This window comes from Falco rusticolus, chromosome 3 (genome assembly GCF_015220075.1).
Source record: "Falco rusticolus isolate bFalRus1 chromosome 3, bFalRus1.pri, whole genome shotgun sequence".
NCBI lineage: Eukaryota > Metazoa > Chordata > Aves > Falconiformes > Falconidae > Falco > Falco rusticolus.
Window position 1 is genome coordinate 109,997,727 of NC_051189.1, and position 140,025 is coordinate 110,137,751.

The following is a 140,025-nucleotide window of genomic DNA, read 5'->3' on the forward strand; positions in this document are numbered from 1 at the left end:
TCAAATCTGCGATCGTGACGCAGGGTGGGGGTAAAAAAAAAAACCACCAAAGGGTGGGGTGGGGGGGAGAAAATCTTAAACAAAAACAATGCCGGAGCGGGGCTGCCTCTGTGATAATGTTAATAATTGGCACAAGGGGGGGAGTCTGCGGGAAGAAGCTGCTGTTTGTAAGTAATTTTCTGGGTGCTGTGTACACGCAGATGCCTTATCGCTGAAGGATGAAAAATAGCAGCTGAGATGGTACTGCAGATACATTTTAAGCAACCAAACACAGGGCTGGGGAGGGGGGATGCGCCCTGAATGGCTGCGAAGTTGGGAGGGTGCATCGCTGTGCGGGGGCTGGTGCTGAGCCTGGGAGCGGGTGGGTTTGTAGGGACAGGAGCAGATTTAGGGGATTAACCCCCCCTCAGGAGAGGGACTGCGGGTGCAGATGGCCTCTGGGTGTGAAGAACTGGTGATTTCGAGAGAAAACTGTCCCTCCCTGCGGCTGCGGGGATGAGCTTGACGCTTTGCTTAGGTCTCGGAGGCACGTGAGGATGCTGATGCTGTGGCATGTGGTGGCTGGACACGGGGCTGTTGCTGTGTGCAGGATGGTGCCCACACCAGGGGAAGGGGGTGGCGAGCTCTCCCTCCCAGCCCTGGGGGGCTGGCTGGGGGGGCTGGCTGGGGGAGGGGGTGGGGGAGCTCGCCCCATCCCTCCCGTCGGGTCCGGCCCCAGGGGGCTGGGGCTGTGTGAACCGCCTGGCTCGAGCTGGAAGACGGTGCCTCATCCTGCCCCAGCCTCTCCCCGTCCCAGGGGGGTGGGCTGAGGAGGCAAAGGGGGGGCTGGCGGCTGCAGCTGGCAGGGGAAATGCTGCGAGGGAGCCGCTTGGCAGATGCTAAAGTTTGCTCTTAATCCCAAGCCGCCTTGGGCCAACTTTGCTGCGGTTCCCCGCTGCTGCCAGAACCCCCGTTTATTTGCCTTCCGAGCCAACCTCAATGCTGTCAGGCAGCAGCAAGTAATTTATTTCCTGGGGGGGCTTCCCCGGAGAGCCGGAGGAGAGACGCCGAGCCAGGCTCCGCTGGCGGCTGCCTTCACCTGTTCCTCTTCTCAGCAGCCTGGCTCCAGAATAATTCAGGCTCCCAGACAAGCCCTCCCTGGGGTAAACTGGGAACTGCTGGGCTAGGTATGCTTCTCGCCCCCTGCCAAAGCTGCAGAGCTCCCACCGCCGTGCCCCGAGGCTGCCCCACGCCTCCAAGGGCCAGGGAAGGGCACCCAAGCCTGGGACGAGGGAACCAGGTGTCCTCAGATGCCCTGGGAAGGAGAGTGCTCTCCTCCGGAGGGATGTATCCCGTGCGTTGGAATTGCTGGGGGAGCAGCGTGGTTGTGCAGAGGAGATGGGGGCTGGGTAGGGGGCTTTCTGCCTCCTGGTCCCTTGATTTGCTTTCCAGGATTTTCTGCCGGCCCTGAGGTAGGGTCAAGTCTTCTTCCAGCTTCGCTGCGTTAGACCGAAGGATGTGAATCCCCTTTATTTTAGCTGGAAGCTGACATCCCGCCGTATTCTCATGACTCCAGGACCTGGGCCGTCAGCAAAAATGCTAACTATGAGAAGACTCTCCATAATTTTGCCGGTTGTTGGAGGGAATGGGGAGCGCGGGCTCAAAACCACAGTTTGTTTGTTGAAGGGGGCTGACACACGGAAACCCTCTCCCCCTCCTTGCCGGGCCGTGTTTCTCCGCTTTCTCCCATCCGTACTGTGGGAAAGTCTGGTTCTCGAGCCAAACCCAGCAGCTTGCTCCTTTCTCCCCATCAGTTTAAACTCTTTTCCCTCATGCCAGCCCCACAGCAGCTTTTCCCATCCCTGGTCCCACAGGCTCCCAGTCCTGAGCCTCCCAGGGATGAGGCAGCCTGGTGGGAGCTGGGGGGCTGCTGGAGGATGGGATGAAGACCACCATCTGCTGCTAAGTCCTTGTACTGCAAACATCTCCTCCCCGGACCCCCGAGGATTTCTCTGCCTTCCCAAAGCCACGAAGCGCTGAAGAGGCAGGGGCGGCCAAGCCTCGGGCAGAAAGGGCAAGAGGGGAGAAATAATATAAGGTAGAAAGAGAGAAAAATGGGGCCAAGGGGGTCTCCATCCCCCTAGAAAACCATCTCGCAGGATGCTCAGGATTTCCGCCTCTCCCCTGTGTCACACTTGTTCCTCTCTCGCACCCTCCTTGCCCCTGTGTCTCTTTTCTCTTCCTCATTTTTTTTTTTTTTTTTTTAATCAAGGGATGGAAAAATAGAAAGACACGGGACATGCCTGAAAGTGGGTCCCTGGGGGTGGCGTGGTGATGCCAGGCTGCTGCTGCCCCAGGATGGGGAGGAAACGGGGGGCACTGGGGGGACCTGGCTCTGCATGTGCCAGTGCTGTGAGCTGCTGCCTGCCCCAGCTCGTGGTTGCTGCCCCCGCGATGGGCAGGAGACGCGCTCCGCAGCATCCCCCCGTCTGGCTGCCCACATGTAGGGGGACACTGGGGATTGTGTGCAGAGCCCCCCCTCACCAGAACTGTGAGATCCAACAAACGTTCAGCCTCCGGGGGGGGGTTCCCGACAAGCAGAGCTGCGGAGGATTTGTAAAGCTGGGGTTTGGCTTGGGCCCAGCTTTGAAGGTAAGATATTCCCTTTATCCCACAACCATCCCCATCTCTTCCCTGCATGCCACGCAGCCTCCACCCCTGCAGCATCCATGTCATGAGTTTCTTCTGGCCTCTCCTTGGGAAAGAGGGTAAAACCCACCCACCCAGAGTCAGGGCCACTCGCCCACCACCCCTTTGGCACCAGCAAAGCTAAAACACAACCTCTTGGATTGCATTTAGTACTTGCTCTCCAGCTTCCAACAACGGCTGGGCAGGAAACCTGCCCCTAGGACACCCTATACGGGAGTTTCAGGAGGAAATCAGGCAGGTTGGGAAAGGAGGGAGCCCAAAGGTCTCCCCCAAAACCAGCTTGCTGAAAAGAGGGGCAGCTTACCCCTGCAAAAGCCCAGAAGCCCAAAGCCTGGGAGCAGGGAGAGAGGAGGCGTACGGTGGGCTGGGGTCCTGCTCCTCCGGAGAGGGGGATGCGGCTCGGACCGCAGGATCTGCCCACAGGTGGGTGCTGCATCCTGTAAGGTAAGAGCTGAATTTCACCCACCATGGAAACCTGTTGCTAAATCTGGCTGGCGTGGCTGCCCCGGGCGCCAGGAGGGAAAAGCTGTGGGTGGGAGCAACGGTGGGAGCCTGCGAAGCAGGCAGCTGCCCTCAGCTCCAGCCCTTTCCAGGCACGCGTGCTGCAAAGCAGCACCCTGATGTGATCGGGTCCCCCACCCTCCGGGGCTCTGCGGGGACCTCGGTGGAACCTGCGACATAGAGAGGCCCCGGTGGATTGCGTATTTGTGCACTCGGGGCGCGTTTGCAGTTGGGTGCATTCGGTGCGGGTTTGCAGTTGGGTGCATTCGGTGCGGGTTTGCAGTTGGGTGCATTCGGTGCGGGTTTGCAGTTGGGTGCACTCGGTGCGGGTTTGCAGTTGGGTGCATTCGGTGCGGGTTTGCAGTTGGGTGCACTCGGGGCGGGTTTGCAGTTGGGTGCATTCGGGGCGGGTTTGCAGTTGGGTGCACTCGGGGCGGGTTTGCAGTTGGGTGCACTCGGTGCGGGTTTGCAGTTGGGTGCATTCGGTGCGGGTTTGCAGTTGGGTGCATTCGGTGCGGGTTTGCAGTTGGGTGCATTCGGTGCGGGTTTGCAGTTGGGTGCACTCGGTGCGGGTTTGCAGTTGGGTGCACTCACTTTTGCATTTGGTGCAGAAGCGTATTTGGTGCAGTATTTCCACTGGCCGCCACCCGCTGCCCAGTGCCAGCATTTGGACACTGTTTGTTGACTCCCTCGGGGCGGTTACGGGCTCTTAACCCCTGCTAAGCTAAATGCAGCCGAGCCGCTCCTCTGTGTAGTTCTCGTGTTTGTGCGCCGTGCTGGTGGTGAGGCAACGGGTTATCCCCTTTGTCCTCGGGATGTGGTGCTGCGATTTTCCAGCCTTGTGCCCTCCCTGAATTGTGGCCGTTCCCAATGTGTGTGTTAAGAGCTGGGAATTGCAAACGTTACCCTTGGAGAGTTAAACCTCTCCTTTAAAAAAAAAAAAAAAAAAAAAAAAAGCAAGCACCATTGGTGAATAAGGCTTAGGGCAGCAATTGCATCGCTGTGGTCGTTGCCTCTCGTGTTCAATCTGGTCAATTTTTAAACTGCCACATGTCCCACGGCCGGTTCCTCGCCCCCAGCTCCGGGGGGTTGCTTTAGTGTCCTGCACCGCCCAGGGTGCCGGGGAAAGGCCTTTGGGCGCTGGCCAAGGCGCGTCGTACTCGCTCCGTGCTCTCCTAACGTGGGACAGCGGAGGGTTTGATCTGTCAATTAGCCTCCGTCGGGGCCGCTAACGGGAAGCAGATGGAGCTGGGTGTTATCGGAGGGGAAAATCTGCTGCTTCCGAGAGCGAGCCCGGCTCAGCCTCCACCGGCTCCCGGCTCGGCAGAGGGGAAGCCGAGCGCTTCAGGATGCGGTGGGGGACCGCTGAGAGCTGGGCCAGCTCTGGCTGTGCACGGGAACGGGAGTGAATCCCTACCGGAGATGCTCCAAACCTGTTGCCTGCCTTTGTTGGGCACTGTGGGGCTCTGCAGAGCCCCCCGCCCTCCCCAGGCCCTTTCCCCACCCCAGGAGCCCCCGAGCAGGCAGGAGGGTGCCTGGAGGGCTGCTGCGAGAGCCCCCGTCTCTCCCAAACACCTACCAAAGCGTTTATCAGCTTCAAAAAGCCAACTGTTTAAATAGCATTAGGGGACTGATTTAAAGTCACAAAAGCCATGAAATTCAGAGTTAAGGCTAAAAAATCCACTTGACACTCCGGCCTTAAGTCGTAAAAGGCGTGAGCCAAAGGCAGCGGCTCGGAGGAGCGCCTGGCTCCCAGGCCATGGCTCTCGGCTGCCCGGCGAGGGGGCGCGAGGCAGAGCCCTTAATGAGATTTAAATGATGGGCCAGTCTGGAAAGGTTCAGGGATGCCGCTCGGAGGAGCTTTGGTGGGGCTTAGTCGAAGCCAGGTGGCAGGAGGGGACGTGGTGCCCACCGTGGTCCCACCGGGGTGATCTCGGGGGGGTTCAGAGACCATCCCTGAAATCGGGGCTGGGGGTCGATCCCGTCCTCCCTGCCGTGGGATTGCGGTTGGTGTTTTGGAGCTGCACCAGGCTCCTGCGTGATGCTCTGTATGAACCCAGGTGACACGGAATTGGGCACCTGCTCGATCGGTGCTGCCTCTCAGCCTCATGCAAGGGGGATGTCAGTTTTAGCAGAAAATACAAAACTGGTGCTTTTTATTTGTTTTTTTGTTGTTTTTTCTTCCCCCCCAAAATAGCACGAGCGTGGTGGTGAGAAGTGCAGCCAAAAGGCTGATTTTTGAGGGCCTCTACAGCTCGACCACATGCGAAGGCAGAGCTGTAGCAGGCAGGGTGCTCTGGCTCATCCCCTAAAGCTGGGGTGTTTAACAAATAATTGGTACCCACCAGTGCTGGTTGATGGGTGCAGCGGCATGACGGTGGCATCTGCGCTCAGGTCCCCAAATGGAGCAGAGCCGCTCGAACGGCACCTGCTGGGATGCAGAAGCAGGTTTGGGGATTGCCCTGTTGGTCCCACCTTTTATCATGTTGCAGGCACTAAAGGTACCAAAGCCACACTCGATCAAGCTCTTTGTTTGACAGCAATCTGAAGAAATAATTCAAAAAGAGCAGAAAGTTTTTTGTAGTTTAGTTTATTGCACATTTTCCTCAGTAAAACCAGGATTCACAGGTATTAATGCAAGTCGTTTGTGACCTGCGTGCTGGACACCAGCCCAGGCATGGACCAGATCAATATTTAATGCTCATTACACCAGCCCTATTATAGGGTTATCCACTCTGCCTGCGAATCCTGATAATTGAACAGTTATTAATTGTAGGTGTTACAAACGTAAACGTTTCTACATTAGAAATGATCCTGGAAGGAGGCGAGACTCTGTCTAAAATCCCTTTTCCCACTTGCACTGCAGGACCACGCAGTGAGCGCGCTGCTGGCGCGGCAGAACCTGTGCAGGACACGGCACCGGGGACCACAGAGGCCAGAACTCGTGTCCCTCCTGAACTGGGCAGCGCTCAGCCTGGGAGCGGGGCCGTGTTGGTGAGCAGCTCCCGGGACGGCAGCGGGGCCCCGGGCAGAGCACGACAGGATGGGAAACACATCTTGCCCTCGTTATTGCAGACCCCCGGTTGCTGTCCCGGCACCTCCTGCTGCCTTAAATACAACTTCAATTCCTTCGAGGGGTGCTGAGGGGTGCTGCACCCAAGCAGCTTGTGCAGGAATGCGCTTAGGAGGGAAACACCTTCCCTTAAAACCTTTCCACTTCCTTCCAGTGGTGACGCAGGGGACCAGAGCACTGGAAGCAGCCAGTAACCGGTGGGGAAATGCTGGAGGTAGCTGGACCTTGTCACCAGTAATGAAACAAGGGGACCGAGCCGGCTGCTCCGCCTGCCCCGTGTCCAGCGTGCCTGAGACCAGTTGTAAGGTGATGCACAGGTAAAGTAAGGCACTTAACCTCACCGCTGAGCACCGCCCTCTCCCAGCACCCTGCGCCTTCTGCCAGGTTCACATCCTGCATCACAAGCATTCGTGGGAGGTGAGGCTTCGCTCCTGCTCAGGAACAGGGAGAGAACACAGCTCAGGGCTCCCAAGGCACCCATGCCTGGTTTCAGCCGAGCCCAGCTCCCCCCCCTCCGGTACCAGCTGCCCTGGATGTCCAGCAGCTTCTGCCAGGCTCCAGGTGGCCCTGGGGACAGGGAAGGGAAGGATGTCACCTTCTGCTAGTGACTGGGACTGGGCCAGCCTCTTAATGCTCGTCTCCCGCTTTAATTCCAGCGCTCAGCCACACTGGGAGGGAACTGCACTGGACTGCTCGGGACAGAAAAAATGGAAGGAAAAAGGAACCAGTGCCCAGATATGCTCCTGCAACCACGCCTCAATCCACTACCGCAGCGTGCTTACGTGACTGAGAAAACCACAAGGACTTTTTTTTTTTTTCTTCTCAGAGTTTACAATTTAATAATAGAATTTTTCTTTAAAAATAAAACCTAAGCTTGTTGGGTTAAAGATCAATAGATTTAAGTGCTATTTAAAGTTGTAGCTGCAAAGCTACTCTGTGCGTTGAGGATCAGTAGTACAGGCGCGGGGCCAGGGAGAAGGCATCACTGCATGTAGGCGTAGCGCCAGTCCGTCAGCGGCACGTGCGTTTCTTTGACGGCCTGGGGAGACGTCCAGCGCAGGACGTAGTGCGGGCCACCAGGCTTGTCGTTGGTGCCTGTTTCAGAAGGTAACAAAGTGCTGGTGACCACGAGCAGGGAGGTGGGGGACCTGCCCGGAGGGGGACGCGGCTCAGTGTGCGGCCGCGTAGGTGAGTGCCGTCTCCAGGCAGGAGTTTTTTGTCTCACCTGAGATGCGGGAGCCTCCGAAGGGCTGCTGCGCCACGACGGCGCCCGTCGACTTATCGTTGATGTAGAAATTGCCGGCTGCGTTGCGCAGAAGGTTCCTGGCTTCATCAATGATTCTCCTAAGGGGGGACAGAAATGGCTGCGAGCACAACGCAACGGCAAAAACTTGTGGGGAAGCCTCTGCTCTTCTACGGCAATGGAAACTGCGCAAAAAGCCTGTTCGCATTTCTCGCGCACGTTGCCAGCACTGCACGTTGTTTCATGCACACTGAAGCAGGTCGTGCCTCCTTAGAACTCGATCAAATCAGCCCACTTTTGTTTTCTTATAGTTTGCTTGTCTTTTTAAGTTTTATTGTTCTAAAATGAAGGTAATTATAACTTCATCTTTGAGGTTACACTGCTCTTAAGACTCCCCTCCTACTTGAGGGGCCTGGGGGTGCATCCTCCCCTACGCTCCAAACGTGGCCTCTGGGATCATTTCTCGCTGTAAAGGCATTTTGGGGCTGAGAAACGGCTTTAGCAGCATCCATCCCCTTCCCTCAGGGGTGGGAGGAGGGCTACAAGCCGCATAAGCTTGGCGGGGCAGTGCCACCTTTCCTCCTCAGCACCCAGCGCAGGGCTCTGGAGAGAAGCGGGGTGGCTGGCTCCCCCCAGAAGGGCAAAAGGGGATCTGGGGGGAGGGGGGAGGGGCAGGGATGCAGCGGATTTTGGCACCTACTTCTCCTGGGCGAAGACCGCCCCCGTGAGGCCGTAGGGCGTCGTGGTGTCGATCAGCTCCAGCACCTCCTTGTACCGCTTCTCCGGGTAGACGTACACCGTGAGGATCGGGCCGAAAATCTCCTGTACAGCAAAAATAAAATAAAGCACTCAGCAAGGACAGCCTCCAGAAATCAGCGTTGGGTGCTACAGCACCCGATGAGCTACAACCGGGCGACAATAAGGCTCCCGAACCTGACTTCCTAGAAAAGCTTCATCTCTCCTGCTCAGAGCCCCAGGAGGGGTGTTCTCCAGTGCTTCCCTAAACCTGGTAACAAAGCATGAGCTGAGGAAAGAATCTTTTTCTTTCCTATCACGGACTCGCTGCCTTCTGCAGCAGCAGGACTCAGACTACGAGTTAACTGGGAATCAGAGCTGTACTGATTTGCTCCTGCATTTCTTTTCTGGATAATACCGCTGAGGGTTGAAATAAAGCTGATTTGTCCCAAACTGACATCCTCACCCAGAGGAATCCCACTGAGGTTACCTTTCTTTTCAGTGTAAGGAGTCTGAGAGTTTAGGTTATCATATGATAATTTCCTTGATCCAGCCTGATCAAAGGTTTTCAATATAAATGAGCAGTGTCTTTTATGCCAATACTTTGGTGCCTGGTGGTCAATCTCTTTGATAAGTCAGGGCCATTTATTTTAAAAAAGAGCTCTTTGGAGCCACCCCTGCACCGGTCACCTCGCCTCCGCGTGCCCAGCAGACATCTCGGGGTGGGACCTCTAGCCCCTTTCACACCTTTCCTGCCACCCCCTCGCAAGCTGCTCCCACCTCTTTCATGATGGGATCCTGCGGGTCTTTGCTCTCCACGATGCACGGCTCGACGAAGTACCCAACACTGTCGTCACAGCCGCCCCCTGCCAGGATGGTGAGGTTGGATGACTTCTTGGCGTGCTCGATCCACTTCTTTATCCGTGCAAAAGACTGAGAAAGGGAAATAATAAAAAAAAGAGGGTGGGTTTGGGGTCCAAAAGGGGGTTTGGGCAACCCCCTTCATGCTATGCTGCTCCTAGTGCTTTTCCAGCTCAGAAGTGGGAGCTGGAAACGGAGTCCCAAATATATTATAGCCCATATTTTCTCAGCAAAATAACCCACTTTTCAGGAGGGGCAGTGACTAAGGCATGCAATACTCCAGGTGGGAGTGAAAGAGGGCTGATAATCAGCTCCAGTTAATCACGGATGTTCATACTTTGCTGTAAGCAATAAAAACCATTTAACACGCAACGCAAGCCTGGTGGCGTTACCTTCTTGCCTCAGTAGGAACAGGAGAGGGGAGCTCACCTTGTCATCAATCACCGCAGAGAAGAACGTCCCAAAGTCCTGGGCGGGCTGCAGGAAGCCAGAAAGGAGGCAACGTAAGTACATATTGTGCCAAAAAAGCTAACTTTGCAATTAGGAGGAGCTGCAATTCCCCAAGTAACATTTCCCTCCGCTCCAAACGCACCTCTGTGCGAGGGCACAAGCTACCCCTTTTCAATTAGTCTGCAGTATTCAGTGACTTACACAATCCTTCCTGCAGACGCTGGCTACAAGTTAATTTCTAATCACTAAAAAAAGATGAAGGGGGGGGACATGGAGGGGCGGTGGTGGGGAGAACCAGTGGATAAAAAGCTTGGTTCAATAGGAATTAGTAGCCAGTTACCGCAGTCTCTAATCCCATCAACCACCCGCTGAGCTGCAAAGCCCTTCAGCAGCCCGGCAGCTCCGCTCACATCTCCCACTTTGATCTTCCCGTGCTCCTCCAGCAGTTTCTCTTTGATCTGGGGCCACAGCGAGTCCGGGGCGTAGAGGCGGGAGCAAGCCGAGCATTTTTGGCCACCATACTCGAAGGCCGAGCGCAGGGTCCCGTTCACCACGCTGGCCACGTCAGCTGAGCTGTGCACCAGGTGGAAGTTCTTCCCGCCGCACTCTGGTGCCAGAGAAGGGAGGAAAAGGGGCAAATGAGTTGTCAGGGCTGGGTCGCCCTCAAAAACCACAAGCTCTGGCCAGGTCCCTTCCAGGGGGCTCGCCCTGCCTGGGCCAGGGTCCCTCGGGGAACAGGGAGAGCACCACCACCGCGGGGAGCCCAACCCCAGAGCTCGAGGAGCTGGAGCAGGGTTGCCAAACTGATGGAAAAGGGACCGACCCGAGCTCCCAGACCTGGCGTGGAGGCTTTGCAAGCCCAGAGCACCACCGCCCCCTGCCCAAGCGCCAGCTCCCCACCGTAAAAACCCATCCCATAAGCTCCCCCAAATACCCAGTGCACCCCCACGAACAAGCTTTACACTTCTGCCACAGAGCAGGGACAGGGCACAATCTACTGTGTCGTTTGCTCTCTGCTCATGAGGAGAGGAATCCTGGCCATCACTTTAGTTCCTCCCTGAGCAGGAGAGAAACGGACTCCCCTGCCACCCCTGCATGGCCTCCCCACCAAAAAAAGGTGTAAGTGGCAGTTACCTCCAGCCAGACGCGGGAAATTGCGGTAGCGATCCAGGTTTTCAGATACTTGCTTCCAGAGCCGCTTGAAAGTCCTGGAAGAGAAAGGAGGAGCTGGTTAGTGCCTTTGCACAAGGGTGGCACTGGAAAAGGCATGTGTGGGTGATGTGTCCTGCTGAAGGGGACCCCAGCAAAACCCTGTGTCTGTCACCAAAGGACGCCCTGCAAGCGGCAGAGGAGATGCTAGCTGAGAATGAGACCCTAGGTATCAAAGCAATGGCACTACACAACAACCCCGTAGTTTTAAAAATAGGAAACTGTTGCAGTGTCACGGGGAAGACCACAGGAGTGAACATCCAGCAGAAGTTTCTGCTCTTCCCCTTTCCCCCCTTCCTTTCAGTCCTTACTGTGACAAACCCCTTGGCTGCAAAACAATAAAAATGCTAATAACCTCCCAACAGGAGGCACAGCTGCTAATACTAATTTATGAGCTTCCCACCTTTAAAGCACGATGCTCATCAGACCATGTCCTTCGCCAGTGGAGCGGGGTCCCTGGGTTTAATAGCCTGTTGCAGTTTGCCAGGGCCCTCAGCATCACTAACACACCACGACATGCAGGCAGAGTGCAGGTATGCAAATCTACCTGGAGCTGGCATCGCCCTGCCAGTGCAGTGCAGTTTAAGCCAAATCACGGCATCCCTGGGATTGTCACATGTGAGTTTGTCTATTCTCTGTGCCTCGGGTTTAGCAACAGAAACTCCCTGCTATTAAATGCACTCCCCGTGGCAAGAAAACCTGGTTAGATGCTTTTTTCATCGGTTTTAAAATCCTGCCTTCATTATGTTGTGTAAGGATGGCCGGTTGCCTGCCTGCTGCCCTACTCAACGCTGCCCTGCATGCTCAAAGGACCAGCAGACGAGCACCCAGCATCACTTCAGCCAGCAGCTCCTCACCCCTCTCCCCACTACCGCTCCCCTCCCCAACGTACGGCACGCTGCCGGTGAAATTGAGCCCACAGAAGTGCTCGGAACTCGTGACGGTGTCTCCAAACACAGGCCCATCTGCTGGCACGAACTGCACGACGTTTGGTGGGAGCCCAGCTTCCAGGAGGATTTTGTAGACAGCATAGCTGGAGAGCAGGGCGGTGTCACTGGGCTTCCACAGGACCACATTTCCCTGCGGGAGAGGACAAAGTCAGCATGCAAGGAAAGGCTTCAGCCCAAACACAGCTATGCAACGCTCAAATGCTCTGGCAAAAGTCTGTCCTGCAGCCCACAGCGGACAGGACCACAGCAACAGCACCTTTGGGTGATTCACACCTACCTTTTACCCCGAGCACTGGTTTTGAAAACGACTGCGATAGCCCTGGTCAGCTGAAAGGCACAAAAATCCTCCCCTTCCACACCACCAGGTTGCTGTGCCAGCCTTTCACACCCTCCCTCGCCCAGGACACAGAGTTTTGCCTTCCCTATGAGGAGCCATAAAACACAAAGCTGTTTTACGTCTCGGGAAATGGGACAGCGCCGCTAAAAAATGTGCTTATGGCACTGCGAGCACTGCCACCCACTGCCACCGGCTTTGCGCAGGACCCAGCAGGTGGTTGTGCCAGCCAAAGCGCTGAAATCAAACCTCACGCCCAGATGAAACGTGCACAAGCCAACAGCACACTTGGCTGGGAAGCACCACGCTAAACCACTGCCGGCAGCCCCCCACCCCTTTGGCTCTGCGCCACCGTCCTCCCTTCAGCTCCGTGCGCAGCCACAGGGGCCCAGTGACCTCCCCAGTGTCACTGTCACACTGCCTGGCCCCCGACGCACCACACGTGACCGTGCAACAGGGTCAAAGCCCTGGGGCAGCAGGATGGGGAGTTTTGGACTCTGTCTCAACCAGGCGCCTGCTTTCCAGGGACTCGTGGCGTAGGCAAAGCTCCTTCCCAGCCGGCTCTAATCCTGCCGTTCCAAACGGTGAGAAAACCAAACCACACTGCAAAAAATCTCCCAGCAACTGGGAAACCTAACAGGCCACAACCAGTGCCAGTATGCCTGGCAGCCTGGGTACCAGTGCAGTGCAGCAACTGCTCCAGTCCCGAGGAAATCCTGCTCCCAACAGCATTAACTGCATTGATCTCTGCAGCTATTTATCAAGAGCAATGTTTAATCCCCTGGGAAGCACACTGTGGTGACCAGAAGACTGGGGTTCTAATTAATACCCGCTTGTTAAGCACCATTTTCTCCTAAATTTAATTCCAGGTACCACCTGCGGCTGAGCTTTTCAAGCCACCCCATTCCTTTTTGCCCCTGCCCCAGGGTGAGCAGGGGGATTTCATCACGCTGCAGCAGCCCGGTGGGAATTTATCATCCCACTCAAGGAGGAATGCACTGCAGGACGCCCAAAACAGCTCCCCCAGACCCATCAGCGTGGGCTTGCCCCATCCCAACAGGGTTTGTCTGCTCTGGGATGAGTTTAGCACCAAATGCCCCAAAGCCGAGGACCTTCCTCGAATCCTGGGGTGGGAGGAATGCATTTCCCCTCCCCAAAAAACTTTCCCAGTTCCACATTAGTAGTTTCACCCTCTTCCTTCCTTCTCCCCACTCCTCCCCTACAGAAGTGACAGGTTCAAATGCTTCACCCCAAAAATGGTTTTAAAATGTGACGTCCCCAGATTAAAAGCTTGGTGTGCTCCCTTATCACAGCCTCGTCCACCTCCAACACAGGACGCTACTGCTGCAGGGACCCCTCTTTGGTGTCAGGATGAAACCTGAGCCTAATCAGTAAAGAGCTTAGGACAATTTTGTAAATTTTTTTCCAGTGCAACAATAAATTAATTAATCCTGGCCCAAATTAATCAGGTTGCTACAGTCTCTCCCCAAAACCCACCCTGCAAAGGCAGGTGCTCCCCATCCTCAACAGACACATTGGTGTGTGACAACTACAGAAATGCTGTTTGCTGATACTCTGACTTTTTGGACCATTTTTATGTCTGCTAGGGTCTCCTGTCTCCCAGTTCAGTGCTACACGCCAGGGCCACGACCAGCTCTCTCCTGCCTTCGCCCTAACACACCCACTGCAACCAAAAAGCGTCATCCAAGAGGAACCTGAGCAATTACAAACAGATCACACTTTTGGGTCATGACAGCACCCTGAAACCTGGTTCACAGAGCAAGCACCACACAGGAGAACCAAACCCTGCTGTGTTTCTCGTCTCCCCTCCCTCCCGCAGCACCCTGACCTTCCCTCAATCTACAACTCAGCCTGGGAAGGAAAAGACAGCTTGCTTCGTATAAAACCCCAGACGAACAGGTTTGGGTGGTTGTTTCCTTTTCTAACACTTCCTCCAACACACCTGTCCACTGATGGACAGGTCTAAAACCCAGCCACTAGAATGCCTTCTTGTAATTGAAAACATCTGAGTCTAATTGCAAGACAGCTGCTTGAATTCAAGGGGACCAACAGAAGCAGGACCACAGGTGTGGCCTATTAAACAGCACCAGAGAACCAGGGAGGCTGAATTCACTCCTTGCAGATCCCAGACCAGGCAAACTGCAGCCTCGGAGAGATGGGGTCCCTGTCCCAGCCTTTCCCCAGACTCTCCTTGCCATCCCTGGCTTTCCTTAAACCTCACCATGACACTCACCATCAGTGCTGGAGCCCCTGCCAGGTTGCCACCGATCGCCGTGAAGTTAAAGGGGGAGACAGCTGCCACGAAACCCTGTGGGTGGGAGAGGCAGTGATGGATGGGAGCACGGTGCCTCCTCTCACCGTGGTGTGATACCACAGCCTGGGGCAAAAAAAAGAGAGTTCCAGAAGCAGGGGAGCAGCCTCAGCCCTTCCCTCACCTCCAGCCCCCGGTAAACCATGCTGTTGGTGCTGATGTCCACGCTGATGGGCTGGCTGTTCTCCAGCTCCAGGGCGTACTTGGCATTGAATCGGAAGAAGTCTATCAGCTCCGCAGCAGCATCGATTTCTGCCTGGATGACCGTTTTACCCTGCCAGGAGAGGTCGCATCAATTAAAAAGCACTGAGGGGAGGGCGGTGGGGGGAATGCCGCGTGCTGCAGCAGTGCGGCATGGCGCAGCCAGACGCAGCTTGTGGGTTGCCTCTCTCACGCAGACCACATGCTCGCTTTCCAAAGATGTGGCCTCCTGCAAGCCCCTATCCCACCACATCTCCTTTGCAGCGAGCAGAGGCAAACGCAGCCTGTGCCAGGGAATATCACACCCACCCGTGCTCCCCCTCTGCCCTTGAGGGCCTCCCCCAGGAAAGCCAGGGCTGCTGGGGCATCTCACAAAGGTCAGCCCGGTAAGTGCAGCCCACTGCATCAGCTGATCCCGTTCCAGGAGGCCTGGCTCCCAGCTTCACCTCCCTTCTTTCTCAGCAAAGAGGCAAGGATCAGTCTGCACCGCTCACGGTACAGCTACAGGCACTTCTAACATTACAGCCATTCCCACTGTCAAAAAACATCTTGGCAGCTCTTCCTGCCCTGCTTCCCCAGCTCCCCAGATTCTCTCCCATTCGCCCCAGCTATCTGCCAGCTCAATCCCACATGCCCCTTACCTGCCCGATCATGGTTTTGGCCAGCACTTCTGCTCGCCTCGGGCCGCTCAGCATGTCAGCTGCCTTCAGGAAAATCTGGGCTCGGTCCTGGATGGGTTTCAGGTCCCATTCCTTCCTTGCTGCCAAGGCAGCATTAATGGCTTTGTTAATGAGCTCCTGCAGAAGAGAAGGGGAAAGGCAGCAAAGAGAAACCCACTGCCTCTCCACCACCAGCTGGGAGGGAAACATGAAGGGCTATCCACCCCCAGGCACAAACAACAGCAGCCACTTTCCCATCATAACCCCGAATTTACAGCTCCTGGTACTAATTTGTTTCAAGATCCCTGGGACTTGGAAAGCCAGCACCCACCCCTGCAGCCTCCCTGCTCACAGCCTGAGCAATCATTTGTGTCTCTCCCAGCCTTCTCACCAGCAATCTCAAAGCGCATCATGCTGCAACCCCGCTGCGAGATAAGACTTGCTAAACACAGATGAAGTGCTGCTGGTTCCCCTCCCAAAAAAACACGAAAAGAAGAGGGAGAGCAGCAAGGTGTGCTCGCTCACCTTGCTGGCGTAGCAGTACTTGGCCACTTTGTGCGCATGATTAAAAGGCTGAAAAGAGAAGAAAAACTTTCATAGTTATCAGCCCAAGAGATCCCCCTCCTGATGAGTACACCCTCCTGCTCTGTGCTCCCTTGTTAAACAAGAATTTTCCCCCAAACTCACCGACAGCTGGTACCGCACTGTCGGTGTCCACACCTCTTCTCCCCCGATCACACACGGGATGGCTTCTGTCTTGCCCTTCAGGTCAGCAAGTGCCTGAGCCAGAGGAGGAGAGCACCGCGGTGGGAGCTGCACACGCAGACCCCCACCAGCTGCCCTCGCTCTCCATCCACCTCCCTGCCAGCCCCACGAGCACAGGGAAACCTGCAGACAGGCTTCCTTCGGTCCCTTGGGACGGGGGTGCCTGCGGGCTGGAGGGACCAGGACAGAACTTACAACTCCAACTGTCGCCAAAGGGAAGGAGTGGATGCTGGGCAGGACAGGGCTTTCCCCCACCAGGAAAGCGCCTGGGGCTGCTGCACAGCACCTGAAGCACAAACCAGAACCTTCAACACCCCAAAAAGCCCAATTCCCTACGGTGGTACCTTCTGAAGCGCTGCTCGCTCGGGGCTCCCTGGCTTAAATTCCAGGATCGGCTCGTTGGTCACCTGGATGGCTGAGTGGTGCTGCCATCTCCGCCTAGGTGAGGAGCAAGACAGATGCTGAAATCCCCCTGGTTTCCTCCTTCTCTCCGCGCCCCAACCTCCAGCTCACATGTGTTTTATGGCTTAAAGCCGTGTTTTATCACTTAACACCCTGCTCCCTGGCCAAACCAGCCACACGCGCCCGCGCATGGCACCGTGTCGCCTGCCTGTGCTGCATCCTGCCCATCCGAAGGTGATGCTGGAGCCGGGAGCTGAGCCTGGACATAGCCTCCATGCAACTATCCCTTCTCCTTGCTACGAAAAAAATGCTGATATATTAATTTCTAAGGGACAAGGCGCAGGGCAAGCTCCGAGTCGATGCGCTTTGCTCCACCGCCCCAGCTGCGGGCAAAGTGCAGGGCACGGGGCGAAGGCCAGGCTGGCAGCCCCGGGCTCCAGCGAGCCGCTGGCCCCTGGCATGCCGGGGTTACGTGCTTCCCAGCCCCCCGGGGCCGCGGAACTGCCCCTCTCAGCAATATTGCCCCAAAAACGGGGCAAAAAGGGGGGGCAACCCGCGCAGGTGGCGAGGAGGCGCCCGCGCCGGGCCGCCCAGCGAGGGGCAGGGCAGGGAATGAGCGCAGCGCCCCAGCCGCCGTGGGTGCTGCGGAGAGGGGGGTCCCGGGGGGTCCGGGGGGGCTCGGGGGGCCGGGGTGTAGGGGGGTCCGGCCGCCCCGCCGGGAAGGGGCCGCAGGGGGAAGGGGCCGCCGCGCACTCACCCGCCGCCCCTCAGCGCCCGCCACATCCCGGCCCCGCCGCCTCGCCGGCCCGCGGCCGCGCCCAAACCGACACGGGGCGGGGGAGACGGAGACAAACCCGTACAATTAAATCATAAATTAAAATTAAAAAAAAAAAAGAGGGGAAGGGAATTAGGTCGCTCCCACAGTAGCCACACACCCGCGCACTCTCTGTGTGTGTATGGGGGTGTCCCCCTCTCGTGGGGCGGGAGTGGCCCGTCCCGTCCCCCCCCATCTCCTCACCGGTGGTTGCGCCCGACCAGCGGGCCGGCCGCGCGCCGCAGCACGTGGGAGAGGGCGGGGCGCTGGGCTGAGGTAAAAATAATTAAAAAAACCCAACAACAAACTAAAAAAAGAAACCAAACCCCCAAACCCAAACCATCCTCCTCAAAAAAAGCCCAAAAAATAAAACGTACGCGGCAACGGCGGCTCGGCTGGCGGCGGGGCCCGGCCTCGGGGAGCGGGCCTCGGGGGCTGCCCCCACCGCGCACCCAAACCGTAAAAAAAAAAAAAAAAGGGTTTTAACCCAAAACGAGGGCCCGGCGGGGGGGGAGGGGGGAGATGGCCACCAGGAGGCCTGGTTTTACACGGAGTATTTCTATTTCCTAATTTCGCAGCCTCAGAGCAGCCGCCTGCCGCCCTCAGCCCCCCCCCAGGCAGCCTTTGCTCTGCAGGTGTTTTCCAACCCTGAAATTAACACACACAGACGTGAACCAGGTGTTTGGTATTTATTTGATAAGTTGGTTTTAGTTTTTTTTTTCCTTGTAACCAGAGAAGGACCATAACCCGTTTGCGTGGCCGAGCTCCCCCGCACACCCCCTCTGCGCAGAGAACCGCGGGTACGGCGAGCGATGGAGCGATGGGCCGAGTGCCGAAGGATGAACGCGGACGGACGGACCTGGTGGGATGTGAGACCGAAGCACAGTACAGGGCACCGGACAGCAGACCTGGAAGGGGGCGGTGAGGTTGGTTTTGGCACTAAAGAAGTTAAAATGGAGATAATCCACTGGAACTCAGAGGACAGAGGAGTGTGAATGCTTCTGGCTCTCGCTGCGGGTGTTTCTCGGTGCCCCTGCTAAAGTGGATTAGATTTCTGAAGCCTTTGATGGTCCCAAATCCACCACCATTTGGTCTGCTTGCAAATATCCAGGACAGGCTTGCAGCCACAGAGGTAATCGATGTGCATCTCTACTCCGGAGCAAGCTTGGGAGCTGGCTCATCCTTCGTCCTTTCCTCCCCAGAGATCAAATAGCATCATCAATTCAGTCTTTTTCTTTAAAAGAAGCTAATATACAGAATATAAAGCACAATATTTACAACAGTACGGTAAACAGGTTCATTTCCACACTGATCAGTAGTCTGTTTTAATGTGTACAAAAGAAATTCTTACATGACCTAAGAGAAACTGACAAGAAGTGACACAGCATGGGGAAAGAGTCATCAATACCCTCCACTTAAACACATTAAATAATAAATAATCATTTTTGGCAGAACTTAGCTACAATACACTTTAGCCGCAGGTTAAGGTGTTTTAAGGACTCAATTGCGTGTCTTTTGGTGAAACCACGTTACACAAGAAGTGTGTCTAGTGACCAAGCTTTTAATGATCCTCAGCCCTCTCTGATAAAGAAGAAATTTCAGGATTTCAGATGAAATCCGTACAGGGGTCATCAGTTTGGGCAGCCCTCAAACCACGGGCATTGGGTCTGTGGCACAGTGGTACTGGGGTGTTCTGCCATGGAAACAACACAGGTTTGAAGCCACCCCAGGGTTTGGGTTTTTTTAAGCATTAACTTCATCTTTCCTCCAAAGATGGAGCCAGCCAGACCCACAAGCACCACCTTTGCTTACCAAAGTGCTTCACTGTTGGAGTGCCTCAAATTAGGAGGGAATTGTGATTTCTAGAGGCATCAAATACCCACTTCTTAAACACAATGTTTGCTTCTTCAAAAGAGAAGCTCTGAAAGGCTCCCGCAAATGCAGAAGGGTCTTAAGACACTGAACTACACACAAAAACAGACAAAAAGAAATAATCAAGTGTTTCTTCACTACTCTGCCAAAGACTTGTGTTCAAGCCTTCGGTGTTCCCCTCCCCAGAAACGGGCTGGCAAGGGACTGAATGAAGAATTTGGCAGGTAGTGTTTATGTTCACCTCTGAACCCTGCATTATTAACACCAGGATACTATGCGTTGCCTTAGAGTGGCAATTTCTTTTCTCATTTAAAACTCGAACTGACAGAAGTTACATTCTACTAAAAGCTTAAAACCAAGCATTTGTGTGACTTAACACTGAAGGCAGGTATTTTTAAAACCTGTGTGTTCCCCTGCAACAAAGTCCTGGACCAGTGCAAAAGAATAAAAAACCCAGAAGTCCTGAAGCAAAATGTGAAAAATCCTCCTCAGGGTATTATTACACCCTGGAAGCACTATAATTTCTTAATGTTGCTGTGATAAATCGTGCTTTTAACATTCAGCTCTAAAATGAAGCACTCTCAAACGTGAAACACAATCAGACACTTCCCAATATTGCAATTCTCTTCTTTGCGTGCTCCAACACAAACATTCCCCCGCCTTTCTCCAGAGCCAAGGGAAACAGAAGGAAATAGCTGCTTTACAGAGCCCGCAGCGCTGTGGCAAGGCTGTGAGCACCCACCGATCGCTGTGGCTTTTCCTCAAGCCAACCCTGGACCAAGGACTCTACTTGTGTTTTTGCTGGCAGGAATGGTTATGCAAAAAAAAATAATCATGTATTAGAAGCAGCTTTAGAACTCTATTCAGGCACAATTCCAATCTATTAATTTGTCTCATCAAGTTAATTCCAATTTATGCCAGTGCAGACAAACATCATTTATCTTCTAACCAGGTAAAGCACAAAACCCACTCTGGGGCAGATTTTAAAACTACTGTGCTGCAATCACCCCTGGGGTTTAGGAGAGCAAAAGAGGTCCTTACTCTCTTCAGCAGAATGCCACGCCATCAGGGGAAGGAAAAAACCGAACCAGGAGAAACAGCAATACTCCTGCAGCTGCAGAAAAGCTGTTATTTCTTTTACTTCCCCCCCACCCCCCCTTCTCTTGCTCCTAGGAAGCGATGGGCAAGTGCTTCACAGCCGTACCTGTTAGATTGTTCCCATGTTGCCACTTGAAACCGTTTGAGAATTTGGAGTCACATCAGAGCAGAAGATACTTTACAAGGGAATAATTGCATTTGCTAACAGAATTCTGTTTGCACTTTAAAAACCTCTAATAAAAATAGAATATATACTGTGTTTTTTATAAATAGATTACACATTTAGCTTAGATGAGTTTCATTATAGTCCCCCCCAGCCCCGACACTTGTTTTCTTAAAGAATTTTGTTTTTCCTTGTGTGAACTAATATTATAATTACTAAGTCTTTGAAAAAAATGTTTGTACCACATTATTCTTTGGACATTTTTGAACAACATGCATCCACAAAAGCAACTGCCGTTTGTTTACTGAAAACATTGTTTGTACAAACCCATTTTAGGAATTTGATCTATTACACTGCTAACAAGCAAAAAAATTTGCTTCCTTGAAATCCCCCTTTAAAAAATGAGAAACAATGAGGAGGATTTTCTGATTGTAAGTCTAAAAAAGTGTCAATATGACACCGCATTAAGAATAGAAAACAAAAATAAAGTATTTACAGCTTTACAAAGGAAAAAGAAAGAGGTCATCAAAATCATTTCCAGCATTTTCACCATTTTTTTCTGGCAAGCTTTTGATCTGGTTTATACAGAGTGGTTATACGCAAACAGAACAGGACCACTGTCGGCTAAATCAGCAGCATCGCTTGAAACTAAACCAAAAGACCTCCTAGAAAAACTATCAAGGATCAACCATAGTAATTCCCGAAAGGTTGATCCACCAAGTCCTACACAGCCTAAATGAAAACAAAACCCCAATCCCAAGTACGAAATCACCTTTTCTTCTTTAAAAATGGATTACATATGGTTATAAGAAACAGAGACCAACAACCATGGTAATTTACCATCATACACATCACCACCATACACATTATTTCTATATCCTCTACTATAGACCCACATCCCTTACAAATTACCAACAAATGCAACCCTATTACAGATGCTCCTCATAATTATGGCTATGAGATAAACTGTAGGTTACAGCTAGCTTGTTTCCACAGCTGAATTTCTGCTTCCTCACTTGGCTCTCACCATCAAACTAAGGATATTCTTTCCTACCCTCAACATACCAGCTACTAGTTTCAGGAACACTCAGCCTTTTTCCTACTAGGACACTGAGTTTTAAGGAAAACAAACAAACAAACCAGCAAACAGCAGCTAAGCCGGACGGCCATTAATGTTGCTCAGTTTCTCCAGTACCAAAGAGCATTTCATAACTCAGGAGAGCCAACGACAGCCTCTGATGAGGCCGACTCACTGTGCAAGTCGATTGCTTCACAATGCCTCCACCAAAGTCACTAAAGCATTACAGACACTCAGCTTTGGCAGATGGTTTCTCAGCCTTGTGAGAAACTACGTATTAGCAGCTGTAGTTCATACAGGCTTCAAAAACCTTAAGAGTACTTTATTGAAAACATGCAGTCCCAGCCCCCTCAAAAAAATATCGCATCTCTGGCCCCCACCCACCCACCCCAGCTTGCAGCCCCAGTGAACGTGACATTTACCACTTTGGCCACCTAAGAAATAATAGGAATGAACACTTTGGAATAAGGTTTCTTTCCCAGAGAAAAGTTATCTACATTTACGCGTTGAAACAGGCTTTGAAAAAGCCCCTAACCCACACCACAGGAACCAGGGAGTCGCTAGCTACTCTATGAATAACTGCACTGAGCATTTCAATCAGTAAGGAAACCACAAGAATATCCTTGCATCTATTTTCTCAGAAGCCAGCAACTGCAGATCGTGGCCTCCACATTGTGGATCCAGATGAATCATCCCAGAACTCCTCCCCACGCTGAAAAAACCACGGAGCCCATCTGATTCATGTGGCCCAAAAGCACCATTGTGTCCAAGTAGGAGACTGATCTGAACAGCGATGAAACTCCAGGCAGCGACACGGGAAACTCAAATGAAGACGACATTACTGTACCCACAGTTACAGCGGGCACAGAAACCCTCCGAGGCCCTGCCGCCCTGCACAGCTGCGCCAAAGAGGCATTTCTGCCCAGGAACGCGCTGTTTGCCAAGACACTTGAGCTCTTTTTGGAAGAAAGCAACACTGATCTATACTGGCTGTATGCTTACAATGCAACCCCGCTGATTTCAGATCAATACGTGAGAGGGGCTTGGAAACAATACTCAGGAAGCTAAAAAGATTGGCCAGCTTACCTTTACGTAACACTGAGAGGGTGCTTAAATCTGATATGTCCCTGTCCAGTCCTAGCACTGCCCCTACATAGCAGTTTCTAAGCTATCTGGCAGGTAAAAAAAAAAAAAACCAAAAACATTTGGTATTTACTCCAAGTCTTACAACTGCTAGTTAACTACACAGTTACCTTTAGACAGTATTAACTACACTTCCAACTTTAGTCTAAAAAAAAAAACCAACCCCAAAACACAAACAAAAAATTATTGGCTGAGGTTTATACCCTGTTTTTACCTGGCTGAGGTGCTACAATTCCCATTATAACCATGAACAGCTTGATTATGCCAGAGTTTCCTCAAAATACCACCAAGTGATCCAACTTCTGGTGCTGCTTTCTCCTGTGTAAAAATACAGAAAGACTGACAAAGCCTACGTCTCCTCACTTTCTCACAGAGAAAGCACATGGCTGTTCTTCCCTCGTTCTTGGGCAGCAGTAGTTTGGGATTCATTTCACTATGCCCTAAAAAGGATTACAGTATTTTCCGATGTTCAGCTTTTCTGAAGAACAGTGGTCTGGAACTCTCCCAATGGCATGTCTCAAGTCTACATCTACACCCCCACATGTCCGTTTATCCCAATGCTTCAACTACCCCACTCTAAACATCATGAAAGCAGCATAAAATGGGAGTTATCTCCCTGTCAGCAAAGTAAAATCTGCAAACATTATGGTTTTTAACCAAAAAAAAAAACACCAAAAAAAAACTGAAAAAAGGAAAACACAAAACAACACGGAACTGAAGGGCTGATTCCCCTCTTAATCCAATCACTGGAAACAAAGGTCCTCCTCAAAAGAAGCTCTACAGATAACTAACATGTGCAAATTTGTTTTTAGCTTTCCTTTCCCCAAGAGATAACTGTAGCCCAGCAGGGACCAAACATTCCATATAAATAAGGCGAGCTTTTTTTTTTTTTTTTTTTGCATAGTAGTTTATCAGTGATAGTCCCACCCCACTGAACCCTCCTCTGTCCACCTGCTTTGCCACCGAGCTGAGACCTGCTGCTTCGGATTCTGGAGCCTAGCAGAAAGTTTGCACAAATCTCAAAGGCTCCTTTACCCAGAAAGACGGAATGAAGTAACTCCTTTTAATATTGTATAACTGCTTAATCCTAAAAGCTGCCTCGACACCTGCTATTATTCTTAAATGTTTACAGTTCAATTTTGAGGCATTCTTTTTTGTGCCAGACATTGGTAATTGTACCTTAATTGTCTTGGGTTTGCTTCTCATTTTGCCAGCATTCCTTTTGCCAATCAGTGCGCAGTTCAATAAACCCATAAGCTTATTGAGATACCCAGAGCCTTTGCAGCACCATTCTCTGCTGCTACCAGATTTTTTTAAAGTAATATTTTTTATAAAAACACCTGCTATTAATATTCCACTGGAGCTCAAAGTGGCTCAGCTTGGGGCAAAGGCACAATTAAAACACCATGTTTTCTTACAGGACTCTGCATTTATGATTTGTATAACAATAGAAATTTACAGCACCAATCCTTGGGTGGGGTGGGGATGCGTGTAGGAATGAGTCCTTAGAAACCCTGTGCAAGGGCTTACGAGTCTTATTTTCCCCCCATCAGTGTATTGTTTTTTAATCTTTTCTTCCATCTTCCCTTTCACCAGAATGCTCCAACTACGTATCAGCTGACCATGGGCTCCACATCCGTCTCTCTGTCCAAATCGTCCTGAATTTCATCTGTGTTTCCTGAGTCGCTGCTGGCTACAGAGCTGGGAGATGGAGAATTTCTGTCGAAAAATTAAGAGAAAGGTTTAAACAAGAAATTAAATATCAATGAGAGAAGGGGGGGGCGGGGGGAGGAATCTTTAAAGAAGATGGTCCTTTCACTGCCCAAAACAATTTAAAGTATCCTTTATTAACATTAAACTTTGGGTTTACAGTAAATATCAGTTGTAAACGTCAGCAGCCCGTGTGCTGCCACCCCACCCCTGCAATCTCCTATACAAACATAAAGGCTGCCCTAGGTTTCCTGACAGGGAGCAGGACACTTAAGTCCAATGAACATCCTACAGAGACTCTCATCTTCCATAATACGTACCGTCTTGAAAACCCCCAAAAAGTTTATTATCTTGTTCTTTGAAGCCAGGGCGTGTACTGGGGGTGAGCAAGAGATAAGAAAATCCATCATAGTATAGAGTTCTTAACACATGAGAAGATTAAAACCCACGTTCTTCATGTAGGTCCACAGTCAAGATTTATTCTGGGCTTTGTTCAAGAGTTGTAGATCTACGACATGAAGACTAAACATCTGTCCAGGTTAGAGATCCCTGGTCTTACCAATAAGTGTTGAATCCTGAGCAGTGTTACTGTGTGTAGGAACCTAGACACTTTTATAGGGCTCCTTATAAGACTTGTATTTGGCCCTGAACCAAACAGGATTATCTAAAAGACAAAGCTTTAGGACAAAATGGTACTATTGCCTTTAAAACAACTTGGCAGGAAACAATTCTTGAAGCACCCCAGGCAGAATGGTGGTAGCTTATTACCTGTCAGCTGAGCCTTTGATAAGCCTACGACAGGTTTCCATTTGTACATCCAGGCCCCTTTTCATACTACACATTTCCATATATTCATGAAGGTGGCGATTCATGTCACTCTTGGCCGTGGCCAATTCCAGCTGTAAGAAATGAGAGAAAATAATCAGCCTAAGGTGAGCTGCTAGCAGCTTCTCCCAGCATTGCTCGATTTTACATACTGGTGGGGATGCTAACGCTGCCCAGAGCCAAGCCAAAACACCCGCACAATATATGTTTAACCTCGGTGTTGCATACTGCCAATGTATTCATCAGCTTATGAAGCGTATTCCAATCAGAGCTCAACACTTTTTAAACAGCCCTTGAGGTTTTTTTTTTTTTCTGCTGTTTGGCATCTTGTTTGTCAACATGCAGTAATTACTGAAAGCATATTCTAGGCAGGGCAAAGATGGTTGAGAAGCTACAGCTGTTGTGCCTGGTGACCTGCGAGGCCACATCTCGTAAAGCATTTCCCAGTGTGATGGTGGATGTGCAGGACAAACAGGGGAAAATGAATGATAGCGTGCTTTTGTTCTCTTTGTTCTGAAGGTTCTCTCTCCACAAGCTACAGATTTATGCTTACTCAGTAACAGTGCTGCATAGAGAATGACATTTAGAAAAAAATCCCAAGATGATGTCAAAGGAAAACACCTTTGCGTTCTTGGATATAGAGACATTCCACCTTTCCTCTGTGGGTACAGTGGACCGGAACACTGCATGTTTTCATCCATCAGAAACAATTCATACTGTCACGAACCACTTCCTTACCTCTATCTGCCCTATTGTTTCTTGGTATTCCTTGTCTCTCGTTTTAAAGAAAGACTCTGTTTCGTGGATCAAGTTTCCCAGGTTTTCTTCCTGCAGGGGAAAGGAGGACACAAAGCATTAGCAAGGAACTAACAAGGAATTCAGTAGCAGACTGAAGATTTCCTTATTTAACCTCACTCAGAACTGCAGGTTGTTAACCTCTTTCGTGCAAAGATTTTTTTCAATACATTTTTATGCAGGCAAGCAACATTCTGCCGCTTAGACCTGGCATAGCGGGAGACATTTTTGTACCATGACCATGGCTTTGGACACACAAAGATAAAGTCTCTGATCAAGGAACCTACAGACCAAAGCTCCGGCAACTAAACGCATATACCTGATGATGTCAAAGAACCAAAACCATGGATTTTCCCGAACCTTTCACAGTCTGATCACACTTGGATAGACTGTAATGCTCTCCAGCCATGAAACTAAGTATTCCCTTGCATTGACCACACCACGACTTACGGCTTTGCACTGGAATTCTCATTTTCTGATTACAAATTACTCTCGAGTCCTTTCAAGTCTCCATCCTATTGAAATTCTTCACTTAACCACTAGATAAAGCAAGCTCTCTCCTGCATGCTATCGATGAAAACACCACACGCAAGAACACATGCTGTCCCAAAGGAAACATCCTGCCAGACAACAGCTCCCATATCCTTATCACTTTGGATTGCCAATATGGTCTGGGCTACAAAACATACAGCGCTATTTCATGCTGTCACGAAGAGATTAAAAACAATGTCATTGTTCATGCTCTCCTTCATGCTATTAACTACCTCCCTTTTCCAGAAAAAAAAAATAATAAAAAAATCAATTTAATGCAACTGCACTGATGAGCATTAATTATGTTTCCACCCTTTGGCCACATCTGTGGCAGCTTTATCAGGATCACACCTGGTATCAACGTCAAGCTATCCAGCCTATAGTTACAAGACTCATTCCACTTATCCTTTTACATGCAGAAATGCTTTAAGGAGGAAGGTCATTAAAGAAGGTGGCTAGGGCACCATGTAAGAACTTGAAAGGAATAAAGCCAGTGGAAGGAAGATTCAGGCATGTAAAGCACTATGTTAAAGACCAGGCACAGACAGAGCAGTCTTTATTCTGAATCTCCATCTACAAGACAAATCTACCCTCTCCTTGTATAATTTTCATTTAGAAGGATTTAAGCTTCTTAAAACCTTTAGAGTTTTCGCACGTAAGGTCTGAGTTCGGCAATATTCCTCCGATAGCTGCGCTTATACATGCACACATGGGTATATGCAAATAAATCTGTCACTAATTCCAGCACATGGCTACACGTTATCACTCTGCCACTCTCCCTGCTCAAAAGACGACACGTAGCTAAGTACGCCGCTTTCTGCAGTCCTAGCACTTCTAAGTAATCTCTGCAGTTTCAGTGTATGCCAGATGATACACAAATGGGAAGACGTAAAATTAACACACCCCTGGCAGTCAACACAAGACAATATTCAGGAGACTGCTGCCTCAGCATCCTTACACTGCAGCGGTGATGGAGGAAGGCAGGATTATTTCTTACCTACTGCTGTTGTGCTACTCAGTAGTGAAATAATAGCATCACATTTAAGACTACCTGCACAAAGCCAGACCTTGCCAGTTCAATCACTCTTTAGGCTTGTTTAAAAAGGCTCAGGAGTCACTGAATGAGGCAGCGTGCAGCCATTAGCTAGCTTTGCGTGGGATCGTAAGGATTAAAAGCAAGCTGTTTATTATCCACCAGCGCCAGGAGATTCCTATTGACTGGGAAGATGGAAGCACAAGATTCACAGTTCAGAAGATCCCTGGGGCCTTATGCAGTCCTGCAACCACAGCTTCTTTGTTTGCAACGGGGTATACAGACTTTAACATCTTCCACAGACCATACCGAGGTGTGGGTTTTTTTTTTTCCTCTGTGCAATACCATCCCCCACATTACACGTTCTATTTTGACAATTAAAGTGTGAATGATAATCTACAGAGAAAGTGAGATGCTGCGTGGAAGATACAGGGCTTTGGATAAGTGACTGCTTAGGGTGACAGATGGCGTGATGCTCTGCTAACAGCTAGACACACATTGAGTCTTCTGACACTCGCTTGGTACTTTCAAATACTCAGTTTGAAGGAGCAGAAGAAATGAAGTTTGGCAAATGGCACAGACTGAAAAGCAACCATAGAGAGAAAGCACTAAGAGGATTTTAAAATCAAAGCAAGTTTGCGTGGCAAACTAGATCACCAGTCAAATATCCGAAGGCTCAAATGGCTAAAAGAGCAGCTGAGGGATACAGTTTCTGCAGAGAATAGTTCGAGAAAATAACGGAAATAAACTCACCTCTCCTTGGAGGTCAATTGAAGGATTGCAGTTTGTGAAGTCTTCCCAAAGAAGCAACGTTTCCTCATTCTCCTCCCACGTTAAACTATCACAGTCGTCATCAAAATCAAATGTCTCACGACTGTTAAGATAACGGAAAAAGCATTAGTGAAAACTACTCCAGTCCCACTCCCTCGGTCCTTTAATTAATCTAGAAAAAAAGAGGCTGCGAGAACTGAATGAAGGAGACAATGCAGCAGCGGAAAATCCTCACAGTTTTTACAAACAGGCTTTGCCACTGTCCAGGTCTCTTGCTCCTGGGCTCCTTGCCATGCCAAAGCAGAATAAAAGATCCTTGTTAGCATTCCTGGTTCAAGTACACAGTCCTAGCTCTGTCCTCCAGATGGTGCTGCACATTAGTTTCCCCGGTTTGCAAAACCACAAAAATGTTTTAAACTATTCTTTTTATACATGGGAAAATGAGCCCAAACACAGTTCGAGGAATTTTACAAGAAACAGCCATCAGAAGACTCCCTGGTGATTTTCACGTAGAAGTTCAGCCAACTGTTTCTCTGCAGCCCTTAAACATTATTTTCAAAAGTAACAACTATGAAAAATCTGAACCCCGAGACGGTGCGCAGGTGAGCATAAATACCGATTGCTGCCTTGACCAACAGAAGGTGCTACTACAGCCACTTAAGACTGAGAACAAACAGTGGCAAGAGTGACCTTTAACACTGTTATTTGGTCAAGCCCTTTTAGTACGGTCAGTTGTGCAATAAAGGAAAGTTTCAGAAGGCACTCGAGTCCCTTTGGCTTTGAACAGCAGCACAGCAAAACACTAGTAGCTGCTTCTTGTCCTTGTTAAGGAGGCCTGACAAAAACCTGAAATGGCTCCCAGCAGCAGTCTGCTAATTTCAGACCAATGCATTTTTATTACTTTAGCTCACTTCCTTTCAAGCAGATAACATCTCAGTCCGGACGCCGAGTCCAATACCGTCTTTAGGAGGCTGAAGAGCTTGGCAAGAGAGACAGGCTATTTGTCTATACTCAGCATGACTCTAAAAAATAATTCTAAAACAACCCAAGTCACTTGGACATACATGATTGTGCCTTTTGCAATTCAACTTCTTCAAATTGGTTTCTTTTTGCAAAAGCTCTCCTTGTCAGAGAGCACAGAGGTTCCCAGTTCTGACTGCTGCTTACTTCAGACATAGACACTGTTCAAAGTCGGCTGGATTGTGACTTTTTACTACTAGACACTTAAAGATTACATTTGTTACGGAGAAAATGCAAGTTGCTTTACTTCTGTTAAAAAGAGAACATCTTCAGCTATTTGTAAACTATTATTTTCTACTTCACAAAGACCCCAAACCCAGCCATCCTTAGAAATGTACCATCTCCAATAAGCCATGAACGCTTTCTAGATCAACCCAATTTGAATGTATCGAGAATCCTGCAGCACTCTGTGCATATGTAATTGGACCAGGGGGTAAGTATTTACAACACTTAATATTAATAAGGGCCTAAAGACATCTAAAACAAGAGTCCTAACTTTCACAAAAAACATGCCCTCCTAAGTCTGAAATTCAGGCAAAAAGAGAGACACAGACTTCCTGAAAGTAGAACTTTTGGCAACAGCTGACACAGGAGTTAGTGCTTCTTAGATAACTTGTAATACTCCTACGTATTACATACTGTCCTACATTGTGTGGGAAAGCACTGGGAATTCTTCCCTCTGCAGTCATGCAGAACTTGGCAGAAGACACCCATATTTGAACACTAGGGAAGTCAGCCCTACGGTGCTTGCTGGGGCTTTTCTCTGCCCAAAGAAAACAGCAGAGACCCACAAAAGTCTCACCAGGCTGTGGCCATCTCCACCGATTCCAGGACAGCAGGAGAGGAAAGCAGGACACATTGCTAGGCAGCTTCCTGAACTGCTTTGTGGAGCACCAAGGTGCAGAGAGTCTCTTCTCAGCTGCTACAAGCTTCCTAACACTTCAGTTTAGGGTAAAACTTAAGGCAAAATTGCAATTCTTCCACACTGGGAGACCAGACTTTGCAGCAAGGCTTATAACACCGATATTCTTGGAATCTAGAAACTGCTATTCACTGCCAGAACTCATCTTCCAGCCAGATCCGCCGCTACCATTTTTCTATAGCTCAACTGAAAAGTCATGAAAAATACTAGAGAAAAGTCTGTATCCATTTCAAACCGAGCTTTCAGCAACATTGCCAAATTCTATCCAGCCCAAGCAGCAGCATGGTTCTTTCCAAAACTCTAGAAATCTAATATTCAGCCAAACGTACAGAACAGACTCAAGTTTTGTACTTTTGTTGTTGTTGCATGTTTCTTCTTTTGCTACAGTTGTAACAGTGCATAGTAGTAGAAGTAGATTTTTTTTTTTTATATTTTCTATAGTTCCCCCTACATAAGGGAGGAACAAAAATTAATTAATTTCATTTGAACTTCCAGAAAACCTTGAAGTATGCACCATGCTGGCAGCTCAGATGCTCTGGGACTAAGTTTGCACTTCAGATTAAGCTTTCCCCCATGCTGTCCACGATACTCACAGCTGATTAAACATACGCTTCATTTCATCCGTGATGTTCAAAGAACAGCTGACCTCATCGTCAGAGAACCTGCCATTATCTCCATCCTGTTCAGAGAGGTCATCGTCAGATGTGAGCTTGCGTTCTTTCTTCTTGGAAGCCACCTTAATTGGAGAGAAGAGCAGTAACTAGAAGGTTCAACTGAGGTACTGCGCCATGAGGGGCAGAAATAAAGAAGGAGAGGCGTTAGGTTTGAGCAAATATAACCGTTCATCAGTTCCCAGGCAACTCAGGGATTGCTCGTATTCAAAACGGGAATCGCATCTGTTAATGAGTGGTGAACACAGAGCACAAGGAAGCAGTTCAGAACGGTGAAGAGCAAAGCAAGCTGCAGGCTGCCAGCGCTCTACAGATGTTCATCTGCTCACTGACACCAGTCTATGATCTACCAGAGAACATGCAGAGGTTAGAATGATACAGGGTAAAAGCGTAAGCTGGCAGGAGCGCCCAGGCAGCAGGCTCCAGAGCAATGACAGAACTCTCCCTCTCCTGCCACCGCCACAGGCTGTTGCTCCCTGCATCGAACCACCACGAAAGAGTAGCCGGGAAGCCTTTCTAGAAAAGCCTTTATTTCAGGTCAGTCCCACCCCACCGCGGAGGCAGGCTGCTCATCTGCAGGTTGTCAGAAGAAGGGTTTAACTGAACCATGAAAAACGCCTGGACAACCTCAAAGAAATGAAATTCACAGACGTGCAGAGAACCCAAGGGATACCCCTGCAAAGGGTGCAGAGGATCACTTCTTCACCCGAGGGCTGTGACTGTAAGAGATATTCACAGGTGGTGCCGCAGTCCCAAACACACAGTCCGCTCCCAGCCTACTGGAATTTTTCCTCTAGTTGGCATATAAACCATCCCTCACTGGTGCTGTTCTCTGTGAGGATCATTTTAACCACTGCATGCCCGACCAAAAGCGTGCTTCGCAGTTGCCTTTGAGCAGAAATTGAGCATAGCAATTCTACTCAAAGACAAGAAGGAACCACCATCACAATGCAATGGCTCAACAGGCTAAAAAAAAAAAAAAAAAAACTGTCTCCAATAAGGAGAGTTGAGTCTTTTGGGATACGTAAGAAAAAAACCCCATCAAACCTTTAGGCAACTCCACTATAGCCAGAAAGCACGACCAGGAGAGACCACAGGGATCTTTTACAGTGGTTCTGTACAGCACTTGGCACACTATATGGCATCGCTATAGAGGAAAGCATCAGACTTGCTGAAAGACCGAACAAGACACATTTAGATCAAAGTGGAAGGAAGCTGGGTTAATTGCAATTGAAACTGCAGTTATGTCAGAAGACCAACTGCATCGGGAGTTACAGGTTTGCTCCACACAGAGCTGTTACTGCTTGCTTTTGGAGCAAATTAAAGGACTTTCCTACCAGCACCAAGGAGCCACAATAGCTCAAGGAAAGCAACTGGAGTTTCTAGTCTCACCAAGCAGTCATAGCTCACCACCACAGAAGCGTTATTTCTGGCCACGGAGCTTGGGCCAGAAATAAAGACATTCAGATGACAGTTCCACAAGCTTAAAACCTCTCACTTGTGAAGGGAACAAATGTGAGGAAGCCATTTATACAAACCTAGACCCTGTAATGCCTTTTTTCCCTGCATTCATTGTAGGCTAGCATCAGACTAACAGCATGTCTTAAAGTTCATCCTGAGACTTTTTTTTTTAAACTCTCTAAATTTTGTGCTTAGTACTACAGCAGCTTCTGCAGAAGAGAGCTACGCTTCAAGACTGAGAAAGAAGAAAATAAGTCTACAGAGAGAAATTTCAAGAAAAGGCAAACGTCCTGGACCACAATCCTCAGCACTGCTCCCTCCTGTCCCCTCACTTCTCGTCCTACCCTATGGAAAATTCATGGCCTAATCACCTGGAATATCTTGGAAACGTCTTCAGAGTTGCGCTGCTGCGCTACATCACACAGCTTGGCTGTGATATCGATTCGCCGACAGATGTCCATGTCCACCTTCATGGCCTTTTCTTGAATCTTTGTGTCCAGGTCTGTCATGGGCTGCAGGAAGGACAGTAGTGATTATCTTCTATTATTATACAGTTCAGGAAAGAAGAGATACCCCACAGTATCTCTCTAACCCCAGGGTATACTATTCTTAAACAATCCAGGAAAGGCAGTACACGGACAATCTGAATAGACTAGACAGCTAATAATTCACATTTCATATCCAATTCTAATAAAATTTCAACTCAAGAGTGATTTGCCACCAAAAAACCTATACCCACCCCAAAACAACTGCTAGATGTGGCAACAGTAAACTTTCACAGGTCAATAAAGCTTTAAAAATGGAGAAGAAAAACCCTGTTGGGCACGTGCAGAATAGAATGAAATCTAATACCTGGTGACTATGCAACACATCTCCCCCTTTCAGACAGAACTGTGCCTACAAGACGCTGCTTTTAAAACAGAATCCAGGCTACACAGCAACATCATACATACTATGAAAACAAAATCAAGACTGGATCTAAAGAGATCCACGAAAGCCTGTGACACAGAAAATGCTCCTCTTCATTGGCATTAACCTGGCTCCAGCCTAGCAAAAATTCTACATGAGTATTATTTTGTCTTGCTTCACTCTGGGCAGTAACTATAAACATAATTTGTAAGAAACACTCCCACTCAGATAGTACATCTGGCTCCTGATGAAGAAACATTTTTTAAAAAAGGCACATTTTCCAGCCTGGACAAGACTTACTCTGTTAGAACGTACCACTTCAATGGCTAGGGGCAATGCTTCCACTTTGACCAGAAAAGCAGAAAAACTCTTTGCAGAGCATTCTTCAATATCAAATCCCCTTTCCAAGAAGAAAGCTTTGGGTTTGGTTTTTTTTTTAATTTTTTTTTTTTTTATTATTAGACAAGAGTTCTTCTCCAACCCCTGTCAACCATTGTTTGACAAGTTAGAGATTTTTGTTTTCCAAAACACTAAGAATAAGAAATTTCTAAAGACTGACACACTCCAAACACAATCTTATCCACTGAGTAGGTATCAGTGATTCTTATCCGCAGGAAGGCAAGAGTCACATACCAACATCCAGCATTTCTCTCCTCTAAATATTTACACAGTGGGATTCAAAACAAGCATTTTCACTGCTTCCCTTTGGCTCGCTTCTCCCTGACGGAGCTCGCAAAGCCCAAAGCACACGTTCTCTAAAGCCGAGGAGGATGTTTGCGTTCACTGCCACCCTTTCTGTCCACACAGAACAACATTTCTTCCTCGGCGAAAAAGTCAGCAGCAGCCCTAACAAGTTCCTCCCTTTCACACTGCCTCTAACCAAGCATGCCTATTCTCAATTAAATGAGAGACAGCTAATAGCGAAATTTCACATGAACAGATCGAGTGGCCCTGAGAGAACGTATTTGACACCAGGGAGCGGGTTCTGCAAGCTTTATGTAAAGACAGAAGGAAGCAGTTCTATGCAAAATTACAGAATAAATAAGCTTAATAGGACACATTCATTAGACAACTGGCATCAGCGCTACTTCAGTCTCGCAGAGAAAGGCGCCTTACTTAGCGTTCACCTGGCTTATCCTTCTAGGTATCTGCATGGGTACATGCTTCTCAGTGTGTCAAAATGTAAGAAAATTACCCAGTCATAGCCTAAAAGATCCCCCAGCTTTGAAGGGAAGTCATTATCTAACAAGACATGAGGAAATTCCTGAGAAAATGTCTTTTTTTTAATAAATAAATAAATAAATTAGGTGGAAGCAGCACTGGAAAGAAAGCCAGCTACCTGCACCAGTGACAGTGAGTTAATCTCTTCCGAGCTTTCATAAAGGGAGTTGGGATCTTTTTGAACATCGCTTTCTTGCCTGACACAGAGCAACACACACACACACACACCCCCCCCCCCGTTAGCAGTACATGGTGCTGCATGGTGACAAACCCTTTTCCCTAACCTACGAGTTCTCCAACATGATTTTTCTTTTCCCCCATGGCTGCAGATCGGAATGCCGGCACTGCCAGCTGTGGAGAATGGGGAAGGGAGGGAAGAGTCCGGGTTATGGGCTAAGCAGCAAGTTAATGCATCTCTACACAGACCAGACAGGAAGCAGGGGGGAGGGTGATCTGTCTGATGCATTAGGTCATACCAGCAGCCATAACGCTAACTACAAAGCGGCACTCACTAAGACCATAACCTTTTTATGAATGAAGCCATTTGCATGACACACACATTTCACAAAGGCAGTGGGAGCCGGCCACTCCGCTCACCAGTGTACTTACATCACTCATCAGACCCTTAAAGACCACAAGTTCTGCTTTCAGTCTCTCAATCTTTTCGTTTAACTCCTCCTGGAGAGCTTCTGCTTCCTGAGCCTCCTGCAAGAGAAAGCACAGACAGAACTGAGAGGTACCAGGCCAACATATGCTTCCTCACTTAACCTCAGCCCGGCTGATAAGGCACCTCGCCACCCCCACGCTGCGCTTGGTCAGAAGCTTCAGCACCTTCCTGCTTCAGCTTCTAAACATCAACACTATGCTATGCAGTCAGCTGCTCGCTAGAAGATGGCTTTTTAATTAAAAGACCCATTAAATGATTCCCAGCATAATAAAAGGCGCAGGGAAAAGCTACAACTTTTAATACACACTATGCAAAACTTACCTCTCGCAAGGTTTCTACCATAGATTCCAGGCTCATTCTTCTTGTCAGTTCCTCTTCCCATCTGAAAGACAAGATTGGCAGACAAAGTGTTAACTAGGGAAAAAGTAATATATTTCCCCCCCTCCCCCCCCCCCCAAAAAAAAATCACAAGTCTTCTGATAGCTGTAGGATGATGACAGTTATTTGAAATGTAAAGCAGATGGTCCCCCTCACCAGCACACCCTCAAACCAGGAACACGAAGTCTGTAAGAACAGCTAAAACCACTTCCATTGGGATCAGTACTCTTTCCTGCTCTCCTATACAATACCTGGTTGCAAAGAAGGTGGAAGATTTTCAGTGCAAAAAGAATCAGTTGAAGGTAAGTTATCTGAAGGAGCAATCTTAATATTCATCTGTTTGGACCAATCAATTAATACGTTTATGTGCCTTCTATATCAAAATCCTCAATAATCTACGTGCCTCACTCATTCTCCAGCACAACAACTGCAAGGAGAGTACTCAGACGAGCACCCTTGAACGCAGGGGATACACACTCACCGCTGCTGCAGTACTCAACGGGTAGAAGAAAAGGAACGACAAATGATAATTAAACCTCATACTACGAGCATCATTACATTTGAGTTCATTATCGGATTAAGCATCAAAATATCCAGCAGTTCCTCTTTTTAAGCACCAAACCCCTTTAAAGGGCAAAACCTGGTATGGGACATCACTAACTCAAACACTAACGTTCACATGCATGGATATAGTCTGAGTTTGCGGGGAGAGGGAGAAAGTAAAACGTGTGCCCCTCTTTTTAAACGGGCAATAATGCCACATCAGACTCGCCCAGTCTGTTACAACAACAGGAACCACAGTCCTGGAAAAGAAACTTTGGATATCACATGATTAAAAACAACCCTGTGAACACAACCTCCAAGTACCATCACGGTAATTTCTGTTGCCGCTTCAACACTTTCTACAGTTGAACTGAAAATGGCAAACCACGGGCCCAGAGATGTATTCAATCAAAGCATTCTGGAAAATGCAAGGTTCAATCTGCCCAAACACATCATTTAATCTGATTTTTCAAATCTGCAGAGATATCTGGTGATGGCTAGATTGCGGGATATTCCACTGATTGGAGATACAAGTCTCATCGGTACATCTCTGCATTCAAGGTGCCAACCTCATCCCATTGGCAGTGGAAGCCGGGGCGGACCATTTCAGCAGGAAAGGACGCAGGCAGGCACAGCGCTGCTGCAGCTTGCTGTCCTCAGGAGCCAGCCGAGCCACCTGAACGGGTCACATCTCAATGCAGCAGCAGCAGCTCCACCGAGCGCTGTGCCAAGCTGCCACGCTGCCTACAGCCGCTCCTTCCTCCTGTTGTGGTGCAGGAATAGCCGACACCACAGCCTGCAAATTCTCCATCCTACAGCAGAAGTTTGATTTATGCAGGAAGACTTGTTGTACGTCTTTTTACCGGTAACTATTTACTGCCAAGCAGAGTAAAATATTTAAGCTGAAATTTACATTTGTCATCAAATATTTTAGCTCATTATTTCCCTATCCTATGTTTTTTGACTATTAATTACATGTACATTTCTGTAAAAACAGTAACTGTTTTTCAGATTTTTTAATATTAAGTCAAGAAGGTGAAATTAAAGCAGTCAATTATATTAGCAAGCTGTAAGATGGTCTCCTTCTGTTACAGGAGGCGTGTTGCATGGCTTTAATCATCCCTCCCGGTCCTTCTGCCAGCAGGCTGTCATTTACGGATGCAAGTCAAGCAGACATTGCAAAAATTGATATGCTGCTTTTTGAGGTTTTAGCTGCTGAAATGAGGAATACCGGCTGCATCCAGGTTAGCCTGCTGTATGATTTGCATCCTCACAGTGCGCTGTGCATTCTGCAGAGGGATGTGTTTTTTGGAAAACATATCTGCATATTTTTACTGACTGTGCCAAAAGCCAGCAAAAAGGATTAGCATTCCTCCCCTGCAATTCAGCCATCCTGGGCAGCTGCCAAAATTACACATCTCAAAGTCCGCTCAGACTAACCTTCCTCATCCTGCAGAAATGCCAGTAGTTCCATTTCTTTTCTTTGTGCCAGTTTAAAGTGCATTTTGCCAAACGGTGATTTACAGCCCTAATTCCCTTCCGTCAAACTCCAGACAGTGTCCTCAAGAGAAGAGGAAAATGATGCCTTATTTTACACCCGTACACACCCTCTCTGCAATTTCTGCGTTTCACTTAATTATGGGAACAATAAAACAGTCACGTGATTTTTAACCAAAAAGTTTAACAGCTGGAAATTCACCCTGGACTGATAATAAGGGTCCTGCTAACCATTAATATCACGTTCCTAACCTCAGAGCATGTTTCTCGCACCCACTACCAAGCTGTTTAACCTCATTTAACAGCTGAAAATGCCAGTCTTACTTTCTCCTCACACCTAAACGTAAACCATACCAAGAAGAGGAAGGAAACTGACGGGAAGGTAGAGGATAACAACGGAGCAGAGGATTAATACTCTATTTAAACTTCTGAGGAAGTGGAACAATAGAAGGATTGCTCATTCATACGATCATCCTGTATTTGCTGTACCACACAAGACTTTAAAAGGGACCTTGGCAGCTGTGCTACTACACGCTCCAACAAATGCAGCGCTGAGGAGTCAGTGTGCCACTGAGAAGACGCTAACTATGGCTCTGACGTCTTTTAATATTCACACGAAATTATTCTCCCAGTAATTTATACTAATCAATATTTTCCTCCCCAGTTACCATCTAAAAGCAGAAGGCTTGGTCTTCCCCAAGTCTCATTCCCAGCAGACTGCTGATGCCCTCTGCTTCTTAGCAAACAGAACCAGTGAGGTACACATGCAGCCTAAAATGCTCGTGGAAGGGACCAAAGCCCAGTGTTCCCCTCACCTCAAGGAAGGGGGAAACACCGCCAAACTCATCACCTCTGCAGCATAAAGCAAAGCAGACAGGTAACTCCTCAGGAGAAGCAGTGTGGTGAGGACTATAATGGCCAAAAGGGAAATGACTGCACACTATAGGGGGGAAAAAAAAAAAAAAAGGAGAAACCAGCAGCCTTCACATATTTGCTGCAGGATTTTAACCAGTCAGCTGCTTCTGCTGCTCTCAAACGCACTTGTTTCTTGGCTCAGATGCATCAGTTGCTATGATTCCAAGCCGTATCCAAAAATCCTTTTTCTAAACCAGACAGGCACACGTTGCCACCTAAATCTACCAGACTTCAGAGTTTCTTATTGGATTTTCAGTTATTTCTTTAGATTTGAAATTCTTTTTTTTTTTTTTTTTTTTAAATCAAGCTTTTTTCTTTCTCTCCCACCTTCCAGGATGTTTTCCTTCCAACCACCACCCACCCCAAATCCAGGGCTAGCCTGAACTGTAGAAGCTATGGATGATTCCCCTGTTCCCAGATGCGACACGTTACATTCCAGCAGCATTCAGTCACTGCAGCTCCAGGCCCAAACTGCTGCTGCAGTCATGTCTTACGTAGCTTAGAGGAGAACAAAGGATGCTGGCTTTCTTTAACGGGAACAGCTACATTGCAAGGATATTAGACAAACAAAACACATGAATAGTCAGCTAGGATTAACGGGGCTTAAAGCAGTGTTCTTGTAAAGCTGAGTCACACCGCAAACTTGTGTGTTTCCTTTGAAATTGGAAGAGGAGCTACCAGTTCACCCATACTGACCTCTTCTCCCGTACTGCCAAGCTGATGGAGACGTTCTCACCAACCGGATAACGTCCCTTAAAAGCTTCTCTAAGTTTTCAAGCCTTAATGTTCATGACATTAAGCAAACCAGTCTGTTGACTCAACAAGCTTCAAACCACTTTCCCACTCCCTGAATACCTGGGTCAACTAACACCAGTCCCTCCCTTTCTCCTCTCCCACTACCAAGGCAACTTCCGGGTTACTGCCCAGCAAGGAGAATCGCCCACTGCGACAGATCCACAAAACCTCTTCAGAGCAGAAAGATAGTTTTGGAGAAGTTTGCCTTTCCAAATATTGCTTGGTAATTTTATTTTAAAACGCCAGGATTTTTAGATGCGAGTACGGTATTATTTAGACAACAAACCGCCTGCTTACAAAGTATGCCAGATACAAACATACTGGTTTAGGTATGTTTCTGCTCAAGGCAGAAAGGCACAAGTAGACCAGTCGATAGTTAACGATGCCTGATGGTATCTACTCCATTATTTCTTTCATTAAAAAAAATATCCCTCGCTCAAGGAAACAAGTTTTCCTCAAGTAACGTTTAATGACAAAGCATTTTTTCCTTAAGAAAAACTCTTTGGGAAGACCCTTCTTCTTAGTAGTTTTAGTCAGGCAGAGAAGAAAACCACCAAACAGAACAACAGAAAAAACATTTACAGTGGTCTAAGCTTCTCCCCTGCCATCTCCCAGGCACTGACTCCGGAGCTTCCCACTCTGTTGGCGCGTCTTCCCATCGGTTTATGGGGAGAAGAGCAGGAGCTGAAAGGAAAATCCAATAGCTCAAGTGCTTAAGTCCGCAACAGGAAACTAAAGTGTTAGTTTGAACAATGACTATCAAATGCTCATGAAAGTATTAACAGCTAATGAGTCCTGAAAACATAAACACACTGAACAGACCAGCTGTCTGTGCTCCTTCAGGGGACGGCATAATTGTTCCTTCTGGCATGCTAAGGCATCACTATCCCATTTCTGGCACGAGATGCACCCAGCCTTGCTCATCTGTTGGATATGAAGCATCCACGATGCTTCTCTGATGTACCACACCTGCAAGAACATGGAAGAAAACACCCATGCTCTGGTAGGGCCAGGTAATTACACGTCCAGCGCTGCCTGGGAGCGTCTGTGCTCTGCCATCACAGGTTGGAAGCACGTCTTTGTGCTCCCGCTCCTTTGTGGCAGCACTGCTTGTTCTTTGGTGCTTTGGGATCTTTTTGACGCCCATCCGTTGTTTACAGGAACCCCAAATGGCAAGGCGTACCACACTGCTCACCAGCGCTGGCAGGAGATTTAACACTTATCATGCACAAACCTAACAGATTTAATCGGTTCGCATTACTCACGGGCGTTACACGCTACCTCTCACCATGGGTCTGTAGTAACATGCCCGCTAATCCCCTCTCCAACACGAAGATAATAACTATCAACATTACAGTTTATAACTCTGGTTATTATACACCGATTTCATTTGAATTGACTTAACGGCCCGTCTGATGTGCAAACTTATATTCTCACACAAAAGCAATGCGCAGCCTAATCCTGTGATCTGCCAAGACAGAAACTTGGGCAGGGCGAGATGCTGGAGAGAAACGTACCGTGGTAGTTGGGGATAAGGGAAGCATCGCATTCAAGACTTTCTGGACAGATTACAGAAGCTTTTACAAGACTAAAATTCTGCTGCAGCATCAGTCTCGACCTAACCATTTGCAAGGGTATTAATTGAGAGAACCTACACCTGCAATCTCACTAGCCACCCCTGATACCAGAGGGTAGTTTGGGATCGTAAATACAAATAGTCACCTGCACGTTTGCAGTAGCTCAAAAGAACCAGACCATGCAAGAGGGATTTCATTTAAAAAAAAATAAAATCTCTATGAAACCTTATTTATTTTGTTGGACACACACACGCACGCAATAGTCTCTCTACTTTTAGAATCCTTGATTAAGAGGTAATTTTCCTATCCAGTCTCAGTTTTGCACTAAAGATATGAGGTTGCATTAAGCAATTAGCCTATTCACAAATGCTACCTCTTGTTTAAGAAAGCATTTTTAAGATGCTGTAACACAGGGATTCTTCCAGATTATCCCAAGCACAAACCATTTTGATCCCACATGCCCCGAGTTCTTATTGAAGCAAATTAAATGTTAGTTGATGGGCTCCATGTAAAACGTATTAATTTGATGTGAACATCTGATTCCATTAAAGCCTGGCTGTAACACAACAGCAGTGGCAGTCTGGAATGAAGTCATGTTTCTTGCCTGTTGCAAGCAACCTCCTCTCCAGAGAATCCCTTTGCTGCAAGTCAGTCATTGCAGCATCACATTTCCCAAACATCACAGTGACAGAGGAGCTGGTATCCTTGAACCCCTAGCAATGGTCTAGATGATACAGGTATATAAAAAAAAAAAAAAAAAAAAAATCACTGCAAGAACTTGTACCCTTTGCACTGTTAATACTTTGGAGTTTCATTATAAAGGAGAAGTTTAATATTAAAGTCCTCTTCTAGACTCGTGCTTACTTAAAGCAGCATACAGACCTTTGAACAACAGCAATTGCTTGTGAAGAGCATTACTAAGAAGGACTTACTATACAGAAAAACATTGCATAATTATACCTCTTGATTACATACACCTAGAAAGATGCTCCAGCCTGTTACTGGAACCACAATAAAAAATCATCTGCCAGTTTGTTTGTGTTTTGTTCCTGACCACACGAGGCGTTTAAACAAAAGCCATGCATAATGTCACAAGAGTTCAACAACATCAAGTAAAAGCAACAGCCATGCCTGCATTCCTCCAGAGAGAAAATTATGGTGCTTTTCAAGCAGCAGGAGAATCCACATGTAATTTTGCAATATTCACAGCAACATTAAACATATTTTAAGCTACATAGCTACGAGTCATATGCTCCTGTATGACTTATTCTTGCAAAGAACATGGCACTAAAAGGCCAGTTTTAAATCTAAGGTGTTTTTTGATATTTGGATAAGCTTTGAACCTCTCCTTTTGTACTTGCGACCAGCCCCAGACGCAGAAGTCCATTAACAAAGACACAAGATACTAATTTGAAATAGGTCTAACACAGCAGGTGAGGCTGCTGGTGGGTGTTTTCCCAATATTTTATACAACTTCCTGACAGAGAAAGCACCTAAATCGTCTCCCGTCCTTGCAAAAGAAACGTGCCAATTGTGAACTTCAGTTATTTTCCATCTCACAGCTAACCAAGTACAAAAAAACCCAAAACAAATCCCTGAAAGTCTTCTGTTCACCAGAGCATCCAAGGCTACTGGTGCTGGTGGTCTATCTCCACATCACACAGTAGCAAATTCACCTGAAATACTGCTGCCTTAAAAGAGGTAATTTTATTTTTCACTGTAGGTAGATTGAGAAACGGGGTAAAATCGACGAAGCCATCAAGTTCACTGCTGCCCAGCTTTCACTTTAAGGCCAAATTCAGAAAACCATCTTCCCTGATTTTCTAACCGCTCTTTGATCAAGCTTTGATTCAGGTTGTCCTCCAACAACACGAAGATGTCAGAACTCTGAACGCTCTGAACAAGTGCCATGCAAAAAAGCCTTTTGTTTTCCCTTGTGTTTATAATCTCACCAGCATGCTGGTTTCTAAGCCATTCTGCAGGAGAGAGCCCAGAACAGAATTCTGCAAGTAGCTAAGTTACTTTCCTTGGAAAGAAAAGGTTTGTACGGCTTCCTCTTTCCCAACGTGCTGCCCACTCTGCTCCTCGGAAAGCATGCCACGTTCTCCTGAAGGGAACCATCAGGCCCATGACAACATAACCCAAAATTGCGTATCACTGACCTGCCTACTCCACAGCCAGAAATTATTTTAAATATTGCTTATTAAACCCATGAGAAGCGTTCCAAGCCGCAACTCCTACCAGCAGTGGGATAGAGTACACCCTCCTGAAATGAAACCAGGCACGGTAATAATTCCTTTTAGTGTTTTCGTGCAAGCTCATAGCATCTTTACCTTTCTCCATGGTTTTCTGCTCCTCCTGTTCATCTCGGGCAAACAGAAATCGTAACTGCTTTGGAGGAACAGAGCTTTTACACTTGAAGGAGCAATACAACAAAAGGCTCTCGCTCTTCAGTCTTTAGTATCCACACTCCAGAACCAGAGTGTAATTAAAATCACATTTTATCACGAGCGTCCTTCACACTTGAAGCCACGGTGCTGGTGGGAGGAACACAACCACGTCCCGCAGCCTGCCGGGAAATCATTGCTGGTTAGTCATGGACTGTTGGGGCTGGTCAGACACCATCGATTGCTCTCGGAGCAAGGCTCACGATGTGATACACGATAGGATAACTAATACAGAAGGCAAACGAAACGCTGCTTCCCATCTCCTCCTCTGACGTTTGCCAAGATGGATTTACAAATTTGTGCCCGACCTCTCCAAGCAACCCACAAGCACCAGAAATAATACATCGAGCTGGATTTACTCCTCGGCAGAGCGGTGGGCACTGCAGCAATGTCTGCAGGCAGAATTAAAGCTAGTCGTTGCATTCCCCTTAGCACCAGCGACTTAAATTCATTTTTCACTCCTGTCAAAATCTTCATGAAAGTGTTTACAACCCCTGAAAAAAATACACGTCTCTTCAGCACGAACAAATAATACTGCAGTGTGGGTCTATTGCAGTGTTTGACAGCTGAAATGCCGGTTTTTTCGCTAGGTCCAGCGGACCCCAGGGAAGAGGAGAGGGATTTGTTCAGTAACATGAGAAAGCGGGGGCTGCCTGCCTTCCATTTTCCAGTGAGCTTAGCGGGAGAGCAGCTAGCCCAGAACTGTTTTTAACAAAAGAGCCTTGGCAAAAAAAAGCTACTCGGGCAAAGGCAAGGCCTTCAAGTTTGCCCTGTGGGCTTGCTTTTGGGGGTGGTGGCTAAGGATGTCCCCCGTGCCATGAAGGAAAAGCAGCCAAGAGAACAAGGTAAGGACCAGGCAGCCTACAATTAGAAAAATATCAATAGCTTAAGCCTAGGCAAAGATTTAAGACGGGAGAAAACACCGCTCAAAAGCCTACCTCTAGGAAATTCCCCACTGCAAAAGGGAAGTGTTATGATGAACTTTACATTTCCAGTTACTGAGATCAGCCCGTAGCCTGAGACAGCCTTACAGCTATCGGAAACACACCACCGACACGCGAGCTGCAAAACGATTCAATTAGCCAAGATCCCAACTTCTAGCAAGCTGCTCTTTGTCATCGGGACACACAACTATTATTCCCTTTGCCAACAGGCTACTCGGTATCTACAACTCGTGTGAATTCAGCGGACTGCTGGGGAGCAGGACCTCCCGGTCTCTGTGCCTCCGAGATACCTGCAGCAACATTTCAGAAAGGAAACGTCAGACTGTTTGCTTGACAAGTCAGCTCTGATTCCAGGAATACGATACAGCCCACGCGTGGCACCGTAAATATGATTAGGTTTAAGCACGAAACACATGATAAAACTCAGAACCAAACACCCATTTGACACAGATCAATATAGCATGACACTCTTGGCAAGATGAGAATCACAGCGTTGCGTTTTTGGCTTCTTTTCAGCTCAATTGTCGAGAATTGAGTCATCTTTGTATATATTTTATTGTAGCCGAGGTAGCTACTACATCAGCCTTCCTGGGACAATGCTCAAATTCTCGATTCTCTTCTTTTATCCTTAAGTCCAAGGCTTTTCCCCCATTTTCTAGGCATATCCGCTTTTTTTTTTGTCCCTTTATGTATATATATATATATATTTCTATCAACAATAACAAGGAAATTTAAGAAGATGGACACATCCTGATTTCACTGTATCAGAGGGCAGCATCCTATTTCCATGCTGCTATTCTTCCTTACTTCTGACAGGTCTCACGGTGCTGATGGGCACTCGTCATGCCAGCAACCCACCCACCAGCACAATCGCAAAACAGAGAGGAAAAGGAGAGCTTGAGCAACCAACACAAGTGGGAAGAAATCCCATTTCCGAGAGATCAGACCAACAGCCTCAAAAGCCACCGTACTTCATTTGTAGCTTGCAGCCAAGTCCATGTTCAAGTCAGTTCTGACCAAGCTGTTTTCTAGAGAACACCAGGCTCATTTCTATACATTAACATGGGGATTTGCACGCAAAAACCCAACTTCATTTGCCACTGAAGCATACAGAAGTGCTCGGCACACTCTAGGCCTGCAGAACACACTGCAAGTGCAGCTTATGAAACAGCCAAAGAACATCATATTCCTGTAAAAACTGTTGTCGTAACCGCAGATAAAATAATGACACTGACTCATATTGAACAGGTAATCGGAAAAGCACAGAACTACATTACTGTATAGCACTGCTATAATTATCAATTATATTTATCAAATACTGAATTACCATGTAAGGAAATCTCTAGCAAACATTACGTACTACAAACCGCATGCACTGAAGACAGCTGATCATGTATATACATTCATTTTACAACTCTGCCTAATAACAAGCTGCGATTTTATGGTCTTTGGTATGTCATACATTCAGGTGTTTTGTCCTAATGCTTTGGCACAGGCTTATAATTATATAAAACTGCTGTGAAATTCAGCCAAGCAAACTCACTACTTCTAAAGACCATTCTCTTTGCAGAAAATATTACTGAAATACAGTGACGGATGCTGTAAAACTTCAGTGAAGGACAATGAACAGAACAGAGACCACGAGCCAGAAGAAAAGTACTGACTGAAGTCTATTTTTATATTTTTTTTTAACCTCCTGCAAAAATCAGAAAGCTGCCCATTATTCTCTACTCCTCCTGAGAAATTGCTTTATGTTTATCTACCCACCTACGGTATGGCAGGGGGGGTAAATGGCATTATATGGGTCCGACATTGGGACATACAAGCACCTCTGAACAAACGAGAGGCAGAAGCTGGGCATGTTGGAGCATTTTTTGGTGGTTTTTTTTTTTTGGCAGGAAGCAGTAGCCCATCCAGTGCTTTTAAATCCTATTGCAATTATTGCAGAGGCTATTCACCAACTCACATTCTTTCAGTCAACATACAGAAATAGCCTGGTACAAGCACTAATTTGAGAAACTTGTAGAATTGTGGTCTGCTGTACTGGAAAAGGTCAAAACAGGCTTTCAGGGACCCTGCGCAGACAAAGGGGAGTCTGCGCAAGGAGCCTGAGCTGTGGAACACTGCATGCTATTATCCCGGTGTCCCAGTAAAGCCATGTGATTCCTTTGGACAGCTCATCTCCAACATTCACATCATTACCGAAATAAACACAGGCTACAGCAGAACAGAACGAAGCGAGAGAAATGTCTTCTGCAAATTGGAAGTCGGGTTGTTTAGAAGGGAGTTACCATCAAGCCTTCAGTGCTCAGTTTCAGCAACAAACCGCACAACAAAAAGGGATTATTATAACTGACTCATGTAATAATCACAGAAAAATCCATCCATTGTTTAGAGAAACTTAAAAATTGCTTAATGCTCTTCATTTAATCCAGTGTATTTAAACAGCAGAAGATAGGCAGCAGCACGCCTGTCCCAGAATCTGAAGCTTCACTGGCTTAAAAGAAAAAATAAATTAAATAAAATCATTAAAAAAACACCACCACCAAGCCACTCATTCCAGGCCTTCGATAGAGTTTTAATAGTTTGCTAAGATGCAAGACTACTAACATGGGCACTTCAGAAAAAACCTCCATGCCACTGTAAACTGGTAGTGTTAAGCAAATATTTGTAACGGATAAAAGCTTTCTGTGGCCTGCCACCGAACAGGACCTCCAACTTGGATCTTAACTAGTGATCTGACCTCGATATAATGGGGTTTCTAAAGCAGGGGGGTCCCGTCCTGTTCCTTTCCTCCCTGGCATGCTCACTTCAAACCCTCGGTCCTTCAACTCAACTTCAGCACATTGAAGAATAATATAAAATACCCAGTAATATAAAATACCCAGTAATATATCCAACAGGTCATAAAAGTATTACCAGCACATACGACCACATCAGACTTGGTCACGACACGTTTCTGAAGCCAAGCACCCCAAGAGCTTCATAGCTTCTACATAAAATCCAGTACACGAGGCTTGAGCTGATTTTCAAGGTTTCCCCGAGTCTGCAGCAGCACAAGAAGGATCCACACTTTCCCACAGATAAGTGTATTGCCCCTTCCCTCACCTTTCCTTTTTCCTTTTTTTCCCCCACTCCTAAATCTCAGTCCTCCTTCCCTTTTTTTTTAATCCACAGAACACATTTCAAGAGCTGATAAAAACATTAGTATGGAGGAGGGCTTTCGGGCGGGAAGAAAAAAGAATAAGAAAAATAAAGCGTACAATAAACCAGATTTGAAATCTACTTATAGTCAAGAACGCTTACCGGAACAAAGGAGTATAATTCTATATAGTTCCAGCCTTGCAGCAACTTTAAAAAGATGTCAAGACAAGCGTGCTCTAATATACAAACGTATTTTTAAAACGGGGATGGTGTATTTTTATGGTGCTCAGGACATTTCACTTGTAATTTCTCGCCTCCTCCTGCTGCTAAGGGCTCTTAGCGAAATGCGGACACCTTGCCAAAAGTCTGGCAGCCGAGGAGACAAGGAGTTACAGAAGAGATTTAAAGCCATAAGAAGATCTAACGCTAAGCTGTCGGAAAGTACAGGCAAACTTCGGTGGCATGAATTTCCTTTCTATTTTCTATAAACACCTAACACAAGCGTTCATGAATGTCCTCTTGGAGGCTGCCAAGTTAAAATAATGCATTAGCTCAGCTGATGCATGTGACCACGTGGAAGAATCTTACATCACAGCTTGAAGAGAAGGAATCCAGCGGGCTTTTAACTACAGGGAATATTTCCCGTGTAGGGTGAGGATTATTTCTTTTCAGAACTGCCTTCTGACTTCACAGCCATCTGTTACGAAAAGGAGAACCCGGCTGATTCGAGCACTGGTGTCGCCCCGTGGGTCTCCTGCTCGCCAGGCAGAGCGGGGATTTTCTGCCACTGGAACATCTACACTCACGGCGAGTCCGAGGGTTTCAAGTCGAGATCCACCCAACAGATCCCCAGGCAGATCTCTTGCAAAGAGGGGTTTCCCCAGTAAGCCAGCGTGAAGCCTAGTATTACTCTGGTGGGCGAACCAAGGATGCCTGCCTGAGTCCCACAGCTAACAGCTGGAAAAAAATCCCAGTTAAACCGATCGCTTGTCTCAAGGATTGCTTTCAGGAATACAGCAGATCACAGAGCATTTGGGCTAGCTGGTGAGCTTAAAAGAAAAAGAAATACATCACTGGCACAGCACAAAGCGATCAGACACAGCACCATTTTCAACACCTACTGCAATCTACTGCACAGAAACCCTCACCTCCTTGTCAACAAATATTCCCATCGTCTTTCATTTCAGTATTGAGGCAAATCAACCATTTTGGGGAACACCTGATCCACTTCTGTAAAAAAAAAAAAAAAAAAAAAAGACGAATCGTGTAATTACACGTATCACCAGCTAAGCCTCGCTGTTAGAACGTGCCCCGTGCTAAGTCCAACACACTGGTATTTTAACATCCTCTCTCGTAAAAGGTCTTCATCTGACTTACTGTTTTCCTGAGTAAATGTTTTCTATATACAGCCATGCCCCTCGCTGGCTGTGCTGTAACCACTCCGCTGTTATCACCTCCAACTAATGCCGAAAGGCTCTGATAAGACCGAGTGATAATAGATGGGGATTACTCTTCTGTGGAAAGGAAACAGATCCTGCTGGAATGTGTTACCACAGCATTTTCATTCACTTCGGCAGTTCTTCAGCCTGGAGCGCCTAGAATAACTGCAGCTACATCCCCTCTCCTTACCTGCTCTTATCCTTACCCTGCTCTCCTCACCTGGTCTTCAGGTTTCTCTCCATCTGCCCTCCTTCCTCCCCATTCTTTAAGAACCAGACTCAAAGCTGAGAGCTAGAAGTCATCTTAATTTCTGCCCCGATCCTAAACACCTTTACTTAACCTATTAAAGATCAAGGAAACTGTTTATTGACGTCAGATAACGCTTATCTTGAGAGCACTCAAGAGTCAGGAAGGCAGGTGGGACACGCACCCCGTATGTAGCAAAGTGCTCCTAGATATTCCCTCTCTTATCTACACTGTAAGTTTTATTACCTTTGTAAAGGTAAATATATTTAAGTGCAGCTTTTACGTGCAGCTTCGGGAGCCTAAGAACACAAGTATTAACAAAGGACAAGAGACACGCTGCCCTTCCAGGGCTCCTATGGCACTTGAGACACGCAGCACTCCTCACACGCTCCTTCAAGAAATGCGAGAACACTCGCTGTGTTTAAGCTGCTTTAATCACTTCTAGCACAATGGACAGATTAATAGAGTTTAGTATTCCTAGTTAATTACGGCCTTTACAGCATCACCATTAAACCAGGGTACTATGCCATTTAGATGGAAACGAATTAATAAAGATGACAACTAGGAGGGCATAAAACTCAAGATTAGGAATTTTTAAATGCTCATACAAAGATCAGTCTTAAATTCACACAAACACAGTAAGTTATTTTTGCTGTTTTGGTCACGTAAATTCCCAAGAACGTAATTGTTTTCTTGAATTCACAGGCAAACAATGAAAAAACCCTTCATGAACACTGGTCCACAGTGGAATATCCTCAAATATACCAGGCAGAGACTTCGTGAAGCCTCACCTGGTCTCCGAAAGGGAGTGAGCTCTGTCTGCCTACCGCTGCAAAGAAAGCAGAGGTTGCAAACGGAATCCCGTTTTAAGATGGTGTGAAACGCGACAAATCATTATTAGCGGGAGGTATAAACCAACGGCAGTGGCGAGCCTGGGCTGGCGGAGGGGAAGAGATGGACAGCCAAGGGATCCTAGTACAAACCTGGTTTTAACGCAGATGGCCCGTGAGAAGGAGGAGGGTGATGGAGGGACCTCGTGGCCCTGCCTTCCCACTGCCCTGCACCCGCAGCAGAATCGGGACCCAAACCCCACCGAACCCACAGCCCACCGTGGGGAGGAGACCCCTGCCCACGGCTCTAGGGCCATATCTCACAGCGAATTTTATAGGAGAAAGAGCCAACAGTAATTAACGCTTCGTCGATCGGTGGAGAAAGAAAAAGGCTGTACGTCTGCACACGGGTGACACCTCTCACAGGGCTGCGGCTCCGTGCATCTGCACCAGCGTGTGGTACCCACAGCGATGCAGCCTGGACCACGCGGCTTCTGCCGGCTCCTACCTCACATAGGAAGCAGAGAAGACGGCAAATTCCTTCTGGCCACTGGAACTTACCAGGGGAGAGCCTGACTGCCTTGCATATAAATGGATAGAAGGATCTAATGCCCAAAAGGGGAAGAGAGGCTATGAAGGAAAATGGGTTTATTTGCAGATTCATCACAAGCTACCACCAGGAGCTCGCTGTCCTTCAGGGATAGTTATCACAAAATGAGCTTACTTACGTCCCATAGCCATTCTTGAAAGGATAAAATTCTGTACAGCATCTCTGCAAGTGGGGCTTCATTCCCAGGGTCACTTTGTCCCTTTTAACAAGAAAAGCTGGTCTCCCACTGACAACCGGCAGTTCTACGCTCTGGTTAAGAATACAGATTAGTGGAAAAACATTTTCCAGGGCATTAAGGAGTTCTTAAGCGCTTTGCACTACCATTTTCTCCCTTTCTTTAAAGAGAAGAAAAAATAAATAAATAAACCAGACTGCCCAATGCTTCATCAGATGGTCAATGCCTTATTGAAAAGTTTAGAGTGGAAAATAAAATATTTTTTTGTACCTGCGAGAGGGGGATTTTCTTGTAGCTGTTTTATTGACAATACTTTATGAAATATTAAATATTAATATTAAAATATTTGTTATGATTCAATATTAAGGCACCCATGCCATTCTACAGAATTATGTAAAATTACACCGATACCTAGTATTCTTTTAAATCAGATTTGACTTGCCAGGGCTTGACTCCTGTGACTGAAGAGACCTGGACTGCTAAATTTAAATTCTGTTCTCAGTATCAGAGAAAGCTTCATTTAAAAAAAAAAAAAAATAAATGGCATAGTCCTATTTTCTCCCCTCAGTGACAGGCAGACAAATTTCACCTGTAAGAATCCACAGACAGAAATATATTTGAAACCACTGATTTGGAATAAATACTGAGCCAGGATCCCTTTGCTCTCTAATTCCAGCATGAGTCACCGCATGGACTAAACACATCTACTATATTTAAGGGCAAAGGGGGATCCAATCCTATTATACATCATCACCTCCTTCATCATCTCTGTCCTCTGTGTTAATGAGCCATTGTAAGTTAGTAAGTTTTCTCGCCCACATGAAGAGGGCTAGGTTAATTCCTTCTCTTTTTAGCACAGAGCCTGGGAGCCGTCATGTCTTTCAACCAATGTTGATCTCTGCCCACATATACCAAACCCCCGTAACTTTCTGTGCAAACAAAACTGGGTTTGCAATGCAGCGGCATACGTGGGCACTGCTAAACCCGCAATCCAGAGCTTTATCTGCAGCTCACCTGCTCACAAAGGCTCTGGAATTGCTGTTCAGATTCACGAAACCATTTCAGATCGGGAAACCAAAACATTTGGCTTGTCCACAGCACCAAGAGATTTGCAAAGTTACAAGGAATTTAGGCTCAGGCTGTAACGCCAAGTTTTGCTTTCGGTTGTATTCCAGTGGAAATTCAGAATAAAGCCACTGAAACTAGCATCAGATTACTAACAGCAGCAACGCCAGCCATCCGTTTGATCACCCACGGCTCAAATCCTTCTCGAAAGCAACGCACGTTGGTGGCTTCCAGACAGAAAAAGCCAAAAAAAGGGCCAACTGAACGTATCTCCTGGGAGAACAAGCTCCAAAACGCGGCAGCGGGCTTATTTCTGAAGCCATGCCACGGAAAGCAGGCGTGACTAGGTCCGGTCCCCAAACCTGCTTGGAAGGGGATTCAAATTAACAAACTTCTGGGGGAAGCGGGTACGCCGAGACCAGGAGAACGCTTCCAAATTGCGTCCAGTAACCATCGAGTCACATGTAGATGAGTTAGAATGTGGAAATGCTCGAACAAAAGGCTGGAGAAATGCATCATCTGTGATTCACTTTCACACAGTAACAATGCAACTAGTCCGTGTTCTGTGTCATTAACAAGCAGGACGCATCGTTAATGGGCACAGGGCACCGTTCTCTCCCAGCTCGCCCGATGCTCTTGTTATTGAAGTAGATCCAGAGGCAGAGTCGATGTCCTTTTTGTACACGGACCAACACCACTAACAGCGAATAAAACACAAGATTCCCACAGGTTTTCTAAGGAAACGCTAATAATTTCATTTTAAATAATTTTTCTAAACGAAGCACCTTGTCAATCCAGTCACAGTAAACATACCTGCTTCCCAGCTGCCGCTTTTGCAACAGGGCTACAAAAAGTCACCGAATTGTTCTGACACGTTCACAACCAACTAGCATGTGCATCCCAGGTGAGACACCAGCAGGCACCGTTAGATCACCCTAGCTTTTTCCAAGCCTACTTTGAAGCAGAAAGATCTGGTAAGAACCGTTTCTAGACTAGGCGACAGCCTGGGATTCCAAAACACCCTACACATTCCTTATTCCTTTTGTATCCAAAAAATATCCCACCCTTCTAAATGACTTATTCATCAGGCACAGACATCGAGGTCACTAACTAGGGTCATTCACCTCTAACCCCAAACCAAGGCATTTTAACAACATATTTGGAATTCAGTCATCTATCACTAGATCACACAGACATCTAGTGTGCCCAAGGTATCCCCGTACGACAACGATTTCGGTTTTGCCCCCTAATCTGAACGCATAATAAAGTGGAGGCAAGTTCCTTCGCTTCAGACGCATGAGTGGGAGGTGAAAAACGTGCCCAGGATAACGCCAGCATATGAAAGCAGCTGGATTGCACTCATCCAAACCAAAAGTAGACACAGGAAAAATATAGGACATACCCCACAGATGCCAGGCATAGGGTGGGATAGAGCAGAGTGGAGTCTGAGAACTGGTTTAAAAGCAGAGCCACGCACTACATTATTTCCCTGTGCCTTGTTTACTAAGCAAAAGGTCTTGTCCCATTTATTATCTTTTTTTTTTTTTATCAGTTCAGGGTTCTGACAACAAGATAACTTCTAGTTGGGAGAGGTCACAAGGCTGCTTCAGTTAGACTAAACAGCATACAGGTACCTACTGTTCAGTTTCTTAGCTTTTTTTTTTTTTTTTTAAAAAAAGGCCAAACTGGAAGACATTTTTTTTTTTTTTTTACAAACAAAAAAGCTGGTCTTAAATATTAAGATGGAGACTTAAAACCATAAAGAACAACATCCTGTGAATATTTCTAGCGAGCTAAAAAAAAAAAAAAGAAATCATTTAGTCACAGAAAAGAATATGCAGGAAGCCAACGTAAGACCTGGCAGAGCATCACCACAAAGCCTTAACCACAAAAAAGCAGCTGTGGAGCCGTATGTGGGTTCAGTGCTTTCTTTAGGTACATGCCCAGCACTCAAACTGCATGACAAAGAGCTAGAAATAACTTGTTTCTGTGTTTGTCTTCACCTCAGCCATAAATCGCAAAGGTCTTCTGCAATTTATTTGGGTTTAAGATCAGAGGTGTGCGGGGGGTTTTGCTCCCAGACCTGCTCAATGCTTAAGCTGCTCTGAAAGGCTGGATTTTTGCCTTCAGAAAGTCCGAAGCTTCCTCCCATGAGTCACAGGAGGAATCAAAAGGTAAATTCAAAATACACACAGAAAGCCTGCGGTTCCCTGGCACGAAGGAAGCTGCGCTTTGAAGAACACGGCACAGATCCTGCCCCAAGTTTCTCTGAAACTCCAGCCACAGCATGAGGTGGTGATTTTTCTCTTCACCCCATTCCATCTAGTTCAGCTGAAATTTTTTAATTTTTTTTCCATTATAATTCTGAGTTAATAGTTGGCCAAGGATAAAGCTCAGCATAAGGAGCTAACCTCAGCCAAGACAGCCATCTCAAACCAGCCCTGGCTGCTCCCGCTCCCAGCCAGTTGAAGTAATGTACACGCCGAGATTTACCTACTTAAATATTTAACAAAATACAGCCCCAGCCCACTGCGGAGCACTGCTAGAAAGCTGGATCAAAGGGAAGCATCCTCCCCTCCTTCCAAAACTTCTCCCACATTACTACAACCCAGAAGTCCCAGTTTCTAGCTATACCACAGAAAAAATGGCATAAACCGGAGATTCGTTGGAACGCTCCAGAGATCCATGTATACTGTAAACGCACGTCTCTGCGGCAGCATTTTAGAAGCAAATACAGCATCGTTTAAAGAAAAACATCTGACACCCAAACAAACATTACTCTTACAGTGCTTAATTTGCACAGCTCCAAGCAGTACAGCTTTCCAACCAACAATTACGAGGGAATGTATGTTTTTGTTATACGGCCAAGTTTTTCACAATAGACAATATTATCCATTCTTCACAAAGAAAACTTATGTCCTCCCAAAGCAAGTAAAAAAAAAGTCTTTTCAAGACAGAGTCTCAGGTTTCACCAGAGCAAGCATTTAACATCAAACTTCACGTCTTGGAAGGGGTATCCAAGAGTCTCCAATACCAGGCTGCCTGGCTGCTTTGGAAGCAGTAAGGAACACTGAATTTCACCAAAAACCCACACTGAAACATAACGCCCCCTTTAAAACATAAAAAGAAAAGCAGAAATACCAGAATTAAATTTTTAAATATATATATATATATGTGGCTTTACACGGAGACTGCATTATTAGCAGCTCTGTAACCAATTGAAACACGGACAGCAGTCTAGCATGCTGGTTACATTCTTCTACAGGGATAAAAAAATTATTTGTTTTTTATTGGGTCTATGCGTAACATTTGCATCTTGTTACCACTGATATTTTAGCTTTAAAAGTTTTCAGACATTCCTCCAGGGCTTATCTTAAGCACATTTTTATTAAGTTCCCTTCTTTAAAAAAACGAGATCCAGTTAGTTTTGACGCGCATTGCCTTTGACAATGATAATCTTTGTCCTTTCCAGCTGCAGCAAATTTAAGATAATCTCTTTTTCAAGTGGACTTTATTAATCTTCCAAATGAAATACCATCCTGAGGTAAAACAATTATTTCCAGTTCAACTCTTAGTAACAGTTAAGTCTCTGCTGGAAAGGACGACTAACATCTGGCAGATTCAATATCTGCACCAATTAAGAACAATTGTGAAACCATAATATACAAATCTATTCCAGTGTACAGACTAAGGCTCGCCACAGATCAGCAGCCTTCTTGCAGCTGAAGGAAGGAGAAAAAAAAAAAAAAAAAAAAAAAAAAAAAGAGAAGGGTGAATGACTGCAGAAGGATTTCACCGAGTCAGCAGGCTCCTGCCGGCCACACGCAGCAGTATGTTGGCTGTCATAACACACGGCGACGCGCTCAGGTCTTCCAGGGAGAGCTCAGGGCGAGCCTGGAAGGTGAGGCACCTCGTCCGCACCGCCATGCCCTGCACCCGCGCACCATTGCTCCGTACACGCCACCCGCGCACATGACGCCGGCGCTCTGTACACGCCACCCGCGCCCTGCGCACACGCACCCTGCCATCCTGCCTTCGCCAGGAGAGCCCACCAGCACTCCAGCCTCCGTGGCACCGCAACTCCACCAGCTCAGGGGGGAAGCACCTTTCCTTTCCCCTTCCCACAGGCAAGCAGGTTAAACCACCCGGTGCACGCTGACCAGCGGGAACCACGGCATGGCCCTCTCCACGCCTCAGCGAGGGACCCCCAAGGCACGTCGGGGGCCGGGCAGCACCAAAAAGAGGGTTTTTCTTCTTAAATAACCCACAGGGATCACAGCAGCCCAAGGCCCCTCGCAGGGCAGCAGCCGCGTCGCACGCCTGTAATTAAACCTGCTTCATCACCCTCCCCACGGCCGGGGGGACAGGCAGATCCAGGATTCACGCACCCGACACAAAATCCCACAACAATCTCACCTCAAGGGAGGTGAAGCAGTATGGTTGGTTATTTTGCTGTTCTCTACAAAAAAACCAAAACACTTCACCTGTGTCTTTCAACTTGTAGGCATCTGACATTTACCTCCATTTTCACGTAACGGTCCCTGAAAGTATTTTTATTTGCAGTCAGAATAGCTCAATAAAGTCAACAATTTTACCTTTTCTTGTTGAAAGGGGAGTAACAGATTCAAAGTTACAAAGGATTTGGCATCAGATCTAGGCCCAAAAGCTCTTTGAAATGCTAGCAGAGTATGACCAAAAAAACCCCTCCAATAAATCCTAAAGAAAACTAATTTTAAGCTTATTTTCCCATACATTTCCTCCAGTTGCTGACTCCCCCAGCTGAAGTCATAATCCATAGTGTAAAATCATAATTATTACTAAAAAAATAATTATAAGATTAAGACAACATGTTAAGCAGCCAAAGATTCTGATTTATATACCACTTGTGTAAAATAACATGATCTGAGGGGGGAAAAAAAAAGCAATTTTGATCTGAAATATCTGCTGGGCTCCTTAGAGGGAACATTTTCACAGTCGTGCTTCAGATACAAACAAAACCCTGGGTAAAATACAGTCTAGTTGCTCTACTGACCATGCGCTCTAATATTTTCTAGGCCTCAGAACTCCAGTTTCTTGTGTTAGGATATGCAAGGAAAATTATTTTGGGGAATGGAACAAAGTAGTGGAATATAAATTTCCTAAAATGAAGCCATTGGTAATCCCCAAAATTGCACAGGCAGCATTTCATTGGAAAGAACTTTAGATGATTTTCCATTCTTATTTTTAAGAGTAGCAGTAAAGCTACCTTTAAAAGAAAGGAAAGGAGGGATTATTTCACCCCTGAGTGCCACCACTATTTTTCAGTTCACAAGTATGACATCAAGCAGTGTGTGCCTTCCACAACAGCCACGTCCCATAGGGGCTACACGTCTTTGAAACTACTCGCTTGAGGAGAGTCCACCAACTCCGCGATGTAATCATCTGCCCGGAGTTTTCCTGGTAGCCAAGTACTTCAAACCAGAAACATTTGCTAGCTACTACCTCCTTAATCAAGTGGTCACCCTGGAAAGGTAAAATAGCCTCCACTGTTTTAGGAAATAAATGTAACGTATCGCTACGTGCTTAAGCATTTTCGTGGGTTGAGTTGGTGGCTTACTGGTCAGGTTACCAGGCCTGATGGCTTCAAGAAGGCTGCCACATTCTGCTGGTTCCCGAGTTAAGCAAAATGGGTATTTTCTTGGTTGTGGAGCAAACACAGCGTATAAAACCCATTTTGGTCCATCATGTAAACACGGTGTTTGCAGTGCGGAGGTGCCTGCGAGCGGGAGCAACGCCGTTCCGAAGGAGCAGCTGCCTGCTGGTGAAGGGGCTGCAAACACAGGCGCATCCCTGCGAGATCACCGGTCCGCCTGCCCGACCTCCGGCAGGACCCAGCAGCACCATCAAGAGACGGGCACAAGGCTCACGTTCCACCTGGAGCTCATTTCCCTAAATAAAACTGGATCATCAAAGGCTTTGCAACAAGATAAGGTAAACCCAAAGCGTGTATTTAAATACACGTACGCACACACAAGCGTGCCACGACAGAGAACCCCTTCCCTGCAAAAACAAACAAGAAAACACTGGTACCAACCTTGACAGGATTGCTGACAAACACTGCAACACCCCATTAGCTCATGCTAATGCAATCGAATTGACTAATCTGCTCTGACGGCGAGAATTAAATTTAAAACAGCACAGTATTACTCCATAAGCATGCAAAAGTGTGCTCAAGGCCACAAATGAAAAAGTCAGTCTACCCCAAAAGAGCTTAACATGTGGTGTCCGTCTGATGACTGAAGGGCACAGAAGAGTGGAATAATCATTCCAATTACATAGTAATGAATGCACCATAAAAGACACACTGCTGATATAATACTAGTGTGGTAAGTGTTGATATGTATTAATCAAATTTTATTTCCAATTTTATTTCCAAGCATCAGGAGAAAAACCTGTTTCAAGAGCAAGAAGGGTGGTAAGAGTAAGATTTGTGATTGCCTACAAAGAGGCCCCCTTCGCTACAGTGAGTGCATTTGGTTTGGGCAATCCTCAGGAGCGTGCAAGCAGCCACACATGAATACGGACTCTGGGGTGAAAATTTGTTGTACAGAAGTGAGCGAAGCACAAGAGACAGAATCAGCCCTGAATCAGCGGGAAGACTGAACTTAAATGGCCCACAAGTCTCCTCTTCCCTAAGAGGAAAAAATAAATCACACATCCATCAAAAAGAAGAAGTATCCCCAACTTTTGGTGACATAACCCACACCCAACACACACCTTCCTTAACCAAGCCACCCTCGAACGCAACTTCCCCTGAAGCACCACCACTACTCCAACTCCTTGGTACCAAGCGTAAAACCAACAACAACCCTGTGCCACCATGGCATCTACAGGTCAAGACTGTTAAAAAAAAAAAAAAAAAAGAGACCAACTTCTTTTTCCATCCATTTTCAGTGGGTTCTTCAGCACTGAACAATCAAGGCAAGCAAGCTTTAAGACGCACTGAAAGCAAACAGTATTTTAGTTAACAAACAGGCCAGAAATTACTACTGGAACAGCTACGCCTGCCTATAAAATCCCTCCAAAGAGCGCTAATTGACAAGAAGAGGTCTGTTATAAAAGCTGATGATGAGAGGTATGCAAAGAGCACACTGCAGTCCTGTTACCCTGGACAGAAGAAATTCAGCGACGCTTCACAGGCCACAGAACCGAGCCAAAAAAAAAAAAAAAAAAAATACGAAAGGATTACATTTGCTCCGCAGGAAAAAAAAATAAAATACAAGGCTGCGAAAGGAGGAAACACATCTGAAGCCTAAAGATGACAAAACTCCCAACAGGAGCGCCCATGCCAGCCCCAAAGGACAGGCAGCTCGTCAGACAATGCAGGAATCTCCCTGCAGAATCCCAACTAGCTGCCTTTTTTTTTTTTTTGCCCCCCCCCCCCCCTTCTGGCCTCCATCTCCACCACCGCTACGTTGAGCAGGCAAGAGCAGGCAAATACAGCAAAGGGAATGTTACCCATCACCGGGTGGGGACACACACACACACACAACCCCCCCCCCCATGAGAATCCCAGGGCTCCCCACCACGCTCAGAGACAACCCTCCAGGTGAGCAGGCTTTGGGAAGGCTGGCGTTAGGGCTTTGGGTTTGAGTAATTCCGAGGAAAATCTCCGAGTGCAAACCTTCCCCTGCAGTATTTGCAACCCAAATATTGCAGCACTGAGCTAATTTCGGGGAGCTGGCACGCGAGGTCGACTACTGGAGCGATCAGACCAGAAAATGAAGGCAAGCTAAATTTAGGAGTAACTACACGATGCAATATTAACAACAGATTACCTCCCTTCTCCAAAAAGGATTTTTTTTTCTCCCCCCCCCCCCCCCCCCTTAATGCCAGCTGACAATGCTCCTTTTCAGATAAGCCTCTCCAGCCACCCAGGGAGGGACCCACCAGTTTTCTGGGCACCAAGCTGAGGTGCAACCCTCCTCCTCAACCCCCTGGGGAGCCCCGAGTGGGGGCCCCTGCCCCCAGGGGTCTCCCCACGTTCCCCAAGGAGCATCCATCCCAGGGAGGGAGCCCAGGGCCGAGGATCCCTGCCCCCAGGGGTCTCCCCATGTTCCCCAAGGAGCATCCATCCCAGGGAGGAAGCCCAGGGCCGGGGACCCCTGCCCCCAGGGGTCTCCCCACGTTCCCCAAGCGCCCCTGGGAGCATCCTCCCTGGGGGGGAGCCCCTGGTGGGGGACCTCTGCCCCCAGGGGTCTCCCCACGTTCCCCAAGCACCCCTGGGAGCATCCTCCCTGGGGTGAGACCCTGGTGGGGGACCCCTGCTCCCAGGGGTCTCCCCACGCTCTCCAAGGAGCACCCATCCTAGGGAGGGAGCCCCTGGCAGGGGACCCCTGCCTCCAGGGGTCTCCCCATGTTCCCCAAGGAGTATCCATCCTAGGGAGGGAGCCCAGGGCCGGGGACCCCTGCCCCCAGGGGTCTCCCCACGTTCCCAAGTGCCCCTGGGAGCATCCTCCCTGGGGGGGAGCCCCTGGTGGGGGACCCCTGCCCCCAGGCGTCTCCCCACGTTCCCTCGGCCCCGAGGAGGGGCTGGCCCGTTTCCCCGCAGTGCAGGAGCGGGCAGCCCGCATCGCCCCCCGCCCCCCCCGGCTGCCAGCCCCCCCCCCCAGCCGCTCACTTTCTCTTGTACTCATCCCGCTCCCGCTTGACTTTGGCCAGCACGTTGTAGAGGGCGCGGATCTCGGGGGTGATGGTGTCGATCTGCACCCCCACGCCGTCGGGATGGATCCAGGAGACACCGGGCCCTTGCACCGTCTCCAAGCCGCCGCCCCCGGTTCGCCGCACCTGGGTGTAGCTCCAGATGGTGCCGGGCAGGCGGCTGTAGTGAGGCGGCGAGGCCAGCGGCGCGGCGGGCAGCCCGGGGCCGGGCAGCGGGGGGGGGCCGCCGTCGGTCTGCACGGCCTGGTCGCGGGAGAAGGTCTTGTAGCGCAGGCGGCGGTCGCGCTCGCTCTGCTGGGCCGCCAGCTGCTTCTCCAGCAGCCGGTTGCGCCGTTCCAGCTCGTGGACCTTGGCCAGGAAGCAGCGGAACCGCACGTTCAGCCCCTTCAGCAGGTGGATGTTGGAGCCCAGGTCGTTACGAAGCGCCGCGGTGACCGGCGGGGCCCCCCCCGCCGCCGCAGCCGCCGCAGCCGCCGCCGCAGCCGCCGGGCTCCCCGGGCCGCCGCCAGCGGTGGGCCCCAGCGGGCAGGAGGCGGCCGCCGCGGCGGGGGAGAAGGCGCGGGCCATCTCCCCGAAGAGCAGCGAGTTCATGGCGCGGCGGCCGCCTCAGCGCCTCAGGGGACCGGAGCGGAGCGGGGCACGGCGCGCGCGGCGGCCGGAAGCGGCCGGTTAACGGTCGCCGAGGCGGAGGGAGCGCTGCGGCGGAGGGAGCGCTGCGGCGGGCGCGGCGCGGTAACGGCCGCCGCGGCGGGCGCTGAGGGAAGAGGGGAGAACCGGGCACCGGGAACCGCCGCCGCCACCGCCTGTCCGCGCTCCTGCGGCTGCCGCTGCCGCTGCCCGGGCACTGGGCGGCCCCGGCTCCGCCTCACCGCGCCCCCGGCGCCAGCGGCTGCGGGCCGCACCGCCCGGGCCACGCCCCGCCACCGACCGCGCCCCCGCCGCAAGCCACGCCCCCTCCCCAGAACCGCTTCTGCCCGAAGCCGCGCCCTCTTCCCTGAAGCCACGCCTCTTCTCCAACGCCGCGCCCCCTCCCCGCAGCCACGGCTCGCTGAAGCCTCGCCCCTCCCCCGAAGCCACGCCTCTTCCCCAAGGCCGCGCCCCCTCCCCACAGCCACCTGCCGTGCCCGAAGCCCCGCCCCCTGCCCCAGTCTACGCCCTCGCGGTGCCGCATGGCAGCGGCGTGTCCCTCCACGTGTCCCGGCGCAGCGAGTGCGCACCGCGGGGCGGTGCGGGGACTTCGCGGGGGCGGGGGGGGCGGTGAGCGGGTTCGGCAGCACTCCTGGTCCCTCCGCGCGCCCCCGGTTAATTAGCGAACGTCAAACCAACGAGGGGGGGGGCCTGGCCCTGCCCTGTGAAACACCCCCTGCCCCTGCCTTTGCAGCAGGGAAATCACCTAATCGATACGATGCCATTGTAAGGGGTGAATTTTGTTACCCCAATGCAGCGTCTGCCTAAGCGCCAAATAACGTTGATATGACGATAACTAAGTTATTAAAAAAGCGTTTCCCAACTGCTGCTTCCAGGACCTCTGAGCCACTTGGCAATCAAAGGATATTGTTTAATCGAATAATGTGATTACTCTGCTGTGCCGCCACAGATAGAGCGATGCTTTGTGAGCAAGCGAGGCACATGGAAAACTCTCAGCGGTGCTGGTGTAAAGCTGTAGTAACACTAATCGCTCAAATAGTTTTTGAAATAAAAATAGGGTGCTTGCCAGGTAACATTTAGATTAAACCACACAGGCGATATTTCTATGAAATGAGACGGGCAATATTTCTGTTAAATGACACGGGCAATAGTTATATTAAATGACATGGGCAATAGTTATATTAAACGACACGGGCAATAGTTATACTAAATGTCACGGGTAGAAGCATCCAAAAGCCAAAATTGCACCAGCACCCGTGAGCCGCGCTTAGCACCGTAACCAAAGGCTCTTCAAAGGGCTCCATAAACATGTTACAAACCCGTGTTTTCCCAGCACCTCCTGGAAAAAAGATCGCATCTACTGGGTGGAGCTGCTTTCTCAGAAGGGTGACTCAAAGAAACACCTGAAAAGATTAGCTCTTCCCAAGCACAAAAAGGCTTTAGCCTCAATTGATGTCGGCTGTAACCTGCACTCATTGCTGAGGTTACGGGAAAACATCCTTAATACCTTGGGCATTAGGGCACAGCTGGAACTGCTGATGCTGGGGACTGGGATGTGGCGGGCAGAGCTGGACTTCCAGAAAAAAACTGCAGCTCCCTGGGAAACGTTTCCATGGCATGTACCACCCTGCAGATTCACAGCACTACTTGCAAAATAAGAAAATAAAATTAATAGAATAAAAATATATTAATAAATGAAATTAATATTTGACTAAAACTGCCAATAACGAGGTTATTCTTAGGGGCAGAAGCCAATCAAGAGCAGGTTTCTCCCCCCGGCTGGGTAATTCCCCATGCTTTAGGCACAGGGCATCCTCGCTGGCAGGCGGCGATGCTGCCACGAGCCCGATGATTTCAGAACCCAGCAAAACTGCGTGGTCAACAGCTGGGAAAATCCTGTTGAACAACAAGATTTAATTTTTTTTTTTCCCTTAAGGAAGCAGGAAAACATCAGAGGGAATGACAAACCAGGCAGTGAATGCTTTTGTACCTGCCTGGTGAGACGCTGCGTATCGTGGTTGCTCATTAGGCAGCACCATCGCTGCGGCGGTGAGGATGGATTCGCCAGGGCCGCATCCAAAGGTCGTTAAATCAATGAGTGTTTTTCCTAATGGGATGTGTACGGTCACCACCAGCATCCCGCTGCGCCGCTGGGCTATGGTTTCCTCCCAGCCCCTGAAAGTGAATCATCCTGAATTAATCGCAACAATTAATTAGACTTGGGCTCGGAGAAATGGAAATCCCTCTTTCACGAGGGCTCCTGCAACCACAGAGCTGACCCGCTGCTGCCCGTGTCGTGCCAAGCAGCCGTGGTCCGGCACATGGGATACCCACAGGCTGGGGACATTCCTGTAGAGATTCCTCCGATTCCTGCTGTGGAAAGCTCTCCGCCGGCTGCCAATTGCAGATATAAATAATGAAGCACTGATTAGCCCTTTCCTATTTGGACAGGGAGGAAAAGGGATGGGAAATGGGGCTATTTCTGAATGCAGAAACAATCCGGCAATTAAATAACGGTGACCACCCCTAGAGATGCTAATAATACTGTACTGGATTTATTTTTGCTCTCAGTTGCTTCACCCAAATGTGGGCTGGAGCAGCCCCTGAGGAATCTGGACCCTTGCGTTTGATTTTTACACCCATTTTTACCTTCACATCTTTAGCATCCTTCACCCACAGACCTTGGTGACTCTTTCAGGACTGCTCTCTACATCTGCTTAAGTGGTTTTAATATTCGTTTTCCTGGATTTGGTTGTGTACATTGTTAGTCTGCCACTGGTGGAAAGTTCTTGTTCCCTTGGGTCTGGCTTCCTTCAGAGTAACCGTTTCTCTGCCAAACCAAAGCGAAGGCAGCAGCTCGCCAGCACGGACGCACTGCGGTACGGCGAATGGGCGATGCTCCCCCGGGCTGGCACGCGGTGCAGCCGAGTTGAATAAATCCCCCTTGAAAACAAACAAGCAAAAATCCTTTGGTGTAACACCCATAACGCGCCCCAGCCCTGCCAATGCCCTGCCCAATAACCTCAGCACAGTTCTCGGCTCTGGCTTTCTAGCATTGCGGTGAAGCAGCATCTCCACCAAAGCTCCGGCGATCTCAGCATCCCTCCCTTTTCCCCCTTCCTATTGCCTTGCGCTGCGGCAACCGCCTGAGCCTGCTCTTCACCAGCCTCAGAGATGGAAAAAGGTGATTTATTCACCCCAGACTCCGCAGTAACAAGAGGTAGCTTCTCGTTGAGGCTGCCATTCCACAACCAGCAAGCTTCAGTGGTTACAGTGGGATTAGTATCGCTTACCCAGGGCTCTTACCCTTGCACTGCAGCTCGCTGCCTGCCTGAGTAAGGGTATTTGGGCAAACCAGGCTGCTGAAACACATGGGATTTTTAAGAGTGCCTCCCCCAGAATGGTTGGGTTTTAACCCAAACACATGCGATGATGCCTGAGCATCAGCAGCGCGATGGCATTAGCAGCCGATGAGTTGCTGCAATGAGCCCCACCACATCCTGGCAGCATTTTTGGCTGGCAAAGCATTTCCGACCCCAGCCGGCCCCTTTCCTCCGCACGCTGCTGTGGCTGCGCCAGCATCAGGGCTGCTCCTTGAGAAATCAGAGCAACAGGCACGTGGGAAGACGGTCAAGAACGTGCCAGCTGCCCCGGTGAGTCCTCCAGTGAGTCAGACCCCACCTAACGCACCCGATCCTTGACGAGGACACGAAGCCGGTGCCTCTTTGCCTATCGCCGAGGTGTCATTCGGTGGAGAAAGGGCCGGGTTAGTCACCGAGGTTGTCATTTCCAGCCGTATAAGGGAAGCCTTTGGATCACGTTGGCAATTGCATCGGTCATCACATCACGCTGTGGAAACAGAAAGTATTTGGCAGGTTGGCTGCTATTGATGATGTGGGAGGAATGAGTTACCTCAGCAGTTACAAAACCAGCATTTTTTCCTCCCTGCAGGTTCCTTGTTGCCTTTAAAGGAGGTTTCTCCTCCTAAAACTTTAGTTTTCCTCCTATATGTTTTCTACCAGTTCTATCAGCTCATGTGAAGTAGGAGCTGCTGCTTAAACCCAGCACCTTCTCCCCCTGCAGGGCTATTGCTTTGCTCCAGTCACTTTTTCAGAGAGAAAAATCTCATTTTGCCACACCTGGGAGGTTTATGTGCACCCGCGCTGCAAAGCAGAGTCCAGCCACAACGAGGGATGCTGCTCACGCATCGTGTTCGTCCTGAGCCCGTCGGCAGAGCATCGGGGCTGCACGGGGTGGACCCAGGCCGGCTGACTTCAGCACACCCCCGTCCCCTCGCCCCCAGGCTGCGGATGATCTCTATGGAGATCGCGTCAATATTTTGGAAACAAAAACTTCTGCCCCAGGTCCAACCCAAAACTGTGGGTGAACGCAGGAGGCGGGGATGCAGCAGGAGATAAAGATGCTGAGAAGCGACTGCGAAGCATCCACTACCTTGCAGCGGTTGAGACACGCTATAGTATTTCCTTGGAGACTGTGGCAATATTCATTGCTTCCTTAGTAACCAAATATTTGCATCTGTATTGAGTATAGCAGCAAATATGCATCGATAAGCCCATACAGGCCAGCTGCAGGTGTGTTTTAGGACACAGTGATTGCTTTGGCAGCTCATCAAGGATAATTGCAGGATGCTGCATCGTTAATTTGTGCATGCCCAAGTGCACAGTTTCAATCCCGTTGTTGCTAAGCTTCTCATTCTGCAGGTAGCAGGTAGAACCTGGCCTAATTAATTTAAATTCAGAACAACTTTTAAATGATTTTTGTCTTTGGGGCAAAGCTAGAATATACGATTTCTTCCTCGTTACACCAAACTCTGTGACCTGTGGTGGGCTCAGCGGTGGGTTGAACAGCATTCAAGGCTCAGAGCACAGAAGAGGGTTAAGCTGAACTGGGATGTATTTTTAGCTCCCAATCTCCATCTCTCTTCCAGAAGCCACTAGCAAAGTATTTTAATTGCTTGTACAGAGGGTTTTTTTGCCTGACACGTTTTGCATGACACAGGATGAAGAAAAGCTTCCTGGTGGGAGCTGCTGAGGGGGGGGTACTCGATGTGGCTGGCTTGGGCACCCCGCTCCCTGGGCAGGCATTTCTTGCCTCCCCTCTTTCTCCTCCAGCACAGGACAAGGGGCGGGGGGGGGGGGGGGGGGGGCTGCCCTACAGAGGGGATCTGCCCTACAGAGGGGATCTGCCCTACAGAGGGGATCCTATGTGCTATGGCACCCTGGACCGCTCCAGCCCTCCACCTCCCATCCTGAACCTGGCAGGATGCTTGCGGAGGCTGCAAGAAAATTGGTGTCAGTGGAGTGAGTCGATGAGCCAAAGCTGTTGAAGCGGCTCCCCTCTTGGATTTCCCAATGTCCTGGGGTGTTTCTGAGGGAGAGGTCCTCGGGTGGAGTGCCGTGACAGCTAGACGCCCAGTTTTCAGTGATTCCCAGCCCATAATGCAGCCCGGTGGCTTACGGCTGGTAAATACATTTCCACTGTGCCAGCTGATGCAGTCACCAAGCTCGTTATATCAAAACTGCTTACAGCAGGCAAAATACGGACCGAGGGAAGAGAAATATTAATGACCTGGCGCTCGGAACATGTGCCTTTAATGTCTGATGTCATCATTTGGGAATTAGTTTGTTGTCATCAAATATTAGGAATAATTAAAGGATGGTGCTGGGTTTAGAACACACTCGTATTTGTTCATTAAGTAAGATTAAAATAAATGGCCTGGGAGAAGCTGCAGGGATTAAACACCTGAAGAACGGCTCGTGGAATGTCCCAACACACAGATGCTCAGGCGCCCAGACAACGTGGCAAGCACCAACACCAACACAAGAGAGAACTGGAGACACCAGCACAACCCACCACCTCAAACACCCATTAGGGGCTGAGAACCAGGTGTTACAGGCCAGGCACAGGTGCTGTCCTGGGGTGCTGGTTTTGGCCTGCCTTGCTACCCAGGGCTGTAATTTGCTTTCAAGCCCCAGAGGACTTCAGCCCTTGCACAGGAGCATCCCGAGCCCTTTCCCATCCCAGTCTCCCCATCTTGGGCTAGGACAGCCCACACCACCCCGGGGGTGTGCACCGGGGGTTACCGAGGTCCTGTTGCCACAACGCTTGGGAAAGAACAAGCACTAAGCAGGATTATTATTAATAACAGTAATTATTGGGGTTATTACCATTATGGTAAAGATCTCTATATTGAAACGACTCGAGCCTGAAAGCCCACGCATAAGTGGGTATCCCCGGCTGCCCTGCCCTGCCCTCTACCTCCTTCCCCGAATTAAAGCATCTCCTTTATTCCCCTCTCACCTCCTCCAGCCCCTGCCGCATCCCCACAGTGGGGAGAGGTGGAAAAGACGCAGGACCCAGCATACCTGGTGAGACCAGCCAAGACCAAACATAATGTTCTTGCTATTTCTATAGTGTTTTTTTTTAAAAAGCCCAGCCTCTCTTCATATAGCAAAGCTGAACTTAAACCATAAACAGCTTAATTTTTTGCAATTCCTGCTTAATATATGCCCTTTTCTGTATTACACACCTTCCCCAGCAGAGAAAGGCTGGAGGGAGGGTGTTATCCTGCTTCCCCAGGGTGTAAGACTAATGCAAAAAAAAAAAAATATCAGTGTATTCCCCCTGCGGAGCAGGCCAGGGTTAATTGCAGCGGCCCCGAAAGCAGACCTGGGCTCTCTCCATCCATTTCTCCTGCAGCTGCGGGGCCGCCTGGACGTTTGCAGGTCAGTGAGGACTCGCTGGAGAGTTGCACCAGGTTTGGCTGGTGTTCGCCAACTGCTCAGGCTGTGAGTCACTGAAAAGTGGTTTCTATTTTACAAGGGAAGGGTCAGGCTGAGTCAGGCAGAGGAGTGTCAGGGCGGTGGCACGTTTCCAGAAGGAAGCCCCTTCTCTTTTTGGAGTGGGAAATCCATCACGAGGTGCATGATGCTCCCAGGGTGGCATAGGGTCAGCAGAGCTCTGCAGCACCTGGCTGCACAAATTAAACAGGGAACGTGGCTGATACCCTCCCAGGTCTGTGGTAATGGCCGAAGGGAAAAATAATTGTGGGGCAGGAGAGGTTTGGAGAGAGCTTATAACTCCCACTTCAAATGTGGGACCTGTAGCAACAGAGCCTGGGTACAGGGAATAGCACTGGGCACGAGATTATCCTGCTCTAATAATGGCTTAATAAGCACCATGAAAATAAAACCTCGCAAGAGGCAGCGGCCAAACCTCTTTACACACCTCAGCGGGCTGAAAGCCACGTTCCCCATGCCGGTCTCCGGGGAAGCTGCCTTTCGGGGAGCGATGCCCGGGGGGGCCCTAATCTGCCTCGGGTCTCAGTGTTCAAGTGCAGTGCAAGGGCTTCCCCTCAACATGTCACATGTACTGTTTTGTTTTTAATTTTAACCGAAAAGCACCTCTTCCTACCAGCACGTTCCCCTTTGGGAAGGGGACAGTGATCTCTGCCCCTCTCCAGGGTTTGCATAACAGGGATGGAGCTGGTGGTGTTACAGATCTGCTAATAAGTTAGAATTAATTGACTTTATTTGATTTTATAAAATCATTTGGAATAAGAAATATATTTTAATGAAACTTGTAGTTGCACAGCAAAAGCTGCTATGAAATCCTTTGTGCAGCCCTGTATCAAGGCCAGAAGAATGGGCTAGAATCATTGTTTAAAACTTAGGTAACAAATTTGGGATTTTACAGATCTCTTTGTATTTGACTAGTCTTCCGTATGTAGAAAGTGTATTGAAATGTCAGAATATGGAATTAATGGGAACTGGGGAGAGTCGACTGGAACAACTCATAGTTACCTGCCAGGAAACCGTGAACTTTAGTAAAAGGTAATTCTGGCAGGGGGAGATTGTGACCACCATACACCACCTACCCAAATCGTACCCCAGACCCATTTCTGGACCTTTCTAAGCTTTACTGCGCAGAATGGGATATGGGAGGAGAGTATGTTAACGATTTTTGGGAAATATTATGATTATGCATGGATACTTAATGAATATGCATGAATAAGTTCTATATGAGGTGTATGATTTTGAAACTTGGTGTGCGTTGATCGTGAGAGGACTCGCTCACGCACCCGGCCGTCAATGAAGTGTCTGCTTATCTACATCACATTGGTATTGATAAGTTCTTCATTCCGAGATTTTGGTGACAGTGGTTCCTCCCCGAGCTGAGCAGTCAATGTGAACAAGCGTGATCAATCCTGCCAAAAAAATCTGCAAGTTGGGCTTTAATCATTACTTTTTTTCCCCTCTTGGAAACCAGCAAGGGAGTAACTACTCCTGGAGGTTTGGGCAGCTGCTGCTGGCTTCTCCCAGCAACTTTGTGTACGGAGTGGGGGGCATCCCTAAAGCGATTTTGTGCTAAACTCGCCCAAACGTCTCTTTGAGCTGTCCTTCCCAGCTGCACAGCTTGTTTTTCCCCGGGCCCTCGATTCTGTGCACGAGTTGTGAATCATCCCTGCTCGGGGTGATGAACACGGCCAGGCTGCGCCCCAGCAATGCGCAGCAAACGAGTCCAAGTCAACCTTGATTTTCTTATGTGACCCAGGGGGTGGCTTCTAATTAAGCTTGCAGGGACCAGGGGAGGGCTCCTGAGATGCACCAGGAGAGCTGCTCCTCGGGCTGGCAGCGTGGCCGTTCTCCAGAGCAGCTAAAACCTTGCCTGCTTTCACTTGTGGATTTAAAAACAACTTGGGAACCTGGTGCTTCTGGTACTCATTTATGTCACTTACCTGCCTGGAGGATGTCTGATCCTCAATGGGGCATAAATCAGTGAGGAATAAGCCCCAACCTACAAGCAGGGCTGGCCCCAAAAGCAAGGCTGAAGCAGGGAGGGAATTTTGCAATTTGCTTTATCGTCACAGGCAGATGGCAAAGCCGGCGTGACAGTGCCCGCTGTTTGCATAGCAGGTGCTGCAAGCGTTGTGCTCACAGCACGGCAAAAGTGGTTGTTCCCGCAACGAAGGGAGAAAGGGCTGGGCTGGTGGAGCCTGGTGTGATTTTCCTGGTTGAAAAGGTGCTCAACAGCCAAAGTAAGCACGGAGGGCGATACAGCCTCATGCAGGTGAGGAACGGTGCCGGTGCAGTGTCCACGCAGCAGCCGGCGATGCCAAGAGCGAGACGGGAGAAGATGAGGTGTGCAGAATCACGAGCTGATGAGGCAGGGCTGACAATCCACCTAACGATGCTGCAGCAGGAGAGACGGTCCAGCTCGATGCTGTGCTCTTCAGATGAACAAACTGGGGGTCTTTCCCTGGGAATTAGCTGCCCAGCACGAGGAAAAGCCTCTGTGCTTCCCAGAGCCAGCAGTTTTGGTAAAATAAAAGACATCGAACCCTGTTTCAGCGGACACACGATGCAAACCTTTGTGCCAGGGTAAGTGCGAGCCCCGCTGTAGGAGCTGTTCTCACGTAGCTCAGTCGGCGGCGCATCTGCTGTAGGCTCCTTGAGCAACCTCTTGGCATTGCCTTGGCAGAAACTGGTAATGGTTTTGCTTGAAAGGGTTTTTTGCTAGTTAACACTGACGTAGCCTTCGGTACGGTGCGTGCTCACGTGTAGCAAGGCTCCTAAAAACTTTGGGCAAAGGGAAAAGAAGCTTCTTGCTCCCAATTCCTGCCTTAGAGACTGCAACCCTGAGATGTACCCACGTAACCGTCGAGGCTTCACCACGGTTTTGTTGAACACACGTGATCTACATGTCCTTCCCTTGCCTGAGAAACAAGCCCCGCGGACACTTGCCCAGGAAGATAGATCACTTTTCCTACATCGGCAAAAGTCCAGGGAATCTTATGGCATCGAAATGCTGCAGCTCACAGTATGTTTATACTCAGCAGCTCTAATTCACCGCTTGTTTCAAAATACTTCCAGGCAATTGCAGTAAGAGACAAAACACAGGAGAGACCTGGCTGGAGAGCCAGTCAGAAGCACTGGGAGCAGGAGGAAGGCTTCCCATCCTGGCAGGACAGCTGTTGGAAAGAGCACCCAGCCGTGCCAAGCTTCCAGAAGGGCATTTGCCTGGCTTGAAAAAAGGAATTACGAAGGGAAGAGGCAGCAGGACCAAGGAAACCATCACGAAATACAAGGGCAGCGCTCAAGGGCTTCCCACTTCTAGGAACAAGCCCAGGAGCCAGGCAGATTTGCTGGGGGACCACCTGCCCAACAGGTTTGTGATTGCAGAAGCAGCAAACAATGAACTCAGGCTCACGGAGGCTTTTTCACCCACAGCAGGAGCGAGAGCCCGTCCTGTCCCTGCTGAAGCTGATGCCCAGGGCAGGGCAGGGCACCTTGCTCTTCCTGGGAGGTGTCATTCCCAAGACCAGTTCATACCCCATCACCAGTCTGACCCAGCGTCAGAGCCATCACGAGGATGTCAGAGCATCTCGGGGAAGCTCTCGCCCATGAAGTCAGCTTCAAAGCAAACGCAGAAGTCACACTGGCCCTCAGCCGTCACAAAGGATTTTTTTTCCCCCTCGGAAAATGTCTTTTGCAAATAAACTATTTTTTTTGGAGAAGGGTGTTGTTCAGCTAGTGGTCTGGTTCATCAGTTTGAGTCACTTTACCCGTTTTGAACCATTTGCCTTCAGTTTTGCTCCTCTTCCTTAATTCTAATTTCAGTAATGCACTCCCCCCGAAAGTCTTTGCTGACTTCCCCAGCCCATGGGGGATTTTGCAGCCTGGAGTGCGTTGCCTTTGTGCAGTACTGAGAATGTTTGAGCCGCTGTGTGTGGCCTGCGTCAGCTGAAACTTTCCAAAACACTTTTCTTTTGTTCTTGTCCCTCTCTAGGTCTTCTGGGGTTGTTATTGTTAAGTCTTTAGTCCCTCCCAAGCTATTCTGCTCTGCAGAAGCGCTATCATGCTGTCTGCACCTTCTTTTCAAATCGGGCTTCCCTGTAATTCACAGCCCTCTTGTCCTCTGGGCAGGGAGGCACTCCATACGCCGCCTTTATTTTCCAAAATCCAGCTCTGGGCCTTTGCAAAACCATCTAGAATAGCTCCAAGGAGTTTATTGCAACTGGACTTATACTGGTGAGGACACAGGACACCTCCCTTTAAGATCCTACTTCCTTGCAGCTCTAAGAACATCGCTGAACACATTCTGCTCCTGGTAAGTGTTAAGGCTCTGCTGACCCAACTGCACGGGGTAGAAAAAGAATTATTTTGCTGGTATAAACTTTACCAGTTCCTGCAACAGCAGAAACTGTTTTCACAAAAGACCTGTGCCAGCATAAATGGAGCTATACCACGATCTGCATCAGCAAAAACTGGCGCTACGCTGAAGTTACCTTGTTAGGTAAGCTGAAGAAAGGTACTGCGCAAGGTATTTGTAACATCTTTCGCACCAGTGAGGCAACTGCTGTGAAGCAAAAGCTGAGGGACTGCCTGGCACGCTGAGGCTGCGGCTGCAGGAGGGGAAAAGTCCTATTTTTCTATGGAAAGAGAATGAGTAAGTCAACATGGCAGCCCGGTATTCCTCCCCAGCCTTCCAAACCACATCAACAGCTCCTGTCCAGAGTCGAACCAGTCAAATCTTACACAAATGACAAAGTCAAAATGTGGTGGGGGCTCAGACTTGCACCTCTGCATGGCAAGAACCTTTAGAACCCCAGTCATAAAAACCTGGTTTCTTGTTACCTGTTCACTGCTGCTTTCAGGAATCACACTGATCTGAGACTTCATTTAGTCAAAAAGGGGGTTTAGTGTTGTTCAAGCTACTGTACACCGCTTCTGGCAAGCAAAGCTTGCGCATCGACCCACAGCTATATTGCAGCTGCTTATTGGGAGAGAAGCCTGTTAGGTTTGACTTTACAGTGCTTTCAAAACTAGGTGTTTTTTTCTCTTTTATGTGGTTAAAAGGCAGGTGAAGTGTAATATCACTGCACTAAAGAAGAACAAACTCCACGCACTAGCCTCACTCCCATGCCTTCACAAGGCACGACAGATTTACCTGACTGACAAAGTAACCCACTGACATGTCCTCGAGTCCCTTGCAAGACACTAACCCAAACCTCTCAAGGTGGCTTAGCTATTCAGCACTCCTCCCCAGAAGCAAATCTGACTGCCAGGAATGACATAAGCACCTGTGGAGGTGAGAAGAAAAACACTGCGCCTTCACCCATTTGCTAATTGCCAAATCATAACGTGTGCTTAACACTAACAAAAGGCATCAAATAGGTTGCCGAGTTATTCAGCCTCTAAAATAATTATTATTTATGGGATGGGACTGTGTTAGGATTGAGGAAATTCAAGTTCAAACAGAGACAAGAAAGACAGGGAAAGCTTTATTAGATTCCAGCTTAACCACGTGTCAGCTGGGTTACAGGACAGCAGAACTGGTGGTAAAGGTAAGTTACCAGCATGCACAACTGGGTGAGAAAAGGCAAGGCTGTATTCAAAGCAGGTACTTGGCTTCAGGTCAGGGCATGCACACCAAAATGCAAGCTATCAAAAGAGCAAGTGGCCGGCTCCAGAAGTGTGCAGCATCTATTTTCCATGCAGTTTGCTGAAGCTGAAAATTTTACCAGAGAGAGAAAGTAAGTTCGATGGGAGCAGCGTCCCCCCAAGAGGCAAGGTCGCCATCAGTACTACGTGACCGGAGGCAACAACACACGCGCTTGCTTTGAACACAGCCTTGGTGAGAGTCAAGTCCGGAAAGACGCCGTGATATGCAACATGCCTTGCAGAGGGGTAACACGAAGTGCCAGGGGAGAGGACTGCGGCGGGGACAGCCGCCCTCACCCAGGTGAAGGAGGGGTGGAAGGAAACGCTGTCCTGGCAGTCCACGAGTCTCTAAAGCTCACGTCCCACAAAGGGAAACCTGCTCTGCATGTACAGTCAGTAAAGACAGTGTCAGTCTGCTTCCTTGCTCGCTACGAGCCTTTTGTTTCCTGTGTCTCCTTGTCCAGACTACGGGCTGGAAAGAGCAGCAGCTCTGAGCCCTGAGAGAAGGAGCTCTGAAAGAAAAGATGAGAAAGAACTTGGCATTTAAGCTACTTCATGGTTAAAGTACTAGTCAAACCCATCTTACCCATTTGTTCGATTTATTTAACTTCAAAGAGGTGCACACTAAAGCATTAAGATTTACTGGTTTGGATTCCTCTCTGTACAAGTTCTTTCAATCACCTTGAATACACAAGGCTTTACAGATAGAAGCACTGAAATACAAGATAAAACAAATCTAAATTCCAAATCACTCCAAGAAGAAAAATTGTAGAAAATAAAAAAAAAAAAAAGCCCAAACAAAACAAAACCAAAAAACTGCAGCACTCCTCAGGGAAGGGACAGACTGCACAAGGAGGAACACAAAGGGATGGAAGGCAAGCTAGTGTAGTCTCTGCCCAACGCTTCTCTGTGCTGGCGGCTCAGGGGATGGAGTTCAACAGATCCTTGAGGAAGCTGTCGGGATCATTGATTTCTGATAAGAGTCCTTTAAACAAAAGAAGACAATACAGAATAATTAGATCCACAAAGCGATTTCTCCTGCCCACAGCAGGGATTTGACTAGGGCACGTGGAAGTTAAAATAACGTTGCAGCTGTCATTATTAAGTATGGACAAGACAAAGATAAACCCTTATTGGGTGCACAGGCGGAAGGGACCAAAGTGCGTACGTGAAATACATGTGGCATTTGCTCTGGTGCAACAGAGCTCCTATAGGGATCCTGGTAGCTCCATACGTTGGGACAGCAAGAGCCTGGCCTGGGGCACAACTAACTTCTGCCAGAAGTAACAGCAGCATCTTTGCACGTTTATTTTCAGCATCTCCCGACTCCTGGGGATACCAAAACCCCTATGGCAGGAACTCTCGCTGCACTGAAGTGCTGCCTCTAGCCCACCATCACAGCTGTTCATCAGCCTTCAAACCCCGTATACCCCAAATCACCTTCAAGCTGTGATGGAAGCACGTATGTTTAGCAGAGCAGGGGGAGGACCTGCAGGATCAGGTGAGAGAAATTTTCCTGTCTGGGGATGCTCAAGCGTGTCTCCCAACTGTTTTTGAAATAGTTTAGGCAATAGCTGGAGTGCCAAGGTCTCCTCCTCTCACTGCCTGGTACAAACAAGCTGCTGCAGCAGTGTCAGGAATGCTGCTGTCTCAAGTAAGCGGCAGTCACGAGTTGCATAAGACAGCCTATAAAAGGGAAAGTGCACACTTACCAGCCACATCCAAAAACTCGGAAAACGTTTCAACTGGCATGAACTCCTCCTGGAAGGTTTTCAGGGCCTTGTCTGCAGCTTCGTGTATTGGCATGTCATTGTGTCGTATGAATTCAGCTAGAGAGTAGGACCAGCCTCCCTCTGTGTTACTGGTAGGCACCTTCTACAAGAGGGGAAAACAGGACCAAATCAAATTGAAAAATAACTATTTGGAGGAAGAACTGCAAACCCTGATGCCTTCTCCCATGGCTTTTGACCTTGCATCCCCTCCCTCTCGTAAACAAGCCGCACAGGAAAAGTTACCCCGTATGTGGCTTTATAATCTTTTTGTACAGAACGCAAACAAGGTCGCGGGCATTTTCTCATCCTAATTATTTAACCCACTTTGGAAGCCTCAAGTTTCTTTCTGGTGGATGCCCCAACCCCCCTTCCTTACCCAGCTGTCTCCCTGGTGCAGCTCTGAACACCCTTGCTTTAGCGAACAGCAAACAGAAAAAATAAGCAAATACATAATACGGGAGGAGTGCTGCAAGGTGGAAAAGTCTCTCAATTCTTCAGATACCAAATCGCAAGGGGTATAATAAGCACAGGCAGCCTCTTGCGGCCTTTCTGTTCAGACAAGGTGAAGTTTTATGTTTACAAGGATCTTGGAAAAAGGGGCTTCAGACTCTGCCTTTTATTTCAAATGCATACAGTTGCTCCGGTTAGAAAGCTGGTATAGATGAACTTCAATGTTTTTTCTTACCTTGAACATGTTGTAAATGAGATCTACTAGGGCCCAGAAGAGAAGACCAGAGCGGTACGTTGCATATTCCTTCACTGTCTTATCTGCCAGTCTAGGAAGATAATGAATTCAATCTTTGAGTTAATCACTTTACTACGCTTCGGTAACCGATTTGATGAATAGCATGAAAGCTGAAACGGCCCAAAAGCCTATCGATAATCCGCACGGGGAATGGCTCGGAGTAAGCTTTGCTGTGTGCTCTTGGATGCAAAACAAACACTGGGCACCCGCGATTTCTCTGCAACAATTCCTGTGGCTAGGAAGGCACTTCCCCAGCTGCGCCTCGTGTAACCAAAGCAGGTTAGCCAGCAAAACCTTATGCCACTGGAAGAAAACGACCACAGAGGGAAGGGTACCGCTAAAACTATATAGGAAGTCAACAGCAAAGTCGGAAAAAACAACCCACGGCCCCATTTTTGTGCTCGCTGCTTGGAGTACAGCAGATTCCTGAAGAAATAACTAAACCCAGGTTTCAGACACAGCCCGTACCAATGACTGAGAACATATTTTTGCTTCTGACAAATGCACACCTGAAAGACTCTGAGGGAAATATCTTGTCCTTGAAGAAACGGAGGAATTTCGATTTAATATTTTCTCGGTTATTCTATCGCCATGCAAGGACTTCTTTTGGAAATTCAGCATCTGGCTGAAGGAATGCTGTAAAAGGTGTAGAGCTGTCCTGGGCTAACAGCTCCCAAAGTTTACAGGATTAATCACAAACAGGTTCTGGCAAGGCGGAACCTCCTGCCAGCAACTCTAATGGGTTTGGAATTTTCTTGCATGCGTTTCTGAGGTGCATCTGCCTCCATCACATGCCACTTCCTGCTCGCCACTTAAAAGCTTTGGGAAAAAAAAAAAAAAAAAAAAGCCCTTTTTTATGCATCTAGAACTAGCTCAGCTGCCACTGACACACATCAGCAAGACAAAAGTGTACATATCGTCTGACCATGGGCCCAGCTGAAATCTGCCACAAGTTGGGGTGGGTTGTTTTTTTTTGGGAAACGAACATTTTGCTGCTCAAATTCTAAAAGGTTACATTTATGTGTCTGCCCTTAAAACAGACAGCTTGGTAGGTGGCAGCCTGCTTGGGCAGCTCAGCTTAATTATTTAAAGGAAAACCAATTAGTAAAGGTGACTAAATTTCCATGGGAAGAACAGCAACTTAGAGCGAGGCTAATTCTAGACTCCCAAATACTGCAAGACAGAGCTTCTTTTTATGTGAATGGTTTTGATCTAATTGGAGTCTGCTCCTTTAATTGAAAACTAAAAGGCCCTTGTGGGTTAAGTCTGGTAGCTACCTTCTGGAACAGCTACTTCACATAATAGCTGCCGCGTTTTCATTAATGTAAGCTGGTTCATGCTCATCGGCTATACATGGACTGCCAGCCCAAAGTTAGACATTAACACTTCGGGAGCCTTGCTTCTCTCATGAATATTTTATAAAGGTCGCAGTCAGGAGCAAAGGGAAAAAAAAAAAAAAAATCAAAAGGATATCTTCCTCCCAAACTCCAGATGAAAGCTACACTGAAAAGTGTCTGTAGGATTTTTCTAGCCAGAATTCTTGGTTCAGTAATAGCGAGCAGGTAATCGGTCACTTCATTCAGTTCCTTGGAATTTGGAAATTACGCTTATAAAAAATAAGAACAAACCCAGAACTCCTATCAGTTCTGGTAATTTCATCTTTGGCTTTAAACAGAAAGTGTTCCAAGAACACAGAAGGAGCTGAGCACCTCTCACTTTGGCCTTGCAGACAAACTGTGATAGCTGTAGCTCCTGGCAGAGACAGAAGACATTTTTGGCTAGATTCTCCTCACATCTGTCTTATACCAACTAATCCAGCCGAGCAGCTGGATAAAACACCTAACCACCGGCAGTATTTGTTGCCTTCGCTTAAGTACGAGGGAATGTAGACTATTGCCTGCATCTTCATTCGTAAGATTTACAAGCCCTCTGCAGGATCATGAGTTGATCCTCAGCTGCTTTTAGATGCACTGCTGGATCGCATAGCCACTTCTCTCCATCTCCGCTGGTAAAGGCAGCAGCGAGTCCCTGCATCTCTCCAACCTTCTGTCCCCACCAGCCCGACGTGCTTGGAACGGTGGTGCTCCCACATAACGCCCTTGTACGGCACCTAATGTGGAATGCTAATTTTAATCTTTTGTATGCAGTGATATTACTCTGAGGTTACAGACACTGGCTTCCTAAGCCGACAAATTCAAGGTGCTGGTACTTATCTGCAGGGCATTTCACTGTCCATCGCCCTCATTCCTGGTTTTCCTCAGGAATAAACAAGCACAGACCTCGGAAATAAGAATTGCTGTATTTCTATTTCTGAGAGGTATTACCAGGGGAAGGCTTTGTGCTCTCTTAAGTCTGCAGGGATTAAAGAAAGCCCTTGAATAAACCTTGACACAATTCCTGAGAACTATTTCTTGAGTGTTTTCCCCTGAAATTCCAGAGATTGAATGGTCTAGCTGGAAGTTCCTTGCCATGTCTGTTCCAATATGCTTTTCTTACAGACACGCTTAGAGATAAGTTGGGAAAGAAACAGGTTCATCTACTGAGGGCTTTAAAAAAAAATAAAATCACCAAACATCCCCAGCAAAGCCACACAGGGGCTTTGCTTTCCCAGTCTTTTTGGCAGACCACGTGAAAAGCTGCACACCCTCGTGCCTGAGAAAACAGACCTCCATGACAATATCTCCCGTAACTGTTAAACCCCCTTTCCCAGAACTCAGGCAGGGTGGTGGAAACAGGAGACACGAACACCAAACAGGCTGAGCTTGAACAGCAGAAACCAGCACAGAAATCAATACAGGAGCCCCTTTAAGGGCTCTTTCACTTTTGATGGCTCTAATAGCATTGATGCATGCTGTGTTGTGTGTTACTACAATGTAATGACTTTATCAAACACATAATTAATGTCATCAGAGTAAGAATGCCCTTTAAGGCGACTTAGAATAATAATGAATTTCTTCCTCATTATGACAGCTATTTAAAATCATCTTTTCAAAAACTGGAATTCCTCTTCCTTCTCTGGAAATATGTGCTTTTGTCAGGCAGGCACAGCCACTTATTCTTGTACTTCAAGTGCTTGACAGCTGCTATTGATTTTTTTCTTTTTTAAAAGCAATGGCATTTGATTTCTATTTCTATATTTCTATTTAAGGAAGCTGGTGCACTGATCAAAAGAGCACAGAAACAGCTTCTTTAGTAAGGCAAGCAGAGAGCATGCTGCAGCTCTGGAACAGCACACAACAGAAGTTACCACGCTGCTTCACTTGAGATGGGGGGGGGAATACAAACATCTTACCATTTTGCTACTTTTAGCTATACTCCTAGGAAAAGCATCATCTCCGGTCATCATCTGATTGAGCCACTCCAAAAAAATCCAGAATTGAATGCTCCTGCTCATACCTCCGCAACACTGAGTACAGAGCTACTCAGAAGGGTTAATATCTGCTACTCTGAAATATGTTTGCTCCCCACAAGCTGCCCAGTGCCTCTGGCTACGTGACAGTAACATGAGTAAGGTGGCAGCTGGAGCCCCAGGGTGGTGGCTAACCTGCTGGCTCCCCCTGGGGACACCACTCGCGCGTGGGAGGTGACGAGGAGCCTCTTGAGGATCTCCACTCGCATGGCTTTCCACTTCTCGGGGGGCGAGATGTGCAGCGCCAACACGGTGTAATAATGGGGCCCGTCCACCTCGTAGGCACTCTCCACCCACTTCTCTCTGGGGTGCTCCATGAAGCTCTGGAGGTTTTTCTCCTCCCTCGAAGTTGCTCGAGTTCTGAAACAGAAGAAAAACTTCAGCAGCTGCTCTAGCTCTCACACGTTAATTTGCTACTTCATAGAACCACAGAGCGGTTTGGGTGGGAAGGGACCGCACAGAGCACCCAGCTGCAGCCCCTGCCGTGGGCAGGGACCCCTCCCCCCAGCCCTGGCTGCTCCCAGCCCCGTCCAGCCTGGCTTGGGCACTGCCAGGGCTGGGGCACCCACAGCTGCTCTGGGCAGCCTGTGCCGGCGCCTCGCCGCCCTCACCAGGAGCAGTTTCTTCCCAAGATCCAACCTCAGTCTCCCCTCTTTCAGGTTAAAGCCATTGCCCTTTTTCCTCTTGCCACAGGCCCTTGGAAAAAGTCCCCACTTCCCAGGAGCTCTGAGGTACTGCATTCGTGCAGCCCCTACACAGGGAGAAGCAGTGCTAGCTTGGCATGGTCAGGTTTTTCCCCAAATTCATCCACTGGTTGAGTACTTGCTCCCAGTGAAGCATACGTGGCTAGCAAACTCACTCCTCCTTGGAGCTGCGTATGGTACCAGAGAGGTTTCCAAGGCAGTTGGCATTGCCCCAGCAGAAGACAATACTACTGTAGAGCTATTTTTCCTTTTTTTTTTTTTAAAGATATAAAAGAGGGTCAGGCCAGCCAGTTCATGTGTTCAGCTTGTACCATCTCCCATCTGACACCATGCACATGACTGCAGCTCCTACAGCCAGACCTTAGAATCAATTTATATTATTCATCTACTGCAAAAGCAATCACTGAGAAGATACAGGCCAATTTCAAAACCAGAGACAGTGTATTTACTGTAAGCTTATATATATATATATATATATATATATATATATATATATAATTTTTTTTCCTTTCCCCCCAGCTCCAGTCTCTTCAGGACTGCTGACAGCCCAGAGCTGACCGTTACAGCAGACTTTGCGAAGAGGCATCACGCTTTATCACAGTCTATTGCTCTACTTCATCAGGAAGAAGCTGCCAGCCAGGCAGGTCCCTCAATTTCCAAGTTAGATATACTCCCCCTATCAGGAAGGTATAAAGCAGCATCCTAGCAGATAAAGCTGTGTCTGGCATCAAGTGTTGTGTGACTTTTTCATTTGTTACATGATGCAGCTGGTAGTCAACTAGTAGCTCTTTATTTTCTCCATTTAATATCGACATGTCTTTAGAAAAAAAAATAGTGTCTGGAAACTACATAATGCATTTTTATACAACAGCCGCACAGCGGGTTCTGGGCTCTCTGGTGCCAGTAAGCAGACTAAGGAGATGAATAGTTTCATTTATTTGTTTCCCAAGGGACTCAGAAAACAATAGCACAGGGATCTGGAGATAGTTATTAAAAACAATAGCCAAATTGTATTAAGAGCCAAAACGTTGATTAGTTCCAGGCGGGAAAGTGAGAGATTTCATTGCACTCCATTTGGAGTGACCTTGGTTGAAGGGGCTTATATTTTAACATTTATACCCTCATCTAATTAGTATTACTTTCTAGTATCTCACTACACGAATAAAAGGCGTATGGGCATTACATTTTCGCATGGGGTACTGCATTATCAGAATCAGCTCGTGCATTCCAAAGCATTTAGGTGCCTATAGATTTGTATATTTAGACATAGAGTCAAGCCAAAGCACGCCCTTAACTTATTATGCTCTGAATAAATAAGATCTTACTGAAAAACTTCAGCAGAAGTGTTCCTATGCTGCTGTTTATGGGTAAAAAAAATAAAATAATAATACAAAACTCTTAAAAATGTCAGGAAAATCTGATTGACCTGGACAATAAAGAAGAATTCCAGCACTCCAAAACTGGAAACAAAACCGATTGTGTTATTTTAATATCGGATAAAATGACACTGCGTTTAAGTTTTCAACTAACAACAATTACTTCATCCTAGTGTCTCTCTTCTGTCTGCTCCAGAGAAAATTAAGCTGGCAGTGTTTCTTTAATCTAATAACCCTGCTGCTCACTCCAGAGGTAATAATTACATCCAGAATGGAAAGAGAAGCTAATTCTCAATTGCTTTTATTCAGTAGTTTCTCTGTTATCCTGCATGTTCAGGCAGCAACGCTTCACTCCAAACCATGTAAACCTCTAACAGTCTGCTTAAGATGTGTAATTTAGTTCCCCCTATAACTTTGGTGTGATTTCCCATCTTTCTTGACACTCAGATGTAACAAAGCCCGGATTGCAACCATTGCAGACCTTTCTGAGACTAAGGGCAGAAGGCAGAGGTTACGGCTAAGAGAAAGGTACTGACGTGTTGAGGACGTAGAGCACCGTGTGGATTATGTACGGAATGAGGTGTATGTTGCTCTCCCTTCCTCCTCCTCCAGTATCTATGCTGAATGATTGCTCCATCGCAAAACGGAGAAACAGCAGTTTAATGTCATGGACATTGAGCTGGTAGGTGGGTTCCCGCTGCCCGGTGCACTCCTGGAGGTATGTGTTGTGTCTGAAAAACAGCAGTGTTGCTTATTATTTATTAAAAACTCTTTAAAAACTTTTAAAGTTTCTTCTACCACACCGTAGCTCAGAATTTGAGCAAGCATTTCATAGAAAAGCTTTAAAGAATGAACAGGATACGAAACTGCAGTCACTGCTGCCTTTGGTTAACCTCCCCAAGGGGAGGCTCTCGGCTTACTCTGGCAAATCCAATTCCATTGGCAGACACATAGACACTCATCGATACTATTTTCCCATGTCAAGGGCTTGGAATACAGCTCCCTGGCTAAAATGCATTGAAGATGTTATCACTCCCGGTTTGTAACGTGACTACAAACACAGCACAAGGTGGACCAGAATACTGGTAACAGGACGAGCCGTCTCCACCTGCTCTAGGTAAGGGGTCAGGCTACTCTAACTCACTACCATCCAACAGAGGTTTGGAAATTACACAGGGGAATCCGTTCCTGTCAGCCAGCTTTAATTTAGTAAAGCAGGGGGACACTGGCTTGCAAATAAATCAACGTTATTACTACACAGCTGCATCTTCAGGAGTAACTGGGGGCGAAGGAGGTAATGAATTTATTTATTTACATGAAGCCAAGAAGCAGACACCTACACTTTTGTAGGCGATGTACTCTTGATGGTAAAACGTGAAATGGCTCAGGTTTCTAAGATTTAGCTACCATCACCTTTGATTCCACTGTTTGAAACTAGCACGCCTCTGCGGTAATGTACTGACTCACCTACCCAGATGCAAAACAGCTTGAGAAGTAACAACTTCTACTCACCGTGCTAAGCAAGTAGCAAAAGCAGACTCTGGCACATGAGGTCCCCAGACCGGCAGGAGCCCGTTACACTTTGTGTTGGCGTTTTGTAGGGCTGCGCTCTCCCATTCTTCACGTCCGCGAGCAAGTCTGCGCCGAGAAAGCAAGCCACACCCAGGCAAGTTAGAAGCCTGCAAGTTTTTGTCTAAGAGACCATCAGAAAATTGACAATTCCACAACTTCTTTAAATGGTGGACTTTGCTTTTCCATGTCCAGGCCTGACCTCTATTTGCATGTTACAACAGATCACAACAGATCTGGCTGTTTCCAGGCTGCAAAGTGATCAACTCGTAAGCAAACCCATCCTGAGCTACAAGGCCAAGTGCCATGTTCACAAACTGCCTTGGAAAACGCCACTGACCACCACTACCCAGCCTGTGACCAGACCTTACCTTACAGCCGCAAGGTGACAATCGTAGTGGACGATGTTGAAGTGAGAGACTGTGCTGTATCCCTGCTGTTTGCGGGGCTTGTTCTCAAACTCCTCTAGCGCAACGCGTTTGGTGAACGTATAAATACCTAGGACTTTCGTCGGCTGCAACGACACAACGGCTGCGTTAAAGATCATTCACTTCTGCAACCGTTCATGCTTCGTACTATTTTGACACTGCACTGGGTTTCATCTCTCCCAGTCTTCACCTCAAACCTACACTGTTCAAATCCTTTTCCAGCTTTCACTGGAAACACGCTTCCACTTCCCAACCACCTCTGGAATCTCAAGAACCAAACCTGAGATTTCCCCAATCTCCCAGAGCCATCGCACCAAGCGGTGTGCAGCCGGGTACCGCCGAGCCCCCCTCAGCTGGTGAGAGGGCTCTGCAAACGGATCTCAACCTACCTGAAACTTGTATCCTTCCCGGCAGATGCAGCAAGTCAGGCCTGGTTCTTCTATAAGTTCCTCCATTTGTTTAAGCAGCGCAGTCTTGGTCACAACCTGACCCTTCTCATTCGTCTGCAAGAGAGAACAGCTCAAGCAGGTTACAAAAGACAATGATGAAGACCAGCATCCCCACCACTGCAACAGGAATGCCCAACCCATTTCCCAGCCTGCTATTGGCAACCGTATTTACTCTCCCAGCAGCACCAGGCAAACCGTGGGCCTGAGCTCTGCAATATTTGTCAATAAATCACTGTACACAATTCCTTGTGTGGCAGTTTTAGCCAGACAGAAATAGACGACCATTAGATCACTAGTCTGCTGTCAGTGCAAACAGACATTACCGTCATCCCCAGAGTGCCCAACGCCTTCTGTCTCATTGCCATGGCCATACGCTTCTTCTCTGCACGTGTCTCCTTCCGGGCAGCGTCGATCTTCTTATTCACCTCTGGATGTTCCCTTAGTGCCTCCAGAAGATTCTCCGCTAATGTCCCAATCCCTTCGTCACTAGACACCTGCTCCAGTTTGTGCAGGTTGGTAATTGAGTCTGTACCTATTAGCACCTAATAGGGATTGAAACACATAACTTTCTTCAGAAGAAGGGTATGCGTGACAGTAACGGTTCCCTCTAATCCCACCCGTGACAGCTGAGCAGAAGTACTGATCTGCAACAATTTTTTGCCAAGTGTCTTATTTCCTCCTTTGATGCTCCTACATTAGGAACTCTGGACCCTAGAACTGCATCCAAGACTGGGGCAATTCGCCTCTAAACTGGCCATTAATAATAGGTCGTAGGTGGATGTTGGATAAAGAGCATCCTTAAAACAATAATCAGGCCCAGAGAAGCCTATCAATACTATATAGTTTACAGCCCTAAATTACCTTCTCTTCACACTGGTGCGTGAACCTCACACCACACAGAATGACAAGATACTGAAGTCAAAATCTCTGCCCTCCAGCCTTTTCCAGACTAGCAGATGATACCTGAAGATGGTGCCTCTCTCCCAGTCCAACAAAAACCAGTGTAGAATCCACTACTATAGAAACAGCTTCTTAGGTACAGGCACAAAAAGCAGCGTCACAAGCCAGCTGTGTCCCACCTGGCTTTCAGGACAGTCCTTACCTGCGTAGCAGGGTGCTGTGTGGCAAGTCCACGGAGCAGGCGCAGGATAAAAGGAAGCGCAGGTCGAGATAAGAATTTCTTCCATATGTCTGCATCCAAACTGCACAGAAAACAAGAGGCAGCAGCTGAAGGGCAGTCACCCGTTCTGAAAAGGCACTTGGCGGTCAGCCAGCAGCACAGCTTGCAGAGCCCAGGCTGCAGGCAAGACAAGCACCCTTCCTCCTGTGTCCCTCCTCCATTAATTAACGAAGTGACATTCACACTCCCACTTCCATGTTGCACACGCTAATAGCCATCGTGTCAGCTCTTAGCCTTGGGATTTGTTTTATGTTGATGAGCTGGCCATCAACAGCAAAAGCTCTGTTGCAGTGCAATAGGTAAGGAACAGGCAGGAAACACAGGCATCATGATATGAAGAAATCTGCTTGGGTGGTTATCAAACGGCAAAATTACAGGCTTTTTAGCCCATCTCTATAGTAGCACTCTCACCAGTCCCTCTGCATCACAGCTGTACCAAGCTGTACAATGCTTCGGAGTGTGGACTTGTTAATGGTTTTCTGGGAAGATTGTTATGGTGACAAAACGAGAGAAGGATGTTCAGGATTATCACATACATGAAGCAGTGATTCTTACTTCTTTGCACTGGGAATGTGCTTTTTCATGTAGTCAAGGGCATTCTGCGTAATTCCCTTCTGAAGGATAAGGTCTTTCAGCTGATGGCCGTTGCTGTTGTTCTTTATTCCCGCTGCTATTTTACAGAAGCAGTCCAGGAAAACTTTATCATCTCCGCTGTGCTCCTCATCATACCTGAACGAAGAGAAGAAATGGTAACTTGGAGGCTCTCCAGAAATCTCTGCCTGCAGTTCTCATTACATTACTGCTGAATGCACACACATGCTTCAGCTCAGGGACTCAGAAAAGCTACTCAGGCCCTCGTCACCTCAGAATATGCTCTGAAGATCTATTTCTTGAGCTACACGCTCAAATATTTCTTTAAAATAATGCCTCAGAAGTGAAATAGGAAATTAAGCTTATGCAACCAGGGATCTCTGAAGCTTTGCATTTCACTGAAGTAAGCATCAATGAGAAAAATAAAGGTAGAGACTTGTACGTACAACTAATTTCATGTGCGTTTAGTTGAAATATGACAACATACTTATCAAAGTTACAGTACGGCTTAAATCGATCAACGAGAATCTGCATTTTCTCCATCTCCCCGAAGGACAGGTAAGGGATGATGCGTAATAGGCCTTGCAAGACGCTGAGATTGGAACGGACAAAAGTGCTGTTAATCTGATCAAGCAACATTACCAGCTGATCTTTGTCACCAGTTAGGAGGAGGTTACCCTGCAAAGGAAGAAGACCTCGATTCATGTTCAGGAAAAAAAAAAAAAAAAATCTACAACCTTCTAGAAATCCCTCACTCTAGTAGTTGGTAGAATACTCCAGCCTCGAAGGATTAGAGCTCTAGAGCCTGCTAAAGATAGCCTGATGAAGCACAAAATCCAGCCTCATTCCCAAACATCTTGTGGAATGGCTGTATCAATCCCTCTAGCTGACACCTGACTTCTTCCACCTACTGTTGAAGCACTTTCCAGTCAAAATGGTCTAATAAATCCAACCCAAAGGACGCCAGATTCCTATACACCAACAGATGAGCAAGAAACTCTTCTCATTCTCAGCCTAGCTGACATATAGTTTTTATCCTCATTAAGTTGGAAAAATCAATCATGTTTTCAACGCGTAGGAAGACACTCAAAAAAACAAGGCAGAGCTGTCTCTTCTTGTCTCTCACTGGCCTGTGGCCCAAAGCAGCAAGGAAGGGATCCAAGCAGTGCCTAATAACCCCCACCCCCGACCGTGCAAGAATCATTCTAAAGAAGACTTCCTGTGCTTTTGGTTCAGGGCACTCCTCTTGCCCTACCTCCAAGGCCTGCTAAGACATGCCAGCAAGCGTAACAAGGGTTAGACTCCCACTGAGCACTCCTCTACAGCTTCTGAAGCTCAGCATCACTGGAACAAGGTATTTGCAAGCCTTGAATCCCAGTTAACATTTCCATTCACGCACCAAGTCCCAGGCACTCACCTTGTCCTCACTCAAAGGTTCTGCATTGGATTCGTCCAGTATGATCTCCATGATACTAAGCACTTGTTCTGCCACGGCTGCTCCTCCGCTGTCCTTACTTTCCTGCTCAGCCACCAGAGCCTGGAGAAGACAGCAGCAGTCATTGCAACGCCAACAGTAACTGGTTTAACTGACCCACACGCTTCCACTCAGAACAGTTAAGGAATGCCTAAAAGACAATTTGCAGTGCCAGTCCAGCAATATTCCAGATCTCTTGTAGCTGTCGTAAGGCAGCATGACAGTCAAGAGGTAGCTTAAATTCATGGGAGTCCACGGAAAACACCTTATGGAAGTCCAGGTTGTCCTTACCAAGTTAAGAGTTCCCAGCATGACATTCAAAGTGTTCATCTCTGGCTTGACCAGCTGCTGACGATTTATTTTCACCTTCACGCAGTAACTGAACAGTTTTAACAGCACCTACAAAATACGGAGAATGTACATTACCTTCAAAATGGAGTAGGAGGATTTTGCTGAAACCAGAAGCACCCGATAATACAGCTAGTTTCCAGGCTCCTGGGGTAAAGTACAATCCAGAATGTTACACCAATATTAACCTTAGGACAGCTTTGGCTTTCACGTAAGGCCAAGGCAGAAAAGAATCACTCTAGCAAGAGAGGATTTAGTCTTACCAACTCTTCAGCTTCTGCACGCTTCGAAGTCTTTGTAAAGAATTGCTAACCAGGAGGAATGGGAGAGGGAAAGAAGGAAGTTCTCAGGTTTTCACTAATTAGCAAATTGAAAACTCTGCTCCAACACTTAAACTGCAACACAAGGCAGGCAACTAAACTTCACTAACATTTGTGGCATCTTCCATCACATAACTCCTGACCCCAAAGAACAGAAGCTGAGACTCACAGTTAAGAGGTGCCGGCCTTGTTTGAAGTCCTTGATTCCAGTCAGTCTGTTGAGCATGCACTCCAAGCCTCCACACTGGGCCATGACACCTGCCATCTTATAAACTTCTTCCTCATCCTCCTCTTCATCTGCAGGACAGACAGAGATCGTGAAGAGAGGAAGCAGCCACAATATGGCAAGCTTTTGCAGCCCATGGGATAAAACAGTGAAGCAAAAATGGAGAGTACAGTAGGACACATTCACCAGCAGTTCAAGTAACTTCAACTGTATCAAATTTGAAAAGAATTATGAGCAGGAATATGAAGAAGGTCCAGGCAGAATGGTCCCTGTGCTATGCAAGCGTTCACGTTTAAAGTATAGATTTAAAGGGTCATCAAAAGCCTCCTCCACTCTAGGTGAAGCAGGTAAACGTGGCAAAAGCAACGTCAATCAACCTGAAGCTCACTGCTGTAAGGATAATCGTGTCATTGCTCTCTGCAGTGAACCTCAGATTTCAAATCTAATCCCAGCTTTCAGGAGACAAACGCATTACCAGTAGTGGAGTCGAGAGACTCGATGAATTCCTCAGTTGCATCTCCTAGTAACCCTCGCATGCGGTAAATGATTCTCATCGGCTCCCCCTGCAAGAGAGGAGAGCGTTATATTAACTGTATCTCTGTGGACGCTTGTATACAAGCCCAGCTCTCATTACAGCGTGTAACAGACACTCCAGCCTCAGCTCTCCTTCATGCTGTTTTGACTGTGGATGGCAACATGGAGAAATCTTTCACTCCCTCGTTCTCCCTGTACGGAGATGAATTAAAAACAACAGTAAAGCCACCACCTGCAAAAACATTAGTAACTCATCTAATGGTCTGCCCAGCTTTTCCTGGCATTGTCAACTAGATCAACAGGCTGGTAATAAAACAGTTTCTTCCTCCTTAGATCTGCTTCAACAGTTTCCTTTAGCACCAGTGAAAGACATAGCCAAGCAAAACGTGTTCATCTCTAGAGAAATGCCCGCTTTCCACGGCATCCCTTCCCTCCAAGGGTATTGCACAGCATACCTGGGAAATACAGGGATCAAGCACAGCCCAGTAAATGAAGGAGAGGCTAATTGGATGAGTGCTTTCAAATTGATAACATCTGCAGCGATGGAAAATGGAAGAGGAGTAAAAGGCAATTTAATAAGCTTTCAGTAAGACAGTATATTACTAAAATGATGCGGCCAAACCCGCTGAAGCATGAGCTGTGCTTTTACCTTGGGAAAGGGCTAGTTTTCCACATGCATTTCCAGCTGGAAATACTGACAGCGTATCACTAAACTTTCCATTTTAATCCATAGGTCTGAATAAAAAGCAGAAAAGAAAAATCCCAGATTTGGGAGCAGGAGACCTTGCAAGAGAAAACCTGTCAGAGAGCGCACTAAGCCTAATGTGGAATAAGCAGTGCTTAATGTCACAGCAAATACATAAGCACAGGGAAAGCCCCGGGGGGAAGATCTGCTCAAAGGCCACACTAGCGACCAGCAATTAACACCACAGGGGCCCTGGTAAAATGGCAGATGAACAAAAAAAGCCAGTGAGAGACAAGGGAAACAAAAAGGGGCCTGAGGTTGCGTTCTTGTGCGCCTGTCTATTTCCTAGGGAACGTGAGCCGCAGCTCCAGAAGCGCTTTGCGGAGGTGCACACAAAGGAAGACAGATGAAAGCTGTTCGTCGACAGGAACGCTGAGCAAACTCTGCCTTTCACCACCAGCACTGCATCCTGGGAGAGCCCCACGTCAGCTGCAGCTTGGCATCTCACGGGAACGGCACCTCGCCGCTCCGATCGGGCAAGCAGGCTGAGGCAGTACGCGTGATGCTTTCCCTCACTAACTTGGTTAAGAGTTGGAATTAGAATTCACAGATTCAGACCAGCACCTCACTTCCCTATCCAAGTTGGTACCTCACTAAAAAATTATCATTGTCACCTAGCTTTGAGCTTGGTTTTGCAGTACAGAAGGCTTTTCTACTGAAATAGAGCTTGATGAGAACCATTCCCCATAGCACGATACATCGAACACAGGCGTTTTGTTTGAATTCTTCCCCACAAGCATAGCAAACAAATGCTTTCAGGAAATCGAGGTTTCAGTCAAAGGTGACTGCAACCCAAGAGTAAATGAGGAACGAACAAGAAATGCTGTGCAAATCAGCGTTCTTTTATAACCTCAAGTGCTACCAGCAGTGCCTCTGAAGAATGTATTTGCGATGGGCAAGATTTAGTCTGATGGATTCCTTCTCGGTGGGGGTTTGTTTTAGTGGCTACAAAAAAAGGAAGAGCTTGTTCCAGACCACATCCACCTCTGGAACAAACTCACTGTGACATGAGGAACTAGTTCCTTAACACTGTTGCATCTGTTTCCTCATCTGAAACACTGGCAATGCAGACTACTAAGAGCAAACTGGGAGGATGAAATCGGTCAAGTTCTTGAGATCCCTACGTGAAAAGCACATAAGCAGAAGCGCAAAGTAACAGGGAGAAATGTTGGATGCTCCCTGTGTAAATAACCTGGGTTCATCTCCGAAGCACAGACTGATGGAGCAATCTGGTGTCCCTGCCTGTACACACACATTAAACTGTCACATGCAGATGGAGTGTGAAACGCGCTTTGAAAGGCGGTGACACAAAGTTCAGCTATTTCCCTGGAGGAATGGAAGAAAGTTTGTCACCCAAGAAGACAGTTCATGTATCTGATAAGCTACACATATAAGTTCAATACACTCACCTGGGTCAGCATTATGTGTTTTTAAATCACTTGTGTGGCAGAATTGACTAACAGTCTATTCTGGAGCACAAAAAGGTGCTGACCAGTTATGCCCAAGAATATACGCCAGAAAAGAAATCCTGACTCGTGTGATTTCCCGCTCCACCATGTTTTTGTTAGTATCAAGGACAGGAGTGCTTTGTGCTGACTAACAAATACAAAGGTAACACGTACCTCATTGGTGGGACACCACACCTTCTTGTAGACCTCAGCCACAGGTAGATCCAAACTGATTATCTTATTGTTCACCAAAAGCTGAAAGTAAGAAAATAAAACGTCAAGAAGAATGCTCCCATTGCATCACCAATCCAGCAATCATCTGCTGCCTAGAAATGGCATCCCCACACAGCTGTGCAAGAAATCCACACTTGTCCATTCTCACCTCCATCCCACTGTCATCCTCCAGCAGAGCTACCAGGTCACAGTCCTGACAGATTTTGTTCTTGATGTCCCTCATGAGCGGCCCAATGCCAGGCTCATTACTGCTGTAGGGATTTCCTGGCATTCTGCCCTGTAAGAAGTCTTCCTGCTGGGGATCTTTCTCCAGAGTTACAAAGAACTCTGTCACTTCATTCTCCTCCTAAAGGACAGCAGCAGACAAAACGATTCAGTTTTCCCCTAACCACGCTCCCATTCCTGCATTTTTATGGTAGCAAGTGACAGGACGTCCCTAAACCTTCAGTCCTTTCGTCACTGCTGCATCTGGCCGTATATTGCCACAAGTGGCATTCAGAGGATGTCTAGTATCATTTCGTAAGCAAATTCCTCAGCATGAAACAACACTACTGGTTCTGCTCTTTTGCACAGAGCATGCCACAGCAGGGAATTTAAATAATAAAACCCCAAAGTGTGATACTACTGCAGTTCTACACTTGCTCATATTAAATCATTATTGTAGACACCACTGGGTTTTGTTCCAAAATGCAAGCAACTACATCTGTTTCAGAAATCTAACTTTATAAGCAATGCTACAGCCATCTCTGTACTTACAGGATAGATAATACTACATAGCCTCTCAAAGATGAAGACCGGAGTCCTGTAGTCATCAAGGCTATAACGTTTTGCAGTCTCTATACACACTGCCATAAATGCTTTGGTTTCAGATTCTGTGCCTGCCAAAAACCAGAAGTATTAAAAAAGACACAGGAGTCAATTTTTACAGGTTCCATTTTAACTCAGCATACACAATAAATCTTCCTGCAAGAAGCACAAAAAGAAGAGTGCCTTCTTCTTTTGCATATCCACCACTTAAAAGATGAAAGGCTATTTATTGGTACGTTTACTAGGAAATCCCTTTGCGTGGTTGGGCTGCAGTAAAACAATCCCATGAAAAGTAGGAGGTTTAAATTCCTGGAAAATAAGAAACGACTTCAGGAATGTTATTTACCTTTTGTGTGCCAAAAGGAAATATGGGAAGGTCCAAGCCATAAAAAAACCCTCACTGCAGTAGTCTTTTAGAAAGAAGGTCTTTGTGTGGCTGTAACAATCTGCTTTTTCATCTCGGCTGACCCAAACTCTGAATTTTACAGAACCAAGGCGGTTTTACCTGTTGTCATATCCTCCAGCATCTCCAGCAGCATGTCCTGGGTTTCATCAATCAGCTTCGTTCTTTGTACCACCAACTTCCTCAAACACAGGTAACCATTCAGGACTGTACCCACCAGGCGGCTTTTGAAGTGTCGTTTGATGGACTCCACCTCCACGAAGGAAGAGAGGAGACCTATAAAGCAATGAGATATTCAGGAACTGGATGGGAGAGTCCGGTTTGTTAGCTCTGAGTTTCATGTGGCGAGCAAAGAGGCCACGCTATCATAAAAGCAGCACGACGAAATGGTTTGTTACAACTCCGGTTGTCAGTCTGTGGTTTAACGCTCGCTTTTATGAACTGAATGGTTGGAGGCAAAAACCCTGGCCTGAGAGAGCTGCTCTGTAAATTATACCACACGGGACCATGGTGAGGGAATGCGGAAAGAGCATAACGAGCTTTCTAAGCGCCTGATATCAAATTCTGCACTTTTGGACATTTTTCTACTGTAAGATATTACAAAAGCAGGTGACTGCTCTCCTTCGAATATTTAAGCTAGCTCTGATGATGTGACAGGCAAGCGTGGTACATGACTTATCAGTTACCTCATTATCAAATTGGTCACTCCTATAACAAAGTAAAAAAAAAACAAAAAACAATCAAACACACACTTCCATTCTTTCCCATGACATATTTATCAACATGCTTTTTCTTGCCAGAAGCCAGGCTTTATGAATTAGGCCATTAATTTTTGAAGAACACGGAAGAGGATACAAAAGAGAATGACCTAGTTAATGACGTATTTCCATTTCCAACAAGTTTTGGAAAAAAGCATGCCCTAGAAGGTTCAAAAAAAGAAAAGCTGCCATAGAGTAAATAGGTAGGAAACAACAGGTAGGAATCAGCAGTGTTTACAATGGTCCCACAAATTATACTGTACAATGAATGTAATTAGGAAATGGAGAAGAAAAGTAATATGATGAAGTTTGCTCGTGATACATTACCACAGTTCAAGTAACTAAAAATTCAAACTGATCACAAAAAACACAGAAAAATCCATTTAGGGGTTAAGTGATAAATTGATGGCAAAAATCCAATGCTGAAAATTGCAAAACACTGAACGTCTCTCAAATTCTGCTACATGCTGTTCTGGAACAACAACCACCCCATCTCTAGTCCTACTACAGGACTTGCATTGATGCTGCTAAATACCTGTGAGACTCTTCAAGGCATATCCCTGCTGCAAATCAGTGCTGAGCGTTGCTTCCTCCAAGGCAAGTAAACGAGCTATTTCCTGAAAATAATTAATAAGGCTATAAGGACAAGAAACTGCAATATTGATAGCTGGGGAGGGTCTAACACAGGGTGCAAAGGAATACAGCAAAGACACAGAGCCAGCCACAGAGAAACCAGAGCTGCAACGCAGCAGTGGGGAGGGAAGGAAGAGAGGAGAGAAAAACTACCCCAAACATCCTCCTCGTTTTCTCCCTCTACCTACCTATTACCACCGCTTTGCTCTAGTGGCCCTCCACAATGGACTCCAGGAGGGTGTCATCTGCCTCTTTGGAGGGCACCAGGGATCACCACAGAAAACTCCTAAGACCTAACACTCTGAAGACTGCAGCTTAAATGTGAGTCTTCTTCACCAGGCTGTAATTCACACTCAAGGGATGGCAGCACACCTAATCCTCCCTTGTCATTAAGGGCTTTCGGAGTCCAGTCTGGCAGCTAACACAGCTTTCAACTTGGGCCTTGGTGCCAAGGCAGTGTGGCAATATTTATAGCCTTTAGCATTAGCTGCCCCCAGAGCAGTTAATTAACGTGTACCAGGCAGTTTGCGCTGGGGAATGCTACAGCTGGGGCTAAAACCGCTGTAGCTCTTCCAGTTCAGAGATGACAGCGCCAGAGTGTGAACTTCGTCAACCTGGCGAGTGTCAGCAACAGGGCACTGAACGAAGAGATGAAGATTTCGAAGCAAAAAAGCCAAACTGACAGGTCAGGGACAGGCTTTCTGTTGCTACCTAATTCCTCCATGCAAGTCCATACCTTTGTGATGAGGCTGCCGATATAGGGCAGAACCCCCCGGGCTGCCAGGTAGACCTTCCAGTGGGCCGGTTTGATGAGTTTCTGATACAGCGCCAGGTACTCGGCGGCACACTCACCAGCGATGCTCAGCTCATCCAGGTAGCTAGTAAAGAGAAACACAAACTGACAACCGCTTCGCAGTAACAAGAGGCATTCACAGCTTAAGGACACCATGACAAGAAAGAAAAAGCCTCCAGAAATCTATCCTCCCTGTTGTCCTCCCAGCTAACAGCACAACTGATAGTCATCACTCAATGGCTAAAGTGGTATTTTGTCCCAAAAAGGAGTTCCCCAACTTTGCAACTAGTGTCAATTGGGGCAAGTTATGTCACAGGAACTAGAAGAGAGTTCACGCTATTATTTTGCTGTCTAAGAGGCAGGGGAAATGTCATCCACACAGCTGAACACCATCTGCTTCTGGAAAAAGTATAGAACAGCAACAGCTTATGGCCAGGCAGCAAAAAAACCCAGGTATCCCTAAATCTACACCATCCCAGCTAATTAAGTTTTAAAAGACCTGTGAACCAGAGGTATACAAGGGAGAGGTGTGAGAGAAGTTGGAAGAAGGGAGAGATTCTCATGGGAATTAAAGAAAAATAATCCTGGAGCTGTCAAGTGTGGCAACACAGAAATACCTTGTCAGGAGATCAAGGACCTGCTGTTTGCGGCTGGGGATGGTAGCCAGGGCTTCCACAATAGTACACGCAGCCTGCCTGGCCGCTTGAGTGGCAGGAGTAAACAGCACCTAAGGGAAGGGCATGAAAAGACGGTATCATTTGACCTCCACAGATAAAACTAGTGGTAGCTTACAAAAAGGCACAGCATACATTTCGACAGTTTGGTGACCTGGTGGCAGCGTTCTCTTGTTCTTCCAAACACTCGATTCTGTGAGAATGCCTACTTTGTTCACCATCAAAATGTTTAAACAATGCACTGTGTAGGCAACATACTAGTCCACATAAACAAGAAAAAAAACTTTTGCCCAGGACCTATGAAAATTCAATAATCAAAATGCAGCTAAGTAGATAGGTAGGAGCACCGTGGCAAATAAAGGTTCAGAGTTTTAAGAACATGCAGACTACTGGACAAATGTTTAGAAGTAGTATTTTTAAGGGAACAAAGCTGCAAAACTGACATGGAATTAGATGCAGTCAATTACAGTCTCCCGAAACATCACTGCCTGTATTGTCTGCAAAGTGCACAAAATGTGGCCAGCTACCAATAATCCCTGACTGTTAACTCTGCCCAGTGCATCCCACTGGAGTTTTCACCCATGTTTACCTGTCGCAGCCAATTGTTGTGCCCCAGCTTGAGATCCAAAGGGCAAGTTCTCTTCCCACAGCGACTCATGAACTGTTTCCATTTCCAGACATATTTTTCTGACAAGTAGAGCTGGTGAAGTTCAGCTTTGCTGGGAGATTTCCCATTGGCATCTACACCTGCAATATTGAACACAGCTCAAGAGAATTGTCAGCAGCCGTTAACTGCAAACTGCCATTGTATTTTCTTCTTCATACTGGAACTCTCTAAACTGCAGTCGTGAAGCTGAGTAGCTTCTCATTTCTTTCTGCTGCCATTTTCACCTCTGCGTGGAGCTATGTTCACTTCCAAGCCAGACACAAAACCCACAGCCTCTCAGGGAATTCCATCAGCCTTTCAAGTTGGCTGGTATTACTTGAAATAAGCAACAAGTTTCATTTTTTACATTCCTCTGATTAACTTCAGGCACAGTGCATTTTCTGCTTAAGAGTCTGAGCAACACAGCTTAGGAAAGTCAGTGCTACAACCTCGAAGGTCTAAGTGTGAAGCTAAGTGCGAAGACGGTATCAGATGTCACAGGACAGAAGCCAACACAACTCTGCAGAAGTACATTCTTTATTAAACCTGGAGGGACATAACACATTCCTTCACAAAATTGCAGAGTTAAAAGCACAGGACTACCTCTGGCAGGGAGGCACTTTTTCCAAGCTTCATACGATGCTTTGGGGTCCCTCTTGAGCCACAGCTGAGCTTGTGCATGGATTTCGTTGCTGTAAGGCTTCACAGTGGTGAGAGCATCCACAGGCACATCCTAATAAGCAAAAAAGCTCTATGAGTCTTCAGAAAGCCACAGCCTGTTCCCTTAAGAGTATGTCCTGTAGGAGAATCAAGGGTTGCATCTGTGCCATGAATAGGCAAATGCAGCTCCTGGACAACAGCAGGGTATGCAGCTGCTGTTAACGATGAACTAAGAGAGATGCCTCATTCCAGTTACTACTGAAATATCAACAAACTCATCTTTGCCATCCATCTGTGATTATCCGATAGCTAGATCAAAGCAGAAACGTACTTTCTCCCTTGCAAATCCTAATTACAATCAAGGAGCAGCCAATCAATACCACTTTTATCAGAATAGTAGCGCTGTATTTGAAAATCTGCGTCAAAAGTACTTGATTCTACCACATTTAGGTCCCTGATTCTACAAAGCTGTTGAAAGCACCAAAAGCCTGCCCAAAATAACCAAACTGTAGCTGTGAAGCAGCTCTTTCCCCAGGCCTCCAATGTGAGTGGGGAAAAAACCAAAGCCCAGTTATGAACAGTAGTGGTCAAAGCCACGAAAGAACAGTAAAAACCAGAAAGCAGTTACCTGTAATTTGCAAAGACGAGAGTCACAGGACTTGTGCTTCCCTAGCAACAGGGACCAGGAAAACCAAGCCCTGGCTTCCTCACAAAGTTATTAATCACCGAGATCACTGTGCCAGACTTTAATCAGCAAATTTCCAGGTGCTTTGCTCAGCATCTAAGGCAGTACCTTGTTTTTCTTGCTGGTTGGAGCAGGTGGCTTGATCAGCTTTTGAAGAATGCGCAGGCACATGAGGGTGATGTTTTCAACAACCACTGGAGTCTTAATGTTCACTGCCATCAGAAAGAGGCTGAGAGCTGAAACACAGACATAAATTTTCATTCCACTGCAAGATCTGCAGAGAGCACACCTCCACAGCTCTAAACGGCACATTAAAAGCAATTAGAGTTAGGCACGACCTCATATCCTCAAGCAAAACTATCACATTCTCACGCAGCCATGGACGGAAAACAATTTTTTATTACAGAAAGGGAGTTTTGCCATCCTTCCCTTTAAGCCTCCATCTCTCTGTTTCTCAGCACTCCTGTTTCAAGACAAGCACTACCCCAGGACAAAGCTACCTGGTGCCAATTCCACTTCAACCCAAATCACAAACTGAGTCAGTATCAGTTCCCTTCCTTAAAAGTCTTCCTATAGTGCATGGACCTGGGCATAGCAGTTTAAAACAAAGCTTTCGCACTAGTCATCTGAACTCACCACAACGTAGCCGGAGCTCCCAGCAACTGTCCTCCTTCGAGATGGAATCCGTTAGCAGCAGCATTTCATACTGGAGACTGCTAGCCTGTAACACAGACACGTGTTCAAAGGCTTAAGAAGTCTTGGTGATGCAGCAGTTCTTTTTGCTTTCTGGTATTTAAAACGCACAGGTTCAGAACTCATCGATCTAAGTAAATTCAATCCCATGCCCATTTGGGATGACTGGCAACCTGTTTGAGAGAGCTGCAAGCAACAGCCAAGACAGGCAGAACTGCCTGAGGAAACTGAGGCATATACCTAATCACATCATTTTGTGCTTTACTGTGACATTTATCTTAACTCCTATCAAGACACAAACTTCTGTATTACAAATAGACCACGAGAAGAGAGAAGATGCCATGATAAGAATACAGCGGCAGTTGCAGAGGGACAGAGAAAACAAACAGGAAAACACTGGAGTCTCTCACCAAGTCTGGATTTGCCCAGTGTCCCTTCAGCGCTGCAGAAACCTTCCCGATGATTAAATCATTCATTTGCTGTGTGGCCTCTGGATTGTCCCTAATTCCAGAAGGAAAAAGAGAATACTGTTATGCTATGCTTGCACTAAATACCAAAAGCTCCCGGGATTTCAGCTTAGTTGACAACAAATATACAAGCAGTTGTAGTCTACGGTTTGCTGATGGTATCTTCCCTATAAAGCTACTCCTTCCTGATGGTGCATTTACAAGCACGCAGCTTTCCAGAGTTCACTGCAGGTCAGAGGGCTGCCAACACCAAACCCCATCTAACCTGGTCAGAAGGCACATGAGCTGACGGACCTCCTCCCGCATAGTGGCTGCGCCCCGGCGCAAGTTGTAGTCAAACAGCTCTCGGATAAGGCCCTGGGACACAAGGATATGCCTGATGGCAGAGTTAGTCGCCAAAGCCCGGAGCAACGTTATGCAGTGTTCGGTGACGGCTGAGGCACAGCCATAGCATTTAGTTGATGATGTGTGGCCACAGCCTAGAACAGACAAGGCACGATACTGGCTGGCAGTAAACGTGGGTTGGACAGTGGTTCGTGAGGACTTTGTTGCTGCCTCTCTCTGTTGGAGGTCATATTCCAGGAGTTCCTTTCGAGAGGCAAACACTTTCTGGAAACGGAGAAAAGGAGAAATGAAAGGCATGGAATTGTGAGGCAGCACGTAACTGCTAAACCCATTCACAGGCTATTTTCATTACTGTGTATTTTGTGGAGAAACACTGTTAATCAACTGTCTCAAAACCTGAAATCCTTCACATCAACGGCAGACTTGGGAAACCCAGTAGAAATGTCAGCCTAACTCCCAGTTACCTGCCCTGTTTAAAGGCTTGTTGTCTACATCACCCCCAATGTAACACTGGAAATGTGACAAATCCCATAGCACTAACAGTGCCGATAACAAAACAATCATTTCTAAAAGTTATTTCCCTGAAAATATGCAGCTGGTCACCTATTGTTAACGATATCATTAAACACAGAACGGCAACATCTTGCTTTCTGTTTCTGATACACACTGCATCTGGTGACAGAAGAAAACACTTGACCCAAATTCAAATGGAAGCACCTCATACCTGGATGATTTTGGAAAGTTCATCAAAAGAGTTCTTGCAGTCACCACAATATTCCTGGGCTAATTGGAGTATGTATCTATTCACACTAGCTGAGGTAGAACTTATTCCTCCACTACCACTAGATTCATCCTGGAACAGAGGGAAAAACAAAAGGAAATCAACACGGAGGTTACACACAAAGATAACTACGGCAGAACAGCAGCCAAGGCAAGGACCTGTAGTTGCTCTTGTCAGTATAAAGGCCAGTGTCTCACCAGCCTGGAGTTCTGTGCACAATCCATCTGTCCCCTGTTACCTGTGGCTTTTCAGGAGCTGCCTCATTCACTTTACACAGAAGGTTTTCCAGCTGCGGCCGGTGTCCCATTAGCTGGTGATACACTCTGTCAGCCTTGTCCAGCAGAGTGTTGATATTTGTTACTGCCTAAGAATTAAAAAGGAAAGGAAACTTATTTTATGTTCAGACATAATTTTTAATTCTACAGGACTACAACCACCAATTTCCACATCTTCTGTCTCTTTTGCCTTTCTCTGGCAAAAAAAAGAAACAAATGGCGGTCCTGCACCCTGCTTCTGCCATGAGCACCACGCTGCTGATGCTGCAGCTCAACACGCTTACCCTTTGGGACAGGCCACATATTGCAGTGGGTTCTTCATTCATTAACAGGGCTCCTCAGGTGGGATGGTAAAATATACAGTCCAAATTCACCCCCTTGTACAGCAAGACAAAGAGGTGCAGTGCTAGATAGCTAGTTTATAAGCAAAGCACTGAATTATGTCTTTTGAAGAATTACTTATTTGGTGGAGCAAGACAGAAAATAAGGAACGCATTAGTCAGTGCAAAGCCTTGAAGGAGCACTGGTTTTCATGTTACTCCCAAGAGGGATGGACCTCTGATGTCCCTACACTGTTGACCTGGCCAAGAGATACAGTATTTCATTAATGAATCTGCTATTAGTCTCACCTTCTTTCGATCCTCTTCATTTTCTATGGGATCCACTGCACAGCAAGGCTTGGCGTACAACATGAAGTCAAAGCGAGCGTATTTACAGAACCCACAGGCATTGCAAAGGAAGGGATCTTTCTCGTCATAATTGATGGACCTGAAAGGCAAGCCAGAAAGGTCCAAGAATGCAGCTGAGGTTTATCGAGGTAACTGAGGCAAGGAAGGTAAGCTGTGAGGGGACGCAGGAAACAGAGAAGGATGGTCCTTAAAATGTCTAACCTACCAAACTGCCCTGGGGAAGCCACAAGTGAAAATACATGAGGTGCATGAGAATGAAAACCTACAAATCAGGCAAAAAAAAAAAAAAAATTCCTTACAGAAGCAGTACCACATTCTGGCTGGGAAAAGCAGAAACAGATGTGAATTTGTTCCTAACAATTCTACTTTAACTACAGTAATTCCCAGTAGAACATCAGACTAGGGCACTGTGCCCTTTACAAGAACACAGATAAAAGGAAACCACTTTGTTTTGTAAGGTCTAGGCTTTCAATAGCTTTCACTCTTTACCCAGTTGCAGTGGGACTAGCTACAGCATACTTATTATCCTGCTGCAGGCTAGGGTCGCATGACACGAACTGATTTATAGCTCCCATAATTTAAGAAGGGATGTGGAAACCTTTCAATATACCAGTAGTCACCTGATCTACGGAAAGACTCTGCTCAACACCTTGACTCCCGTGAGGATTAGAGAGGACTGTGGGACAATAAGGGGAGAAGAGATATCAGATAAGGGGACAAAACTCACCAAAGAGAAGGATTTATAATACTGTAGTGAAAGCTTGAATAGCACACAGTAAATTACGCCCTGAGCCCTGCTCTGAATGAGGAGAGCTGAACAAAAGCTCTGAATAGACAAGTGAGCACTGTCCATCCAGAGGCTACGTCAGGGATCCTGCGGGAAACCCCCCTGCAATCGTGTAAGCGAACTCCAGCCGCACACCCTTGGAACCGGGCAGGCCAAAAATAACCTCCTCCTGGGAATTTTCTTTTTTTAAACTTCTAGAGTGCTCGATCTGAAACTTCTGTGTTTTTTCAGTATTGTCATATCAGATTTCCTTTGTTAGCCCCTATTAACATTAAATCCCTGTAAGCCTGTTTTATACTTCTCGACTAATTTGATTGTGCAGTTGTATTAACCGGAATCATGTCTTTAAATAGCAGGGTATTTGGTTGAACAGCCAACACGGGCAACGGCACAAGGGCTCCGAAAACCCCTGGCGCTGGCTCCGTGGGGAGGAACGAGGATGACCTACCTGCACTTGTGGCACTGGTACACGTTTTCACCGCAGTTCCCACACACCCCCGGGTTGGCCGGGACGGACGCGCTGCAGCGGGGGCACTGCAGGGTCTCCGTGGAAGCCTGGTAATTCTCATAGAAATCTGCAAATTCAATCATCAAGTTCGAAGCCACAATGGGCAGCGGCAAGTCAATCTTCACCTCTGTCTGGCCTGGGGTCAGCTGGACTTTTTTAGCTTTGTGCCAACGAGCCGGCCTGGGAAAAGGGAAGAAAACAGAAGGGATTTTTTCAGTGGGGAAGTACCCTCCCTGCCCACGTACGAAGAGAAGCCAAACGCAACCGTCTCAGCTCCAAATCTACTTTAAATGGGATGAATGGAGAGCAGTTCTAGGATTCATTTCCTTAGCTTCTGTATTGACATGATATGTAGCCAGAAATACATTTTAAGCCTTTATCCTCTTCATAGAGAGATACTGTTTGGGATTAAAGAGCTGTTGATGCCTCATGGAAAAACTTTAATTCTACAGACATTTTCTAGGGATTTTCACCTCCATTTTTTTATTAGTAGGGACATTTGCATGAAAACAGGATATTTATTTCTAAAGATCTCATCTGCTCCCACTGCTTATTCTCCACCTGAAGTCAGAATCCTCTCTTTGTGACATCATAATCCTCTCCACAGCAGCCACTTGTGATGTCACAGAGGATTAGGACTTCAAATAAGCAATAAGCGGCAGGCACAGATTAATCCCTAAGCCAAAGAGATCTGATTCTGGTGAGAACATCTCAAGAAGTAAGAAGGGAAAGCATATAAGCAGAACTGGCTCCAGACTGAGCAACGTATTGAAAAGGAGGCATTTTTCATAGGTAAAGCAAGCAGCAGCCGAGTTAGGCCATCCAACCTCTGATTTTAATTCTACTAGATGGCTTCAAGCAAGTGATGTTAACGCTTTCTGCATTTCTGGACAAGCTGCAAGGTCCTAATCCCTTTCTGAGTCAAACTCTCCAGGAGGTGCTCTTGGTATTACTACCAGTTTCCAGACAATTAAGTGCTTAAAACTGAGCCTCTACAAAGTTTGCACACACAAATTTTACAGGCGTATGTCAAGCTCTAGGTGAAAGCTGGATCTTTTCTTCAACAATTTCTTGTAGGAGATTCAGAACAATCCAACCCAATGTGGGCTGACAGCGATGAGTAATAGTCTAAGAAGGAACAAGCCAAAGCAAGAAGCCAGGCACCTCAACAGAAAACACAATGTCAAATTCAGAGACTTGCACGCAAAAAATTATGGACAAAGGGAACGTACTTGTTTTTCAGCTCGACTATGGCTTGCACAGTCCTGTTGTTGTAATAGATGTTGATGGTTCGGACCATTTTGGTTCGTTTCAGGTCTCCTATCTTCACTGTCACTTTGCTGATGGTGTGGCTGCCGATTAGTTTCACCACCTGCTGGGTGGTAGTATACCGCGTGTCCACTTTGATGGAGGAAAGCTTGATGTACTGAGGAGACAACACCAAGGACACACTCCCTGTATGATTACATCCCCAAAACCTCAGAAACACAGGAAATCACGCTGCTGTAAACTGTTAGGATCCCTGTAATCGCAAAGGGTTTAAGAACAGCAGTTACTTACACAGAAGGGCACCTCTGGATTGTTGCAGACAAGGCAAGGATCGCTCTCCAGGTAATAGCCATCAAATTCCACCAGCCCAGACAGTGTGCTGCAACGAGGGGAAGAATACCAACATATGTAATTTGGCATTCGCTGTGTTTTAAACACAACAGTTTTAGTTTACTTGCAGTCCCCAGTCCCAGATGTAGTAACAGAAGTGTTAGAAGCACGCTGAAAATTCCTGTTTTTCACTAGGCAGCATTTTATTATAATCATTAACCGCTGAGGTATGACTCAGAACAAACCACTGAATTCTGCAAGTCTATATTCCCCAACTGGTTAAATATTTTGTAACATTTACCAAAAATTAAATCAAAACAGCTAAAGCCAAACTACTGCACATAGAATGTCACATTTTTCAGATGGCAGAAAGGAATCTGCTATTCTCCCAAGACCAGCTGCAGCAAGCAGGCAATCTCAGTAGGGGTCCTTCCTCCACCACAATTTTATTGAAAGGATTGCGTGTATCCCTGTGGATCACAGCTAAATAGCTCTTTAGTGAAATGGATCAAAGTCAAAAGGAACTCACTTGTAAATGTTCGAGTTAGGGTGGTTGGTAAGAATGTGGTTTTGAGTCCGGAGGATCTCCACGGCCTTTTGGGAGTATTCCTTCAACTGAAATACAATTAGGAAAATACTGCCTTCTCAACGTTATTTTTTATTGCTATAAAGACATAAAGATTTCTCATCTTGTGGTGTTCCAGGTCCCCCAGAAGATGCACGCACTATACCCACAGGAATTTAAGTGGTTAAATCATTACCCAAGAATGTAATAGATCCTAAAATTAGACCCTTACCACAATAACAGTTATTTGTCAGAGAATCACTACAACTGTCTGCCAAGATTTGTAAGGCTTTCCCAGCTCTTTAAACATATGCATGCAAGCATCAGTGCATCCAAATCATTTGTTCCCAAGTGCACTGCTCCCCTAAGAAATCCTACCACCTCCTTGGTTCAAAAGTTACGATTACAGCAGATCTCTAGGAACTGAAATATCAAAAGTCTATAAATTAGAGCTAGCATGTAAATGTATTTTCCCACAAGGGCTTCCTATCGGAAAGGAGGTTTCTTCTAAATAAAAAACCACAAACAACACCCTCCCTCTCAAAACAACCACCACCACCAAACCCTCCAAAACAATACAATGAAAAATCCACACTCCCCAATTTTTTAAGGACCCTGCCTTTTTTAACATTCGGATTTTGGGTACAAAAAAAAAATTTCCACCAGAACCTGTCATGACAGAAAGTCTGTCCCAGCTGTATCATCCACAAGCCCTAACATAATTCAAGGGAAGCAGCGGGACCTGGGATGTTGTACCACCTTTGCAGAATGACACTGTACCTTTTTCTCTGTCTGCTGTGTTTTCAGAGAGAAGTATCCCAGGAGATCTACAAACTGGGCAGCCTTTCTTCCATAAGCTGGAAGTTCTGGCCAGATTGACCACATGAGATCCAACAGCAATTCCTGCTGAGACTTGTTAGAGTTCCTGTTGAACAAATTACATATCAATTAGGCTTGTAAAATTAGCCATATAGACTGCACAGCACACAATCTTATTCAAAAGTAAAATACATGCTACAGTTTACTGAACTTGAAAGTATTATCTTGCTTTGTGTGATGTTCAACATCAGAGTTCACAGAGTTAAATCTCAGCACTTCTTGCCACCAGCTGTTTTCTAGCACTCTCTGAAACGAAAGCAGCTGCCTTGCAACAACCAGAGTTCTGAAGGAGTTCAGCACGCTGAAGTGTACCTTGCCCTACCTAACTCCCAACTTTTTAACTACATGAGTCTGCACCTGCCTCAGAAATTCACTTGCTCACACACAGATGTCAGGAGCCAGATTCTGCAGACAGAAATCAAACGCTTCTTGCAGATGACAACTCAAGTAGTAAGTCACAACAACTACCTCCAGCCCCAATAACTGCAAAATAGCGTGAGCAATGCAAGGGGATGCAATCATCTGCAAGCTTCAGCGCTCTTCAGGACAGAGGCTCAAATATTAACTCTTACACCAAGAGCTCTCCATAACCAAGCTGAGGCTGGCTAAGAAGAGCTGGGTCAGAGGCTCCCTCCCAGCTCACCTGTAGATGTGGAGCGCAAGGCAATGGGCCTGCCATCTCACAGAGGATGAGTTGGACTCCAGCAAGAAGCAACGCAGGAATTGAATGAGGGTCTCCTTATCAGCAAACTTGTTCAGCTGGTTCACCAGAGCCGTACACAGCTGATCTTCCTGACTGCCCGAACTCTCACCTAGGGGACAGCGGGTGGCACAAGAAAGGCTTAAGAAAGCAGATGAATGGAATATCTCGCAGACAGAACAGCTGCCTATTTTATACATCTCAGAGCAAGGATAATGGGGACAAACGACTGTGTTTCAGGCAACAAGCAAGTTTAATGTTTCTTTTCCCAAAAAATATAACCTAGCACTCCTGAGTAACATGGAAGACCACCGCTGGAAAGCTTGCCAGTAAGTATGTGAGAAATGTGCTACACATTCTGATTAGAAGTCAAGGATAAATCCACAGGGCAGTGAAAAGACTCACAGAGAATCATCTGATAGAGAAAGCCAAAACAGTGCCTTGAAGAATTTATGCCAAGAGAGAATTTATGCCCATGACTTTTATAGGAAAGCTTAATTACTTTCCCAGGACTTTGGATATCCATTAAGCAGCAGCCCTGGCTCCAGCACAGCTTACAAGTCAGACAGAGGAAACAAGTCTGAACATAATCATTGAAGAGGAGCGCTGACTGGGTGTGCATCTCCAGTACTTGTTTTAGTCCCCATGAGCATTTCAACCTCCTACAACCCAGGACAGGCAAGTAGGTGGAAGCTACTTTGTCGTTAGAATCGGTAACTTCCATTAGACAACTTAAAGCCCACTATGGTTAATAAATATTCACAGTGGGGTTGTGACTTACTCAGCATTTAATTTCAGCCCCAGCTCTTATGGCATACTGATTTATCTTCGCCCCTCTCCAATCTGTATATGGTAAACCTACTCTTCTCCCCCAATTGTTGCTGTAGTCTGCAAGTGCCCTTGCCACAAACCATGACCCTCTCACAACAGTGCTATTTATGACAGTAAGAAGCAAGCAGTTCTCTCTAAACAGAACAAGAAAGGCAGAGAGGAGCGGACTTCATCCCTAAAATCACCCACAGAAACGGGCACAGCTGCAGCTCACCCTCTCGCTCCTTTTCCTTTTCTTCTTTCTTGCTCTTTTTAGTGGAGGATTTGCTCTGTGTTGCTGTCTGCCCAGAGCCTGATGCTGCAGGAGCAGAGGTGGAAGAGGTGCTTGATGATCCAGAGGATGAAGCCACAGATAGCACTTTACTGCCACACAGAGCACAAGACAGCAGCTGCAGGAGAACTGGCGACACTCCTTCATCTACCAGGAAGCTGACTTGAAGGAGGAAATAGAGAACCGCTGCAGAGAAAAAAAGAAAATCTTTGAAGCCTGAATTAAAAAAAAAAAAAAAAGAAAAAAAGAAAGCAAGCCAAAAAACCACAGCTGAAAACAAAAAAACCCTTTAAACATGACAAGGACCATCCCACAAACTCATAGAACCTTCCTGTCCTGCACTACAGAAGCACAACATTTGGGTAGACCAAGATAAAGTGTTTCATTCCAAATTACACACTGGAACAACGGCAGCACAAGCAAGAGAACACAGATCTCCTATTCCTGCTCTTGTAAGTTATCCATTACAACATATTGTGTTTCTTAGCTACGGAACAGATGCAATTACAGCACTGTGATACTTAGTACTGGAAACAGTTCAATCCTACTCAAAACTCTCAGCTGTGTGTCCCCCACTTCTTCCCTGCTGAGCTTCCCCAGCTGAGAAGTTTTGATTGAAACCAAAATGCATACTGCATCCCCTCTGCTCCCTCAAATACTCTCGGAGAAAGAACTCACAGTCATCTTTAATGCAGAATTTCTGCCAGTTTACTGTTCGCTGTGTGGCGATCTCTGCACAAGCCTTTAAATGTTCCATCTGAAAAGCACAATGGGACAGGATTAATCATCAGCACGTCAGTATTTCTGTTACTGACATCTTACATAAATGCAACGTACACTTCTTCCTAGTGCAGTGGCACAGTTTTCCTTACCAAGCTGATCAATGTATCATACTGCAGAGCAGAGCCTGAACTTGCTGTGACCACACTGGCACGAAGGAAAATGCCTTGCTCTTCTAGAAGCTTTTTGATTCCACGAACATGAGAGTCCAGCGTGTGAAGGTCTCTGAGCTGGCGGTATTTATCCTTCGATCCACAGATAAAGAGCAAAAGCTTGCGGACTTGGCGGCGCACGAATGGAGTCTGCTGGATCATCAGGTACTAGACAAAGAAAAGCCTACAACATCAGCACTGCAAACTCACCAGTTTGCAACCTCTGCGCCAACAAAAATATGGTGTTTTTTTACACAAAGAAAAGATACAGGTGATGCATTTGTGAATCTGTCAGCTTTAAGGTAAAGTCACCCTATAAAAGTCAGTCACAGGCAGAAGAAACACTGAACAACACCACTGCATCATCCTGAGCTGTGCAATTGTCAAACCGCTGCTGAAAACCACTTTGTCATCTATGACCTCAAATACAAAGCTACCAAGCCTAATTAAGAAATCCTACCACGTACTTGTGCAAATGTAAGATAATTTGTTATCTCAAGTAAGAAGCTATACAACACCAAAGGAACTGAAAAGATACACTCCAAATACCTTACTGATTTCTTTTTTAATGACTAAAGTTAAACACCAACAGCCAAGCACAATGTTACATGAAGGTTTTCTATTCGAGTTTTCTGGCAGCAAACGTTGAGTTACAGGAAATAATAGCAATATATTTTTCATGTATCCTTTCCTATAGATTCCTGTTCAACAGGAATAAAACAAAGCCAACAGTTCACCTGCTTTCAAGGGGGATTAAAAATCAGAGATGGATCTGAGATCAGTTCTGCAAAAGCTCACCTCTCCCATGAAAGGCAGCATTACTGCAATTTTGTCATTAAAATCTGTAGGTGTATCACGTTCTCACTTACCTCAGACAAAAAGTAGAACCAGGAGTGATCAAAGATGGGAGGTGGGATGCGGGAGTTTGTGTCTGCAATCTTCTTGATCTGATAAGGCAGCCGCAGTACCATCTCTGTCAGGAGCTGAGTGTAGGCCTCAAAAACATCTGCAGCATGACCCTGAAAGCAAGAGCGATCAATCAGGCTCTGGCACCGAACCCTCCCAGGGTGGTGTCATGACAAGCTACAGGGTGCATTTATTGATTTTCTAAACCCAGAACTTTTCTGCATCTTTGCAGCCAGAAGAAACGTTCCCAGCTGATTTAAATAAAAACAAGCCAACAAACCTGCACGAGGACTTTAACTAGATGGCAACTATTAGGATGCAGTAAGCTAGTCCATAGTAAAAAGGCATTTTAACATACGAGCTTTCAACTTAGGAGACATTCTTACGTTTAACCAGGCTTTTTTCACTGCACCTGTATTTGTGTCAAAGCACCCCCTCCCCAGCAGCATCTTAGCAGAAAGGCACCGTGGTGGTTGAACAAGTCTAGGATTTAGTGTGGAAATCCCCATCAACTGCTCGGCTTCCTTGCCACACTAAGTAGTGGTGGTTCAGAAATTCTGTCTGCCAAGCAAAAGGAGTCACGCGATGGAGTAGCTTCCCTTCGGAAAGATTAACACTTCAACCAGAAACGGTGACAGCAGCTCCACAGCCTGCTTTAGGGGTGCGTCGATGGAAACAGCAAGCTAGGCTGCTCTGAGAGAACTCAGAGCAATCCCAGTTGTAACTACGCACTAAAGCAATGGATTTTACTTGCACTGCTAAGGGAAAACCAGTTCTGCAAGGATGCTTTTACTTGCTTCTGTGCAGCAGCCTTTTAACACAGGTCATGTAAAGCTAACAGCATAGGGTGGGACTCACCTTCACATACTGGCGGAGGAAAAAAGGGCTCATATCAGGTGGAGAAGAAGTAGTGTGAGGTTTCAGGAGCTGGCTGGTGGCTACAGGCTCCTCATCATTCTGCTGGCTTTTCCAGTACTCCAGCAAAGACTTCAGCACATGCAGACAGTAGTCAACAGCGCCAGAGCTCAACAACGCAGCGGCAGTGGCACTAGAGATGAGGGAGGAAGACTGAAAACAAAGAGGAGATGGATTAGTAAAGCACCTGACTGAGAACCACTGTGTTGGAAGAGCAGGGGAAGCGGTGAGAATCAGACAGCAGTTGCTGACAGTATGGATAAGAGAGCAGGTTTTTGTGAAACTTTACAGGCAGCTTTTAAGTTTGGGGTTTGTTTGAGGTTGGGGTTTTTGGTTTTTTGTGTTTATGAAAAGCAACTCAAATATTTACAGAGACTCTTTTGAACAAGTGCTTAGTAAAGGAAAACAAATAAAATCTCCTCTTAAGTCTAATCTCCCCTCGACACATGTGCCAGAGGCCACTCTGCTATGGATTAGACGACTAGGGCTTTTTTTCCTCCCCTTCCCCGGCTCCCCACACCCCCCCCCCCCCCCTTTTTTTTTTTTTTCCAAAGTTGGGATTTCTATTTGTTTATCTGGGATTTGGCCAGCTGGGCGTGAATTCTGGTAGAGAAAGAGTCCCTGTTGCAGATGCTGCTCAGAGGCTCTGCTCCACCCAGGTATTGCTCCACCTGCATTCTGCAAGACGATGAGCTTTGATTTCTGTGGGAAGCTCAAGTGAATAACAAAGGCTGGAGAAAAAGCTACTGTAAATAAAACTATTAAAGCAGCCCTGTAAATCCAAACAAACCCCACAGCTCATAAGCTCATTAAAATTTGATGCAGTTCAGACTAAATTTTTTAACCTCTATGCTTTTTTATTAATCTCCTTCCCACCACACATACTGCTTTTTATGCCTTATTACTGTACCTTTTAGCAACAAATATCTAAGGAATCCTCTTAGCGACTTTTACGTTGACACAGCAGCATATTGCTTTCCAATAATCACATTACAAATCCTCTTTAACCCCTTCAGCACCAGTAAGATGCAAGGCAAAAACCTGCTAGACAGTTTTAAATAACATCAGTAATGTGCTGCCCTTAGCTCAGTCAGAAACTGTGCACAAAACAAGTGAAACCAGTTGTCTTCGCATGTCAGTTTCCTTCATTCTGAGTTTCGGCAAAGATCTTTTTTCACAAGAGTCAAATAACATTACAGATTCCTCACAAATTTTTCCAAAGCACTTTTAACTTTTTCAGATTTAGATCAGCTATTTCAGTTAGCAGCTTTTAGACCACCTTTGATGAACAAAAGCCACCCAAGCACATCAACCCCTTGACAAAGCAATTTGAAGAATGTACCTCACAAATGGAAGACTTGGATCCTGACTTAGTTCTGGACATGAACACACTAAGCAGCCTCATTACCACCAAGTGCACTTCATTCACAGGAGAGCGTTCGTTTTTCTTAGACACATCCTGCAAGGAGAGAGTTTGCTTGTGCTCAGATCTGGAAGTAAGCAATGTCCTAAGCATCTAAATTTCAGTGCTCTGATCCTCATGAAGCATTGCTAATTTCAGCTCAAGCAGTAATACTGAAAAAGCAGCACAAATTCCTCAATATAAGGGCAGACAGTGGCCTGGATGCCAGAGAACAGTATTACGCAAATGAAAAGCTATATATGTCAATCATGCATTACTGATCATGTCTGTTTTAAGAGTTTAATTCAAGCGAAACAAATTGTCATGCTCAGTTGTGGATGCCGGAACCAGGAAACAGTGCGAGTGAGACTCATGTCATTTTCTACCTTATGTGAAGTGAGCCAAGAGAAATAAACTGCCTGAACACATCCATACAGCAATGTGTTTCTGTGACTTCCATGCATCCAATCCCCCCTGGAAAGAAACCCTGTCAAGAAGGAGCAAATCAAGAGTGTGTGCACATAGTACAGCTTACCTTTTTGTCCATGCACAGTTCTGCAATCAGTTGGGACAGAAGGTTATCTAAAGCTCCCTTGTCTTTCTCATCATCTCCATCCAGGTCTGTCGTGAGCATCAGAATAACCTGGGAATACAAGTCAGAGAATTAATAGAAGGCAGGCTCCATGTTTTCAAGATAAATACAGATGATCTTTCACAAAACACTGCAGATTTTATCTTGATTAATCTACATTCTTTCCCAAATTCTGCCTGTGCCATCACACCTTAATATGAACATTGAGTATAAACCCAAAAGACCCTCCCAAATACCAAAAAAGGTTCAAGTCTAGCAAAGACCCCTGGGCAAGGAATGCTGTAGGGTAAGGAATGCTGTGCAACACACAACACTTTAGAGATGGACTCACGCTGTGAATGGGCAGGAAAGAGAAAGGGAAAAGCACATGCAAACAGAAACACAGCAGTAGTAGTAGTAGTGATTAACTGTTTGATTAAGGCTTAAGTCCTGACCCTCCTCACCTACCTGCATATAAGGAATAGCCCGGACTCCTCCAACATTCCTCAGCTGAGGTAAGTTTTGCAGCAGCCTCTCCAGCAACATCAGTCGGACCATGTGCAGCCTGGGAAGTCAGAAGCCACAGGATCAGACAGATCCCAAGAAATACCAGACCCAGCAGGATCACCAACAATTTGTGCAATTTGCCGCAGAAGTTCAGAGCATGAGGAAATCCTAAGGTTGTCAGATCTGCAGACAGGAGTGCACTCCCTCAGACTTGAGAGTCAAGTTGTCAAAGATGCAGAGCAACTCTGGCAGTGGACACAGTTACTCACTTAGGAACTACACTGCCTAGCACAACCACCTGCCGAATTCCACTGTCTAGAAACAGATACTACAAATCCGTTCTGAACTGTGCTGAAAAAATGACTGAGCATCTGTCCCCATAGAATGAAAAACGGCAGATCTTTCCAAAGAGCTCAGCACTCCTGCACATACTTTTTTCCCTAACACTGAATTTCACAAGTCCACAAGCTGCATTTTAGTGATTCCTCGGTTTACTAGACTCATGTAGGATTTTTTCATCGCTTCGTCCAGGCAGCAGTCTGTGGGACACGTTTGGTATGTGTGACACATTACATGGTGAATGCACAGAGGGAGGCATTTTGCAATAGCAGTTTGCTCTATTCCATGTTTCTCGCTTCTGGTTTTTACTATCCAACAGAGTAACAAATCACACCCCATGAATTTCAGCACCTGTAGTCCACTCCTCTATGAACAATGACACTGTAGGGTCAGGTGTGCTATTCCTGAAGAGGAAAACAAAGCCCCTTGCCTGTTGCTGGTGTGGACATCTCCCTCTGCCTCCCCTTCCCCTTCGGAACCATCTCCCTCTTGCTGGCCTGTGGTAGTGCTGATCGCGCCTGTGCTTGAGCTGACGCTGCCTGGCCCAGCAGGGTGGCCCTCAGCTGCTGTGTCTCCATAGGCACTACTACGGCCAGACACTGAAAAAGAAAAATAAAAAACCAGGAAAGACAGCATCAGCACAATTGAACATGCATCTTGCCTGCTTCATAGCAATAGACACAGCTGAACTAGACTTTGGAATTACAGTTCTAAGGAGACCGTGATTTTGGTTATCTTCATAAAGCTAGAAGAGAGTCATTTCTACAGACGTAGCTTAGCACCCCTAGCATTCTTTTGTTCGTCAGCCTCATCTTTGTGGCTAAAATCGAACTGGTTCCACAGCAGTAATTTAAACTGAGTCAGAAGAGGCATGGATGGGCAGCACAGACGTAATTTTTTTATGTAAGTCTGTGATTATTTTAGCTAGGTATGAGTCCCAATCAAAAAAAAACCAACCAAAAAAAAAACCAAACAAAGAGAGAAATTAATCTGACCCCATCCAAACTTATCCAGCAATACAGTGAATTCTTGCAGTCTCGCTCTAGGCTCCTGTATTCTGTTATTACAGGACAGCAAAAGCTACGTCAGATTCCACACTTCTGGAGAACTACAAAAAATTAGCAAATATTCAGTCTGTATGCCACTTTGGCAGTAACCATAAAATGATGCATGGCATCATCCATTTGAGCAGAGATTTTATCTTTGCCTGGGATTACCCACCCCCTCTCACTCTGGTAAAGCCCTGTGACATAGAACACAGATGTACAGACACCGGTGTACAAGACTTACCGCTGTGCTCACCAGCCACAGAGTCCACTGCGCTGCCGCCGCTCTCGGAGCCTACACTGCCACCATGGTCTGCAGGTGAAGTCCGAAGAGTTGAGCCATCTGTTGCAGCTGTGCTGCCTTCATCATCAGACGCTGGAGCTAAGAGAATAAAGAGAGCTGTTACAAGTAAAAACACTGCCTTGATATAACTTCAAAAGACGCACATGCTACGAAAGAAAAGCTACAAATATTTGTCTTTGGGTTTTGTGTCCATTTTCAACAACAAATCAAGAGGGAACTTGGAAGTGTCCATTGATACATTTAAGCGTGCTAAAAAGCAGTGGAGGGGAGACACCCTGAGAAGGAAACCTTCTCATCAAACAGACAATCATGCAAGTTACTTGAAAAACAAATGTCTGGTTGTTTATAAATGCAAAATAAATACAGTATATGGTTTATCTTAAGGAGAGGAAATAACTTCCTCAGAAGCCTACAATGAAAGCCCATCAAAGCAGAAAGAGGCCATAACAATGCTATCGAAAATACATGAAGCAAATAGTAATAATCGGTTCTTCAAAACCTTACTCACAAACAGATTTTAAGTCATTATTTAGGTCAAAATCAAAAAAGCTTGATTCCTCGCAGTGAACAGTTACCTGATGCTGTTGTATCTGAGAGCGTTCCAGCATCAAGAGAAGAAGAGCTGGGTGCTTGGCCAGACAGTCCTAAGCTCTGAAGTCCAAGTGCACTACTGCTGCTCCCTGCAAGAAGAAAACAAGTTACGAGTATCCTTCTATGAGAGAATAATGTTAACTCCAGCCTTCCCTGTACATTTTGCAGTTCTATTATCTTTGCTTTGCTTTGATGTCACAACAGCTTCTGTTTTGTTTCCCTCCCAGTTTCCTCATTTTCTGTTTACCTTTCCGACTGCCAATAATGCCTACATCTTACCTTGCTGATCTTGTTGCAGGCTCAGGGCAATAGCCAATTCCACCATCGTTTCATCATCTGCATCTGGAGGAATATCCAGCATAGGAGGGAATCCCTCTGCTCCAGCCAGAAGAGCCTCCAGGGGAGAAGGGTTCCCATTATTCACATTTTCAGAAGTCTCCAGAACCATAGATTCAGACTACAGAAAGGAAACACAGTTTAGAGTTTTCACCAAACCATCTCTAGCTAATGGAGCACACAAACTGATTCATTGTAACTAAATTAAACTCAAGTACCTAACATAATTAAAAGGCTCCAAAGAGAAGCACTCTGGACTTACCACCATCTCAAAGTCCCCATGATCAACTTCGCTTTGCTCTTGGCTTTCTTGTCGGATATGCTCACCATTTGCTATCCCAGAACTCTGCAGCTTGTCTTCTGCATCATCGTCATCATCATCATCCTTATCTCCTGAGTGACAAAGGATTAATTCACAGATGCACTCCTTCCTCACATCACCAGGAACTAAGCAATTAAGGCTGGGAAAAAAACACTTAAGCTATCCCCCCTCATGAATAGATTCCATGACAACTACAATTCACATCAATGCTCAAAAAGTGTCTCTTGGATGAAGACTGGATAGCCTAATTTCGATCTGCACACATCTTTATGACTGATTTATAAGGACTTGAAAATATCTGTGGAAATACTAAGACAGGTTGGATTACTACCCCCTAGATAAAATAATCAGATCAAAGAAGAGGTGACTATTTTTTTTTAAAAAAGGAAAAGACGAGGGAAAAAAAGGTTTCAGGGGGCAAGAGCGAGCAGAAGAGAGGAGAAAGACTGGCTTTAGTCCTTTTTAGTCCCAATTTATAAGGCTACTTTATTTTCTTGTCTTTTCTGACAAATAAAGTAGGTCATGCTCATTTAAAGGCAAAGACGAATGCATCTAGCATACCCATAGGAGTATTGCTCCGAGGGGATGATGGCAAGGTGACATGTCTCCGCTTGTTCCTTGGTCTCAGCACTCTGATCAAAGCTTGTTTGCAAGAAAAGCTCACTGCAGGATCCTAAAGAGTTAATACGTAACCATTAAACTTCTTAACCTTTCAGTGCTTATTCACGGTATTTGGAAAGATAGCTTGAAGTACACTTACGACTCTGTTGGTCGTGGCTGACATAAGTCACTGCCTAAACATCTAAACTCCATTTCCCCCAGCAGCCATGAAGCAGTACTCACCATTCCACACACAGCATGTGACAAACGTTTACTAAACCACAAGGAGAGAGAAATTCCTCCTTCATTTACTTTCTGGCTGTATGATTTTGGCTGCCTACCTCTGTTTTGTATCCGTACTACATATTATCATTCTACCTGTACTTAATTCCCTTCATATTATAGAATCATAGAATCATTTAGGTTGGAAAAGACCTTTAAGACAGAGTTCAACTGTTAACCCAGCACCACCAAGCCCACCACTAAACCACGTCCCTAAGCCCACATCTACACGTCTTCTAAACACCCCTAGGGATGGCGACTCCACCACCTCCCTGACAGCCTGTTCCAGCGCTTGACAACCTTTTTGGTAAAGAAATTTTTTCTAATATTCAATCTAAACCTCCCCTGGTGCTGCGTTATAGGCTGAAGCAGAGCAGAGCAAGATTACACACCGGACAAAGTAACATCTGCATGTAGATCTTGGATGCTGTATGGATACAATCCAGTTCGCATGTGCAGTATCCGTGGATAATATCCACCAAAGCATTGACAGTGGCTTCAACGTGAGTGAGACCTAAGGAGGAGTAAAAATAGGACCGTAATCAACTATCTTTCCATGTCAGCACATAGAGAGACACACTGCAGGAAGCGTCTTTTGTTCGTAGGCTTCAAGGCACAATGTTAGCACCACAAACATATTGAAATTTCAATCTAAAATGAATTTACACACCAGCCTTGTCTGTCTAATGGAATACTGCGCACCCCATATACCAGCACCACTGAATATCCTCCAGCACCATCTACGAAGCCAAACGTGAATAAATCAATCATCAGGCCCTTTTTACTAGCAAAATACACATACTTTAACAAAAGCATTAGAGCAGAATTTGTAGATACACCTTAGAAAGCACGCAAGGCATCATTAGTGTCTCAAGCTTAGTCTGGAACAAGTAATTTTCTCTGTTTACAATATAGGATCCTTCAAAATAAACAAGCTTGACAATAGCAAAAGAGCTAGCACACCTGGCAGGCAGGCAGGGGCAAGGAACGCGTTTTTGGGCTTCGATGCATGTAGCTTCCAGAAGTGGTTAACTAGCTGGGTAATAAACGTGCAGCCATCTCCTTCAGTGTGTTTCTGGGCCTCTTGCCCTTCTTCACTCTCTGTACAGATCAAAAAACAGGTGTCAGATATGTGCAGGGGAAAGCATTAACAAGCAGGATAACACCAAGTTTATTTGAAATGGCTTTTGTTAGAGGCTCTGATGTCCTCATTACAAGGGCTATCACACGCCTAACACATCAAATACGGTTCCTGTTACACCAAATCAGATACCAAGACATCTTCAGTTACCACAACAGAAAGCTGAAGAACATTACAGACTACCTGTTTCCAGCTGTGGCAGCTTTGATTCTGTATAGTGGACCAGATTGTTGGGTCTCATAATAGCAATGGATCGAGCAGTGATGACCAGCCTCTGAAATACTTCAGGATCAAGGTCCTTTCCTTCTTTGATTGAGGAACTCAAATACTGAATGGCTTTACTTAGCAACGCTTGATCCTGTAAAGTGAAAGATAACATCGGCAGAGGAAAACAACAGAGAGCAGCACAACAAAGCAACAGAAGCATAACTGCAGGACAGATCCTGGGGAAATCCAGCACTCGCTGCTTTGACTCTCAGCCAATGTCATCTAGGAAGGACAACTAATAGTAAAGAGTCACCCTGTAACAAAAGGAATCTGGCTCGAGAATTGATTTTCACATTTGCTTCCCCTCAGGCTCAAATGCATATGGAAAGACCAGTGCATAGACATAATCATTCCAGTGGTTAGCAAAGGCTATCTGCAGGCATCTGTGCATTTACCGCAGTTATGTTAGCACACAGTCTAACCACGACCTACCCCGGTATTTTCCTAGCACCTGAAGCTAGATGCCTGTGGAAATGAAGCCAGAGCTATGGATGCAGTTTCCAAACAAACTTCATGTGTTTCAAGATCCAGATTTCTCTATATTAACTGACATTATTTCCCACCAAAATCTTCAAAAAGCATTTTAAGTAGTGAAGTTCTGCCGAAACACAAAAGCCATTGAGGCAGGCAGCAGGAGATAAAGGAAAAATCAGCCAGCAGGTTTAGCGCTGCCATGGAGGAAGGGCTTTCTAGGGGTGTGCTGCACCTCAACCATAAACTGTCAGGTTACAGGAGACACTGAAATCCTTGCACCATGTTACCTTGTGGTTATGGTATGCTGAGCGGCTGGTGTGCAAGCTAGCCAAGAGGCTCTTGGTTTGCTGCTGGACGCTGGAAGGAGCTGGCATGGACAGCAGCATAGTAGCCAGTTCCTGAGCTGCCACCTTATTCTTCTCCTGCTCCCAAGAACAGACAAAAAACATTCTTCAGTACATTTACCATTAAGGTGATGCATGGTCTGATTTCTCAGCGTACCTGCAGCTCCCTCCCCTCCTTGCACTGTGCATACAAGTTTCTGCCTTCCTTCAATACCGTTTTGATAGCTTCCTCAATTTATTATTTGACATTTAAGGAACATTTCACATGTCTACATAAGAAAAGTCCTTTTGAGATTTATGGGCTTCTACCCTGCTGTTTTCTGTAAACGAGGTCACTCTACAGCACAAAAATCCCACTAGCAATAAATGCAAATGCCAATTGTCATTCTAAACTAGTTTCAAATGCTTTTCGCTAAGTCAACTTTCAGATCAGTGCTCCCAGCAAAACGGATGCTGCTCTCTTCTGTATCAGGCCCCCAGGGCTGCAGGAGGTGCTGCTGATCTTGCCCCTCCTCCCCCATCTCGGAAAGCTCAAGAATGTATTCAGAAAGTTACTTGCCTTCTCGTTGACTGGTCCTACAGCAAAGCAGCTTTCCAGCGCTTCTAAAGAACTCACTACTAGCCTGAAGGGAGAAAGGAAAGCAGGCTTGAGTACAGCAACCCTTCTCTCTCCTTAGCACTTTGCTTTATGCGGGCTACAGTCATGAGTAGCTCAGAGACAGCTAACGAATGCCAAGTACAAAATCAAAGCATGATAAAACCTGCCACAGGCACCATGCATATCATTTCATTGTGTTACAGACCAGAGTTAAACCTGGCTCACGCTCACAGACAAACTTAGGACTGCTTTAATAATCCACAGCTGAAAGACAGGGGCTTTTCTCTACCAAAGAGGATAAAACATTTCCTTACGCAGCCTGCAGCAGGGATAACTTGGATTGTCTTGACAGTACCAATTCACCATGGCCCACAGACGTACATATGACTGCAGATCAAGGGTTGGTATGACACATGGGAAAAAGCGTAACCGACTTTTCTAAGGGAGCAAGATTCTACCCGCTTCCTATTTTCACACAGGTTGCTCTTTCCAATTCGGAGTTTTCAGCGCAAAATATTCCAGAGGAAAATTAACTTGGAGCACTGGGTATGACCCAAGTGAGAGATGCTGAGCTCCAAACTTTTTCACAGTAAAACACTTGCCCCAAGGGAAAACCTTATTTACAACTTGCAGCAAAGTGTTGAAATCTCCCTTGCAGCACCACTTCATGCCTTGCAGTAGAACTACCTGAAACGCCACCTGACACACGAGAAGGAGCAGTGCAAGGATACAGGAAGGAGGGAAGAGATAGCATTAGGGGGAGAAATAACAGCACAGCATTGGATACGAGGTAGAAGAAACAACAATTGTCTGGTCTGGCGGTGATAAATAACATGACATTCCCCTACCCACAGCCACCCTCCATAAAGCTAGCAGGGGCATAAGTGGGATAAAAAGACGCGAGGAGGAAACAAAGCGAAAAGAGAAGTCTGTCAAACAAGCAACAGTTATGCCGTATACAGCAAAAATCTGCAAACCCCCTCATCTTTACATTTCGCTAAACCATCTGCCATGCAATGACCAGAATGTAAAGAAGCAAATGTCACTTGGAAAACAAAAAAAAACAGTCAACAAAAGCCACATCATGTGCTCTGTCTCTCTGACACACACTCATTCGTGCAGAGAAAAGGATGGCATACTAACCGGTCCAGGGTGGTTAGGGACTCAGTTTCAGAACTTTGGGGGAGCAAAGAAAAAGGAAAAAAAAAAAAATAATAATGTGTAAAGCTCACAGAAAAACTCCCTAGAACACATTCTAAGCAAAAGGCAAATTAAATGGGGAAATCGGGAAGCCAGGAGAGCGCTATATACAGTAAGTCTAAGCACGGGTCTTTCTATCTGGGCAGCAGACACTTGTCGAATAGCAAAACAAAGGAGATCCAGGCCACCTAGCACAGAGAAGCCAAGCACACTGCTTAAAGCACCACTGAAGGTTAAATCTGAAGTGCAGACACCGAACTTTTCTGATAGGAAATACGCCTCTTGCCTGCCGTTAGCTGTTCCTACTCAAGAGGCCCTTTATAAGGTAACCATGCTGCATTCTCTAACACGTTAAGTGAAAATCAAGAGCAATCTTTTTCTTTCTGAGTTTTTAGAATATAATCCCTCTGCTTTGGAAAAGCAGAAAGCATGTCAGTGGAGAGAGGGACATCTTGTGGACATGTCACAGCAGAGGAGGGACAAAAAGAGAAAATAAGCATAGGAAAAAATCCCATCAACTATTGGACAAAATATTAAAACATGGCCAAACAGGTCCTTCAGCTGGAGATAACTGCTACTTCAGGCCCTGAACCTTTACCTGAGAACTTCAGTAAGATAGAATTCACCACCATTTACTCACAATCAAGCAGCGTATCCCTTAAAATGCTCATTTTTCAGCAGTGCTACTTCCTCTTTGATATGTGTCCCTCCTATCCTTGCTAGCTTGCCAGGCTTTCTACAACCCTTACGATACACACTGTCTGAGCTCAGAAAGAGAACACAGGGTGGATATTAAAAAAAAAAAAAAAAAAAAAAAAGTTTTCTTTCTTCTGCTAAATAGATGCCCAGCTCACCCTTGTGCTCTGGCTCTCCGTAGGGCTATGTGGAGGAAAACCCCAACACTTTCTCCACCACAGCAGTTAAACCTGAGACATACAGGCTACAAGGTAAGTTAGTGGGAACCACTAGCCTAAAGCAGCATCACGCACGAAGCCCTCTTCAAAACTGAACTGAACTTCAGGGGCCTTACCTTTGTGAGCTCTAGAGAATGAAAAAGGGCTAGCTTGAAATGAGAAAATGCACCAAGGCAGCAGAAATCTCTTTTAGCTCTTTAAGACTGCTATAACAAATGAACTTAGCAACGTGAAGCACGCACACAGATCTATCCATTTACTCCAGCAGATAAATCAAGAGTGAGCACAAAGCCCTCCCTTAGAAGATAATTATTGACTTTTCAGTTATTGTTTTAGAAAAAACTCACTAAATCCCCTTAAGTTCTCCCGGTTAAGAAAGGTACACAAGCATACCAATGTCCCCTCTACAGCAACCACCCATTTGCAAGGAGAAATAAAAGAAAGACTGCAGAAATACCTCTCCAGGACAGTCCCACTGGCAGCAGCAGGGGTAGCCGACTCTGTGTCTCCAGTGCCATTCCCTTGATTCAGGTTTGGGGGACAAACGTTGCTCACTGAAGCAGACGGGAAATCCTCTGGGGGCTCATCAGGCCATCCAAACTGCTCTTTGGTTTTGCCATAAATTTTTATGGAATCCATCATAGTGACTCCAGCAGGATCCACAGAAGCGCCAACTGCAGTGATTAAAGGAATTTCTTAAAAACAGAACAGCTTCTTTTGAATACAAACAAGCACAGCCTCCTAAGGTCAGGATAGCGATTCCACTGCATCATTAATATACAGCCCCTCTGACAGGTTCATCTTTTCAAAGCCATTTTCCTTCTCTATTACCTCAACACAAAATTACTGAGCTGAGCTATTGCACATTCATCCACTGCAGCAAGAAACAGAGCCATAAATAGTTACTAAATGTTCAGGATCTGCCCCTCAAACTATTCCTGTAGTCAGGTCAAATGAACAGGTTGTGGAAACCCTTCTTACCATGGGGTGAAGCACAACAGTTTCAACCCCGCCAAGCAAAACCAACAGGTAGCCAAAGTGAACAATTAATAAAAACTTACTGAAAATGGTTAGTTTCTTGTCAGCCTGCAAGGCTTCCTCACGAGTGAAAGGGAAGTCAAACCAGCGAGCCCTGGTCATGTTGAGCTGCATGGTGCGGCCAAAGATCTCCAAGTACGAGGGCGCTCGCTCTATCGCTTGTGTGCCAATCTGGATCCGCATGCCTGTCATCACCATCGTGTTGTTATTGTTTGTCACTTCGATGGTGAAACCCCCAGGCTGGAGGAGACAAATCACAGCTCAGAAAGGTGAGCTCAAAAAAATCACTCCCAAGTTAAGATGCTCAAGTCTGTACACAGGTGCCTCCACTGTTTACTTAACAGTATCACGGGATTTGTACAGGGTCATTTGAACAAAGCAGACTAGGAAAAGGCATGCAATCAATCTGAACAATAATGTCACCCAGGCGCCCCAGAGAAGCCCCACGCTGCCCCATTTACCTTTGTGTTGGCCACATACATGCCAGTGGAATTGAGTCGGTGCTTTATCTGCTGAGCGTTGTAAACCTGCAGCAGGTCATTTCCTCCAAACTCCACATCTGTGAGTTGCTGGTTGTGTTCAAAGAAGTCAATAGGGAAGTTCACTTGGCTGGATGCACGAGTTGCTAAAAGGGAAGACAGATGTTTTTAACAAAATACATTATAAACAGGCAAAGCTGTGGTAAAAAAGCTGCAGAATACACTTGCCTCCTCTGGAAATGCCTGTGCGAGCCAGATAGCTATGTATTTTTACATACATCTACGGAAACATTTTACCCAAACTTAGCCAGTACTTAGCCTTGAGATTAACTGGCAATTGTCAGAAATGAACATCTTAATTATCTACATGATGCCAATCAATCTTTGCATCTATATTCGCCACCGCTACCTTGCACCAGGTAAGTATGAGAAGCCCCTTACTAATAGCAGCTGCCTTGCGCTTGCGAACTGGTTTCATGATGCTGATGACGCTGCTAGGCTGGAGAGAGGGCTGGAGCCAGTAGGAGGTATTCTCTACATTGGCCATGTAGATCCTCAGGCTGCCGTCTTCGCACAGGAGGATCATAGTGGTCCTCTGCTGCTCATTGCAGGCCGTGTGACGGATGGCCACCATGTCCTGAATCTGCAAAGGCAAGCAATACAAGTCAAGGAAAGGACTCGGCAACTGCTGCTTGAAGAAAGGAACTCGCTGCATTAGAAAAACTGTGAAGACTAGCGATCTTGTTGATGGAACAACGAGAAACCACATTTTAAGGGCCAGAAATACAGGGAACTATGACTCACCTTTGCTTTGGCTGGCAAGGTTTTAATCTCCTGGATGAGAAAGGTGTCCGGCTTCACCATCATCACCAGTGGGACACCTGTGGTTTGCTGAACACAGCACACCAAGCCAGGGTGGTTCATCACCTCAGACCACTGACACAGTGCTGGTGAAGTCTTACTCCCACCGTTTGAACTGCAAGAGATGAAGGGCAGAATAACATTCATTTAAGAAGCAACACAAGCGAAACCACACAAAATTCACCACTCAGGTCAAAGCTTCATCCTCAGCAGGAATTCAAAGCACTGCATTAATGAACAGCCAGGAACATCAGCGTCCAGTTCACAGGTGAGAAACCTGAAACAATCACTTGAGTGGGGAGAAAGCACAAGCCTCCCAACCCCACAGTCCTGATCTCTGCCCTGGTAACACTTTATGCCCAAACCCAAGGAAGCAATTTTAAAATGGCTTTCGGCTATCTTTTTATGTGAACAGATGCACAGGTCCGTGTTTCCACACACCAGCAGCACTAAGCAAAGGCCAATGCAGGAGAATGTATGTGACACTGCTCACTGGAAAAAAAATACTATAAATCTGCAAAAAGACTAAGCCAAACTCGACCAGGGCTAGGGAGCTCTTGGAACCTGACCCTGCTACAGAGCCTACTCACGACAGAGGCTTTCTGTCAGGCTAGGGAAGAGCCTGTGGCCCAAATACCCAGCTTTCCTCCTCAGGACAAATGACAGAACACTTCTTTCTTGCCACATTCATAGCATAAGAGATTGGTTTCCCTCAAGGAAGTCTGAAAATAAGCCTTAACATGCACAACACACAAGGTCCACTGCAGTACTGTTGCCGAAAAGAAACAAAAGGCTTCCTTGCTCTGCAGCCTCCGCAAGGGTGGGTAATCCCATCGGTTCCAGCTGCTGCACCACCAGCAGCTCTGCACTGTGCAGCAAGACTGCTCTGAAGCCACCTTTCCACTGTGAAATCCTAGTAGGAAGAAAAAAAATGCATACACGTCCCACTGCCAAAACAGGCAGCTTTGGTTTCAAATCGTTCTGCAATTAGGGCAGAAGCACCACAAAAAGTAGCAAGAAATCATCAGTCAAAAAGGGGATCTTCGCCACAAGCTTTGGCCATTCAGAGCTGGGATGTTAAGAACAATTAGTAATATTTATTAATGATAAACAGAAATGAAAACTTCAGGGGAGTCTTCCACATGCGCCTCACCTCTTTATGTTAATTGGGAATAGCCGCTGCACTTCCAGATTGGCCCGGCTGATGGTGGCTGCAAAAGATTTGCCTTGACAGTAACTGAAGAACAACATCTGTAGCACGTGGGAGTAATACACTGACACACCGCCTCCTGCGACCTGGCCATTACTGTCCTGCAGGATCAGGGAGAAACGACAACATTTAAGATAAGCACACATCCTCCAAAACACTTTGTCAGGCTTTTAAATGATGGAATTATTCCAAAAGCCTCTCCCTGCCCCCTCGCCACCAGTGAGAGAACACAGCCCTAAATGACAATTTTCTAAGCTGAACTCCTTGGTGAACTCATCCATCAGATACTTCAAAGGCTTTTGAAGGGGATACTGCATAGCCAAAGGCTGTAGGTAGCCCTCAGCTACCACATCTGTGTGCTTGAATGTTGTATGGCAATCTCACATGCAGCGCTCCCCAAGTTCCCAGCTCATAAAAGAGCTTTCCTGAGGGCCTGCTTCTCATCTCTTCCCCCATTTTGGAGCAGGCTGGAGTAAAAAGACTGAATGAAAGGGGGACAGCTTTTAAAAGCCGCCCCCCAAGACTACAGAGCTGCTGTTGACCAGCAACAAAGGCTCACTCCACCTCTACAGCCCCAGCAATGGTCAGGAACTTTATCCATTGTGGTTACTGCACCTTTGGAGTACCTCGCTCCAAGAACAGCACTGCTCTGCAGCCACCTCCCTGCTGAGAAATCCTGCTGGGCATAACTTCAGAGCCAGCCACGGAAAACATGCTCCATTTTCTAGATGAAAGGATCAAGGGGTTTAATTTTTACCCCCACCCCTTTTCACTGCAAGGATGTTTCTCTCTTTAGAGGAATGGCAAGCTCATTGATCTAGATCAGGGGGCTTAAAAGGAAAGGGGGCGGAAAAAAAAAAAAAAAGAAAAAAAAAGGAAACTTCTGTGTTCAAATATAAGGCACAAGCAAGAGAGAGAAAGCCACTGCAGCCCATGCTACAAGAAAGGCAAGACACCAGTACCTTTAGGTCCTCATGATTGACTTCAAGCACGTTGGTGACATAGAACGGTCCATGCTGGGCACTGCTCGCCTCTTCCATGAGCTGCGTATAGATGTACCCAGCCGAGGACATGATCACTATGATGTTCTTCCCCTCTTCGTTGAAAAGGAAAGTGACATCCCTGATTTTGGAACTTGGCAGAAGGAAATAGAAAGTTGGACTCAAGGCATCGACAGAGAGATCGTAAATCTGTGGGAAGAATCAAGGAAATAACTTCCATGATACAAACCAGTGCAAATGGACAAGAGTTGAGACAATAGGTTGAGATTTAGATGTTACAGTTCATTTTTTTGCTTTTTGGGTTCTTTGGGTTTTGCTTCTTCTTACGACAACAGTAGCCAAACACCACAATTTTGTATTTCCAATTAATTTCTAACCAAGAATATGATCACATTCTTCCACATGCAACTCTGCCAAGATCCAGACTCTAATGTCTGAAAGAAGACCTCTCATCAACAGCTGATGACCAAACGTACCTTCACAAAGTCGGCAGTCACAATAGCAAGCTCTGTTTGAGAGCCTGGCAGCCACACAGCTTTAATGATGAAATTTCCAGTGGCTAGTTGGGGATGAAGTACCAAATGATCAGAGACTGATCCCGAGCTGCTGAATGTTAACACGTGGCAGTCCTGCAGTAATGAAAAAAATTGGTCAAATATTAGAACAAAGCATTTATAAATATTTCAAGCCAAGAACAGAGTTAAAAGCTAGCATTCCTCTTAGTGCCAATAATAATTCAGAGAGGAAGAATCTAAAATTCCTGCAGGTAAGGTGAATGACGTGGAAATTTGTAAAGAAAACAAACCCAAACCACAGAGTCCAGCTGTTTCTTAGCTAAATATCAGATCTGTGAATTCGGCACTGGGAAAGCTGAACCTAAATTGGGGAGAATACAAAAAAACCGTCCTTGCTACAAAGCACTTGTTACGGAGTAGTTCTAACACACCAAGTTTCACATGACTAAACCTTCACTCCTGTCATAAATTTGGCCTAAATACAATAAGTAGTACTATTTTGAGACACTGTCTCATTTATTATATTATTCATATAGGTCCTGCTCCTTTTACTTCATATATCTAGTAGGAAAGTGATTCATCAACTAAAATTAGTGACAGACCTTTGGAGCCAGCTCTGCGCTAGCTCCTCAGAGGACAGACAGACACCTGGTTTTGAGCTGATGTTTCTAGCTGCCTGGAAAAGGGCACTTACTTTCAGGCCACACACAGCTAGGTAGTCCTCCTTGCAGGGATTTCCAGTTAGGCTCAGCACAGTAAATGGAACGGGTGCAGAAGCAAGGCGAGTAAGGGTCAATTTTCTTTTGCTGGAGTCTGCTTGTTTCAGCAATGCTGAGAGCTGAAGGACTGTAATCTGCAGAACAAAAGGAACTCAAGTTACCCATGTTTACAACCGAGGGGAAAAAGGCATTTCAATTTCAGCTCTATGACTGTGTGGCCACAGTTTTCACTGTTTCTGCTGCAAGATTTCTTTTCTCTAAGGAATGAGAGGTATTTCTAAGCTACACAATACTTTACAGATGATCCAGATCTCAGGACAGGCAGAACAAATCGTATCCTGCTTGTTTTTCAGTGCTCTAAGGCCAGTTTCGTTTTCCTTTACAATCCAGAATTCTCTAAAGAGTTAGAGAACTCACCTTGCCCTTTTCATGACTCACAGCCAGGTGCTGCCGACGGCCGTGCGGGGACGACAGCACACACATTGCCACCCGCCTCAGCACATGAGCACTGATCAGCTGCCGGATCGTCTGGCCCTGGTCACCGCTGTAGTTCATGCGGACGTTCTCAAAAGCACCTTCTTGAGAGCCCAGAGTCGGGACCTGTGTCATTATGAAAAGCATACAAAAGCCTATCACTGAAATTTTTCTGTTTAAAAGTGATCCCACCTGTCCCATCATCTAATCGCTCCTTTAGTATCATACCATCAACTGATCTGTCATTTCTACTGACTTGTCCAAAGTATGTAGCTCATTGAGAGCTTGCTGTGCACGACTGCTGCTCCCCATGGCCGAAGCTTGCTGGAAGTTTATCTGAATGGCATCCATCAGGAAATTCAGCATCTCCAGCACCAAAGGTGCAAAGGAGAAGTTGGCCTGCAAGAAATAAATAAGGCAAGTGAAGCACAAGATGCTCTTGCTGGCAGTCTTCATAAAAGCTGCATGTCAACTGCTTTTTAAAGCTGGACACCACTTTTATGATCCCTCTTATCAGAAAGAGCAGCACAAAAATCAAGCAACTTGGCAGATAACCAACACTGTTTGACCCTCATCCTCATCTTAAACCATCTTCTTTTAACAGCTAGCTGATAATCATACCTGGGACTGCAATTCCTCTCGACAGCCCTCAACATTTCTACACAGGCTGCTCTTCTTGGGTTTTTCTTCATCAGGACCCTTCCCCTCACTGATGGTGACCTTTGCTTTCTCTGCAGGAGAGGTGCTTGCATGTCGAATGACACTCTCGGGCACTCTGGGCTCACTCTGGAAGGCGGATTCTTTCATGGTAGAACTCATACCACTGCTGGGAGTTCTCTTCACCAAAGCCTGGGAATGATACCGTAATGCTAAAAGCCCAAACCAGACTCAATTTTACCACTGATAAAATGAATACAGGTTGTAACAGCAGCAAGATTAATGTAATTTTTAAGAAACAGAGTGCAATTCTCTTAGATTGCAATCTTAAAGAAATAACACAACAGTATCCTACGTGCCACTCTCCACCCAAGTATTAGAAAAATGTTCATATCTAAGATAAAGTTGCTTTGCTTGCTGCTAGTGGAAAACATGGGAGAAGGTGGTATCTGAATGCTGCGTAGCTTAAAATAACTTGCAAATTCTGTCGGGCTAACTGGAATCCAAGTAGTCACTAGGACAAAGATTTGAAAATGCACTTATTTGGTGCAAAAAAAGGTAAATTGCCAGGCAAGCTGTAAATTAAGAGGAGTCATCATAAAGCCAAGGCCTTCAAGTCTTTGTACTCTTACACACTCGTATCAAAAGGTAACTTATTGCAGAACAGAAACCTCTGCAAAAGACTTTAAAAACTGAAGAAACCACAGCTTGTAAGTTGATTTAAAGACACTTTACCAGGCAACTGCCATCTTCCTTGGCTCCACAGTCACAGAAGAATGATCCGTATTTGGCATAAGAAATCTCATGATCCTTGTGACAAACTTTAGCACAAACTGTGCAAACACCAACCCCATCAACCATCTTGCAAGTGTGACAGTGATACCTGCACAAAATAAGCCAGAGGAGTTATAAAATACAATGCCTCAGTAAGGCCCACAGCTGCATTTGTTTCCCTCTCAGTGGCCAGAAATATCAGGCTGAAATTGCAAACACAAATTTGAGATTCTTACCAATGCTGATTCATGAATTCCTTCTGTGTGATCGTGAAGGTACAGAGTTTATTACAAAGAGAATCTTCATCCTATCAAGAAGAAAGTTATTTTGGAAAGGTGTCACAACTGCAGCTACAGCAAAGGCACAGGGTACAGAATACACTCCTCAGACAACAAATGCACATTTTAAGAATAGCAAGTTTTAGGATCACTTCACTAAAAGGCAGCAGTTGGTATCAAACCACATGGAAAGAGGAGATGGTAACATTTTAAAGCAACACAAAAGAGTGAATGTAAGAAAAACAGTAAGAAAAAATATATATTGGGGAGACAAATTTTAAAGCATGCATTAACGACAGAATTCTCTTCCAGATCTGACAGCTAGGGTTCCTCACTCAGTCCCACATTAGGAATAAACAACAACAATAGAAATCTTGATTTATAACCTGAGTAATTCTGATTTGAAAGCTGCAAAATAAATCATCTCATTTGCAGCATTAACTATTGCCTACCGAATCTTCAGCTTGAGAGTCCTCCTCTTCCACTGCCAACTCTTCCACCCAGTCTGAATCCACCTCAATCGCCCGTTCCTCTCCATCAACAGAAAGATGACTTGGTCCTTGGCCACTGGTCTGGCTCAGTGCATTAGTCACATCGGCCAGGTAAGAGACAATATGGCATGTGCACTCCAAGATAGTCACATGCTATAAAGTAGACATGAATGAAAATGAGAGACAATATTTAGATCCCACAATAGCTGCTGTAAGGCAAGAAAGCAGAACGGTCCCCCAACCAAATTGCTTTAAAACTCCCACTATGAAACCAAAACAGGACAGCTGATACAGCTGAGGCCTGAGATTCATTCCTGCAAGTTAAGCACGTCACATGTCTTACCTTCCCTTGCATGACATTTGCATTCATTTTTTCTACCACATTCTTCTGAGACAGGTATTTCTTGCTGTAACACAAACCAGTGGAGAAGATCATTACAGTCTGGGAGGTATATAATCAGTTCTGACAAATAGCCTGAAGCATTCAGTTTGCTTTGGATTAACCACAAGAAATGTATAAATGCAGTAATTAAACCATCATGTATGGAAAAGGCAAAGAAAACACAGGGTAATTCTTAATGGGCGGACAGAGATCAGCCTCTCTAAGACACTTTACATTCTGAAAAAAAACAACCCTAAGAAACGTTTCAGTTAACATGAACATCTGTCCCCAGATTACCAGGAATTTTTTTTTTTTTTTAAAAAAAATAATCAGTCTAAGTGATGCAAACGAACAAACAGCAGTACACAGTTCTCTCTTACCATCTGCCTAGCCAATCAACAGCAGCACCATGAAGCTGGAGGTGTCCTGCACCTTGTCCTGCACTAGCCAAAGTTGCCATCACGACCATCAGTTCAGGAAAGCCTGTGCCATCACCATTGGCCAACATTTCTGTTGCCATTGGTATTAGAGTACTCAGTAGAACAGTGCAGACTCCTTCTCCGACTTGGCTAATCAAAAAGGAGAAAGTTTCAGACAGGTACGTCACCCAGTGAAATACCACTAAGCCCCACACCGCAAGAGCACTGTCACAGCAATGCCTTCAGGGCAAACTGCCACACCCCCCATCACTTCATTTGAAAACTGACAACAAGAAACCACCAGCAACTCGCAAGCAATCTGCACATCTAGAGAACAACAGAAATGAACAGCACACAAAAGAAACTACAAAGGTTGTGCTTTACCTGTTTTCCCGAACAATGTAAGTTGTCAAGAGTTGCAGCAGCTGCCTGTTCTCTTGCACAACGTCCAGCTGGTCCGAGTCTTTGGGTGGGGACATGGTCATCCTGGTTAACCAGGCCTGGAGACGTACAGGTTCCACACAAGCCAGCTGAGCCAAAGAGCCACAAAGTCGCAACAGGCTGGGGTTGGGACTCTTCTCAGCTGGAGGAGAAAGTTACTAGTGAGTGACAGATGCTACAACAAACATGTTTGAAGATGGCTTTCCATTAAAAGCGTGAAGCTGTCATTCCACTTCCTCTTACAGCTGTTCTTTCAAGTATCTTCATATCATAGTCTAATACAAGAACAGTATGAAGGGGACAAAGGCAGGACAGAAGAGATTCAACAATTACTTACTCAGCTGGAAGAGCTTGGTGAAGAATTTTAGCACCCTGTTGCAGAACTTCGCTGAGAGGTTTTCATTGGCTGTCGCCATCATGATCTGGACCAATTCTCCACTATATGGAGAGGAGGAATTGTCAGCTTTGTAAAAGATGACCCATCCCTTTTTTCCACCTGCACTTGTACCTGCCCTCACACTTAAGACTGGCAATAGTTTGTATTAGCATCACTCGGCATCCAGGCCACAGCAATTGCTTTCAAACAAACAGCCCTTAGCTTAGACTAAACCTTGTAGATCTCACGAGCTCCTGAAGAGCATATCAGTATTCTCCACGTATCAAGTCACAAACAGGCTTGTACTGGTTTCCAAACCAAAATTCTATGTTTTCTTGCCTATTTTTCCCTTCCATGTTAACACAGAACAGCCACTAGACTGCTTTTGAACTGTTAAACAAGTAGAGAGAAAAACCAGACAAAGGCTGGATTTCCAACACACAAAACCTTTCCTCCAGTTCACCCTCATATCTCTTCAGAACATTTGTTTTTGTGCTATGCCGTTTCCATCACAATTTGCCTTCATAATTCTAAGTCAGGCCAACACCCCACCTCCACCCTTAAAAACATCAACCTATAGCCCCAAGGAAGCACTGAGAGAACTTGGGATTTTGCAGCTTGATCTGTACTTGATCTAACAGCCCTACAGACCAGCATCTCTCAAAAATATCCTTATAATGCCTTTGATAAAACAATCATCTTGCAGGATTCCCCACTGATGATCACTGTGAGGGCTCGGTGAATATTTTACTTGGAGTGACAAAGACCTAGGTCCTCTCCCACACAGAAAGTCTTTTCACACTCCCCTGCACTGCTTGAAGGGCATCTTCTCTTTACACAGTTCCGTATTTTCCTGTGCAAAGGCATTAAAGTCACATAGGTATTGACAGTGGCAAGCTAAGAGAAAAAGGAAGAGAAATAAAGTTCCTAGGCTACAACTTCCAGGATGACTTCACCTTTCTGAAAAGAATTCCTCCATGGCTTTTCGGGCCTGGCTGCTCTCCAGTTGTTTCTCCAGATGCTGCAAACATTCTTCCAAGATGGACTCATCCAGGCCACTAAGGATCAAAAGATGCATATTAAGAATACAGAAGAGCAATTTAAACTACTTAATCCTAAGAGCTGAGAAGTGACCAGTTTTGCTAATTCTAATAAACTGTCTACTAACTGAAAGCAGCTCTCCTTCCAAGAGACAGGAGAAAAACAGTTGATGAACAATCATACATAAACAACAAATCCACCAGGTGTTCAGAAAAAAGTGGCACATGATGCTGTAAGGCAAGTTACACAGGAACCTATAATAATCTAGACCTTTCAGACTCCTCACATTATAAATTCCTATAAATGGCTGCTCTTTTTACACTTCAAGTCTCTTTTAGTGTTACTCCTTCCCATTCTCTCCTGCTCTCATCCCCACTCCACAACACACTCTGCAAGTAAAATCCAATTACATTTACATTCTCTACCAGAAGGCACAGTAGATCTCCCTCTGAATACCTTCCATCCAGAGGGGATCAGTATTAAAAAGATGCAACATCATCATGCCTAATGGTTTTATGTTTCAGATGGGTAGAATCCACATCTGCACATCAAGCTTATTCCCTCCATACACTCAGTGAGTCAGGGGTGGGAAGCACAAATCTGGCTAGTTTGCTATGATAAAGCAGGGATTAACCATCCTTAGAAACAGCAAGAAGAGAGACAAAGGAATATAAAGCGAGTTAGGTCGGCATCTTCAGCTTTGATTTTGTGCTTGTATTTACATAATTTTCTATTTGCCGAAATAAAAAAAACTATCCAGATACATCCATGCTCCATTCAGAGTTACAAGAGATGATGAAAATCCACGCTGCCTTAACAGCAGCGCTGAAAATTCTAACAAGAATAAAAAAAAAATCTCATCTTTTTAGTCCACAGATCTAGAACCCTTCCACAGATAAAAATAAGCCGATTTTTTGCTTTTCTGTCGTGCTGGTTTTGAACAGCACATCTTGACACTGATGTTTGAACATACTGTAGTAATTCTTTGTATACAGCTTTCTTGGAGGAGAACTGCAAGCCACACAGCCCCGTTACCTGTTCGGATCAGAGTGATGGGCCAGGATGTTATAACATCCTGTGATCAATTTCTCATAAACACGTGCCAGGAATTCATCTGATTCTGCAGGGCCCAGGATCCTTTCTAGGGAGTTGCTGCTTATTTCTGCCACACTCTCTGTGCTGGTCTCCAAAAGGAGGGGCAATAGGGAATGAATCACCTGTGGTGGGTTCAAGTCATCCGACCAGCTTGAAAAGAAAAGCCAACAAGTTAATTCTCTGCATGATGTATCAGAGAACATTCTTACCAGATAACTCCTAAGTGACACAAGTAAGGCACAAGTCTGGATGGAAATCAGTGATAAAACCCTTTTTAGAAAGCTGGAATAAATACACTGGCACAGCAATTTTCCCCTCAGAAAAAACAGTCCTCATCTGGAAAACTCTACATGTGTCATTGTTGCATATACAGTTACAACATTTTCCTACCAGACAGTCCTGCTGTGGCATAGTACAGCTTTTGGACTTGTCTGCAGCGTCAATAACTATTTTTTTGTTTCAGAATATCTTAGAGTAAGTCCCTGGAAAAAAAATTTCTTCCATTTCACTTTTATTATGCTTTGAAAATGTCACACAAGTGAGTAACAAAACACAAGTGAGTTAATTAGATCCATATTGTCTCAGTTCAGATCCCAATTTCTTCAAGTCCCTATTCAACAAAAAGGACTACAGGTCTCTCTCTCAGAGTTTGTCTTTTAGAGATGCCAGATCAAGACAGAAAGGCTATCTTTCATTCATTTACTATTTAGAACTGTAAACCAAAAGCTCTGTTAAAGCCTTACTTCAACATACAGCGCCAGTTCACCAAGTGTTCCGCCCGAACAGCCTGGTGAAGACGGACACTCAGAAGAGCAGACATATAGAGCAAAAAAGCGATATAAACCCTGTCACTTACACAATGAGATCCCCAGTGAGTCTGACCAGGGAGAGCAGGGTGTGCTTTAAGGAAGCTGCAAGAGGTAGACTTTGGCTGCAGAGAGTACCAAGGTGGGCGGCCTGAACCGCACTGATGTAGCTTTCGGAGGGGATCGTGTCATTCGCAAAGGCGTTGCGCTACGGATTGAGACACACACAGGCGCACAAATCAGAGCCCTTTACCTTTAACAGAAAGACATACTGCCTGCCCCTTGCCAGCAAGTTATGGAGTTAAGATCACACCCAGGTCAATCCACGAGGCTGGACTCACCCACGAGCCAATGTTTGGAAACTCATTGGTATGAATGTTGTTCCACGATTCACATAAAGTCTGCACAGCTGATGGCAAGTTCTGAACAAGTGTTGGACCTGCAATTAATACATAATCATAAGTCACTGAGTAATTTCACGGGTCCTATAGACAACTGCAATGCTTCTATAACACTCTTTAAAACTGAATTATTAAGACACAACTGTAGCTAAATTCTGCTAAAAAAACCCTGAGCTGTAATTCTGTTAAAGGCTAGTTCCATGCTTTTCTACAAGTCAGAATCATCCCTAGAAGTTTGCAAGAGCCTTCACAGCTTCTTTCACTTAATTAAAACAGAAAACACGGCAAAAATATTAATTCGCAGCAGCCTTCCAACATACCAACATTTCATAATTCTCTTTACTACGCCATGCCACCAGAGCTATAATATATTATGGTTATAAAAGCATTTCAATACTCCAGATAAGTCCACAAGATAGTTACTTTCAAGGTTTGCCCAACTTTTTCAGTTGTTAGGATACTAAAAGGGAAAGACTTCCTAGTCTGCTGCTGCCTGGATAGCGCACTATTTGAACAAAGCGACTGCGAACACATTAGCCAGCACAGAGCTTTGAAATGAAACGTTGGCAGCATTGTAGAAAGCTTCACCTATACAGAGAAGGAAATCTGAACTATCCAGCACCCTCACCTAGGGTATTAGACTTGCAACGGCTGGATCCAATGGCCAGGACAGCAGCATAACCTCGTAGCTTCTCTTCAGAGGGTTTGTTCTCAGTGGAGCCCTCTTCGGAGAGACTCCGTAGCAAGTAAGATCTGCGTTCAGGGTGGAAAGGATTTATTTCAGGAAACAGCTCTCCATTTCAGAACCAAGGGTGTCAATACAGCGACAGATAAGCAAGCAAAGTTCTGAAGTTCTGCCCTATACTTTCTGTTATACCACTAAGGGAGTTCTGGGTTTTTATCTCCTCTAAGCTACTTACCAGGAAAAACACCCACTCAAAAGAAAAAGCTGATTTACTTTTGCTTTCTTCTACATGGGCTCTAACGAGAGTTTAGAAGACTTCAGACTCTTAATGTAAGAATTAAACCCCTTCTGTGATGGTCTGACAGTCTCAATATTATCTCAGTGAAATAACCTTAAGTAGCACTATCCGAGAGAGTGGTGAGAATAGGTTTCATCTTTGGATGAAAAGCTGATTTTGCAAGCTTGCAAAAAGCCTTGAAATATCAGACAAGGATGCTACTTAGAAACAACAACTTCACATACATGGCTTGAGAAGCTACTTTTTATTCTTCTTTTAAAACAACAGACACTCTAGAGGATGCAAGTTAGAGTAATTATACTGGACTACAAAAAAAAAGGCACCTATGTCTAAGAAAACAACAAACAAAATGCAAAGAAAGTCCTACGCACAGAAGAAAATTGTATTCCTCCTAGCAATCTGAAAGGACTGTACCTGGTAAACGTAGCATACGTGTCAATAAGCTGTAGAGTAGCAGGCAGGAGGTTCTTGGTTATCTCTGAAGACTTCTGCGGATCAGTTTCTGCAGCTAGCTTAGAAAAGTGCTCATCTAAAGAAACCTGAATCTTGGAAATTGCAGCATCAAGGGTGTAAATGGATTGTAAACTGGGAACTTCGTGCAGTTGGAGAATAGTTGTGCAATCAACACCACAGAAAGAAGATATCTTAAAATACAAAGGGATGGAACAATAAGTGCAAATCATTCCATGAAAAGAGAAGCTCTGCATGTGCAATTGCATTCACCCCCCCTTACCTGTCGAGCAAAGTATTCTTCTGTTATTTCTACATCGTACTTCACTGAGCTGCACTTGCTGGAGGCCAATTCAATGAGAGAAGCAGCATGGTCAGCTTTCATGCCCTGCTTGGTAAGGTGATCCTATAGATGCCAAAAGAAGCCCTGTCACACTTCAAAAGTGCTCTACCATTAACCACTCTGACAATTAACAGGCTAGAACACTTTAGAAAACACGGACACAAGTTCCCAATTTTCACCATCATGCCCACATAACAAGTCCCACGTGCAGTCAGCATGGAAGAACAAGAGACTGACATTCTTACTCTCAACAACATTACAAAACACCCCTATAAATATGAGGCTTTACCTTAATCCATGTGACATAAGATGGGATTCGCAGCCGGGAAGACCAGCGCAATGTGTGTAAAATATCACATTCACTCATCTCTGGTGTGTTCATAGCCAACTGATTCATGTAGGTTTTGGACGGAGGCAAAATCCCTAGTATCCGCCATAATATCAGGAAGTAGTATTGAAGTGCACAGGCTTCCTAAACAAAAGTACAGTTGGACAAATTAGTAAACAAAGTTTCAATTATTACAGCTAGTGAAATTATCTTATCAGAAACTCTCGACTCCTGTACATGGGCCAAATCAGACGAACGCATACTAGACTGAGTTTCTGTCATATTATACAACACGTTAAGCAACGAAGAGGAGTTAGAAAAGAAAAAGGAAAGAGCACACAATTATTTTCTTCTTGGTCATGTTCTAGCCAGACCTCCTGGAACTACCAGGGACATACAGCAAGTCTAAAACACGTGATGGATTAAAAACTCATGAGATGTACCGCCACCATAAACACTACTAATAGCTGTGGGATTTTTAAGTTCCCCGTTACTCCAACCACTGCCCAAAATACTTTTAAGTACTTTGCTTGAAAATACAAAGTTTGAAAACTTGTTATTCCTCAACACAGACAACATTACAGCAACACTGCCTTACCAGTGCAGTGACATTTTTGTTCTCTTTTCTCCTAAGTGTATCAAACTGTGATCCAGCTGCAAGTAATGAAGTCAGGGCTGTGTAAAGCTCATCATACTTCGTAGTCCTAGAGAAAAGGACCTCACAAACCTGCAAGAGATGACAAGTCAGGATCTTTGCTTTGCAAATTGCACAGCTCTGCATTTATATACAGCCAAGCTCTTCTCTAAAGTATTCAGAATACCCACAGACCAAAAGTATGCAAAATAAAACTTCAGGAAGTTAGTTCTGTCTGTTTTTTCTCTCCCCAGTTGGAGTACCACTGAACTGGTTATGAGGAAGCATGGATGAAGCAAGCCCACAATCTTGATGACAGTAAATTTAGTGAGGAAACAAAACCCAGAAAGAACATGGAGCAAAATGATGAGGAAGCAACTCCAATGCCATGTGTCTTAGTTTAAGATGTTTCAGCAGCACAGAAAAACAAGCGTGGCCGTGACAGGGCCCTCTTGTCACAGCACACATATTTGAATCACAAGCATTACTACAAGCAGTCCAACACATCTTCACAGCCTTTGCATACTGACTTCTCTGACACGCAATTAGGCGCAAAAAGGAATGCCGTATTGTCTTATCCAGCCACTACTCTCCACTTAGTGAAAAATTTCTGCTCTTTCTGCTTCATCAAGTCTTTCCTTCTTGTCTGTTTTCCCTGGCTCTTGTCAAAACAACGTGGCTTTCTGAAGGCTTACAGAAAGGTCTTTAAAACAGAAATCCCAATACCATGCTATCTAGACGGTTCAGATCATCTTCAGAAGCTTCTAGAGATAGGATGCAGTAGAACCTGGGTTGTAGAACTGCATCTGGAACATCAGGACAGAAAAAAAAACGTTCAAAGTGACAGTTTTAATTAGGTAGTATTGTATTATTCTCTCTCCTCCACCCCCATAACCTTTCACATTTTAAGTCCACTACCAGATTCTACTAAGCTAACTCCGTGATGCATTATAAGTGCTCTAGCCTATACTATATGCAGCAAAGGTTCTCCTACTCCTACAATCCTGACACAATAAATACATACTTATTTTTAATTTCTTGTAGCATACTCCTACATGACAGTAATTTTATTTAATAAAACTCGTCTTGCATTATTACATGCAGTTTCACCTGTTGTAACTGTGCCCATTAAAAGTAGGAAAAGCTGTCCACACCAGGGCTCTCTGTTATTTGTAAAAGCATATCTTGGAATAAAAAACTCCTTAGGTTTTCTTTCCTACCTGATGAACAGTGTTTGGTCCAGTTTTCTTCCACTTCTTTAAATCCATGATAAAGCGGGACTGACGTTCGTCTGCTACTATCCTGGGATCCACTCACCCAGCCAATGGGTGGAGTCAGCAAATTATACTGCACCTAAGTTAAAACAAACAAAAAAGCACCCATGACATCCTCGTCATTAAGGGACAGGGGGGAAGAATACCACCACCGTAAAGAACCATAAAATACTCTGTTGCTAAATCATTCCCAGCCTCTGAGGGAAGCCCTGGAACCTATCTGGTGATTTTTATTCTAGAGTGAGCAGTTTAAATCAACAGTCACGCTTCCAACAACTGAAAAAGCTATGCACAAAACATGAGTATCGCACTAATGAGAACAGTGCCAAAAACCTCAACAGTGAAAAGCTAAAGCATGGTATACCAGGTATTAGCAAAACAGTGCCTAAATACCCAAATAGTCAAGATTTTGAAAGATAAGGCGAGACATACGTTCTGTCCTTACCAGGATTTATTAGGACAGTAGTTACACCAGGAATTTACACTCAAGCTGAACCTGCTGCTAGGAATCAGCAGCTGTAGTTAATCATGCATTGTAACTCCAAGGTCTTCTAACACCACCAAAACCGATTTACTCACAAAAAGGCCATGAAGAGACCAGAACACACCAAATAATTGCTTGTTACAGACTTCTGCTGGGTGACCAATTAAATATCCAGAACATGATAGCAAAATCTTACCTGTTCAAATAGGTACATGGGGGCCTTGGAATACTGATGGAGCAGGTAGTCGAAGACCAAGAGCAGGCGTGCCACAATAAGGGGCACAGAACCTTGCTGGGTATCCATGTTCACTGTCAGCTCCACAATTGTCTGGATACAGAGCATCATGATAGATCTGCGACCCCTCTCAGAGAAATTGTGAAAAATAAGCAGCAGCAGCTGGAGATGTTCAACATTCAGATCTTCTGTGTCACTGGGAAGAGTCCCCTGCAAGGCATTTTGCTTCAGTGTGCCAACAAACCTGACAACAGGAGAGAGAGTTTATAAAGTTTACTTTTCTCCTTGCTTAGATGCCTCTTTAAAACCTCTTTAACTAGAGTTTAGAGAAAGATCTTCATAATTATATTTTTCTGTTTGTTCTTCTAATACTGTCAATTTCACAAATTATTCACTGCTTACATACTGGAATGAGACCACGCGAACAGTAAAACCTACAGAAACTCCATTAGCACCAAATACATTTGATGAAAAATATGAACAATCATTCGAAGGGAGAAAGAGAGACGCAAAGCTGTTGCCACTGGAAAGGCTGTCCACTACAGCTTTCAGTCAGCTAAACCCTATCACAGACTTGCACATTCAGGTAACGGAGGAGAGGAAAAACCTTGGCACCATCGTACCAGAAACCTGCTGAAATAAGACATTTGCCTTCCCTTTTTAAAAATGGCATTTTGACATTGTAAGTAATTCAGCCTCCACCCACTTAAATCCTGAATCTAGGTTTCATTTACACGCTTAGATGAAGGACTCCAGCAACACTGGATTGACCTTCTGCTCCTCCAAACATCACACACCATCACCGCTCAGAGAACGCAGACACGCTTGTTACACTGGTCTCAGAGAATTTTCACTTGACAGAAAATTAGAGGTAAGATATGACTGGCTTTCACCTTAACATAAAATTACCTCACCTTTCCCAAACTTTAAGGCATTCTGGAACGTCAGGATCTCCCTGGGCAGTGGCTTTATGCTGCCAAATCAGGAGAAGTCGTGAGAGCACCGACAAACTTTGAGGATGGATGTAGAGAGGCCATGGACCTTCAGAAAAAGGGGCAACTCCCAGCTGCTGGAGGAGTGTGTTCTGCAACAAAACAGAGACTTTTTGAAAAAAGGCAAGTCTGTCCAGTGCTCTAATTAAAAGCATGATCTGAACATACAGGTGACAATAAACACCAGGGCTCCCAGAGCTCGTAAGGGTGCACACAGCAGTTTCTCTATCTGAAATATACAGCATGGCTATGGAGGGACACTTATGCTGCCACTTTGCCACCTAAAACACAACAAACTTTCAACTTCAATGCCAATGCAGAAAAAAT

At 46.3% G+C, this 140,025-nt stretch overlaps 3 protein-coding genes and 1 long non-coding RNA gene across 9 annotated transcripts in view; all 4 read right to left on the reverse strand.

Annotated features, from left to right (window-relative positions):
* Positions 1–7,067: 7,067 nt before the first annotated feature.
* ALDH4A1 (aldehyde dehydrogenase 4 family member A1) lies at positions 7,068–17,279 on the reverse strand. 2 transcript variants are annotated; one of them, XM_037381138.1, is made up of 15 exons: positions 17,161–17,279; positions 16,346–16,439; positions 15,924–16,016; positions 15,762–15,809; positions 15,219–15,374; positions 14,501–14,650; positions 14,299–14,373; positions 11,653–11,840; positions 10,686–10,759; positions 9,962–10,158; positions 9,531–9,578; positions 9,021–9,173; positions 8,206–8,327; positions 7,488–7,606; positions 7,068–7,357 (listed from the first exon to the last, which is right to left on the reverse strand). In XM_037381138.1, exons 1-15 carry the CDS (start codon positions 17,184–17,186, stop codon positions 7,245–7,247), a joined length of 1,656 nt encoding a protein of 551 aa, XP_037237035.1. In that variant the 5' UTR covers positions 17,187–17,279; the 3' UTR covers positions 7,068–7,244. The 2 variants fall into 2 exon arrangements, with proteins under 2 accessions (XP_037237035.1, XP_037237034.1); XM_037381137.1 differs by lacking the exon at positions 17,161–17,279 and adding an exon at positions 16,612–16,773.
* Positions 17,280–23,423: 6,144 nt separating this feature from the next.
* On the reverse strand, positions 23,424–61,109 carry IFFO2 (intermediate filament family orphan 2). Its single transcript, XM_037381723.1, has 9 exons — positions 60,373–61,109; positions 35,429–35,489; positions 35,050–35,145; positions 32,682–32,822; positions 30,772–30,914; positions 28,219–28,339; positions 25,845–25,934; positions 25,050–25,180; positions 23,424–24,290 (listed from the first exon to the last, which is right to left on the reverse strand). The coding sequence occupies exons 1-9, from the start codon at positions 61,002–61,004 to the stop codon at positions 24,185–24,187; spliced, it is 1,521 nt and encodes a 506-aa protein (XP_037237620.1). The 5' UTR covers positions 61,005–61,109; the 3' UTR covers positions 23,424–24,184.
* Positions 61,110–63,020: 1,911 nt separating this feature from the next.
* On the reverse strand, positions 63,021–64,934 carry LOC119145066. Its single transcript, XR_005103283.1, has 3 exons — positions 64,752–64,934; positions 63,711–64,004; positions 63,021–63,236 (listed from the first exon to the last, which is right to left on the reverse strand). It is a non-coding gene; the product is annotated as an uncharacterized LOC119145066 (long non-coding RNA).
* An 8,416-nt stretch (positions 64,935–73,350) lies between these two features.
* Positions 73,351–140,025, reverse strand: part of UBR4 (ubiquitin protein ligase E3 component n-recognin 4) — a 79,261-nt gene continuing 12,586 nt past the window's right edge. Inside the window, exons 18-107 of one of the 5 annotated variants that reach the window (XM_037380589.1) lie at positions 139,621–139,790; positions 138,668–138,950; positions 137,934–138,066; positions 137,440–137,519; positions 136,678–136,806; positions 136,041–136,223; positions 135,692–135,814; positions 135,373–135,602; positions 134,604–134,728; positions 133,916–134,013; positions 133,625–133,782; positions 132,709–132,918; positions 131,589–131,690; positions 130,594–130,694; positions 130,200–130,398; positions 129,777–129,965; positions 129,358–129,421; positions 128,976–129,167; positions 128,482–128,552; positions 128,207–128,354; positions 127,436–127,663; positions 127,043–127,213; positions 126,758–126,940; positions 126,316–126,474; positions 125,583–125,735; positions 125,068–125,295; positions 124,049–124,206; positions 122,839–123,010; positions 122,476–122,677; positions 122,017–122,180; positions 121,579–121,795; positions 120,975–121,191; positions 119,547–119,579; positions 118,365–118,428; positions 117,749–117,883; positions 116,904–117,078; positions 116,543–116,680; positions 115,972–116,093; positions 115,259–115,370; positions 114,638–114,768; positions 114,319–114,496; positions 114,024–114,128; positions 113,389–113,544; positions 112,529–112,697; positions 111,721–111,817; positions 111,217–111,324; positions 110,622–110,738; positions 109,223–109,432; positions 108,328–108,477; positions 107,399–107,626; positions 107,205–107,283; positions 106,470–106,712; positions 105,368–105,536; positions 104,626–104,770; positions 103,810–103,895; positions 103,242–103,329; positions 102,914–103,107; positions 101,622–101,861; positions 100,327–100,465; positions 99,661–99,786; positions 99,366–99,494; positions 98,562–98,905; positions 98,240–98,330; positions 97,773–97,857; positions 97,245–97,372; positions 96,395–96,524; positions 95,735–95,892; positions 95,089–95,198; positions 94,415–94,556; positions 93,581–93,662; positions 92,390–92,563; positions 91,834–91,955; positions 91,226–91,423; positions 91,018–91,098; positions 88,592–88,679; positions 88,060–88,187; positions 87,514–87,621; positions 87,166–87,285; positions 86,236–86,426; positions 85,713–85,886; positions 85,080–85,179; positions 84,301–84,519; positions 83,918–84,031; positions 83,472–83,614; positions 83,044–83,169; positions 82,068–82,262; positions 79,587–79,811; positions 75,983–76,073; positions 75,238–75,400; positions 73,351–74,510 (exon numbers count right to left, since the gene is read on the reverse strand). In XM_037380589.1, the coding sequence (XP_037236486.1) occupies positions 74,446–74,510; positions 75,238–75,400; positions 75,983–76,073; positions 79,587–79,811; positions 82,068–82,262; positions 83,044–83,169; positions 83,472–83,614; positions 83,918–84,031; positions 84,301–84,519; positions 85,080–85,179; positions 85,713–85,886; positions 86,236–86,426; positions 87,166–87,285; positions 87,514–87,621; positions 88,060–88,187; positions 88,592–88,679; positions 91,018–91,098; positions 91,226–91,423; positions 91,834–91,955; positions 92,390–92,563; positions 93,581–93,662; positions 94,415–94,556; positions 95,089–95,198; positions 95,735–95,892; positions 96,395–96,524; positions 97,245–97,372; positions 97,773–97,857; positions 98,240–98,330; positions 98,562–98,905; positions 99,366–99,494; positions 99,661–99,786; positions 100,327–100,465; positions 101,622–101,861; positions 102,914–103,107; positions 103,242–103,329; positions 103,810–103,895; positions 104,626–104,770; positions 105,368–105,536; positions 106,470–106,712; positions 107,205–107,283; positions 107,399–107,626; positions 108,328–108,477; positions 109,223–109,432; positions 110,622–110,738; positions 111,217–111,324; positions 111,721–111,817; positions 112,529–112,697; positions 113,389–113,544; positions 114,024–114,128; positions 114,319–114,496; positions 114,638–114,768; positions 115,259–115,370; positions 115,972–116,093; positions 116,543–116,680; positions 116,904–117,078; positions 117,749–117,883; positions 118,365–118,428; positions 119,547–119,579; positions 120,975–121,191; positions 121,579–121,795; positions 122,017–122,180; positions 122,476–122,677; positions 122,839–123,010; positions 124,049–124,206; positions 125,068–125,295; positions 125,583–125,735; positions 126,316–126,474; positions 126,758–126,940; positions 127,043–127,213; positions 127,436–127,663; positions 128,207–128,354; positions 128,482–128,552; positions 128,976–129,167; positions 129,358–129,421; positions 129,777–129,965; positions 130,200–130,398; positions 130,594–130,694; positions 131,589–131,690; positions 132,709–132,918; positions 133,625–133,782; positions 133,916–134,013; positions 134,604–134,728; positions 135,373–135,602; positions 135,692–135,814; positions 136,041–136,223; positions 136,678–136,806; positions 137,440–137,519; positions 137,934–138,066; positions 138,668–138,950; positions 139,621–139,790 (13,401 nt within the window). In that variant the 3' untranslated portion in view covers positions 73,351–74,445. The remainder of the gene's footprint in view (positions 74,511–75,237; positions 75,401–75,982; positions 76,074–79,586; positions 79,812–82,067; positions 82,263–83,043; positions 83,170–83,471; positions 83,615–83,917; positions 84,032–84,300; positions 84,520–85,079; positions 85,180–85,712; positions 85,887–86,235; positions 86,427–87,165; positions 87,286–87,513; positions 87,622–88,059; positions 88,188–88,591; positions 88,680–91,017; positions 91,099–91,225; positions 91,424–91,833; positions 91,956–92,389; positions 92,564–93,580; positions 93,663–94,414; positions 94,557–95,088; positions 95,199–95,734; positions 95,893–96,394; positions 96,525–97,244; positions 97,373–97,772; positions 97,858–98,239; positions 98,331–98,561; positions 98,906–99,365; positions 99,495–99,660; positions 99,787–100,326; positions 100,466–101,621; positions 101,862–102,913; positions 103,108–103,241; positions 103,330–103,809; positions 103,896–104,625; positions 104,771–105,367; positions 105,537–106,469; positions 106,713–107,204; positions 107,284–107,398; positions 107,627–108,327; positions 108,478–109,222; positions 109,433–110,621; positions 110,739–111,216; positions 111,325–111,720; positions 111,818–112,528; positions 112,698–113,388; positions 113,545–114,023; positions 114,129–114,318; positions 114,497–114,637; positions 114,769–115,258; positions 115,371–115,971; positions 116,094–116,542; positions 116,681–116,903; positions 117,079–117,748; positions 117,884–118,364; positions 118,429–119,546; positions 119,580–120,974; positions 121,192–121,578; positions 121,796–122,016; positions 122,181–122,475; positions 122,678–122,838; positions 123,011–124,048; positions 124,207–125,067; positions 125,296–125,582; positions 125,736–126,315; positions 126,475–126,757; positions 126,941–127,042; positions 127,214–127,435; positions 127,664–128,206; positions 128,355–128,481; positions 128,553–128,975; positions 129,168–129,357; positions 129,422–129,776; positions 129,966–130,199; positions 130,399–130,593; positions 130,695–131,588; positions 131,691–132,708; positions 132,919–133,624; positions 133,783–133,915; positions 134,014–134,603; positions 134,729–135,372; positions 135,603–135,691; positions 135,815–136,040; positions 136,224–136,677; positions 136,807–137,439; positions 137,520–137,933; positions 138,067–138,667; positions 138,951–139,620; positions 139,791–140,025) is intronic. The other 4 variants (XM_037380591.1, XM_037380590.1, XM_037380593.1 and 1 more) reach the window with 4 other exon arrangements.

Excerpts from the sequence above, each read along its gene's own strand:
- IFFO2 (XM_037381723.1), bottom strand. The coding sequence starts at position 61,004 with ATGAACTCGCTGCTCTTCGGGGAGATGGCCCGCGCCTTCTCCCCCGCC. Across the intron at positions 35,490-60,372 it reads CGGGATGAGTACAAGAGAAA|ATGGGAAGAGGAACTGACAA; the intron begins GTGAGCGGCTGG and ends CTTGTCTTTCAG. Across the intron at positions 25,935-28,218 it reads CAATTGACCTCCAAGGAGAG|GAAGAAAACCTGGGAAACTT; the intron begins GTGAGTTTATTT and ends TTTCCCCTGCAG.
- ALDH4A1 (XM_037381137.1), bottom strand. The coding sequence starts at position 16,679 with ATGGAGGCTATGTCCAGGCTCAGCTCCCGGCTCCAGCATCACCTTCGG. Across the intron at positions 14,651-15,218 it reads CCAAAACCATGATCGGGCAG|GGTAAAACGGTCATCCAGGC; the intron begins GTAAGGGGCATG and ends CTCTCCTGGCAG. Across the intron at positions 9,579-9,961 it reads GGAAGATCAAAGTGGGAGAT|CCCGCCCAGGACTTTGGGAC; the intron begins GTGAGCGGAGCT and ends GGCTTCCTGCAG.